The following is a 109,640-nucleotide window of genomic DNA, read 5'->3' on the forward strand; positions in this document are numbered from 1 at the left end:
GTGGACTGCTCAACAGGGACAGAAAAATTAGAGATACAGAAAAGGCAAGGTGGGCTTCCCTGGTGGCGCAGTGGTTGAGAGTCCGCCTGCCGATGCGGGGGACGCGGGTTCGTGCCCCGGTCCGGGAAGATCCCACATGCCGCGGAGCGGCTGGGCCCGTGAGCCATGGCTGCTGAGCCTGCGCGTCCGGAGCCTGTGCTCCGCAGCGGGAGAGGCCGCAACAGTGAGAGGCCCGCGTACCGCAAGAAAAAAAAAAAAAGAAAAGGCAAGGAAGGCATAGCAGGAGAACAATCGTTGATGGGTCCTGGTGGGGCGGGACCCAGTGCCTGGGTGATGAGCTGACCTCAGACGTCGGCTCACTCACAGGGGCCGGAGGACAGAGCGTTCAGGTCTGGGGCTGGGGCTGGGGCTGGGCAGGGGGTGGGGGGAGGGGACAGATTTGATGGTGTGAACATGGGCAAAGACGGCCTCTTCTGGTGGTTTCTAGTGGCTCAGCTAAAGATGAAACCAAGGCCTCGGCTGAGCGCAGAGGCCAGGGGCTGGGGAGCGGTGCGGGAATCCGGCCTGGGAAAGCCAGGGAGCGAACCGACGCAGAGATCCCCAGGGTAGGCTGGCTGTCCCTGTGGGTCCACTTGCGGTTTTTGGCCACTGGTTTAAAGCACGCTTTACTGCTTTAGAGGGCTGGGCATCCCAGGGAGCATTACTCCCCTGGGGCCCAAAACCGTGGTGACAGCCTAGAGCTCAGCTGCCCTGGAGGCCAGTGGGAACGAGAAGCAGGCAGCAGGGCCCCGGGGGGGGGGGGGGGGGGGGGGGGGGCGGGCGGGGGCGGCGGGGGAGCCGGGCCTGGCGGGGCAGGTGGACCGCAGCGTGGAACACGGTAGGGGACAGGGTGTTCGGTAAAATGACAGCAGCTCCTCTTTGTTTCCAGGTTTTTATTTGCCTTTTATAATTCTGATATTTATGTACATATATATATATACTTTTGCTTTTTGTAAAGGGCTCATCCACAGACCAAGCAAAGGCATATGGGGAGATGGTGGCTGCTGGGCGGGAGCGCAGCAGAGCTGGGAGAACCAATCTTTCCTTTTTTTTTTTTTTTTTTTTGTCTGTTTTTATTTTTCCTGGGATGGGATCATCAAAGCTAATTGCTATAAAACCTAGAAACCACCTAGAGACTCAGACATCTGCCTACACGCTAGTGGCATATGGGGAAAGGGCACGGGTGCAAACTTTCAAAGTCACGGTGTATTTACATCCCAAGGTGGGGCCGGGGGAGGCTGAGGAAGGGAACTGTTCAGACTGGGGGCGGGGGCGGGGGGTCGCTAAGGGGTCCTGGGGTGCGGTGGAGGCTGGGAGAGGCCAGGGTCAGGGGGGAGGAGGTGTGCCTGCCCCGCACCTGGGCAGTGACGGAGGCCACTTGGATGTCGTCTGGCGGGTACCAAAGGCAGCGTGTGTATGGAACTCCTGAAAGCCGGCCGCAGGGTGGGGTGGGCCGGCCCGAGTGCGACACCGGCAGGTGGGACTCTGGGCTCTCCAGATGGCCTCCCCTGCACCCACGGCCAGCCTGCCCGGCTCCCATCCCAGTTGGAGCAGAGATGGCAAAGAAAAGGGAGCAGATGGTGGGGACACTGTGTTCTGTCCCCTGTCCCAGCCAGGCTGGCCAAGAAATGGCTGGGGGTGCAGGTGTCAGCCGTGGCCCTGAGGAGACCCCACCAGGCAGCATCCCCGCTTCCTCTGCCCTGACCGCAGCCTCTCTCTGCCCAAAGGCCGGCGAGGCAGTACCTGAAGGCTCCTGATGTGTGGGTGATTGGCCCCCGAGCTGGAGTAAAGCAGTGTGTGCCCAAGAAGGGGTACAGCTGGGTTTTGGCAATCAAGTGGGGACCAGGCAGTCAGAAGGGGATTAGAGGCAGTGAGTTCCTCTTCTCTGCCCCCGACTTAAGCCTCCCTCGGGCTCAGGATCAGAAGGCCGGGCCGCCGCCTGGTGAAGAGAGGGAGGGGCCTCAGTCCCAAGGTCAGGGACCCAGCACAGGCCTCGGACGGGGGTCTCGGCCTCTGAGTCGGCTGCGGCCTGGCCCTGGGCTGGCTGGACCCCGCTACTCCAGGGTCCCCGCAGGGTTGATGGGGGAGGCGGCCCCTGAGCTGTCGTTGCCTCCCGCCGCCTCCTTCTCCTTCTTGCCACTGTACTGGCCGATGAAGGAGCCGTCCTCGTTGAACTGCACGTCCACGCTGCCCCCGTAGTCGGCCAGGCTGTCGTCACTGCCCAGGGGCTTGATGTCTCCGTTGAGGGATGGCTGGCTGCTGCCGAAGGCCTTCTCCTCGTTGTCACTGCAGGGGGAGGGCAGAAGGGAGTGGGAGGCTGCCCAGCAGTGCCCAGCAGGAGCTGGCAGGTGCTGGCCTGCAGAGGAGGCCTGGCTGGGGGCGGGGCAGAGCCCCAGGGGCCTGGGTTCCGCTCGTCTTCAGTCTTCCGTCTTCCGTCTTCCGTGTGCTCTGAATGTATCGGGGCAGAGGCCCTCAGCCTGGACACACTGCCGGGAGGGCAGGTGGCATGCACAGCACGAGTGGGGCGAGGCTTGGGCATGCCCTGGATCCTGGGGGAGGTGGGGGGCTCGCGGGGCCTGGCTCCCATCTGCAGACGAGATGGGCAGGGGTACCTGTACCGCTGTGGCCCCAGCAGAGCCCAGAGAGTGGCCGCTGGGATGGGGACAGGCAGGCCCGGGAGCTGAGTGTCAGCGCTGGCTTCTCCCTGAAATAGGGAGCTGCCGGGCCGGAGAGCCGGGGGAGCGCAGAGGCCTGGCAAGCAGGGGCCAGTGGCACTCCCGGGCACACGGCGGCCATGGGAGGCCCCCGGCCCTGCAGTCTAACAGCATCTCCCCACCCACCCTGCCTTACCTCTCCAGGGACCTGCCGGCACCCCGCAGCACGAAGGAGAGAGAGAGAGACGGGGTCAGGCCTGAAAGTGAGCAGCTGGGCGGCCCATCGGCGCCTGCCCCCGCCCAGCTCACCTGTACTCGCCGAAGGCTTCGTCCTTCATGGGCCGGGCCTCCGAGTCCGCCTGGGTGTCTTCCTTGTCCTTCACTGCAGACACAGAGAGGGCCCAGCTTCTCCTCCCGCCCAGCCTCCACCGGGCAATGGGCCTCGCCCCAGGCGGGGACGCCGGCGAGGCTGTCCCTCTGGGCCCTGAACGCTGACAGCACCCTGTTTCAGCGGCTCTCAGGAACCGACGAGCCTTCAAGGGTGAACTGCTCGCCCCCCGTGGGCCTGGCTACCACGCGCCCCGGTGTGCGCAGAAACTCCCCTTAGGCCTCCTGCCTGCCCCCAACACGCCCACCCCATCCTGCCAGGGGCCCCCGGGACCAAGGAGAACTCGCAGGAGGGATGAACGGGGGCCCTCGGCGACCATCCTCCCTGAGCCCTGAGGTCAGGAGTTACCTGAGTACTTGCCACCCTTGCTGCGCTTGATAAAGCAAAGGATGAGGAAGATGAGAAGCAGGACGATGATGGCGCTGACGAAGCCGATGAACCAGCCCTCCGTGGCAAAGCCGGCGGGAGGGAGTCTCACTCGGCCTGGCAGGGACAGTGGGAAGGAGAACGAGCCCAGGCCCGGGGTAAGATGCTGGGTCCCGGGCGCTGCAGACCCACCGCCTGAGCCCGCCTCCCCCCCCCCCCCCCCCCCCCCCCGCCGTTCCCAGCCTCGTGCGCGGGCTTCCCTCAGAGCCTCTAGTTCCATTGGTCCGCTCCCGACCCCTCCACCCCCGGGGACCGGGCAAGGGCAGGTGAGGGCCAGGCCCATGGACGCCAGAGGGCCCGGGAGGAGCGATAAGCTGGGGCGAAGCGTGCTTGGAGCTGAGGCTTGCGGGGGACCCTCTGCGGGACAGGGAGGAGGACCTTCTGCAAAAGTGGTTGCCCTGGCAACAGTTCAAACAGAGGATACATAAAGGGATCGCTCCAGGGACCCAGACTTCTCCATCCTGGGCCGAGGGGCACCCAGGTACTGGGAGGAAGAGCCGAGCCGTGGCCTGGGGCCTGAGGTGGCTGTAGCCTGGCCGGGGACGGAGGGAGGCTGACCCGTCAGTGCCCGAGGCTCCCTTACCAGTGCCGTTGGTCTTCACGGCCATCTGGTGCAGGAGAACCCTCTCCTTGAGCAAGTGGATCTCGTAGTCGGTGTCAGGCTGCAGGTCCCACTGCGTGTAGGAGCTCTGGTTGTAGCTGACGTACTGTGGCGGGAGATGAGCGCCCAGCTTCTCATCTGTAGGGGTGAGAGGGCAGCAGGGGTGAACGGGAGGGCCCGGCAGCACCCTGGCTCCACGCCCCCCTGCAGCCCCTCTGGGCCCTGAGCCCCCTTTCCCCCCTACCACAGGGTCCCCTTTTGCGCTCACCCCCCAGGGCTTTGAACCAGATCTGGAACCCGAAGTTGCACTGGCCCTCCTTGGGGACCCAGGAGACCACGCTGTAATTCTCGCCAGCCATGGCCGAGATGTTGCCAAAATCCGGGGTCCCTGGGGATTGAGAGGAGGGTGTGGGACCTCGAGGCAGCCCCCGGGCCGCCCTCGTGGGCCCGGCTGCCCAGCCCCCCGCCTCAGCCCCCTCCAGCTCACCAGATAAGGCCATGGTGCCTCCTTCCCGCACGATTGCCTCTCCAGGGCCCTCCTTCGTTGTGGCCTGGAGCTGGAAGCGGTACCGCAGGTGGGGGCTGAGGTTCGTCAGGTTGTGCATCCGCAGCTCAGGGTCCGGGAGGTCGAAGGACAGCTGCTCTTTGCCCCCATCATCCACTGCGAGGACAGGCGAGGAGTCGGCTTTGGCCGCCAGCACCGCCCACCCGCCGGCTCCCCTCCACCTCCCAGCCGGGCGGGGCCGAAGCTCCGGGCCCACGACACACGTACGAGGTTGGTAGGAGAGCACGTAGCCCGTGAGCACGCCGTTGTGGCTGAGTGGGGGCTGCCAGTGCAGCAGCAGGCTGGTGTCCGACTGGCACTCCAGGTGCAACGCCTCGGGGTGTCCGGGTACTGCGGGGCGCGGAGACCAGCGGCAGGTCGTCGCCCTGGCAACCCGGGTGGGGGGGAGGGCGGGGCAGGGGTGCAGGGCGCAACGCTCACCTCCCTCGGGGGTGCTGAAGGTCATCTCGCTGGCGGGCCCCAGTCCCCGGCCGTTAAAGGCCTGCACCTCCAGATGGTAGGAGCTGTAGGGCCGCAGGCCTCCCAGGATGGCGCTGGTGCTGTTGGCAGGCACCACCACGTGGCCTCTGTGGACGTGCCTCTTGCTGTGCTTCCTCTGACTGCCCTCCCACCAGTACGTCACCTGCAGGCGGACAGGAGACCCCGGAAGGGCAGAAGGCCTCTGCCAGTGACCCTGGGGCACGTGTTCCCCACTGCCCTCCCAGGGGAGCCTTCCTTCCAACCTGAGGACTTCCGGGAGAGCAGCTGGCAGAAGCCCGCCCCCAACCTTGTCACTCCTGGTAGCCTCACCCCTCACCCCGGGGATCTCCCCAGCCCCTACGCCTCGGACTCTTACATTGTATCCCCGGAGGTGGCCCTTGACCTGGGCTGGGTCCACAGGCCACCACCTGACCAGCACCGTGCTCGAATTGAGGATCTTGATGCCTTCCAGCTCGGGGCTTGCCTGGGGGTCTGGAAACGGCCAATGACACGGATGAGGGCCTGCGGCATCCCGCAGGGGGATGGCGGCTCTGGATGCGATATGAGGCGTGGGCAGTTTGATGAGTAGGGCGTTCGCGTGGTCTCAGGGTCTCTCCCTGCAGACTGTTTAACTACGCTGAGTAGTAACTAGAAAAGACCTCGACTGGATGGATGACCAAGCTTAACATCTGGTAACGCTCTACATTCAAGGAACGGACAGAAGCAGGATACCCAGACCCCATGCAGGATCCTGAATGGGACCCTGGACCGGGGTGAAGACACCACTGGTCCATACCAGGGGGGTATCGGCTGCCACCCAGATAGATGCAAAGTTATAGATGCCAACTTGCTGACGGTGAGTCTCTTTCTGGATTTTCATAACGGCACTTTGGTCATGTAAGGAAACATCCTTACTCTTAGGAAATGCACTACACTGTATATTAAGAGGTAGGAGCTGGGCACCTGGGCGGATCCCTGAGGGATGGGGGTGGGGGGAGTGGGCCATGCCGGCGCACGCAGGCTCCACCCCCGGGTGTGGGCGGGGCCAGCCCAATACTCACAATCCTCCCCAGAGTAGCCGATGGTGATCTGGGGCTCCGGGCCCTTGCCCTGGCTGTTGACGGCCTGGACCTTGATCTCATAGGGCACAAAGGTGGAAGTGTTGGACACCACCAGGAAGGGGTCGCTCACGATCTGTTCCTGCCAGGCCCCCTGTGTCTTCTGAGGGCGCCACTGCACGCGATACTGAACCTGGGGGGCATTCCAGTCCATCCACCGGAGCGGCTGGAGCGGGAGAGCAGAAAGGGAGCTGGTTGGCCAAGAGCCCCGTTCCCCGACCTCTGACCCACTCCCCAGCCCAGCCTCAGGTCCCTGGTCCTTAGGACAGCCAGGGGGAGCTGCAACATCTGGGTCCCGGTCTTCTGTCTGGGGGTGAGCTCAGCCCAGGGGCCGCCTCACCTTCCAAGTGATGACCATGTTGTTGGTCTCGTTTCCTTCCCCCTTCACGTCCACGGGGTTCTTCTCCGGGGCTGCAAAGTAATGTGTTAAACACATCAACGCTGTGGGGCTCCTGCTGAGGCCGTGAAGGCGCAGGACCAAGGAAGCAATGAGCCGTTCTGGCCCTGGAAGCAGAGGAGCTTGGGCACAGTCATTTCTCTAGACTCTCCTTGCAGAGCCCAGGGGGCCCGGTGCCTGAGGCCCCTCCCAGGCGCTCACCTGCTTCTGGAGTGAGCACAGTCTCCGAGGCTGGGCTGGGCTCCCCGGGGCCGTATTTGTTGATGGCAGTAACTCTAAAGGTGTAGTGGACATAAGGCGACAGCTTGAGGGTGGTGGAGGTCTGGTTCCCGGGCACCTTGCCCAGACTGTGCCACTTCTCAGGCGCCATCTCCTTGTCCTCGAATTCAATGTCATACTCTGCCAAGAAGTGGAGTAATCGGCGTGTGGCCAGTGGGGGAGCGGTGATGGGGCGGCAAAGTCTGGCCCTCCCTGAGGAAGGGAGAGGGGGCCCCAGGCAACTGGTGTTCTCGGGCTCCTGCGAGCAACCTGGAGCCCCCGAACACAGGTGCGTGCTTCAGTGAGCTGGGCGGCCATGGAGCCGCAGCTCTGGGAGGAGGGTGGGCCCGCCAGAAGGGAGGGCCAGTGGGGCGCCACGCCGGGGGCCTCTTACTCTCAATGGGGGCGTTGTGGTCGTCAGCGGGGCTCCAGGACAGGCGCACCTCGCTCTGCTTCAGCAGGTGGCGGTCAGACAGCTCCAGCTGAGGCACGGGGCCGGGGCTCCCTGAGGGCCACAGAGGGTGGATCTCGGGCCCACTCACAAGCCGGCCGCCCCACCCCCCGGCCCGAAAGCGCCCTGCACTGTAAACCTGGGCTCCCGTGCCCCCACACCTCTGGGCCGCGAGCCTCCTACCGTGCGGGACTCACCCACCACCAGGAGCCCTGCCCTGCTCTCCACCGCGTCCAGCTTGGTGCTGGCCACGCAGCTGTAGTTGCCCTGGTCGCTGTAGTCCAGGCTGTGGATGACCAGGCGCCCGTCCTCTATGAAGTACCTGGCGGGGGTGGGGGCACGCGTGTTCTTCTGCTCCCGGCGGACCCGCTACTCCCTGCCACCTGCGCTCTGCTCGCCCCGCTTCCCTCTCCTGCCAGAACCTTCCCCCTCAAAGCGGGGCACCCCACCCCCCGTGGATGAGGCCAGGAGGTCTGGACGTCCTGCCCTTCCCACTCTTCCCCCTTCCACCGAGCCCAGGTTGGGGCTGGGCCCGCACTTGTCGCTGTCCCCGAGCTCCTGGAGGTCGCGACCATCCCCACGCCAGGTGATGCTGTGCTGTAAGGAGGGGTCAAAGGAGGCCTGGCACGTGAACGTCACTCGCGAGCCTTTCTTCTCGATCGCGCTGCGGGGCCCCTGCGTGATCTGAGTGGCATCTGAGGGCAATGACGGGAGGGGAAGGTCACTCCGGGGTCCCCCAGAGACCCCGACCCCCCTCCTGGAGGGGCTGCTGACCACATCGGACCTTTGACCTGCAGGTTAGCCACAATGGTCACGTTGTTTTGGTCATTGGCAGCCTGGCAGAAGTAGTGGCCGGTGTCGTTGGCCTGGAGGTCTCGGATGCCCAGGGTCCCGTTGGTGTAGGGGAAGAAGCGCTCGTCCTGAAGCACCGTCTTTCCTTCCCTGTCCAGCCTGGTGCGAGCAGGGCAGGCCTGGCTCAGATGCCAGTGGGCTGGGCCCCCCGGCCCTCCCTGGTTCCCTGGGCCAGAAGATGGTGCCCCCCGCTGGGGTTGGGGCACTCACCACTGGACGCTGGGCACGGGGGCTCCGAAGGCCTTACACAGAAGGTAGGCGGTGCTGCCCTGGACCGCCATGTACGTCTCGTTGTCTGGGGTCAGGATCTTGGCCGGCAGCTCTGAGGGAGGAGACGTGGCAGGACTGAGGGTCGGGCGGGCGCCCACGCGCCATCAGGAGGCACGTGCAGGGGCTGGCAGGGCAGCTTCTCCCAGGAGGGCTCGCAGCCTCTGGAAGCTGCCAGTGACTTCCAGGCGTTCTCAGGCCCCCGAGAGCCCTGCCCATCTTGCTTGCCGGCACCCGGCTCTGGCCCGCGCCAAGCTGAGCCTCTCTCGGCCTTAGGACACGCCAGCCCCTCCGCCTCAGATGCGCCTCCCGTCCCAGCCACCCATGTCGTACCAATTATTTGAGGTCCCCCTGACAGTCTACCTCTTCCCAAAAGCCCCCCAGGCCTAGCCCCCTAGTCTTCCCCAAGACTCTGGGAGAGGAGCCGCTAGGCTGGCCTCGGGCACACCCTGGCCAGGGTGAGCCTCTGCTCGGTGACCTGTGCTGCGCCAGACCACTCTCTGAGGCTGCTTCTTCACCTGGAAATACCGACAAAAAGCCTGCCTCTCCTCCATGATCCCCACCGCGCTGTTGGGAGGATGGGCGGGAGAAGAGGGGAAGGCTCCCGAGAGGAGAAAGGGAGCCACGGCGGACAGAGCAGCTGTGGGCTGAGTCAGCGTGGTGGCCCTGCCTGCTGGGCTGCGGGGACGGACGGACCGGGGGCTACGAGGCAAAGAGGCGGTGGCGGCTGGGTCCAGCTGGCTGGCACTCACCGACCACATAAATGTAGGCATTGGTCAGCAGGAGCCCGTGCCGGTTTCGGGCCTCACACTGGGCCACCATCGTGTCACTGGGCTGTACGTTGCTCAGAACCAGGGCTCCGTGGTGGACCCGGTACTTCTGGTCCTTGGCCAGTTCTGTGTGTGCAGAGGCGGCCCGCGGGCCCAGGGCCAGGGCAGTGAGCCACGCCAAGGCCGCTGCTCGTCCCCGCCGTCCCCAGGGCTCCCCGAGCTCACTCCCTGTCCCGGCCCGAGGCCCTGCTCACCCTCCACAGGGATCCCATTGATTCTCCAGGTGACCTCTGGTTGGGGCCTGCCCTGCACTTGGCAGTCCAGGCGGGCAGTCTCTCCCGGCCCGTACAGATGGCTCTGGGGCTTGTGTAGCCAGTACGGGGCAGCTGCGAGGAAGGGGAGAGCCGCCCTGAGCCCGCAGCCTGCAGCCAGCTCTTGGCCCTGGCCCAGACCCTGCCCACCCCCGTGACGGTGAGTGCTGCATTCTGGGCAGCCTGAATGGGAGGAGCCGGCAGAGGCACCGTACCCTCCACGGTGACGTAGTAGGCATGCTGGTCGCTGCCCAGGGGGTTCTCAGCCAGGCAGCGGTACTCGCCGTCGTCCTCCTCCCCCACGTTCAGCAGTTGCAGGGTCTTGTTGTGGCTCTGGTAGGCGACTCGGTCAGCCGGCATGGGGCCGCTCGGGCGCAGCCATTTGATGGTGGGCGTGGGGCTGCCCGGGGCCGGGGCGCACGGAGGCCAAGGAGAGAGCACAAGGGAGAGAGGACCAGGCCACTCGGCCCTGCCCTGGCAGAGGCTCTGCCCCGCCCCGCCCCGCCCCGCCCCTCCCCTCGCAGGGGGCGCAGACTCACAAGCCCTCGGCGATGCACTCCAGGGCCAGCGGCTGCCCCTGCAGGGCCACCAGGTGGGTGCTGGTGTCAGTGGGGAAGAGCAGGCGCGGCTTCCTGTCCATCATGCTGTTGGCTGTGAGGACACAGAGCTGACTGCGGCGCGGCTGACTCTGCCCTCCGCCCACGACGCTCCCGGGCCCGGTGAGCTGGACACCCCAGCAAGCCCCCAGGGCTGCACTTCCCTCCTCGCCCTCACCACCCGGGGAGGCGTCTGGGCCAAGCTGTCTTGGAGGAATGCCGGGGTGGCCTGACTGAAGGTGAGAGAGCAGTAGGGCCTTTGGGACTCACTGGCCTTGACCCGGAGGTCAATGGGTTCCTTCTGAATGATGGTCCGGGTGCCAGGGAAGTGGGCATGGCAGATGTAGTCCGAGTGGTTGTCCGAGGTAAGCACATTGGCGAAGTAGAGGTTGCCGTTCTGCCCCATGGTCACCCGCTCGTCCTGCTTGATGTGTAAGATCTCTGCGGGGTGGGGGAGGCAAGGAGGCAGAGGTCAGGACCCCCGCCCAGGAGCCGCACCCACTGACACCCTCCCGCCCCCAGGCAGCGGCCCCTCGCGGGCACCCACTGCTGTTCATCCAGTAGATGCGGAGCGGCTCTGCACTGGGGGGCGGGTGGCAAGGCAGAACCACCGACTCCCCTTCCTCCGCCTCGACGGGTCTCACTGTCTCCTTTGGCCACTTGGGGGTGCCTAGAAGGGACAGAGAGACTGGCACTGTGGGTCTCAAGTCTCCTCCCGGCCAAGGCAGAGCAGGGGAAAGGAGGAGGGATAGCCAAGGGGGTGGGTCAGAGGGCCAGGCCGTGAGGAAGTTCACGTAAAGCAGGCAGAGACTCTGGGTCCTTTTTGGGCTCAAGGCAGAGACCGGGCACTCCATGCAGAGGAGAGGACGGGCAGGAGGCCGGATGGCTGCGAAGGGTTAACTCTCCACAATTCTCAGCTCCCACCAGGAGGACAGGATGAGGGCGGGTGGGGGAAGGCTGAGGTGCAGCGGTGGGGGGAGGGGAGCTGCGGAGGGATGCTGGAGTCACAGACCCTTCCATCATCCTGACACAGAAACCATGGCAACGGTTCCCAAGGTAACTGGAGGGGCAGAGAGGGGAGAGGAGTGCAAGCTCAGGAGGCAGAAAGCTCAGGGAGGATGGAATGCAGAGGGAAAACCCCAGGGAAAGGGCGACACAGATAAAGACAGAGCCGGAGAGCAGGAAGGAGGGAGCTGGAGGGGCCAGGTGAGAGGCGGAAAGCAGCGGGAGAGGAGACAGAGCGACGGGGGAGGTGGAAGGAGGTGACGGAGAGTGGTAGAGAGGAGATGGTAATTCGGGGATATGGACGGGGCGGAAGCCAAAGCCCAGGTAGTGGCTCAGACAGGCTCAGTCCTCCACCCACTCAGTCGGTCAACAAGCCCAAGCCCACGCGCATCCCCCAGGCGGCAGGCCCCCGAGGCCAAGAGGGCGTAGAGCACGGAAGAAGAGAGGGAAGGGGAGATGGAGCCGACCAGGAGGAACGGAGAAGGTACAAGGCAGGGAAGGAGGATGCGGCTACGGGCACACTTCACAGCCAGCTGAGGCTGGACTCTCACGCGCGCTCCCCAGGCCTGTTTGGGGACCTTCTCATGTGCCCCAGGCCCTCCCCGGTCCCTGCAGCGCCTCGCACCCTCGGCCATGAGCTGGATCTCGTGGGACATGGCGGTGCCCAGCTTGTTGCTGGCAAAGCAGCGATAGGTGCCCTGAAAACTCTGGGCGAAGTTGCTGTTGTTGCCCGTGATGGTGAAGGAGCCAGAGTGGGGGGCCTGGTTCACGGTCACACCCGGCTCCTCCTTGGGTTTGAAGAGGACGCCGTCCCGAGTCCAGCGGAACCTGCGGGCAGAAACAGGCTCAGAGGCCTGAGGCCGGGAACCCAGGACCGCAGCTGGCACAGGCCAAGGCAAGGCTGCAAGCCGCCAGGGGCCCCGGGGATGGGCTGGGGCAGGGCGAGGACCAAGGGTGACGAGGGAGATCTGGGGTGTGTGCACCCAGCAGTTGGGAGGCCCTGGGAGACACGAGGGCTGGAGATAAAGTCAGTGGTCAACCCCAGGGCTTAGAGGGTGAAGGTCACTCACTGCACTTGGGGTTTGCCGCTGGCCTCACACTTGAGGCTGATATCATCTGTGGGGAACACGACCACGCGCCGTGGAGACTGTTCCGTGATGACAGGGGGCTCCATCGCTGGGGACAGGATGGGGACAGTGGTGGTGAGGGTGGCCTCTGGCGGGCAGCGGGCCTTAACCCCTGTTCCGTGGTGAGGGAAGCAGGGTCTGGAGCCTTATAGGCCCCGCGGCAATGGGGTTGCGGGGAGAGGAGGAAGAAGCTCGGCCCAAAGCTGCTGGGGCGAATGCGGAAGGAGACAGAATAGAGAGAAGACGGCACTAAAGGTTTACAAAGAAAGAAACCAGAGGGGAGAGATGGAGCCAAAGAGGAGGGCAAAGAGTGTGAAAGAAAGAAAAGAGAGACAAGGACAGACACAGACACAGACACAGACACAGACACAGACAGAAAGCCAAAAGGGCAAACCCCTCACAGGGAGAGAGGGGACCAGAGGGAAGGGGAGGCAGGAAACCCCACGGACACAGAACAAACGTGTCCCCCAGGCACCCCAGGAGACAGGAGGGAGGCTGATGCGGCCTCCAGGCCTCCAGCATGGGACCCAAGAACCAGAAAAGACTGCAACCCGCGCAGGGGACACGGCACACAGGGAGAGCTGAGCATGTGCAGGAGAGGGGGAGGGACGCGCCGACACCCCCTCTTTTCCTCTCTCCTTGGCCTTCTGGGAAACACTCCCACCCTCCCCGCAACTTACCGTGGTGTCCTTCATCTGAGAAATCCAGGCAGCAAGGGAGAGAGGGAGAGAAAAGCTGACATGCCGCCCCAGCAGGGGGCCCTGGCAGGGGAAGATGTAAGTGCGCGGGGAAGACACCCCTGGGGGAGGGGAGGCCGGGAGAGGAGGTGTAACGTGGGGACACGTGCCGGCGGAAAGAGGGGGCACAGCTCGCATCACCAGTCCCGGGCTGGGTCAATGCCCAGGGGGAGCCAGGCCTCGACTCCAGCACGCAGGGAGAAAGAAATCCGCGACTTCAGCAAAGAGTGTGCTTTGAACAGACCCTTGCATCTTCCTGGCAGGGCCTGCAGAACTGACCCCCACCCCACGCAGGATGCCTCAGAAGGCTGGGAGGCAGACAGTCCTCAGCCAGGGCGCCCTCCCCTGCTCCAGCCCGCTTCCCTCCTAATCCAATTAGCACAGCTCAGTGTTTTCAATTACCCAGGCCCAGTCTTCAGAGCCCAGCTGCCCCCTCCCCTCCAAACCCTCCCAAAGGCCCTGCTGAATCTGAGTATCCATTGCCTGCAGGGCCGGCGCCAGCCCTCATTTTCTCCCCTTCCTTCCTCTCAGCCCGCCACCAAGCTCCCTGGAGCTGAGGCCAGAGCTACGGCCCCCAGTGCCGCTGGACTCAGCCCAGCACTGGCCAGGGTGGCTGTGAGGAGGGGAGAGAGGGGAGGGAAGGGCGGAGAGCAGGGGGCTGCCTCTGAAAGCTTTGTCTCTGCTGAAGACCTCAGTGTAAGGGCCCCCAGGAGAGAAGAGGGGGCTCCCTGGGGACACTGCGGAGAGGGCCCTGCGCTGGGAAGGGGCCAGTGCAGGCAGCCCAAGAGCCAGAGCCAGAGAGCGGGACGATAGGATGGGGAAAGCAGGGAAGGAGACAAAGGGGCCTGGAGTGGCCGGGGAGGGAGACAGCTGGAGGACAGTTTCCAACAGGGAGGCACCAGGCCGCCCGCCGGTGCCCAGGGCAGCCTCAGACTCGCCGTGCTCCTTTCTCCAAATTCTCCCTGCGCCTCCGCACACAGGTGTAGCAGGGCAGGCGGACGCTCAGGGCAAGGCCTGGCAGCGACTGAGAGGAGAAGGACGGGGGGAGGAAAGCACGTGTGTGGGAATGTGGAAGGTGGGAGTCTGGGCACGTGTGTGGATGCTCGTGCGTCTGCACACGGGTGTGTCTCGCCGGAGTACATCTGGAGGCTGTGTCCCGGCTTGCATCCAGTGTACAATTCTGTGTTGCACACCCACTTCTGTGTCTGTGTGCATGACTGTGTCTAAACTTCTCACTGTGTGCCTCTCGGAGTCTCTGTGCCTGGGTGGGTACAGGTGGCTCGTCTGCGTCTCCCCACGTGCTTGTCCGTGTACATCCTACGTGTGTGTATCTAAGGAGCCATCCCCGGCCTTTCTTCCCATCAGCCCCTCCCCACCTCCTCCAAACCCTCACTGTCCCCCAGTGCTACGTGCTTTCCAAACCCACCTCCCTCGGCCCCTGTCCCATTCCTGGCATGGACAGTCCCCACGTTCAGCCCAGGGCTCATCTCTCAGTGATGCTGGCCTCCTATAGGTCCAGGCTCAGAGACAAAGGTCGAAAGGTGAGGGGGGAAGGGAGTGGAGCTACCGAGGAGACTGCCCCTCACCCAAGCCCAACAGCCACTTACAACGGTGTGTTTTCAGGAGAAAACATCGTCACAGTAACACACATTCCACACACACACAGGTACTCACATGCACACACGACCCACTACAATCCAATGTTAACGGTCAAATACCTACAGACCCTCACAAATGTGACCAGTAAGTAACGGTTACACTGACTCACGAACTCACCCATATAGGAAATCAAGCTCACACTCGGGAATACCCACACTTAGTCCATTACACCACATGCATCTACAAATACATCCAGACAAAAATAACGTCTGGCCAACTCACAAGCACACACAAATACTCATGTTCGTTCGGTCACAACCCTCCAGCCACACTCCCCAACACCCACGCACCTACCCGTGACCCCCCCCCAAAGGTAATACTCCAACAGCCCCACCCCCAGCCCCACCGAGTAACTACACATCAAATCGCGAGGACCCAGAAGGCTAAGGGGTCTGTTCCTGTCTCAGTTCACAGAAAGGGCTACCGAGGGCCCAAGATAGGATTACCCAAGCCAGAAGCCGGAGCGAGGCTAGATCGAGCTAGCCGAGGACTGGGGATGGCCCCATTCACCTGCCCGCCCCATCCTTGGAGGAGGGGTGGGGCGGGCCGAAGGAGAGCGCGGAGGCCGGGAGGAGGAGGGTCCAGGGCCTGGCCCGCTGTCCGTGGTGCTGAAATCTCACCAGCCCTCCCTCACCTCTGGTCCCTGTCCGTGGTACTGAGATACCCCGAGTCTTCCACCCTGTCTTTTCCAGGGGTACTCAACGTCCCGGGTACCTCTTGCCCACTCCGTGCCCAGGAAAGGAGGGGTGAGGGGCCGGAACCGGGAGAAGGTGAAGAGGTAGAAGATAAAGAGAAGCCCAGCGCGGCGGTGAAGGGAGGCGCCGAGGCTCCCTCCTGTTACTCACATTCCTCGGGGATCTGGATGAGCAGGCAGGGGCTGCACAGGAGGAGAGGCCACAAGTACCGCAGCGCCACGGCCATCTTCCCGGCGGCGCCGGCGGCTCGGCGCGGCAAAAGCCGGCCGGGCTCGGCTCAAGCTCCGGCCAGAGGGAAGGGGGCTGGTGGGCGGCTTGGGGAGGGAGCCGGGGGTGGGGACACTGCGAGAGGGGAGGAGGGAAGGGAAAGGTAAGGGAGGAGAGAGAACGGACGGATGTTAGTGACTAACATCTGGGCGAGCCTGGGCTCCTGGCCCCGCCCCCAGCCCCGCCCCCGGCTGTCCGGCTCCTCCATCCCTCCCTCCCCCCCACCTTGGAGAAGGCAACCTTCAAGAGACAGCAGAGGCTGGGGCTCCAGTTTGCCTTTCATCCCCTTCCTACTCTCTGTCTGTGCCTCCTCCGCCAGCTGCCTCTCCAGCACCAACTTGTTGCCCCGATCAGCTCCCCTGGGCATGCCACAGGCTGCTCTGTGCATGTCATCCTCGTGTGTGACTCAACATCCCAGCAAGCAGATGCCTACGGGCATGAGTGGGGATGTGGGTCTGCATGTAGCCAAATATGCACATCAGTATCTTTGTGGCTGTGTGTGTCCATCTTCATCTTCTCACGAAGGGGGATGCACTCGTGAGTGGGTGTGTGCACGCAGAAGTATACGTGTGTCTCGTGTGTCTGTATCTCTGGGGGATGAATCCTCATGTCTGCTATCTCTGTTTGCACACACAAGCATGCCTGCGCACATATGTAGAGAAGAACTCATCACCGTCTCATTGCTGTGGGTTTCAGAGCCAACTGATCCCCGGGTGCTGTTCAGGCCTAAAAAGCTGGTGAGGGGCAAGGGGGACTTGGGAAGTGGGAACGCATTTCACAGAACAGGTTGAGGAAAAGGAAGCCTGCCCTCAAAAAGTGGCAGGAGGGAGGCAAGGAGGAAAGCACCTCCCTGCTGTCCCTCAGGCTCCTGGGGGGACAATAGAAGCGACTGTGGCCTCTCCCCTTCCAGATGCTCCAGGCCAGGGTCGGAGCAGGGGTCAGGAGAAGCTCTGGGACAGTGTTTCTGACATCTCGAGTGTCTGGCAAGCCCACCTTCTGGGTCTTTGTCTGAGTCTTCAGGGCTCAACTGATACATGTGTCCACCGCAAGCCCAAGTGATGCCAGCTATACGCACATCCCACCTGCATGCAAGAAGCCCCAGCGACTGAGGGCCCGGGGGAGGGGGCTTCTCTGCCAATGACTAGAAGAGAAGACACTCCCAAGAAGACAGACCGTTTTGACTGCAAACAGGAAGAGGTGTGAGAAAGAGACAGTGGTAAAAGTGCAAGAAGGGCAAGAGCTTGGAGGCTGGGGCCTGGGCCTGGATGCCTTCACCAAGTCCATCCCGGGCATCCTCGCCGTGCCCAGCCAGGACCTTATCAAAGCGCAGGCCAAGCCTCAGCCAGAATGCTGAAGGGGTGGGTGGGGAGGCCTGGGACGCCATGCTAAGACACCCAGTGTGTCAGGAGGCAACCAGAAGCCACATACTGGTTTTGTGTAAGGTGACCCGAGAAGGGTGAATTCAGCAGACGGCCTGGGGACTGGGCAGGGAAAATGGACGGCGGCGAATAGCCATTAGATTAGACCCAAAGCTGGGGGGGGAGGGGGAGAAGCACCAGCGTGGGTCAACGTGGACAGGCTGAAGGCCAAGAGAATGACTCAAGAAGTGGCAAAGGCGTGGCCAATTCCCAACTTGCAGGAGCCAAGCTGGGGCCCAGAAAGGAGGGGCAACAGCGGACCTGTTCTGCCCCCACCTTCCTCCACAAAGCCAGTGCGAGCAGGGTGGGCCCCAAGCAGCCTCGGCCTCGCCTTCAAGGCCTGTAGGAAGCAGTAGGAGACTCAGATCAGAGGGCAGGTGATCAAAGGCAGCCTTGGGAGCTCTGAGCGCTCTGGTCTTAGGAGGGGGAGGGGAGAGAAACGAGAGAGAATCTCAAAGGCGGATGAGAGGAGACCAGAGCACTCCCTTGGCTGGAATGATGATGGCTGTTTGTCCCCAAACTAGGTTCCCAGAATTGGGTTTGGCGTGTGTACCCCAGTGTATATGCAGGGGATATATGATACTGCCAAAGCCCCTGGTCCCCATTCTCTGCCCCATCCCAACACCCCACAGTCTCACACCCAACCTCTTTTAGTCCCTGGTATTTGCCACCCAGCTCACCGCCTTCCCAGGCACTCAGAGGCGGAGAGGCCCCTGACAGCTGGGAGGGGCTCTGCCTCCTCCCGTCCCACTGCTGCCTGCCGGCTCTCGGATCTCTCCCCATTCCTCAGGCAACTACAGAGCAAGCAGCTCAGGTTGCCAGCTCGGCAGGCCCCCACCCCCCATCGGCACCTCCAGGGGCAAAGGAGGCGGGGGAGTGTTCCACAAGCTGGTGTACAGATGGAGCCACGGCCATGTCTGCAAAGCGGGGGCAGGCTGGGGAGGACTGAAGGGTGACAGACAGGGTGAGAAAGAGGCAGGAGGGAGCAGGAGAGACAGAGAAGTAGGGCTGGGGGAGGGAGGGCAGGGAACGGGAGACAAAGACGGATGCTGGACCACCACAGCAACCACGATGGAGAAACCCAGAAACAGAGACCCAGGCAGCGGGGAAAGGAAGAGAAGAGGGGAAAGGAGCACAAAGGATGAGACAGCTGCAGAAAGCACTGATGAGAAATGGCCGAAAGAGGAAGAAGACTGGGGGCAGGGGGGCGGGGGGGTGTGCGCACGCGCGTGTGCACACCTACGCGCAAACCCAGTGGCGCTTCCTCGGCATCCTTGTCCCTGGGGGGTGTGCCAGGCAAGAGACAGGAAAGGAGGAGAGGAGGACCTGAGTCAGGGGAGGTGGTCTTCTTGGGCTTGGAGCTGAGGTTGGACTGGAGACAAGCAGGAGGCAGAGAAGCTGCGAGCCAGGACCACAGACACACATACAGAGCAGCACGGCCCTGGCCACTTGTGGCACTAGGGCAAGGAGACGGTTATAGACAAGATGAGCAAAGCCACTGCTGGCCAGCCCTCAGGGAGCAGCTGGGGATCCCCACAGGGGAGGAGGGAGAAGCACCCAGAGGACCCCAGTGACTCCCTCCAAGATTGCTGTTGGCATGGAGAGAGCAGCCGCCTGGCTGACGGGGTGCCGATGCGTCCACGGGCCGCCGGCACAACCGTGAGTGCCCACGTGCTGGGGGAGGAAACGACCAAGGCAGGCTGAGTACCCATCCTCTCTGGAGGCCTCGTGCACACTCCCGGGGGCAGGGAAGGAGAAAGGGCGTGGCGGGCTCTGAGGTGGCAGAGCCAGCAGGGAGGGGCTCAGTGGGACCCTAGGAGAGCGCCAGCCCTGGGTCCCACGGCCAGTCCTCTCCTCTGGCCTCCGTCCTCTGACCGGGGGCTGGGGGACACTTTTTTCTCCTGCCTGGAGTCCTCTCTGTCCCTCCCACCTGAGAGAAATGCACCTGCCCAAGGATAAGTCACAGGCAGGTAGCCCAGCCCGTCTGTTCCGAGTGGGGGCAGCGCTGGGGGCTCAGCCCTGGTATGTGAGATGGTCAGAGTGTGAGTGCCAGGTCCACGTACTTGTAGGCTTGTGGGGGCACTTGGGGGCACCTACGCCTGGGCTGTCCCCTCAGCAGGGTGTATATGAGGGTGTGGGTGTCACCTACACCCCAGGCACTGTGTTCCTTTAAGGCTCCTCCTCACGCGCCCCCCCAGGCTGTGGCTGGCGGGTTTCCATGGAGATGGAGCCAGCTCCCTCCACTGGCAGAGATGGGGGAAAGCTTGCCGCAGCCTAATGGGTTATTTAGATAATACATAAAAGAGGCTGCTGGGTGGGAGCCCCCAAATGTACCCGGGGGCCCCCGGAAGCCCTCGAGGACGGCTGCTTAGTCCTTGGTGCTCTCTGCCCCGCCCCTCCCTAAGGGAGAGCGCACCCTCAGCCCCGTTAAGGCTGCGGTCTCCAAGGCAACGGCAGCTCACCTGTAATGGACCATTCTCCTTACAGGATAAGGAAGGGGCGGGCCAGAGGTTAACCCTTTGTGGGAGAGGGGAGAACAGAGAGTCTCCATTGAGAAAGCAAGGGGGTATCTCACCATCGGCAGACGGACAGACATTCCGCCCCCCTTCCCTATTTTATTAACTGAATTCGCGGATAGCACTTACCGCACACCAGGGACTCTTCTAAACACCCCTACACGCATTACTCGTTGAATCCTTAAAATTACCCTGGGGACGGAGCAGTATCATTACCCCCATTTTACAACTGAGGAAACTGAGGCCCAGAACCGGAGCACCATGTCCAAGGTCACAGAGGTGGCACTGGTGCTCAGCAGGTACGGGGTTCTGGGTGGGGTGGAGGCACCCAAAGCCGCCTAAGACAACTCGGGCAGTTAGCTGGCCTCTCGGCGCCTCAGGCATCCCAACATGTATGCCTGCTTGCGTCCGCAGAGGGCCAGGGCCTGGGCAAGGGTGGGCTCCAGGCCGGCCTGCCCCCTGGGGAAGGGCCTATTTGCTAGGCAGATGGCAGGCAAATGCAGGGGAATCTTGGGAGGAGGCCACGCGGAAGTAGGATGTGACCCCCATCACGCCTCAGCGCAGGGCAAGAACCACCCTATCCCTCAACGCCCCCAAGGACTCTGCACAGGAGAAGGCAAACAGCTCCAGGACGGCCTGGGTTTCTTGCCCCCCTCCCTGGCTGTGCAGAATCTTGGGTCGCTCTGACTCCTTTCTCAAAACCAAAGGCTCCAGGGCCCCCTCACAAAGAGCACTTGGCTACCTGGGAGGCCCCTCTCTCCAGACAGACCTCAGGCACAGCGTGGACTCCCTTCCCGTGCAGAAGGGAAAACTGAGCTCCAGTGAAGCAGGGGCCAAATCTCCGGCCTCCCAGGCCCCTAGAATGCAAGCACTGTAGCCAAGCTGCCCATGCGCGGTTGGGGAAATTGACGCCCACGGCCTAACAACTGTGCCCTTTCACCCCCTCTAAGCCCTCCTTCCAGCTCTGCAAAGTGCGCTTAGATCAAGATCTGAGAAGTGAACCTGGCACCAGCGGGGGGCTTCAGGGGCCCGGCAAGAGGGGGCGACATATGTCGGCTCCTATGGGCCAGCAGGGCTTGCCCCAGGACCCAGAGGAGGGAAGGAAGGCAGTGTGGGGGAGGGAAGGTGCCAGGCAAACAGAGGTGGGAGGGGCCCAGCCCGAGGCCCACCCGGAGCTGCTCAGCCCTGCCGGCCCTGGGACACCTGGCCCAAGTGAGGGGGGCAGGGGGCGCCTGGAAAAGCTCAGACACTGCCAGGCCCCTCCAGCCGCCTTGGGGCTCCCCATTCCAAAGGGTTAAAGAGCAGAGGGGGCACAGGAAGCCTGGGAATGGACAATGGAGCCTCTGTTGTTCCCTGGGCTTCAGCATTCCTAAGGCATGAACGCAGGCGGTCAGGGGAAGGGCCAGAGGGCACCCCCCTCAGCGGGAAGCCCCACAGTCTTACAGGGAGACACTGCAGCCTCCGCAGCCACCACCAGCAGCCCCGCCCCTTCCCAGCACAGGACCAGTGCGAGCACAGGAGGATCTGTGTGCGCACACTCTCACCAGCACACACACACACACACACACACACACACACACGCAACCAGATGGCTAATGCCCACACGTGCGAATAGGAACACGGGACGCCATGCACACACTCCCACACCCAAAGCCACCCCGCGCAAACCCCCCAATCTGCCTGGCTCTGAACACTTCAGAGGGAAGCGTGGCTCCCGGGGACTCATCACCTCCCTTCAAGCTCCACCATCAGACTGGCAGGAAGACGGCCTGGCTCAGAAGGGCCCCTCAGCGTCGGGGCCCCTGAGCCAAGCGCGCAAAGCCCAGGACACTGCGCCTTCCTGCTCCACCCAATCCGAGGTCATCCCAGGGGCTGGCGTGAGCTGCCGGGTGGCAGGACAGCGGCCAGGCCCTCCCCCCACAGCTTCACGGCCTGGGGAAAACACGGAGGGGGGGGGGCGTAGGCAATAGCCTGAGGCCTCGGACGGGGTGGGGGGTGGGGGTGGGGGGGGCAGTGGACAAAGAAAAGCTTCTGGAAAGACTCGCAGTCCGTCCAAACCCTCCCCGGCTCCTCCCTCTCTCAGACCACAGCCTCTAGGAAGCCACAAAGATCCTGTTGATATCTGGGGAGAAGGTGGGCTGGCCTTGCTAACCGCCAACCGCCTCCCCCAGGGTCCTCTGCTGGTAGCCACCAGGTGCCCCCTGTACACCTTCCAGGTCAGACGAGGCCCCCACGGGAGGTCTGGGCCCAACCCAAAGGCCTAGAGTCCAGGGGACGTGTGCTGGGTGGCGGTCACCCCCGTGCTGAGGTGCAGAGCCCAGGTCGACCTTGGGCTTTAGGAATCAGGGCAGGGAGAGCTGCAGAGAGAGAAGATGGACAAAAGGGGAAGTGCGGAGATGGCGACAAGGGCATCCAGGGAGGGGTGGGGCAGGCAGAAGCAGGGGAAGGAGAGGAGGGCAGTGCTGTGCGAAACTCCAACAGAGCAGGGAGGAGAAAGGTGACAGTGTGGGAGTGGAGGTGTAAAGAGGCAGCTGAGAGCAAGGCGAGGGCAGGGAATGCAGGACCGGGGCATCCAGGACGGGCCAGGTCAGTGAGCAGGAGGGAGAAAGACTGGGGGTGTGTGTGGTAAAGCCCCCCCTCCAGGGACCTCAACCCAGCCTTCCCAATTATGAGAGGAGGGGCAGGGCAAAGACAGCAGCCCAGTGGTCTGCATCACAGGGTGCGACAGAGCCCCTGGGATGGCGCTCCGGGTCGCCACTCACGCCCACAGAGGGGGCCCTGGTGGAGCAGGCCACTTGGCTGGGATGCCCATCTTGGCCAACCTTTGCCCAGGGCCCCCCTTTGCTCCATTCTCCCCAGAACAGGCCCCTCCTAGGCCCAGGGCACCCCCGGGAAGCAGCCCCCCATCTCACTCCAGACCTGTTCCAACCTTTTGCCCCAAGAAGGGGTTGGGGGAAAGCTCCCCTCACACATTCGCCCTGACTCTCCGGAAGGCAGGCCCGGCAAGGCAAGGCCACTTGCCCCGCTGGCAGAAAGAGTGCCCCAGGAGACGTTCTGTCCAGCTGCAGCCATTTAGACTGGCACCAGGGACCGTTTGCCTTGAAAGGGACCTTGGAGATTAACGAGTCCACGCCCCATGTGATAACCAAGAGGGCTGAGACTCAAAGAGGGGAAAGGACTGAGGGTCCCATGTCGCTGGGCTGGGCAATGGTGGGTGTGGCACACGGGCTGCTCCCCCACCCTCCCCAGCTGGCCTCGCCCGAGTGCGCACCGCGGAAGGCATCCGCCCCAGCAGGGCAAGAGCCCGATGGGGGCACAACCTCAATCCCGGCCTCCCCGTTCCCTGCGAATAGTCACAAAGGAAAACAGAAAGCCAATCCACACCCCCTGAAGACAAAGACGGTGTTGGTCCAGTTTGTTACTGGCTTTTCCATAGGTAGCCCCAAGCCTGGTCCAGGCAGACACCTGGCAGTGCAGCTGCCCAGCGAATGACTGCCCGCCCCGTGGGCCACTGAGCTCCTGGGCTGGGAGGAGCTCCTTACTGCGCGCTAAGCGCCGGCTCCAAGCTTTGCAGGGGGCTGGGCGCTGGGCGTTGGGGGAGGAGCCTCTTGGGAGTGGGTTGTAGCAAAGCAGGGAGACTGAGGCTGGGGTGTGCTGAGCGGGATTCTCCCTCGGTGAACCGATCACCCAGGATCCTTAATTTCTTTTGTTCTTTTTTGTGTATTTCAAGCATACCACAATAAGATGTATCACTTTTGGGATCGCACACGCACACGCATAAATAAGTACGAAGAGGATGCAGCAAAGAAAGTGTCCAGGAGCCGGGGACGGGTTGGGGGGGTCCCCAGCCTCAGCACTGACAAGAACTTGCCATGTGGCCACAGATTAGCTAAGGCGCCCCCCGAAAGCTAGGGGGCCCATGGGTGCACGTGTGGGTGTTGCATGGGCGCTGAGCCAGGTGAGAGGCCAGGCCAGGCTGAGTCCCACCGCCTGCAGCAAGGAGTTGGTCAGAGGAGACAGGCCCCAGGCCGCCCCCTGTCCCAGCCACCTCACAGGGGACAAGTTCTTGGGAAGAAAGGGTGACTCTGGCTTATCCACCCTCGGGCCACGTGAGTCAGCAGAGATGGCACCGAGCTGCCCAGAAGCCCCTGCCTCTGGGTGGAGCTAACTGGAAGCAGGGCACCTACTTAGAGGGGGGTGTCAGGCCCCCCACTTCTTGAGTCGGGGCAGATGGCCCTGGGCCTGCCTTCCTGAGACAGGCAGCGAAGCGCTGGGCTCCAGATACGCTGTAGGGGCAGCAGGTTGTACTGGGGGCTCTTTGCAACCCCTGCCAACCAAGAGTCCCCCAAAATTTTCCCTAGGAAGGGGGAAAGAGGAACTGCAGACCCCTCTCCTAACCAGACAGCGACAGGGAGACTTGGCAACGGACGAAAGACCTGCAGTGGGCAAGGCAGGGCCCCAGGAGCTGAGGCCCTCCCTTCGTCGTCCCCCTACCTACTGGGCCCACCTTCTACACTCACGTGCGCAGCCGCACCCTGCTGGGTGCCCAGGCCAGCCTCACTTCAGTGCGCCCTTTCTTGGCCACAAGAGCCTGCAGAATCTGCGGCTCCAGAGGCACCCCACGCTTCCAGGGCAGGAGACTCTGGTCCTGGTGCAGGCTGGGAGCGTAAGCCCGGGGAGTCCAGGCTGGGGTTTAGAAAGGAGGAGGAGAACAAAGCCCCCCTTCCCACCTTGGGGCTGAGGGCCAGGCAGGGCCCAGCCCCGTTCCTTCCCCTGCCCCCCACTGCAGGGGCAGCCTAGTCTGACCTCCCCCCAACCGTGCCGGTAGCTGGATTTTCGGCCAAACAGGACTCTGGACTGGGGAAGGGGGGCAGCCACGCCCCGGGCCACACCCCACGGCGGCCGATGGGGGGGATGGGGGTCACGGCCCCACCGCGCTCCCCTTCTCACCCACTCACACACCCGGAGGGACGTGCCACCTTCAGCCCCCGCCAGCCCGCACAGACCCTGCCTGACTTCCCCCAGAGCATCCCTCCCCGGGTCGTCATTTCGGGCGCCGCCCAGGTACTCTTCACCTGTCGGGCTCCGGCCCCCGGCCGCCTTTCCCTGCCCCGCTGCGCTCCGCGGGGCCCGGAGCCCGGTGCCCGGCCTGGGTGGGGCTCTGGCCGCTCCGCCGGTGGCCGCGGGCTGGTCCGGGTGGGGCTCCCCGCTTTCGCCCCCGGGGCGGGGCTGGGACGGGAGGCTCGGGGAGCTGCAGGCGCGGCCCGGGCGCGAGGGCAGGCCTGCCCGCCTTACCTGCGCTGCGGCCGCCGCTCGGGTTACCCGCCCAGCCTCCGCACTCGCCGGCCTCGGACCCGCCGCCCGAGCGCGTCTGCGATGCTGATGCTGCGGCGGCCGCGGCGCCGGGGCGGGGGCGGGGCGGGGCGGGGCGGGGCGGGCGTGCGCGCAGGGGAGGGGGAGGGGAGCGCTGGGGAGGCGGGGGAGGGGAGTGAGATCACCTCCCCGGCCGCCCGCCCCGCCCCGCCGCGCCCCTCGTCCCGGCGGAGTTGGGCTGCCGAGGCCGCCGGCACTGGGAACCGCGGCGACCCCCTCCGGGAGGGAGCTCAGTGGGACCCCCGCCGCCGGGTCCCGCCTGGCCCGCGCCCGCAGCTCTGTAGTCCCTGGCCCGGCAGTGCCCCGCAGCAGGGCACCCACGCCGCAGTGGAGGCTCCGGGCGGGAATCTCGAGGCAGGGGTGCCCCCGGGGCGCGGTGCTGGGCGGTGGGGAGAGGAGTCGGCTGGGGAAACAGATCCCCTCAGCCTCCACCCAGCCCTCGAGGGCGCTGGCGAGCGCCCGGCACCCACACGCGACGCGGTCTCGGCCGCGCCCTGGCCGTGGGGTGCTTGGACGCTCCCCACCCCAGGGCAGGATTCCCGAGGCCCTGGGCTCTTCCCGGAAGCATCCCCCTCCCATCCTAGGCGCTTGGTCCGGGAGAGGCGCACGGGCGTCAATCTCAGCCCTCCAAGGAGGCGCAGAGGGGCGCGGGCTCCTGCACAGCCCAGAGCCGTGGCGGGGCGGGGTGGGGGGGGGGAGCGGGGAGTTTGCTGAGAGAGCGCCCCCCGAGCTGCCATAGCGCATCCCCAGATATTCCTCCGACTCCCTGTCGGTTTCCCCGGCGTCCTATTTCTTTGTCGTGGGGATTGGCCCCATCCCTACCTCTCCCGGCAGCCCCACTCCTCTCACTGGAAAGCGTGGGGACGCATCTCCTCCCTAGCGCCCCCCACCCCCCCGCCCCAGGCTCGCGGTCGTGACCTCCGAGGCCAGGCGGAGGGCACAGCTATTCCGGAGTGAGCCGAGCCCAGCCGCAGGGCAAGGAAGGCCTAGGGCCCAGATGGCAGATTGCGGCCCTGTTGGCCACGGTATTTTTATGGGCATGCCTGTTGCCCAGTGAAGCATGCCCGGGCCCTCAGCTCAGCCTCCCCAGACCCTCCAAGCCATGCAGGGGGCCCACGTGGGAAGGGGCCTGGAGTCCCCCTCCCATCCGACCATCTCCCCACCAGCTTCAGTTTCTCCTGGAAGGGGAGGCCTGGAGTGGCCCCACTTGCCCTCGGGGAAGGTCGGGACGCCAGGTTTCTAGGTGTCTTTAGAAGGGGCGTGGACAAGACCAGAGTCTTGAGCGAAAGTGCGGGCTGGAGTAGGGGGGGACCAGGGAGCTGGGGGCAGGGTGTTCCCCAGAGTTGCCAGTGGCCCACCCTCTGGTTCCAGCAGACCCAGGGTGGGAGTGCTGGCTGGGCCCTTGTTGCAGCCCTTTCAGGAGCAGTGAGGAGGCTGGGGCTGGGGAGGTGGGGTTTAGGCTGGTGGGCGGGGCGCTGGGCGCGGAGGAAGCTGGGCCGGCGAGCAGGCCTGGGCGCCCGAGAGTGGGTATTTTCCATGAAGCACTGAGCTGCGGTTCACTTCCTGCCTGCTCTGATCTGACCTCCGATAGGCCTGGCCTCTCTGCTCTCCAACCGCCTCCACTCACCACCCTCCCCGCCGAGTTCCCAACCTCTACCTCCAGCCCCAGCTTCCACAAATCCTTTAAGGAGCGCAGGGTTCCATGCTGATCCCTGGGGTGAGAATGACTAGGGTGAAGTAAGAAGGGGGTGGAGCCACTTCCTCTGCTGCTACTAAGTGCTTAGCGATGGGTTCAGTCTCCATTTGTGATACTACATTCGTTACTATTATTCCACTAAATCCCGTTTATTGAGCATTGCCCCGGGGCCTGCCAGTTATAAGCACATGTCATGTACTGGCACAAGTATTTCGCACACCAACCAGGGAGGTCAACCATTAGTCCACGTCACAGATGAGGACACCGAAGCCCAAAGAGCTCAAGGAATGTGCCCAGGGAGCAAGGCTGGAAAGAGCGTCTTTGTCTCATTAGTTCACTGCACCCACAGGTAACCCTGTGAGGAAGTTTCCGTTACCCACCTCTCCAAGCAAAGAGCCCGAGAGGCAGAGGAATAATCACGCAGCCGAGAGGCTCTGTGCCGAGCACTCCACAGGCATTCACCCACCTGCTACTCAGCCCATCACTCTAAGTAGGCACCAGTATTGCCCCCATTTCACAGATGAGGAAACTGAGGTTCGGACCGGTCAAGTGACTTACCCAAGGTCTCCCAGAAGGTAACCGGCAGAGCTGGGATTTGAACTTCCTTCTATGTGACTGCCGTGGGACCAGCGGGGGCAGGAGGGGTTGGCCTCGAATGAGAGGGAAGCCATCCCTGCACTGTCGCATGCTTGCCGGGAGGTTGGGAGGCACTGAACAGACAGACGGCTGGGTCTTGCCCAGCCACACCCGCTTCGAGGGCGAGTGCTCCTCACAGCCCCCGTGACTCAGCCCTCTTGGGCACAGTCAGCTAGAGAGGGAAGCCCCCCAGAGTCTTGTCAGAACGCCCCCAAGATGAAGGGCCATGTGATGAGGGGGCGGGAATCACAGAAGCCAGTGTTAGGGGAAGAAAGCACCAGTGGGCTAGCAGGGCGGGCTCCTGAGCATGACATGTCTTTATTCTTCTCCTTCCCGTCTTTCTGTGTCTTCGTGTCTCTTGAAACAGCATATAGTTGGGTTTGGGTTTAGTTTGATCCAGTCTAACAATCCTTGTCTTTTTAAAAAAAAAAAAAAAATCAGCTTTACGGAAGTATGACTTACAGACAGTAAAATCTGCCCTTTTGAGGTGTACAGTTCAATGAGTTTTGATAAATGTCGTGTAACCACCACCAAAATCAAGATTGAAAACATTTCCATCACCTCCCCAAATTCCCTCAAGTCCCTTTGCGGTCAGCCACTCCCTCCAGCCCAGCCCCTGACCCCCAGAGCCCCCTGCTCTGCTCTCTGTCTTTGCTGGAATGTATTACAAACGGAATCATCCAGTGTGGACTCTTCCCCCATGTTATTGTGTGTGTGTATGTGTCAGCAGTTTGTCCCTTTTGATTACTGAGTAGTACGGCATTGTTTGGATATAGCATAGTTTGTTTAGCTGTGCACCCGTTGAAGTACATCTGGGTTGTTTCCAGCTTTGGGGAACGATGAACAGAGCTGCTCTAAACATTAACGTACAGGCTTTTGGTTGAGCGCGCTTTCGTTTCTGTAAGGTAACCACTGAGGAGTGGAATCACTGCAGCATATGGGGAATTTGTCTACCTTTTACCTGCAGGGTTTAGTTGATTACACTGGTGGGGGTTGCTGTATGTTTGGATTTATCTTTGTCCGCTTGTTAAGTCCTTTCTACTTGCCCTGCTTTCCAAACCTCTCTCCCCCCACTCCCGCTTTCTATCAGTGAAGGTTAGGGGCAGGAAGAAGTCCAGCCGTCTTACACAAAAAGAGATCTCGTGCGGGGAGCTGGAAGCGAGCACAACCTTTGGAGGGGCAGAGGAGCATGCCCTGGGTGGGCTTCCCAGGACACCACCACAGCACTGGCTCCCCGAAGGAGCTGCTGCCTCTGCCCCCATCAGCAAGGTGCGGGAACAGGCGGCCATGGTCTACCCGTTGAGTTCAAGGAGACGCCACCATCGTCATGACCCGGGGATTGCTGCCACAAGAGACAGAGGCCAGGCACAGGGCCTCTGCTGCCAAAGCCCCACACCTCCTGGCCTTGACATCCAGCAGCAAAACAATTCCACACAGCAGAAAGACAGACACCCTTTCCTTCAGCCTTCCAAACCTCACGTGGGTGCACCTAACTGATAAAGGCCAATCTGCTTTCCGCAGCCCGGCTGCACACAGTCTGGGAACCTCCCCACCTGGACAGTAAGTACAAAAGCACATTAAAAGAAGGCGGGACTCACACACTACCGTATGTAAAATAGATAAACAACAAGGACCTACTGCAGAGCACAGGGAGCTCTGCTCAGTACTGTGTAATAACCTATATGGGGCTAGAAACTAAAAGAGTGGCTATATGTATATGTATAACTGATTCACTTTGCTGTACAGCAGAAACTAACACAACATTGGAAATCAGCTATACTCCAATAAAAATTACTTTAAAAAAAGGAACTGGGGGCTTCCCTGGTGGCGCAGTGGTTAAGAATCCGCCTGCCAATGCAGGGGACACGGGTTTGAGCCCTGGTCCAGGAAGATCCCACATGCCACGGAGCGACTAAGCCCGTGCGCCACAACTACTGAGCCTGCGCTCTAGGGCCCGTGAGCCACAACTACTGAGCCCGCGTGTCACAACTACTGAAGCCCGTGTGCCTAGAGCCCATGCTCCCCAACAAGAGAACCCACCGTAATGAGAAGCTCGCGCACCCCAACGAAGAGTAGCCCCGCTCGCCGCAACTAGAGAAAGCCTGCGCTCAGCAACAAAGACCCAACACAGCCAAAGATTAAATAAATAAATAAATTTATTAAAAAAAAAAAACTCCTTAATTTCCTCAGGGAGATAATAGGATGAATATCCATGAGAGAAGAACGGGTGCCATAAAAAAAGAACATTCAGAGAACAAACAAGAACTTCTGCAGCAGCAGAAATTCAGAAGTCAGTAGCTGGCTATTTTGCTTCTGCCTAGGATACAGAAAGTTGCAAGACAACATCCCTACAGGATCATAGGTTCTTCTTCTCTGAAGCCTATCAGGGAGCTGAAGTTGCAACAACAACAAGAAAGTCTGAAAAATGGCAAGTCCTTCCCAGGGAAAAGACCCATTGCTGCTTTTATCCTTGGCAGAAGGAGGAACTTTTAATAAAATTTTTAAACGTCGAGTATGGGATGATGTGACAGTTTGAATCCCTAGGGGCCTTAGACACACAACACAGGCACACACAAGTAGCCTAACAGAAGAGGCATGTCCTTTGTGGGGCACAAATGTTATTTATTATATTCCCTACTGTTCTATTACAATCAATGTCTGGCATTCAATTAAAAAAAAAAAGATACATGTGGAAAAGCAAGGAAATATGACCCATCATCAAAAGAAAAGTATCAATAAAACCAGACTCGTAGACGGCCCAGATGTCAGAATTATCAGAGACTTTAAAATGATAACATATGTATCGTAATTCCAGCATCCCCTAGGCACTTCATTGTCAAACTGCTGAAAAACAATTTTTCTTAAAAAAACCTTGAAAGCAGTCAGAGAAAAAAGGACACGCTACATCCAGGGGAACACTAAGAGTGACAGCAGACTCCCAATCTAAAACCAAGAGAGGCTAGAAGATAATGAAGCAACACCTTCAAATGCTGAAAGGAAAAGAAAAAATTTCAATCTGGAATTCTATATCCAGTGAAAATATCCAACAAAAATTAAGACAAAATAAAGTTGCATCCCCAGATGAGAACGAATAATTCATCTCCAGCAGACTTGCAATGAGAGAAATGCTAAAAAAATTATTTAGACGGAAGATCAATTATAGCAGACTGAAGAAAGGAATGAAAAACACCAGAGAGAGTAAATATATGACTATTTACTCTTTAAAGTAAAAATAATAACAATGGAATGTGGCGTTATCTTTTTGTATATTGTGTGTAAAAACACTTATATGACAACCAGAACACAAAGTTGGGACTGTAGCAATCGGAACACCGTTGTAACATTCTTACATTGTGTATAAAGTAGTGGAATTTTTTTCTGAAGGTAGAATGTGCTAAGCCAAAGAAACAAACGGTAATCTCTAGAGCAACAATTTTTAAAATAACACAAAAAGATTTGTAACCAAAAAGTCAATACAGAAAAAAAAAAGAAAAGAAAAAGTCAATAAAGAAGATGAAATACTGAAAAGATCCACTTTGTCCCCCCGCCAAAAACAAGGGCAGAAGAGGAGAGAAAGAAGGAAAATGGATGGAACAAATAGAAATTAAACATTGAGATGATATATTTAGACCCAAAATTATCAATAATTTTAGTAAGTATCAATGGACTAAAACTCCATTCCTGTTACTGTTGTTGTACAGCAAATTGCTCCAAAATTTAGTGTTTTTAAGTAGTTACCATCATTTTCTTATTGCTCATGGTTTAGTGTTTTTAAGTAGTTACCATCATTTTCTTATTGCTCATGGTTTAGTGTTTTTAAGTAGTTACCATCATTTTCTTATTGCTCATGGTTTAGTGTTTTTAAGTAGTTACCATCATTTTCTTATTGCTCATGGTTTAGTGTTTTTAAGTAGTTACCATCATTTTCTTATTGCTCATGGTTTAGTGTTTTTAAGTAGTTACCATCATTTTCTTATTGCTCATGGTTTAGTGTTTTTAAGTAGTTACCATCATTTTCTTATTGCTCATGGTTTCTGTGAGTCAAGTGTACAGGAAAGGCATTCTTCAAAAAGCTAAACATAGAATGGCCGTATGATCCAGTGATTCCACAGTTTTTACAAAAAAAGGATTTGGGAAGGACTCAACTGGGCAGCTCTGGCTGAAGGTCTTTTTTTTATGTGGTTGTCATTAGACAGTGGCTGGAGCTGGAGCAGCTTAGAGCTGGTTGGGCATCTCTCCATCTTCATGTCCTCTCAGAGCCTTTTCATGTGGCCTCTCCGTAAGGGCTAGTTTGGGCCTCTTCATACCATGGCAGTCTCAGGGCAGTTGGACTGGTCAGGTGGTAGCTAAAGGCTGGAAGGGTGAGTATCCTTGCTAACGAGGCAGGAGCTGCATTGCCTTTCCTGATCTAGCCTCAGAAATCAAGGGGCATCACTTTTACCATATCATGTTGATTACAAGCAAGTCACAAGCCTGCCCAGATTATAGAGGGAGGGTTAAATCCCACCTCTTGATGGGAAAATGGCAAGGCTCCAGAAGAGCATGTGGGATGGGAGATATTGTTGGGGCTACCTTTGAAAAACACAATCTGCCACACACGCCAGTTAAAAGGCAGAGACCGTCAGGCTAGATGAAATAGCTGTGTTATTTACAAGCATAAAGACACAGAAAGGCTGAAAGTAAAAGGACAGAAAAAGATACACCATGCAAACACTGAACATAAAAAAGCTGGTAGAGCTGCATTAATGCTAGATAGAGTAGAATTCAAGACAAAGAATACTACCTGAAGTAAAGAGGAATATTTCATAATGGAAAAAGGACAAATAATCAAGAAGATATAATCATTTTAAATATGTAAGCACCCAATAACGAAGCTCCCAAATCACGAAAGACAAACTGACAGTGCCAAAGGGTTGTAGAAATGGACAAAGCTACAAACATAGTTGGAGACTTTCCCATTCCTTTCTCAGTAATTGACAAAATAGATAGGAAAAAAATCACTAAGATCTGGAAGATTTGAACAACACTATCAACCAAAGTGACCTAACTCATATTTCTAGACTGCTACAACCAACAAGAGAATACACATTCTTCTCAAGTGCAGATGTAACATTCACCAGCATAGACAACATGCTGGACAATAGAACAAGCCGCAATAAATTACAAAGGACAGAAATCATACAAAGCAGGATTTCTGATCACAATGTAGTTCAATCAGAAATCGATAACGAAACGACATCTAGGAAATCTGACTGTTTGGAAATGAAAAAAATAGATGCTTCTAAGTAACACATGGATCAAAAGAGAAATCACAAGTTGAATTAGAAAATATTTTTAATTGAATAAAACTAAAGACATAAAATATCATAAATTGGGGATTCAACTAAACAAGTGACTAGAAGAAAATGTATAACATTAACTACTTATATTAGAAAAGGAGAAAGGTCCCAAATCAGTTTTGGTTTTTGCAGTTTGTTATTTCTCTTAGATTTTTTTTTTTTCTGTACAGGAATTAAAAGAATTTTTTAATAGTTGAATTTAGGGGCTTCCCTGGTGGTGGAGTGGAATCCGCCTGCCAATGCAGGGGACACAGGTATGAACCCTGGTCCGCGAAGACGCCACATGCTGTGGAGCAGCTAAGCCCGTGCGCCACAACTACCGAGCCTGCGCTCTAGAGCCAGTGAGCGACAACTACTGACCCCGCACACCACAACTACTGAAGCCCGCGCGCCTAGAGCCCGTGCTCCTCAACAAGAGAAGCCACCGCAATGAGAAGCCCGCTCACCGCAACAAAGAGTAGCCCCCGCTCGCTGCAACTAGAGAAAGCCCACGTGCAGCAACGAAGACCCAACACAGCCAAAAATAAATAAATAAAATAAATTTTAACAACAACAAAAAATAGTTGAATTTAATGAATTTAAGTGAAATAATACAGGCACAGAAAGACAAATACTGCATGATCTCACTGATAGGTAGAATCCAAAAATGTGGAACACGTAGTAACAGAGAATAGAATGGTGATTACTAAAGGCTGCGGGCCAGGGGAAATGGAAAGATGTTGGTCAAAGGGTACAAATTTCCAGTTATAAGATCAATAAGTTCTGGAGACCCAATATATAGCATGATGACTAGAGTTAATAATAATGTATATTTGAACTCAGCTAAGAGAGTAGATCTCAAGGTTCTCACCACCACCACAAACAAAAAAAAAAGGTAACTAGATGGGGTGATGAATATGTATATCAAAATATCACATCATATACCCTAAATATATACAATTTCAATTTCTGATCATAGGTCAATAAAGCTGGGGAAGAAACCTGGAATTTATTTGTTTTTTCTTTTATAGTTTCTTGTTTTATCTATCTGTGTGTTTGTTTTACTATACTGAAGATGGCTTGTCCCCAGCAAAATAGAGAAATTCTCCTGTGTTTTCTTCTAGTACCTTTGTTCTTTCACTCCTCACATTCCAACATTTTCTCCCTCTGGAATTTCTTTTGCTCTAAAGTGTGAGGTAGTGGTGATCCAATTTTATTTTTTTTCCAGATGTCTTTCCAGCTTCCCCAATACCTTTTATCGAATAATCAATCTTTTCCCAACTGATTTATAATATCATCTTTATAATAAATTTATATATATAAATCATATATAACATTTCACATATATACGTTTCTAGGTTTTTAATTTTGTTTCATTAATCTGTGTACTGTTAAAAAACAAAATTCAAGCAAGTGAATTTGAGGACATAATTGGCTTTATTAGGCGATTCATGAATTGGGCAGCACCCCATCTGGCGACTAGGTTAATGAAATGGATAAACCTCTAGCCTGTCTGATCAGAAAAAATGGAGAGAAGATACAAATTACCAATGTCAAAACTGAAAGGGGGGGGGCTTCCCTGGTGGCGCAGTGGTTGAGAGTCCACCTTCCGATGCAGGAGACACGGGTTCGTGCCCCGGTCCGGGAGGATCCCACATGCCGCGGAGCGGCTGGGCCCGTGAGCCATGGCTGCTGAGCCTGCGCGTCCGGAGCCTGTGCTCCGCAACGGGAGAGACCGGGGCAGTGAGAGGCCCGCGTACCGCGGAAAAAAAAAAAAAAAATGAAAGAGGGGCAATCAATACAGATCTTACAAACATTAAAAGGATATTAAGGGGGCTTCCCTAGTGGAGCAGTGGTTAAGAATCCGCCTGCTAATGCAAGGGACATGGGTTCCAGCCCTGGTCCGGGAAGATCCCACATGCCGCGGAGCACCTAAGCCCGTGTGCCACAGCTACTGAGCCTGTGCTCTAGAGCCTGTGACCCACAAATAGTGAGCCCACGTGCCACAACTACTGAAGCCCGCACACCTAGAGCCCGTGCTCCACAACAACAGAAGCCACCGCAATGAGAAGCCCAAGCACTGCAACGAAGAGTAGCCCCCGCTCGCCACGACTAGAGAAAGCCTGTGCACAGCAACGAAGACCCAATGCAGCCCAAAATAAATAAATAAATTAATTAATTAATTTAAAAAAATAAAAAGGTATTAAGGGAATACTGTGAAACACATATGGCAATACAGGTGAAATGGATGAATTCTGTGAAAGATACACACTATCAAAGTTCATTCAGGAAGAAATAAATAACCCAAATAAACCCTATAGTTATTAAAGGAGTTGAGTTTGTAGCTAAAAACATTCTCACAAAGAATACTCCAGGCTTACATAGCTTCACTGGTGAATTCTACCAAACGTTATGGAAGAAATAACACCAATTCTACACAAACTCTCCCAGAAAATAGAAGAGGAGGGAACACTTCCCAACTCATTTTATAAGGTAAGAATTATCCCTATACCAAAACCGAAGACATTACATGAAGAGGAAACTACAGACCAGTATAGCTCATGAATACACATGAAGTAAAAGTACTAACCAAAATTTTAGCAAATCAGGGAATTCACTGGTGGTCCACTGGTTAGGACTCTGTGCTTTTACTGCTGAGGGCCGGGTTCAATCCCTGGTCAGGGAACTAAGATCCCACAAGCTGTGTGGCATGGCCAAATTAAAAAAAAAAAAAAAAAAAGCAAAGCAAATCTAGCAACATATAAAAAGATAGCGCATCATGACCAAGGTTCCAGTTTGCTTTGACAGTTGAAAATCAGTCAATGCAATTAACCATATTAACAGAGCGACAACAAAAAAAGAGCAGCATGTGATCATCTCAATAGATGCAGAAAAACATCTGATAAAATTGAACACCCACTCATGGTAAAAGCTCTCAGTAAACCGGGAATAGAGGAAGACCGCCTCAGCTTCAAAAAGGGCGTCTATGAAAAGCCCACAGTTACTATCATATTCAATGGTGACAGACTGACTGCTTTTCCCTTATGATCAGGAACACGGCAAGGCTGTCTGCTCTCATCACTTACACTCATCATTGCACTGGAGGTCCTAGCAAGCGCGGTAAGGCAAGAAAAAGGAATAAAAGGCATATAGATTAGAAAGAAAAAAGTAAATGTCTTGATTCAGAAATGACATGATTGTCTGCGTCAGAAAAAATTCTAAAAAATCTGCAAAAACCAGTAGAACTAATAAGTTTTTAGCAAGGTTGCAGGATAAACAGTCAATATGCAAAAATCAATAGTATTTCTATATACTAGCAACAATCAGAAATTGACATTTAAAAGTACCATTTACAGGACCTCCGCGGTGGTCCAGTGGTAAAGAATCCGCCTCCCAATGCAGGGGACACGGGGTTCGATCCCTGGTCGCGGAATTAAGATCCCACATGCCTTGGGGCAACTAAGCCCACACACCACAATTACTGAGCCTGCACGCCTCAGCTAGAGAGCCCGCGTGCCGCAAAGTACAGAGCCCATGCACCCTGGAGCCCGGGCACCACAACTAGAGAAAGAAAACCGGTACACCACAACTAGAGAGAAGCCCGCGCACCACAACGAAAGATCCTGCATGAAACCTGACGCAGCCAAAAATAAAAACAAACAAATAAATAAAATATTTTAAAAGTACCATTTACAATAGCATCAAAAATATCAATACTTAAAAAAAATATATATCAATACTTAGGGATAGCTTAGTAACATATGTGCAAAACCTGTATGCCAGAAACGACAAAATATTGCTGAGAGAAATTAAAGAAACTTAAATAAATGGAAAGAAACACCACAGTCATGTGTCGAAAGACTCATTATTGTTGCGATGCCAATTCTCCCCAGATTTATCTACAGATTCAATGTAATAGCAATTAACATCCTGGCAGGCTTTTTTTTTTTTTTTTGTAGAAACAGACAAGCTGATTTTAAAATTTATGTGGAAATGCAGATTACCTAAACTAGCCAAAATGATTTTGAGAGAGGACAAAGTTGACGGATTTATGCTATCTGATTTCAAGACTTACTATAGGGAATTTCCTGGCGGTCCAGTGGCTAGGACTCCACGCTTTCACTGCAGGGGGCCTGTGTTTGATCCGTGGTCGGGGAACTAAGATCCCACAAGCCGTGAGGTGCAGCCAAAAAAAAAAAAAACTTACTATAACTCTAGAGTAAGCAAGACAGTGTAGCCTTGGTATAAGGTATAAGGACAGGCATAGAGATCAAAGGAACAAAATTGAGAGTCCAGAAACAGATCCACACACATATGATCAATTTTCAGGAAAGGTGCAAGTAATTCAAGGTGAAAAGGACAGTCTTCTCGAGCAATGATCCTGGAACACCTGGCATCCACACACAAAAGAAGGAACCCAGGCTTTTACCTCATACTATGCACAAGATTTCACTCGAAATGAATCACAGACCTAAATGTAAGAGCTAGAAATATAAACCTTCTAGAAGAAATCATAGGAGAATATCTTTGTGACAGTGCATTAGGGCACAAAAAAACACAAACCATGAGAGAAAAAAATGGATAAAATTAGACTTTGTCCAAACTTAAAACATTTGCTACAGTGTGGGAGAAAATATTTGCAAAACCATTCTGTTTGAGGACGTGTATCTAAAATATAATCAAAATGAAAAAAAGAAAAAAACTCTTACAACTCAACAATTGAGAAAACTTTTAAAAATTGCCCGAGATTGGACTAGATACTTCACCAAAGAATATAGACAACTGGCAAATAAGTATATCATCAGTCAAAAGAAAGGTTAAAATGAAAGGGGCTTTAAAAAAAAAATGACAGACTGACCACAGCGAGTGCCGGCAAAGATGCAGAGCACGTGGAACTGTGCTGCTGGGAAGGCAAACCGATCCGAGGCGTGTGGAAAACAACCTGCCGGTTTCTTACCACCTGAAACATATTTACCATAGGCTGCCCACTGGAGACGTTAAAGCACACAAGAGTTTGCACTCAAGGGTTCAGAGTCGCCTCATTCATGAGAGCCCCAAACGGGAAACAACCCACGTGTCCATCGGCTGGTAGTGGAATAAACTGTCTGTGGGCCATCCAGACAACGGAATGCTGCTTAGCAAGAAAAAGGAACAAAGTCCTGATACAAACAGCCAAAGAGATGAACTCAAAGTCATCCTGCTGAGTGAGACAAGCCAGACACGAAATACTGCACACTCTACGCTGCTATTTATATAAAATTCGAGGGAAGGCAAATCTATAGTGATAGGAAAATCACGGTTGTCAGGCTCCAGGTGGGGGAAGGAGATTGCAAAGGGCCATGAGGGAACTTTCTGCAGTGATGCAAACATTCTACGTCATGATTATGGTGGGGCTTACACAACTGTGTGTGTCAAATCTCATGAAACAAGTTGTGAATTTTACTGTACGCTGATCATCCCTCAATAAAACAGATTTTACAAAGTCATTCCTGGGGAATTCCCTGGTGGTCCTGGTGAGGACTCGGCGCTTTCACTGCCACGGGCGCGGGTTCCATCACTGGTTGGGGAACTAAGATCCCGCAAACTGAGGCGTGGCCTAAATAAATAAACAAAAACGAAAGTCAGAGGACTTCCCTGGTGGCGCAGTGGTTAAGAATCCGCCTGCCGATGCAGGGGACACGGGTTCGAGCCCTGGTCGGGGAAGATCCCACAGGCCGTGGAGCAATGAAGTCCGTGCACCACAACTACCGAGCCTGCGCTCTAGAGCCCGCGAGCCACAAGTACTGAAGCCCGCGCGCCTGGAGCCCGCGCTCCGCAACAAGAGAAGCCACCGCAGTGAGAAGCCCGCGCACCGCAACGAAGAGTAGCCCCCGCTCGCCGCAACTAGACAAAGCCTGCGTGTAGCAACAGAGACCCAACGCAGCCAAAAACTAATTAATTAATTTTTTAAAAAGTCATTCAGGACAAGGAGAGAAGTCACAGCCTGCAGAGCTCTAATGCATCGAGTACCACTCTTGTGCCTCCCCCAGCGTGCAAACAGGCCTTGTCCCATTTTTTAAATTACCGTTCACTTTAATTCAGACCTCAGGTGAGTCACCACGCTGTCTTTCTGTCGTCTTTGGTCCACTTGACTCCCAGTACACACTCGCACGCAGGCACACACGCGTGGTTAGAGTCAATGTATCTTTGCCCCGTTGGAGCTCTTTCACCTCCTAGGCCTCGCCTCCTCGCCCTGCTCTCCCCCGTCATCCCATTTCACTCGCTGTGAGCTCACTCAGTCCTCCCTCTGCCACCGTCTGCAAAGCTCACCCCACAGGTGGGATGCCCAGTTAGGGCACCTCTCTCCATCCTCGGGTGCAAGGAAAGTTGCCTGCCGCATCAGTAAGCCCCACTCTGTGCACGCTGAGGGGATTCAGGACGGAGAAAACAGGATGTTGGCTCCAGATGGCTGAGGCACAGATCAAAGGAATGATCTCAATGATCATCAGACCCTCTTCCCATACCTGGAAAAGTGCTGGATTCAGCCACTTGAAATGCCCAGTTTTCAACTGCCAGTAATCTTTTGATGTTCTCACTACCCTGGCTCCCCCCTTACCTCCTCGGAGCTGTCCCTCAGAGCTCTCTGAGAGGCTGTCCCCCGGACTGGAATCCTCGGGAAGTCCACCAAATAATACATAATCCTCAAGTTTTCGGCTGTGCATTTTTTTCTTTTTCTTTTTTTATATTTATTTTATTTATTTATTTGGCTGCATCGGGTCTTAGTTGTGGCGCACGGGATCTTTGTTGCGGCACGCAGGCTCCAGAGCACGCGAGCTCAGCAGTTGTGGCACGTGGGCTCAGTAGTTGTGGCTCGCGGGCTCCAGAGCGCAGGCTCAGTAGTTGTGGTGCACGGGCTTAGTTGCTCCACGGCATGTGGGATCTTCCCGGACCAGGGCTCGAACCCGTGTCCCCTGCGTTGGAAGGCGGATTCTTAACCACTGGACCACCGGGGGAGTCCCTCAGGTGTGCATCTTTTTCCAGTTGACACCAGGCATGGCCTTCCAGCAGCTTTGCTCGCGTCCTTCCTTCCCGTAGGGCACCTGTCTCCCCTCCCAACCTCGGGAACCTCTGCTCTCCTGGTTTTCTCCTGGCTTTTTCGTCACTCTTTCTTCGTGTCCCTGGCTGGCTCCTCTTTCTCTTTCATCCCTGAAATAGCCTTCAAGTGTCCCCTCCAAGGCCTGTGCCTTCCCCCTCCACCCCCCAGACACACACCCCTCGGGGGGTGGGGGGTAGGGCCACTGCGCCTGTCCTGGTTCCTGAGAGCCAGTGGTAGAGCAAGACAGACAGATCCAGGTCCCACAGTTCTGACCCACTGCCCTGGCGCCAGGCACCTGGGATGGTCAGTGCCCCCACCCCCTCTGCTCAGACACTGGGCTGGGGGAGCTCGGGGCCCACTCCTCGGCCACACACAGAACCTTTCTGCAAAGGCAGTCCTACAGGGAGACCATACTGGGCAGGGCAGAGGGGGCTGCGCCGGGGGAGGGGGGAGGGTGTCTGTTCACTTCTGCCCGGGGCCTGAGGCCACCTGAGGCCAACTGGCTGCTCCATGGCCAAGTCCTCCTTGGTGGCTGGGGCTGGGGTGGCCTGGGGTGTCTCCATCTGACCAGCTCTTTGCCGCTCGCAGCGCGACTCGGCCCAGCCTCTCAGCTGGCACAGCGCCGGCAGGTGCACCAGGGGCTCCTGAGTCGGGCTGTCAGCCAGGTAGCCAGACTCTCCGGGCACACCGGCTAGCCTCAGGGGCTCTTCGTTCCTCCCAGAGGTCCCAGCACTTGTTTCCCTTTACATCCAGGCCTTGGTGTGGACACAAAGCCCTCCCGTTCCTTCTTGGAGCTGAGAGAAAGTCGCAGCGAAGGGCCTTCCCCCAGACTTTTCCCTGGACTCGACAGCGGGAAATAAGGAGCACAGTGCGCAGAGGTGTCCCCAAGCCCTGCGCCAGCTCTCTGCCGGGATACAGGCCTGCGTGACCTCGTTTGGGGCTGGGCAGAGAGCCCCATAAGGAGGTGATGGCCCGTTTACCCCAGAAGGCTGGCACTGCTTCCAGAGCTGCCCGAGATGCAGTGAGCAAAAAAAGGCGCTTCCACACCTGCCGGCTTAAGTCTCTGCCCATCCTATCGCCGTGGCTCAACTTTCAATTGTTGGATTCCCATTTTACAGAGGGGGAAGCTGAGTCACAGAGAGCTGGCCACAGCCTGTCCAAGGTCCCACAGCGGGGGAGTGGCCAAGTGGGGACATGCGCTCCTCTGCAGGCGCCTTAGTTCCCCAGGGCAGACGAGGGAGGTGTCATCTCACCGGCAAGTCTGGGAGGGTCTTGGGGACCGGGCCCCGGGAGGCACATGGGGAAGGGGGGCACAAGGAAAGAAGTGCCCGGGAACTCCATTTTCTACCCTTTTCGTTGATCTGGATGGCAGCAGAAAAGTCCTTTCTATGCTCCCGGGTTAGTAATGGTTGTGTGGTTTCAGGGAGTGAGGATGTTCTGGTTCTTAGCAGGTGTGGCCGATGTGTTCAGATGTGGGGTGTTGGTATTCTACAACCGACTTCCAAATGGTTTAGCAAAAACCATTACAAATACGCACACGTACCGTGGGGGTGTGGTGTGGAGCGCGCGCGTGTGTGTTTGTGTGTGTGTACTGCGCGCCGTGTGAGTGCTGGGCGTGAAGCACATGTGGTGCAGTGTGTGTGCGTGTGCGCTGTGTGGGTGTGGGGTGTAGGGGGGCTGGGTGGGCCCCCACCGTGATGACCCCTACTGGCGCCGCCGGACTCTGGCCACGAAGAGGACGCCTGGCCTTGGCTGTACTTGAGCCCCTGGTCTGTGAGAGGCTGCTTTGGTCCCTAGCCTCGCAGGTCAACAGAGAGGAGGGACAAACAGGAAGAAAGGGCCAATCTCAGCCTGGAGCCGGGCTCTGGGCCGCATGCAGGCCACTGCCTTGGGCTGGGCTGGGCCGGCCTGGGCTGAGGGAGGCCAGGGCCGGTGGCAGGAGCTGGGGTGGGGGTGGGGAGGGCCTGGGATGGGGAAAAGGATGGGCTGGAGGGGAGAGGAGGGAGGGAGGGCACAGGAGCGCGCGCGCTGGGCGTATGTGGGGGGAGGGGAGAGAGGGAGCTGGAATATGCGTCAGTGCAGAAGCTCTGAGCCCCCTTCTCCTAGGACAGGTGTGGGAGGAGGAAAAGCGTGGAGGTGTCCCGGGCTCCCACAGTCTGGGGAGGAAGCTGGATCTCTCGGGGACACCTTCAGCCCCAGCTTGACACCGCCCCCCCCTTCCCGTCCCTCATCTCCTACGGCCTAATTGAGGAGCGGGTGGGGCCTTCGCAGGCTGGGGAGAAGCCCTCCTTCTGCCTAGTGGGGACCTCGGGAGAGCCTTGCCCAGGCCCGGAGAGGGGCAGAAGGAGCCTGGCTCGGGAAAGGGGGGGGGGGTCAAGCTTCGCCACGAGAAAGCTGTGTGACGCTGAGCCAGGCCCACCCATCTCCGGTCGCCGTTTCCCCACTTATAGACACGCTGAACTAAGTCATCGCCCAGAGCTCCGCAGCCCCACACGTTAATAAAGGGGGCCCTGCGGAAGTGGGGGCAGGCGCGGGTGGTAGCGGATAGCCGGCTACAGCTAAGCCAAGCTCTGGAGGGCTCGGCTCCACCTTGGCGGGGAGAACGGAGTCCTGGGATGGCCGTGGCCAGGAAGGGAAGCAGAGGAGGCCAGGAGCCTACTTCCCCGTGCCAGAGGCGGGAGGCTCATGGGGGAGGGGAGGAAGTCCCCTCCCGAGCAGGTCACTCCCAGAGGCCTGGTCGGGGCGGGGCAGGCGATGGAGCGCCGATCTGAGCTCCTGGGCCACCTTTGCGCCCGCTGCCGCCCAGCTGCCCGGGAGCCCGGGAGCCCGGCCAGGTAAGGGGCTACACGGGGGCATACCAGCCCTCCCACCGTGTCCCCAGCCCTCCGATGGCCACCTCTCTGGGCCTCTGTCAGGGCGGGGGGGGGGTCTATCTGTCTGCCTCGCTTCTTGTGGGCTGCCTAGGTAGGTCATAGGCTTGGTTCGTCCATCTGTCTGACTGTCCCTCTCTCCAGCTTCCCCTGCCTAGTCCTGGGAGGAGCGTAGCAGGGCTCCGAGGTCGATGTCTGTCTCAGGGGCCAGACCTCACCAACCCTGATTAGGCCAAGGATGTACCCCCAGTGCCTTATCACTGGGACACACACACACGCACGCACGCGCGTGCGCGCACACACACCCCCACCCCCACCCCGGCAGCTCTCTAAGGACCCCTATCCAGAGACTCTGGGCAGCCGGGCTGGCCCCTCTGGTGGGAGGCTGAGCTCGCCACCCCATCTCCTCCAGGCGCTCAGGACTCCTGCTCGCCGCACCACGGTCATGGCGTCCACCACGTCGGGTAAGGTCCCAGCCACTGTCCCTACCCATCCCCCCACCCTTTCCTCCACTGGGATGAGCCAGGTGGGCCGGGCGGGGTTGGATGAGGCCAAGAAGCCCCTTTCAGAGACCTCCTTCACCCACTTCTCCGGGCTGCTGGTGTGGGGATGGGAGCGCATGGCCCTATGTATTCGCTTGGGCTGGGGCTGCCCTTCCCTCCCCACCACATGCGGATCCAGGAAGTGGGAGGCTGGAGGGAAGCAGAAGGCCACCAGCTCTGCCTGACCAGCGGGAAGCTCCCTGGGCTCGGTTCCCCTGCAGAGCACACTCCCTAACTGGGGCCTCTCCCCCCACCGCTGCCCAGCTGTGCCCCGGCCCCTCTCCCAACCTACGCCGCCCGGCAACGGCAGCGAGGAGGAGCCGCTGGACGCCCGGGACCCGCTGCTAGCCCAGGCGGAGCTGGCCCTGCTCTCCACAGTCTTCGTGGCTGTGGCCCTGAGCAACGGCTTGGTGCTGGGTGCCCTAGTGCGGCGGGGCCGGCGGGGCCGCTGGGCGCCCATGCACGTCTTCATCGGCCACTTGTGCCTGGCCGACCTGGCCGTGGCTCTGTTCCAAGTGCTGCCCCAGCTGGCCTGGGACGCCACCGACCGCTTCCGTGGGCCCGATGCCCTGTGCCGGGCTGTCAAGTACCTGCAGATGGTGGGCATGTATGCCTCCTCCTACATGATCCTGGCCATGACGCTGGACCGCCACCGCGCCATCTGCCGCCCCATGCTGGCACACCGCCATGGAGGCGGAGCTCGCTGGAACCGGCCAGTGCTGGTGGCCTGGGCCTTCTCGCTTCTCCTCAGCCTGCCCCAGCTCTTCATCTTCGCCCAGCGTGACGTGGGAGACGGCAGCGGTGTCCTCGACTGCTGGGCCCGCTTTGCCGAGCCCTGGGGCCTCCGCGCCTACGTCACCTGGATCGCCCTGATGGTGTTCGTGGCACCTGCCCTGGGCATTGCCGCCTGCCAGGTGCTCATCTTTCGGGAGATTCACGCCAGCCTGGTGCCGGGGCCTGCAGAGAGGGCCGGGGGGCGCCGCGGAAGGCGCCGGACGGGCAGTCCCAGCGAGGGAGCCCGGGTGTCGGCGGCCATGGCCAAGACCGTGAGGATGACGCTGGTGATCGTGATAGTGTACGTGCTGTGCTGGGCGCCCTTCTTCCTCGTGCAGCTGTGGGCAGCGTGGGACCCGGAGGCACCTCGGGAAGGTGTGTGGCCGTGGCTCGAGCTGTGGGGGCCGCTCAGGCTTGGCTGCACACACACCTCGGCCCCTCCCCTCCCCAGCCGTGGGCTCCCGAGCGGACACAGGCTGATGTGCGCTGCTAGCCGCTGGGTGGCACGTGGGTCGCGGCCTTCCCTGGGCACCCTCATCCCCAGCCCAGACCCCTGCACCACACAGGGCCCCCCTTCGTGCTGCTCATGTTGCTGGCCAGCCTCAACAGCTGTACCAACCCCTGGATCTACGCTTCCTTCAGCCGCAGCGTCTCCTCCGAGCTGCGAAGCCTGCTCTGCTGCGCCTGGACGCGCGCCCCGCCCGGCCTGGGGCCCCACGAGGAGTCCTGTGCCACGGCCAGCTCCTTCCTGGCCAGGGACACCTCCTCCTGAGAAACGAGGGGCGCCTTCCTTCCAGAGGCTCCACGAAGCTCAGCCGCCTGCCCGGGGACAGGCTCCGCGATCGCGCGGGGGCCCGGCAGTCAGCTCCTTGGCGCCGCGTGTAGGGAGGGGCTGCGGCGGTGGGCTGCAGGGTCCGGGGCCGGCGCATGGCTTCCACCCCAACCAGTGCCTGCCCTGCCGGCTGACGGAGGTCCCGGGAGCGGGGGGTGGGGGGTGGGGGCCCAGGAGGAAGAAAGGCGTGGGGCCAGGGGCCTTCCTTTCCCCGCCTCTCTAGTCCCCCTCTGCCCTCCCTTCTGACTCTCCCCGTCATAAAAGTTCCAGCTCATTTCCCACCTGGCGAGTCTCCTTGGATCAGGGTAATGGTGGGCTCGGGGGCAGCGCGGAAAGATTCTCAGAGCCCTCCCGCACCCAGACACGTGAGCGGCTCTAGAACCCGCCACGCAGGCCTTCAAAGGCAGCCCTGTGCCAAGGAACCCCCCGCAGAAGCTGTTCCCAACCTGCCATCTTTGGGGTGCCAGGAGGCTGGCCCTGTACCCAGCCCCACCGAGACAGAGAACTGGCTCGCGTCGGGGAGTCAATGCACAGGCCTTTATGAGTGGCCGCCAACACCAGGCTGGCGCCCTCGTCTGAGCAAGGGCACCGAGCACCCGACAACCAGCGACAAGCCCTCACGGCCAGCTGCCCCCAGCCTCCCTCCTCGGCTGCCTCCCAGAGGGGCCTGAGCCAGCGCGGGGGAAGCAGGGGTGGGCTGGGGTGGCCTCATCCTCCTCTCTGCAGACAGTCACGAGCAAGCATGCTGCACAGGACCAGGGAGAAGCAAAGGGCCTGGGGAGCCCGGCCGGTCTCCCCCGTGGCCGCCTGGGGCGGGGCGGGGCCTGCAGAGGAACCGGTAGCACCTCAGTGCGGCTTGAGGGGTGAGTCCAGGTCCTGGGGATGGGAGGCCAAGAGTGAGGCTGGGGCCCCAGGGCCACGGGAGAAGCCTTTGTTCTTGCCGAGGTGGCCGCAGGCCACGGTCTTCGGGCTGCGGGGCCCAGGGCCAGGGGAGATGGTGGACGCCGGCCCGAGGCCCTGACGGACGGCGGTCTTCCCCAAGAGCTCCTTAAACACAGAGTCCATGGTCTGCGCCACGGCCTGGCGGGGAGGAGAGAAAGGCAGGGCGTCGATGTGAGCGGCCTCCACCTGGCCAGCCAGTCCCCCACCCCCAGGTCAGTGGTGCCAGCTGACCCAGGAGCGAGGCCCTCCTGCCCTCCGCTGCCCAAGCCTCTGCCCAAACTCCTCCATCCCCTGAAACAAAGTCCTCGGCCACCGCCTGTCCCCAGGCCCCTCCCCTCCGTGGGCCCCGCAGCTGTTGCCCCTCCCTTGCCCGGTTTCGCTCCTGCCACTTTTGGTGTGGCGGTCACCGTCTCCTCCGGGGACAGCAATCCTCAGTCCAGCCCTGAAATGGAAGCCCCTCTGGCTGGGCCCTAGGTCCCCCTCCTCTTCCCACTCTCTCCCTGGCTGAGATCACAGCCACCATCCCCTGGCTTCGGGGGCCACCAGCGTGCCCGGACCTCCAGGGCCAGTGGCCCCCTGCAGCCCAGGGAGGAGGGGCTGAAATGCCCCTGGAGAGACGTGCACATCCTACCCGCCCCCCCAGCCTGCACTGGGCTGGGACCCTGTGTGGAAATAGGGCCTTTGCAGATATAAGTTCAGGATCTTGAGATGGGGAGACGATCCTGGGTTATCTGGGCAGACCCCAGATGTAGTGATAAGTGCTCACACGGTTCCCGGGGCTCAGCCAGGCGGTGCCCACTGGGAGCCCACAGTGGGGTTCGCTGGGCCCAGCGGACACAGCAGGGAGCCGGGTGTCCCCGGGCTGCACCCCTGGCCCCGGCCGCATCCGGCACCCGCTCTCTCCCCCTGCAAGAACTACGACCCCGCCTGGCTCCCCAGTCAGCCACCTCCCTCAGCCTCTTTTCCATCTGCCCCTTTCATCCTCCCTGGCTCGCCAAGCGCCTGCCACGTCACCACCTTTCACCTAGCCTGGCTCTAGATGCCAGCCTTGAAGCCTGTCCCACTCACCGCGTCCCACTCAGGAACCGAACATGAAGCCCAAATGTGAGAGCCCCAGGTTCCCTTCCCTTCTACCCTGCCTCCAGGCCCGTCCCTCCCCACTGCACTCACACCCTTGCCGGCCTGCCCCTCCCTAGGCTGGGCTCCACCGGCTGGTCTGAGGTCAGGAAGGTCAGACTTGAACCTTGGGAGGGAAGAGTCCGGTTCATAAGGGGAAGCCCCCGAGAGGTGCCCCCCACTTGCCACACAGCCATTCCCAGCTCTCACCTTATCCACCTCCACATGTCGCTCCGGGGATGCTGGGACCAAGCAGCGCCGTCTGGGCCCAGAGGGGGCCCCGGGTGTGCCGAGAGGGGCCTCGGGTTGGGTGCACGGCTCTGGCCTGCTAGGGCATAGACAGTGGGCCTGGCGGGGGCCCTGGGGAGCCCCTGCGCTGCCTGGCAGTGGCTTCTCCCAGCCCGGGGTGTGGCCAAGGGAAAGGGAACAGTGAGGCCGGTCCCTCTCCACGCGGCTGAGGTCTGACCCCACCCTCCTCCAGCCTGGGGTGGGCGGGCAGGGCCCCCGGAAGGGGTCTTCCCCTTGCTCACCTCTGGACAAACTCCATGGCCGGGAGGGCCTCTGGGCTGCTCACCAGCTCCCCGGCGGCCGGCAGCCCCTGGCCCACAGCAAGCTTCTCTGCCCTGGCGCCAGAGAGACAAGACCGCCTGTTAGAACGCTCATTCTGGGCTTGGGGTCTGGGGGCCAGAGGGCTCAGCGCTGGCCAGAAGTGGTCAGAAAGGCGCACTCTGGGCCACCCCGGGCCTAACGGAAGCGGGGACTCGGGGCGGGGGAAGGGCCAGAAGCCCGGGTGAAAGGAGAGCCTCCCAGGAAGGGCCCCAACTTCACTCACTCACCCCGCCGGCAACGTGATGTACTTATGGGGGATGAGTCCCCGGGCCCCGGCGTGCTCGCCCCGCCACCAGTCGCCTGAGGCCCGCTCGTGCAGCCGCAGCACGTCCCCCCGCTGGAAGGTCAGCTCCTGGGCCGTGCGGCCCGTGTAGGCAAAGCAGGCCACGGCCTCCACAACCCCCTCTGGGTCTAGGGAGAAGAGGGGACCCCAGTGTGGGGGAGGGGTGGAGTGGGCATCCAGGGCGGGGACAGGGTGGGGCACTCCTTCCCGCCCCGCTCACCGTCCTCCGGGGCCAGGCTCCCAGCCTCTGGCTCCGGCTCGTTCTCCCCCGCCGGGCCCTCCAGCTGGGCATCCCTGCAGTGCAGAGCAGAGCAAGGCAGGTGAGCGCACGAGGGATCTCCGATCTGCCGGACCTCCCTCCCGGCAGCGCGAAGAGCCTACCCCAGGCAGCTGGCAGAAGGCGGCGCCATGCACTTCTCATAGACAGGGCCGGGCAGCAGGGACAGGGGCGGGAAGACCCGCGAGGGCTGCACAATGACCGTCTGCACCAGCTGGTTCACCCGGCCCTGCAAGGCCACCGGGTCCTGCCCGGCGGGTACGGGCAGCAGCGTCGGCCCGAAGCACACGGCCAGGTTGTAGGCATCCATCATGTTTTCATCGCTGTACTGGGCCAGGCTGGGGGCACAGGTGGGTCACAGGCAGGGAGCTCTCGGCCCGGTGTCCCCTCACCCCCGCTAGCAGCTGGCTAGGGCCACCCCTGAGCCGCCCTCGCCCCCCTTCCCCCCGCGCCGAGAGGTACTCACTGGTTGAGGAAGGCGAAGAGGTAGCGCAGGACCACGAGCACCGGTGGGGGCAGCCGGGCCAGGAGGCGGCTCACATGCTCCACCCACTCCGCCGCGGCCTCCGCTTCTGCGGCCGAGGCCAGTGCCCCGGAGAGAAGCCGTGAGCGCAGCCGTGGAGGCCAGCGCGGAGGGGCCCCCCCCAGGGCCCGCCTCAGACCCCCGCCTCACCCGCAGAAGCCAGCAGCTCCCTGAACAGCTCTGGGGGGAATATCGGAGGCTGCAGGCTCCGGAAGTAGAGTTTCAGCACACCTGCCACCGAGTCCAGGTCATGGGCGGTGCAGCCCTCCACCAGTGGGTCCTCTCCTGAGGGCGACACGGTGGCGCAGGGGGCAAGAAGGCGGATGGCACCGGCTCTTCCACCCACCCCCATCCTCACCCCCGGCCCCGCCGGTCCCCACCTCTCTCAAAAGCGTCACGGATCTCCGAGACCCGGGGCTGGGCACCCGACACCCGGAAGATGCCCTCGTGCTGCAGGCCTGCGGGAGGACGGAGAGCCGGTGGGCGCAGGATCGGGTGCCAGGCCAGAGGCAGGAGGGCCCAGGTCTTACTCACCGTTGAGGTTAATGAAGCGGATGCAGCTCTCCACCACCAGGGGCACGGACTGGCCCGAGCTCTGGGGACAGGGACAGAGAGGGTGTTCCCTCCACTGTGGACACAGCACATCCTGCCTCGTCACTCGCTCGCTTTTATTTTCTCTTAATGCGTTATGCGGTCAGCAGTAAGGCCTGCGAGATGCATGCCCAGGTGTCCGACATCCCTGGTGCCGTCTCGGGCCATGCCTTACGTTTTACCTGCTAACTGTTTATTGCTGGCATGTGGAAATGCCATCGAACTCCGTATGTCGACCTCGAATCAAGTAACATCGTGAAACCCAAAATTTGTTCACTTAAATAGTCTGTTGATTCTTTTGAACCGTGACATACAGAATCACATCCTGCAAATAACAGTGTGATTTCTTCTTTTCTGATCCTTCTTGCTTCCCTTACTTCCTCTCTCGTACCCCAGAAGTGGGGCCCGCGGACACCCTTGCTTCTGTTAACTCAACTCCTCAGCCCTAAAATCACTGCCACCCGAGGCTTTCCTTTACTAGTTAGGGACGTGCCCTCTGACCAGTGCAGGCCCGACAAAGGCCCACCCAGGAGGAGACCAGTGGCCGGGGTGGAGGTTACTGGGCTCACAGGCAGCCCCCGGGGCTGGAGGGAGAGCAGAAGCGGGGAGGGGCCCGCACTTGGTTGGCGGGTGACACAAAGCAAGTACCTGGATAAACTTCTCCATGTCTCCCCCAAAGAGCTTCTGGTTATACTGGGAGATGGGGCGGGGAAGGCGGCTCTTCTGGAGTTTTCTCTGTGTGTACTGGGTCCTGTCGTGAACAGGAGCTGGCTCTGAGGGGAGTGGGTGTGGACACTAGGCGGCCCCGACACCCTGGCCCAGCCAAACAGCATGCTGGAGCTCGCGAGCTATTCCAGAACCCACTGGGCAAAGTGGGAAACAGGCCACCGAAGGACGAGCAACAGAGCCGGGTCCCAAAGAGAGGGGAGGTGGGGACCCCACAGCTCCTCGGGACAAGCTGGTCCTTCACGAAGGACTCACCAAGACACCTCCCGCTCTTCCTTGTCACCTGGGGAGGAGAAAACGTCGGTGTGTCTCTCGGGCCGGGAGGTTCCTCAACACCCCGCAGAGGGAGAGGGCACCTGAAGGCCCAGGGCAGTCACAGGACAAAAGGCGGGATAGGGGCCGGGATCCTCGCTGGCTTATTCCCCGCGTGCCAAGCACCCTCTCTGGGTGGAGAGGACGTGGGCCGGGTGGAGGACCCAGGAGGAGAGCCAAGCTGCGGCCGCTCCCGGCCCTGGGGGTGGCGAGGCAGGGGCTCAGGGGGCCAGGAGCGGGGCCCACCTCGCTGAATGGCCTCCTGCAGCTTCTCATGCTTGGCCTGCAGCTTGGCGAGGATGCTCCGTCCACTCAGGTACTCCTGGAGTTTCTATGAAGCCCCAGGAAGAGTCCAAGGCTTTAGTCCCAGTTCCGGGCCTCCCCGGCCCCCCGCCCTCCTGGCCCCGCCTCCCCACCGTGACGTAGAAGGTCTCGGTCTCCTGCTGCTGCCCCCGCCTCCGGCTGGCCTGCCGAACCCCTGGGTCCGAGCTGGTGGACTTGAGGGACTCGGTGGAGGGGCTGGCCTGGAAGGACTCGAGCATGTCCCCATCTTCCGACGCCACCACCTCCAGCAGGGCCTGCAGGGTGGCCTTCAGCGTCTTGTTTACCTGGGGAAGAAGTGGGGGCAGGTGAGGGACAGGGAGTCCAAGTCAGAAGGCAGGGGGAGGGCAGGCCGGGTCACCCATACCTCCTCTGTCTCGATGGTTTGTCGGTCCAGGCGGCTCTGGATATTGTAGGCTCTGGGCAGAATCTCGTCCCGCAGCTCCATCTCAACCCGGATCTCAGCCACCTGCAGAGGGCAGCATCCAGGGGGCTGAGGGCCACGCCTGAGACGCAGGACGGGGCTGGGCAGCAGGCACCGAGGTCTCTGGGGCCCATTTTCGCTGCCTTGGCGGCCGATGCACAGGATCGCCAGCCTTGACGCTGCGTACAGCCAGATCTGAAGCACGGCAAGGACACCTTCCCCAGGGGAAGGCGCACACCCGCACGCATACAGACTTGTGCACGGACGTTCCCGGCAGCGCTACTCCTAACAGCCCAAAGGAAGAAGCAACCCAAGCGTCCAGCAGCTGACGAAAAGACAAGCAAAGTGTGGTCTCTCCATACAATGGAACGTTATTCAGCCATGAAAGGGGAGGAAATTCTCATACATGCTTCAACATGGGTGAACCCTGAGGACGTTATCCTCAGTGAAATAAGCCTTTTGTCACAAAAGGACAAATCGGATATGATTCTACTTGTATGAGGTGCCTGGAGTAGCCAGATTCCTAGAGACAGAGAGTAGATGCTGGGGGCCATGGGCTGGGGGAGGGAGGGAGTTAGTGTCTAATGGGGACAGATTTTCCATTGGGGAAGATGGGAACGTTCTGGAGGTGGATGATGGTTGCCCAACCATGTGAACTGTGCACTTAAAACGGACAAAATGGTGAGTCGTATGCGTATTTTACCACAATTATAAAATTTCTATCCAGGCCCTAGAAAACACTGACATTAGAAGACCCACCCCCTCAAGCCCACATAATGGGCAGAAAACTAGAAATTGACTCTCCGGAAAGGATAAATCAGAGGGGTCCTGGACTCAGGAAGGGGACGAAAGTCCCTGATGAGAGAGAACACGGCAGCCACCGCCATCTGGGGCCGGCCAGGAGCTCAGAGCCGTGCCTCAGTGTGGGCCTGTTGGACATAAGGAATGTCACAGAGCATCAACGTCAGACAAAGCCACTGTGGCCATGACGGCTGAAGATAAAAAAAAAGTCATCAGCCTGTCTGAGCACAGACCAAAGCAAGAACTTTGTCCACGGCACAAAAATGAGCAAACCTCCGTGCGTCCCAGCTAGTGTGAGGGACGGTTCCTTCCTCACTGATGACAGCTCTAGCCTCCCTTTAGCCACCCCTGCCCCGTCTTCTCAATAAGATTTATTAAGACACCCTGTCAGAGTTACCCCTGTTTCCTGACAGCATCCAAGCCGGCGCCAAGCCCCTCCCCCAAGTCCCCTAACCCTTGCCCAAGTCCTCTGAGCCCTTTCTAGCACCCTCTTACCGAGACACCCCCAGCTCCCCGTGATGTGGGTGTCCCTCCCAGCAATGATCGGAGTCCCTGCCCAGCCACCCTGGGGGGAAACCCACTGCTGACGAGCTCTGCTTACACACATCAAATACGTAATGCACCTCTCTTCAGTGCCTCCTCCGAAATATGAATTGACGGCCAAGAACTGGCAGCCATTTGAGGAAGAGCTCTAAAGTGGAAGACATAGATCAAAGCAAAGAAACAGTGAAAAGGCAGGGAACCGGGGGAAATGTCAAGAAAAGGAATGAACATTTCAGAAAGATTTGAGAAGATATTGTATCCATGAAACAAGAAGAAAGGGCTATTTTAAATAGGAATTTGGAAAACAAACCAAAACTCTTAAAAACAAAAAATATGAAAGTAAATTAAAAAAAATTTCAACAAGGGGCGGGAAGAAATAGTCGAAAAAATATCTAAGAAAGCAGAATGAAAAGGTATGGCGATGAGAAATAGGAAAGATAAAAGATAAGGAAATCAGGGCTTCCCCGGTGGTGCAGTAGTTGAGAATCCGCCTGCCGATGCAGGGGAAACGGGTTCGAGCCCTAGCCCAGGAAGATCCCACATGCCGCCCATGCACCACAACTACTGAGCCTGCGCTCTAGAGCCCGTGAGCCACAACTACTGAGCCCGTGTGCTGCAACTACTGAAGCCCGCACGCCTAGAGCCCGTGCTCCTCAGCAAGAAAAGCCACCGCAATGAGAAGCCCGCGCACCTCAACAAAGAGTAGCCCCCGCTCGCCGCACCTAGAGAAAGCCCACGCGCAGCAACGAAGACCCAACACAGCCAAAAATAAATAAATAAATTTATATTAAAAAAAAAAAGATAAGGAACGTAGACTGTCAATCCATGGTGTTCAACATCAAATTACAAGAATTTGTGAAAGGAAGAGAAAAGAAAATTAAGGGAAGGAAATTACCAAAGGAATAATACGAGCTCAAAATCTTGAGACACAAGTTTGCATACTGACGAGGCCCACTGGGTGCCCAGCACCATGAAGGAAAAGGATCCCCAAGGCACACCATCATAAAACTTTACACGAGGGAAAGAGACCATCCTAAAAGCTTCAGGGAGACAAACTGCAGGTCACGTGCAACAGTCCAGAAATCAGAATGGCATTGCACTTCTCACCTACAACCTTGAATTCTATACCCAGCTAACACTACCAATCAATTTCAAGGACAGAATACAAGACATTTGGGGCTTCCCTGGTGGCGCAGTGGCTGAGAGTCCGCCTGCCGATGCGGGGGACGCGGGTTCGTGTCCCGGTCCGGGAGGATCCCACGTGCGGCGGAGCGGCTGGGCCCGTGAGCCGTGGCCGCTGAGCCTGCGCGTCCGGAGCCTGCGCTCCGCAACGGGAGAGGCCACAGCAGTGAGGGGCCCGCGTACCGCAAAAAAAAACCCCAAAAAAAACAAACAAAAAAAGAATACAGACATTTTTTCAGACATTCGAAGTCAGGAAAGTATGGGGAAAGATGTCCACACAAACAAGGGTAATAAACCAAGAAAGAGGAAGACACAGGATCTGGGACACAGACGGTCCAACGCAGCAGAGAATGGCAGGAATGCTCGGGACGATGGGGCAGGGAGGTCGTGGACTTCACAGGCCTGCAAGCCGGGACTGGACGGCTCCAGGGCAGAGCTCTGAAGAGAAGAGATCGCCTGGTGTGAGGGGAAGACGGAGACGACGGCACTGGGAGGTGGTGATGTGGGGAGGAGCCCTAATCATCCACAAAGGAGGCCGGTAGGGCCTCTGGAAGCGCAAAAGCGCTAGCAGCACCTGCCGCGTTGCTTGCAGAAGCAGCAGCTAGAAGACAGGGAAGGGGTTGCGTCTGGGGAGTGGGAATCAGGAACGGAACGGGTGAGTCAGAGAAGGGCTGTGTGCCATTGGACGCCTTGAGTAACGTCTGACCTCCGATACGACTTTGGTCAAAATACAAATTAAATAAGTAAAAGCTCAGTGTAACCCCAGTCCCTGCACAACGTTCATGAGGGTAAACTGGTAAACAAGAGAATAGCTCGGAGGTGCATTAAAAAAATGCCTAGTGGGGACTTCCCTGGCGGCCCAGTGGTTAGGGCTCTGAGCTTCCCCTGCAGGGGGCACAGGTTCGATCCCTGGTCGGGGAACTCAGATCCCACGAGCCGTGTGGTGCGGCCCAAAAGAAAAAAAAAAAAAGATGCCTAGTTATAAGTTACTGTTTGCATGGTTTCTTTCCCCCCAAGTTTGCATTATGAAACGTCTAAGGTACACAGAACCATCGAAAGAAGAGCATACGGACAGCTATGTACCACCCACCAGCTGGCCTCAAAACCAGTGGCATCCTGGCTGTGTTTGCCCTTGCGGGGGGCGCGGGTGCGTGTGTGTGCGTCCTTTGGCTGAACCGCAGAAGTGAGCTGCGGAGGTCTGCTGGCTTCAAACGCAAGTCCGGAAACCTCAGAGCCTCATTTGTCTTGAGGCCACTGAAGGAGGGTCTGAGAAATAAGCTACCTTCACAATGAAGACGAGAAAACACAAAGCATTTGCCTGAAGGGGCGGGCAGAGACCCTCACCTCATCCCCCTCGTGGGGCTGGTAGTCGAAACGCAGCGGGGGACAGAAGGCGGCTGCGTGCACCTCCAGCACCTTGGCCTTGTCCCCTGGAGGGTCTAGGGCTTCCACCACCTCCTCCAGGCTGCCCAGGCCCTGTAGCTGGGAGGCCTGGGTGCGGCTCTCGGCGGCCGTGTAGCTCCGGAGCACCTGCCCCAGGGCCAGGTGGAATCCCGTGTCACAGCACTGGGGGACAAGCGAGGACACGGCTCGGGCAGGCTCGGCACACAGGCGCCCGGCCCCGCCTGCCCGCCAGCACTCACGTCCATGAGGTCCAGGACGTCACGCACGTAGTAGTTGTTGACAGCGGCGTTGACGCTGGCCAGGCTGAGCAGGTACTCGTTGCGCGCCTTTGTGCACTTGAGTTTGTGCTCCAAGAACTTGGCTTGGCGCTGCTCAGGACCACACAAGCCCCAGGATCACCCACGCGGCCCCAGCTCCGCCTCCCACGTAGCCCTCACCCGCGACACACGCTCTCTCCCCTCCCTTCCCCACGTGGACAGCTACACCCGCTGTCCCACCAGGTCCCTCAAACAACTTGGCCCTTAAGTCATGATGTCCTTCCTCCGCTACCCTGGCAGCCTCAGCGTCCCCATCCTCTCTTCAGGGACCGCCTCAAACATTCCTCCTCCCCTCCTGTCACTCAGTCACCCATTCGACACGTCCGCTCGCTTGTCTGCAATCTCACAGCACTGCGTGAGCCAAGGACGGGTGGGTGGAAGGGCCCCCAGGCTTCCGGCAGCAGATTTCTCTTTGCCCAGCGGGTCTTGGCGGGGGAGACCAGCTAGGAGCGTGCGGGCTGTCCCGGGCCTAGTGGCTCTTCTCCTGCCCGCTCTGTCTACCACCCCAGCTTGGGGAGCCCTCCAGAGCCAGCCCCGCCTTCCTGCTGCACACCACCTCCCTGCAGGGCCGGGACTCGGAAGGACAAAGCCCAGGAGCCAGAGCCTCCGGACACAGACGGCTGCCCCCCAGGCCCACCTTCTCCACCAGCCGCCCTCCCTTCTTGAGGGAGCCCTTGCGGAGGGGCCCTGACTCGGTGCCGGCACTTCGGCATGCCCGCTTCTCCTCCTGCCGCTCGGCCTCCCGGAGCTTGGCCTCGGCATTCACGCTCTCCATGTGGTACACCTGGTATGTCTTCTTGGCCTGCAAGGAGGCCCGAGGCCAGGCAGCCCTGCTCAAGGCCACGGCCGCAGCCAGCCCTCCCCCTCCCCATCCCAGCCCATCGGGGACTCGGACTTGAGCGCTCTGCCCAACCGCCCAGTGCCCAGAGCTTGCGGTCCTCGAAACCCAGGTCTCTCCTTGAGCCTGGCTCGGGGAGATGCGAGGTGATGGCCTCCCTCTGATTCGGACAGGCCCTGCGGCGCTCTCACCGTCTGAAGCTCTGACACCACCTCCAGGAGCTCCTCCTGCAGCTGTTGCTCCAGATCCTTACTCTGCGGGGGAGGGGAGTTGAGCACAGCCCTGCCCCAGTGCAACACCCACCTCCATCCTGCAGCGGCGGCCAGCCCTCAGCTTGGCACTCAAGGCTCCCAGCGGCTCCCCTCTGCCCGACGCCCCCCGCCCTCCTGGGCCCTCCCAGCCGTGACACCTCTGCATCGGGCACCCACGGGCTGCCCTCGCTAGATCTTGAGGCCATCCAGCAGCCCGTGCCCAGGGCAGGGGCCTTGCCTTCTTGACTATGCGCCCAACATCCTCCGCGATGTGACTCAGGCGCTGGGCCAGGGGCCCACCCAGCACGTCGCTGAGGGCCGCGCTCTCGCGGCTCTGCTGCCGCGTCTGCTGAAGCAACACGGCCCAGCAGTGTAAGGGCGACAGGAGGGACGGCTCCTTCCTGGGGGAGACGGGCACTCAGACCGACGGCGAGCGGGGCCTCGGGCCCTGCTGCAGTCGTCCCACCGGCCAGCCCCCAGCACCCACCGGAAGCTCTGGTGCTCCCGGCTGCCACCCCCCAGGCGGCCCGCGCGGCCGGAGAAGCGCTCCACCAGCTTGTCCAGGCCCCGCGAGTACTCCAGCTCCACCTCGGCGCGGCGCCGCATGAACTCGGCCAGCTCCTGGAGCAGCTCCCGCCGCAGCTCGCCCTGCAGCTCCAGGCAGCGCAGCTGCTCGCCCAGCTGCCAGCGCATCTCTGCAGGGGCGGGGCGGGGGGGACGCGGCTCAGGCTGGGGCAGCGGGCCCTCCGCCGAGTGGAGTGAGCGCCGAGCCGAGGGGCGGGAGGCCGGCCCGGCGCTGCGGGAGGTCTGCCGTCCAGCCGGCTCGGGGCGGGCCTGAGGAAGGGGACCTCTGCGGTGAGGCTGAAGGGAACCAGCCGGGAAGGAAGAACGGAAAGGCCCTTCCAGGCAGAGGGCAGAGCCCTGCAAAGGGCCAGGGGCGAGAGGGAGTGTGGAGGGTCCCGGAGGCTCGGAGCAGGTTGGGATGGTGGGAGAGCACCTGGCACTTGGGCTTCGCACGACTCCCCGGTTTCCCTGCCACTTCCTGACCTTTGGGCGCCCAGGACCCCAGGCAGGGTGGCCGCCCCCGCACACACAGAGACACACGGGGCTGCGCAGGCGCGGGGTGGCCACGGCGCTCTGCCAAACCTGCAGTGAACTTGCGGCCTCGCTGGCTGGAAACCCTGCCCTCAGCCCCAGGGAGAAAGGGGAGCGCCAGTGGGAGGGCCAGACCAGCTGGTGGAGGCTGACCAGTGACGGGACCGAGGCAACTGGCCTGTTTGCTGTTCCCAGTACCGACTCCTCACCACCCACCTCCACCTCCGGGCAGAGAGGGCCACACCCCGCTCCCCACACTGCTGGCTTCTGACACCTTATCGCTGACTTGATTTGGCAACTTTCCCCACACAGAACTAAAGCAGAGAACCGCCTGAATGAGGATCTTAAGCAACCCACTGGCGAGCCCTGGGCGTCCCGGGGACATAACGCACTGTCTCGGCTTCTGGCAAGCGGGTCACCACTTACTCATCGCTGTCCAAAAAAGGGACGTTAAATGACTCCTTCATTCAGCATAATGTTGATTATGCACCCCGTCAGTCTAGACATGGAGACACGGTGCCCACCCTCCTGGGGACAGACAGCAGGGGGACAGGCACGCGCTAGAACGTGTCGGAACAAGTGGCACTGAGAAGACAGCACAGAGTGGGAGGTGGTCAGGAACAAGCAACACCGGAACAGAGAGCTGAAGGAAGCAACAGAGGGGCCATGGAGCCAGCGTGGCTGGAGAGAGCTGCGCAGGCGAGGGGAGGGGGGAGATGGCCAAGGCCCGTGGTTGGGGAGGACTCCCCGCTGGACGCCGAGGGAGAGGGGGGCCACAGCGGCGGAGCCATGAGGGTCCGGCTTCGCACTCAGGGCCCCTCAGGCTGCCGTGGGGAGCCAGGGCAGAGGTCAGGTGACGGAGGAAACGTGCCCAGCCCAGGTAGCAGCTACCGCACCAGTCCAGGCAAAAGACAGTCAGGGGCTTGGACCAGGCAGCCAGCCTGGGAGGAGGTGGGCAGTGGCAGGACCCAGGGTGGCTGTCGGAAAGAACTGTGCGGTGAACCGCTCGGTACTGGTGCCATGTGGATTTCTGTCCCGCCAGTGGCGTCCCACGGGCTGTGGGGCGTGTGGCAGCCTCCATGGGTCCTGCCTGCTCGGCATCCCCGTTTCCTCCTCTGATTTCCCTTTCGAGAACGTCCCCTTCCTACTCTCAGCCCCTGGGTCCCTCTCCCTGACTCCAGGCGCCCCAGATGTGGCTCTTGCATCACCCATCCCTCGGCCCCTCCACCGTCCTCCACCGTAGGACTAGATCAGTGACAGGCCCAGGGGCCACCATCCCCTCCCCGCGCTTGCACCTCAGTGACTGAACGAGAGCGCTCTCTTTCCACCAAGGGGTCAAGCTGGGTAAATGGAAGCCTGGGCGAGGACTGCTTCCTGAAGGTGAAACCAATGCAGTCTCCTTACACTGTCTGAGGCCAGGCCACTTGAAATCGGGAGAGTCTTCATTAAATCAGGGTAACAGTTTGGGGATAAAAGTAAATTTCATTTCATTCCAAGAAAGATCTGAGATGTCCCGGCTTGCCTCACTGTCCTCTGGCGTCTGCCCCTTCCTCGTGGAGCGACAGTTCCCCGGGGACCTATTACAAGCGAACAGTATTCAACGGGCCGGCACACCAAACTGTTTCATTTCTTCTGTTCGGTGCAACCAAGCCTTGGCTGGGATTCGGACCTGGTGTCAGGCAGACGTTGAGTCGGCAGGGTCTGGGCACAAGTGAGCCGGTGCCGCCCGAGCTCCCCAGGCTCCCAGCTGAGTCGGCGTCCAGCTCTCAGATCTCAGCTGGGATGCGCTCATCAGGGAACCCTCCCCAACCTCCCCACAGACTAGGTCTGGCCCTCTTCCTGTCCCCTTTCTTGACATCCGCACCCTCCCTTTATGGTGGTTTTCATCATAACTGAAATCAATTGTGTGATAGGTTGTTCACTATATGCCTCCCCCACTAGACCTGTGAGCCGTATGCCAGCAGGGGTTGCTTCTCCTGTGCTCGGCACTGTGTGTTCAGGGCCTGGCAAAGAACAGATGCACGCAAAACATCTATCAAAAGGAAGGATGGAATCCACGCATGCTTGAATTGCAGAGCCAGGACTGGGCCTCAACAACACTTCCTGTGAGCGAGGCATTCGGTCTCACTTCTGCTGACAAGCAAAGCAGAAAAGATGGCCTCCCAAACCACGACTATGCTGACCTTTCAGAATTTCGGGTGTCAAGACAGTGATCCCGTTTTTCTAGCATAGTAGGAAGTTTCTTTGGGTGGGGGGGGGCGGGGGGACGGGGAACAGAAGCTAAAATCATTAGGGACCCATAGCAGGCAAGGAACAACTTAAAAGACAGCCTTGCTCGAAACCCCAATTTTTTTTCAGTGTGAATGAACGACCCACACTTGCTGACTGAAGAGTTTCCAAAGTCCTTCAGCCTCATGACATTTGGGGGATGCGGCTGCGGATCATTCTCTCTATCTGAGGAATGTTGCAGGGGAGGCTTGGAGAGCTGACTGGCCCTGCACGGTCACCTCAAGCTGGCTCTGGGCAGCAGGCCACCCTTCCCAGACGGGGAGGACTCGAGCATACTTTGGTGTAAATTGCTTGTATTGGATAATTACGTTGGAATCTCCATCTATGGACTGGAAGGACATCCGAGGTTCATTTCATTACACCTCCTGGGACCTATAGGAGTGGCCATAAGCAAGTCACTGCTCCTCTCTGAGCTTCGGTTTCCTTCATCGGTAAAATTGAGCTTATTGAGACTGATATACAGGGTCGCACATCTGAAGACACCAGAAAATGTTACAGCCTCAAACTGCTGGCACTTGGACGCTGCCTGCTTCCCTTTGCACGAGTTACCACGCCCTGAATAAGACCCAGAAAAGCAGTCGACTAAGAGTTTGCAAAGCTGATTTGCATACGATTTGCACAGAGTGTTTATCAGAACCCAAAGAGGTCTGCTCTTGCAGAGGGCGCAAGATCCCTCAGGCCAAGATACACTGTGCCGGTTTGACCCAGAGACGGTGGCCTTCAACTCTGAGCCACCTCAGCGCCCAAGGGAGGGAACAGGGACTGGGCTGCAGGGACTGGAGTGGTTTTAGGGTAAAGCCATCGCTAAATCCATCCACCGAAGCTCTCGGACCCCCTACCCAACCCCCGTCAGCAAAGTCAAGGTGCTCCATTTCACTGTGGCTAGAATGCCACTTTGGGGTGGGCACTCGGTGCCCCCTTCCCTCCTCGGAGTCCTTAGGTGAGGTGCAGGGAGAACCCAGGAGGACACAGCTACCAAAGGGAGGGAGGGAGCGAGGGAGAGTGGCAGGAAGGAGGAACAGCGGCGGTTGCGGCCAAAGGGACGTGGAGAGGCGGGCAGGGGGCGCGGGTTCCCTCCCTCAGCCCCCTCCGGAGGTCACTGGGGGGGAGCAACGGGCCCTGGGCCAGCGGCCAGGTCTTTTCGAGCTCCCCCACGACCTTCGGGGTCTCCGTAGGGAACTGGGCCGGGAGCGCCCAGCGCCCTCTCACCTTTGACTTGCGCCTCATGGTCCGCCTGCGGCCCTCGCTCCCGGCGCAGCTTCCCGTGCGTGGCCATGGCCGCCGGGCGGCCGCGCCGTCGAGCTCCGTTGCTCCCACGCGGCCGCGAGCGGGCCGGGCGTTGGGACCGGAGGCCCCCGCAGCCAGCAGCCTGCGCCGGCCCCGCCCCGCCCCGCCCCCAGCGCGGCTCCCGGGGCGGGGCGGGGCGGGGGCGGCCGGCGCGGCCCGGCACTGCTCGAGAGGGTCTGGGGTCGGGGTCGGGGTCGGGGGGGAGGAGGGGTGTGTGTGTGTGTGTGTGTGTGTGTGTGTGTGTGTGTGTGTGCGCGCGCGCGCGCGCGCGCGCCCACTGGGGCCGGGCCTTGCCGTCGCCTCGCCCCAGGCACTGGGCGCGCACCCGGGCAGCCTTGTGCCCAAGGTTCGGCTGCTAGGGCCGGTGTGGGAGCCCCAAGGTGCCCGGCAAGCTGGCATCCTCTGGCTGCCATTCCCCCCCAGCCTCCAGAAGGCTGTCTGGTCACCACTGCCAGACTGCACATCGTGGCCATTGGCCCTGAATGCCAGTGCGCAGTGACACCATAGCTGCTCCAGACCCTGGGCTCCCTTGGGTCACCTGCCTCCCCCAGATCCCCAGGACATCAGATGGGGCCCACCCTTCCCAAGCACAAGGAGCCTGGAGAGCCAGGTGGGAAGGGAGGTCAGCACCAGAGAACAGAACATGCCTTCACTCCCTCCAGGCCCCCTCATGGGGAGGGGGTGGGGGCGGAGGTCAGAGAGCAGGCTTGGGCTAAGGTTCCCCTTCTGCTCAGCCCTGTGGGGAGGAACAAGCCTTGTTGCCCCATAGGTGGTTACCACTTCCTGCTGCCGGAAGAGACTCTTCTGCCTCCTTTCCCCGGCGGCTTGCACCTGCTGTCCTAGGCCCAGGGGACTGGGGAGGGGCAGCCTTCTTCCCTCACTCTCAGAGTAAGGCCTTACTGAGCCTGGGGGCGTCTTGGGGCCTTTCTTAGACAGGAGTGCTGGAGTTTCCCTTCACCCCTCTCTACCAACTCGAAGTCACAGGCCAGGCCGACAGGTTTTTCTCCAGTATACTGAGAAGGCAGGATGCAGTTGGGTGGGAGGGAAATCCCTGGGGTATAGATGGTGGGGACTGGGGACGGGGGCGAAGGCAGTTAGGCTCTGGGCTCGTGCCCACGGGAGGCGGGCCTGTAGGCGCTAGTGCAAGGGGTCTGGGCATGTGTGTGCGTGGATGTCCAAGTCAGGCTCTGTGCAAATGTGGGCACACGTGACCCGGACCTGCAGCTCTGGGAGGGAGGGGAGTCCGCGCAGGTACTTCCTGGCTTTCAACTGTGAGCATCTCGCTCACCCATAAGGGGAAAACATACCTCCTCAGTTCCCTGCCCCCCACCCCCAGTACCAGGCCCTTCTCTAAGGTGCAGTGTGTGCACGGGGCACTGGGGCTTTTCGGCCTGGGAGCAGGCCAGACCCCAGCAGGAAGGCATGCCCCTCGTCGGCTAAACCCAACACAGCACACCTTGCCCCCTACCCTCTATCTGAGCCCTGACTGGTCGCCCAAAGTTCCTCCCCCATTCGGCAGAGCCAGGCACAGGGCTCAAGCCTGCAGGAAACCGCGGCTGAACTGGTGTCGGCGGCGTCTACTTTCAAATGCTCTCCTTCGTCGTTTTACTTTAGGACTCCAGAAATGCTCACGTGAAGCCCCATTCAGCCACTGGTGTCAAAACTCGAGTAACTAGCCCTGGCTTTTAGGACGCTTCTTTGGCATTTAAGGCCGTACTGCTTGCTCTGTCCTCAGCTCTATTGTTCCCCTTCAAAGAATCTAAATGGTGCAGAAGGGCAGGATCAGATCTGCGGGACCTTGCTAAGCCTGTTGACAAGTGGAGTGAACACTTGGTCCTGAGGGGTGACCGCAGGGCTGACGTGGTCAGGTCTGCTGGGTGAAGGATGGACCAGAGGGAGAAGAGATCAATGGGGAGGTTGTTAACAGATGTCCACGTCAGATGAGAGCATGAATTGGACAGTGAGGCCACTCCCATTTTCCTACAAATGAGCTTTCCAGGAGAAGTTTCACAACGGGGGTCCAGGTTGTGCACCTCTGTGTATAGGTTCATCCCCTGGGGAGACGTCCCCAGAGCCCACCCCCAGTCACACGGCTAGGGAACAGGAGTTCCTGCTTTTCCCACCCTCAGCCTTCCAGCCTCCGTTCGGCACCTAGCTACTGAAGCGGCCCCTCCCAGAGGCGGGTCCTGCAGAGAAGGAGAAAGTGCTGGGCCCCAAGGGTCAGTCGGGCCTGCGGCTTCCCCTCTCCGCCCTCCGCCCTCGCCTCAGCTCCCGCCTCCGCCCAGAAAACCCAACCGCCTGGGGGCGGCCGAGCGTCGACGGGCCCTCCGGGGACGCTGGACGCGGAGTGCAGAGGGCGGGCCCGAAGAGGGAGGAAGGAGTGTGCCGCAAGGCACCGTGGGAGCCTCCGCGGGCTCCCTCCCGCCAGCGCTGGGGCGCGGCCGTTGTAGCGCGCATACTCTCCCCCTTGCCCGCCCCGCCCGCCCCCGCCCGCCGCGCGGAGCCCAGCCCCGCCGCCGCCGTACCAATCAGAGCCTGGGAACGAAGCCCGGCGCGGCTTGCGAACCGAAAGGGACTGAAGCCAGGCGCGGAGGGCGGGGCGAGGCTCCGCCTCCGACAGCAAGCCAGCGATTTGAGCCAATCAGAACACAGCCTCCCTCCCCCCGCCAGCCCGCGAGTTAGCGGGCGCGCGCAGGCGCATCTTCCTATTTCCGGCCCGCTCACTAGCGTACCGGGCTGCTAGTTGGTCACGTGGCAGGCGCCAGCCAGAGAGCGGATGGAGCTCCGTAGCAAATCATTCTGCGTAGCAGAGGAGCAGTGTGCCGTCTGCGGCAGCAGGCGCACAAGGTACAGTGACAGCTAAGGAGTGCTGAGCTCCGCTGGGAGGTGGGCGGCCCAGGCGGCCCGCCCAGGGATGAGGAGCAGCAAACAATGGCGCTGCAGCCAGAGGGAATGGCAGTGATGAAAGGCACAGGAGCCAATTTTAGGGTTAGAATTGAAGCTATGAAAAACAGAGGGCTTACAGGCTGCATGAAATGACATTATGCGTTCGTCAAAACTCACGGGAGTGTACAACGCAGAGGGAAATGTAACTGTGGACTGTAGTTAACAATGTATCAATCTTGGCTCAAACACATGTTAACACTTGATAGAAAATATTAATAGGAGAGGCTTCCCGGGTGGCGCAGTGGTTGAGAGTCCGCCTGCCGATGCCGGGGACACGGGTTCGTGTCCCGGTCCGGGAAGATCCCACGTGCCGCCGAGCGGCTGGGCCCGTGAGCCGTGGCCGCTGAGCCTGCGCGTCCGGAGCCTGTGCTCCGCAACGGGAGAGGCCACAGCAGTGAGAGGCCCGCGTACCGCAAAAAAAAAAAAAAAAAAAAAAAAATTAATAGGGGAAACTGAGGGGGACGGGGGGCGGTCCACGGGAACTCTGTACTATCTGCTCACTTCTGTAAATGTAAAACCATGCTAGAAAGCAAGCCCACCGATTATTTTCAAATGAAGGCTTCGGTTAGGAAGTAGATTCAAGGGGTATCATGGTGATCGAACAGACAGGACTCGGCTTTTGGTTTGCAGGGGAGGGAGGAATCAAGGACAGTTGCCAGGGCTCGAGCAACTGGGTAGCTGGTTGGGCCATTACCGAGATCAGACATTGGTAGAGAAGCTCAGCGAGCAGTTGGACTCAGGCATCTGGAACCTGGCAAGGCAGCGGCAGAGCAGGGCTCGGAAGAGGCTCCCAGAACTCCAGGGTTCCCTTCCCCCGGGACCCAAAGATGGCTCCAAGCTATCAGACATCTCCAAAGCCCCGACAAAGCTCTTCCCTTCTACTCGGGCTTGGCAGGAAGCACCGTGCCAAAAGGATGTGAGGTCCACATCCACAGGGATGCAGAAGAGCCAGAGAGGGGCATACACACACCCCCAAAAATGTGCACGCTCGCACAGGTAAACTCCCCAAGGCCACTGGGTGAAGTTTATTGTGAAACCTCTCGGGGTGAGGATGGGATGGGCAGGCCAGGGCAGGGAGAGAAGCATGCGCGGGCTCTAGGAGGCTGAGTCAGAGGCCTCTGAGCTGTCCTTGACATCGGTGCTCTCTGTGGTCTCGCTGACCTCACTGAGGTCTTTGCTGTCTCCACCGCTGTCCTCCGCAGCCAGGCCCTTTTCCTCACGACAGGCCTCTCCCGAGCTCGGAAGCGAGTTGCCCTTGCCCTCCACCTTGTTCTCGATGGAGCCCAGCACCACGTGCCTGGCCTTCTCCTTCAGCTCCAGGTGCCGCCTCAGCTGCCACCAGGAGCCCGGGGAGAAACGGGAGTAAGGAGACAGCACCTAAGTCTCTAGACCACGAAGGCCCTCTCCTGCTGCCCGTGCCTTGTCCCTTGCTGGCGGCGGGGGGCAGGATGAGAGGCAGCAGAGCCAGGGCAGGAAACAGGACTGAGTCCGACTCCCAGCGGGAAGCCCTGGCACTGTCCCCTCTGGGCCTGTTTCCTGTCCTGTAAAGTGGAGGTGCTTACGGCTCCCTCACGAGGCTGCTGTGGAGCCCTCTGAATGGCCCGGGCCCCCGAGGAGCCTTGGGCAGAACCCTGACTTCTCTTCAGCCCGGTTTTGTCTGGCCCCTGAGCCTTGGAGGCCAGCCACAGCCGGCCCCAGGCCCCGCGTCTCTCAGCACGTCCAGGGGCCTCCTCCCTCTCCTCTCACAGCAGCCTCTGGGCAGGACGGGCTTCTTCCTCGGAGAATGGAATCTTGGGCCGATGGCCTTCGTTAAAGCCCTGCCGAGGTCCGGCTCCCCGCCTGCCAGCTATGGAAGCTGAGGTGAGGAGGGCCAGGACTCCCGGCCACGCAGCCTCCAACTGTCCCAGGCCGCCCCTGCTCACCCTGCCTGGGGACTGCGGCCCTGGCCCCGCAGGACTCTTACCTGCAGGACTCTTACCTCATCGGCCATCTGGGTGAGATCCCGCTTCATCGCGTATGCGTCTTCTCCATCTGCATAGTATTTGGGCTCCACTTCGCTGATCCTGGGGGCAGCAGGTGGAGAGAAGGAGGGCAACCCAAATCGGGGGCAATTCTCTTCAGCCTTCTGGTATCATCTGCTAGTGGGGCAGGGTGTCATTGCCCCCCCAAGGACCCTTTGGGAGACATTTCCAACATGGTCTTCCCTCTGCTTTCTCCAACAGTAAGTAGCACCCAGCTCCTTTATTCCCCCCCACCCCTGGCATCCTGCCACTGCCCCTCGTCCCTAACCTGGCCACCAAGGATCTGTGTCTGTGGTTGGCTGTGAACCGAAACCCTGAATTTGGCAGTCCCCTCCCTTCCCCTCCCCGCCCTGCTCCCTGTCACTTCCTGGGCATGCATGGCTGGCTCACATGCCTAACAATTGGAACCGGGGAGGGGTGCTGCGGCCTGGGCCTCTGTACTTGGTGGTCGTTACCAGGCAGCGTGGCCCCTAGCCCGAGCAGCTCAGGGGCCAAGCCTGCGCTGGGAAGTGTGTATGCGGACCTGGGCACCCTGCCAGCCTTAAGACCCTAGAACTGTCAACCACCAGAGGCATTTGCATCCAGGCCAAAGATCCTGCCTCAAATACCCAGCCCGGAGGCCACTTCCCTTCCCAGCAGTCCCTCCTTCGTCCCCCACCAAGCTGAAGCTGACGCTGTCTCAGTGGGCCCTCCACAGACAGCCCATCTCAGCCACCTGGATAAGCCAGACCTGGGGACCATCCCACTCCATGAGAAAAATCTAGATCTACTTACTGAAAGTTGAGGGTGTTGGAATAGAGGTGCAGAGCGGCCCGGTTACTGCAGGGGAATAAGGCACTGCTGAGCTGTACAGACGAGGCCAGGCAGGGACAAGCACGTCCAGGTCCTGCCCCCTCCTCCCGGTCCCCCTCCCCACTAAGCCCACTTCCCGATCTTCTCCAAAAGCCAAGGCAGCCCAGGATCCACATCGAGGCAGTATCCCCGCTGGTGGTGGTGGGATGAATTGGGAGATTGGGATTGACATATATACACGAATATGTATAAAATAGATAACTGATAAGAACCTGCTGTGTAAAAATAAATAAAATAAAATTCAAAAAAGACCCAACAAAACAGACAGTATCCCCCTACCCACCCCCCTTCCCTCGGCCCTGGCTTCCACCTCTTCCTGACATGCAGGGAGACGTATTTGGCATTGAAGTTCTCGATCATGGCTCGGGAGGCCTGGTCCATCAGCTTCTGAGCCAGGCCAAGGCGCCGGTGGGAACGCTTCACAGCCTGGTGGGAGAAAGGTGGGACCTCGGGGCGGCTCCAACTAACTTCCGCCCCCGCCCCCACCAGACCCTGGGTGGGCCCTACGCACCAGCGAGGTGATGTGTCCATGGGGCACGTCGTCCGGGTCCTCTTCCCTAGAGCAAGAAGAAAGGAGAGGGGCTAGGCGTGAACCCCAAAGTGTGTCCAGTCCCGGGACAGGGGAGAGCCAGGACTCTCCAGACCCCAGGCAGCAGCCAAAAGACATGCGCAGCGTCAATGGAATACTGTTCGGTGCTAAAAAGAAAGGAGCTCTCGGGCTTCCCTGGTGGTGCAGTGGTTGAGAGTCTGCCTGCCGATGCAGGGGACACGGGCTCGTGCCCCGGTCCGGGAAGATCCCACATGCCGCGGAGCGGCTGCGCCCGTGAGCCATGGCCGCTGGGCCTGCGCGTCTGGAGCCTGTGCTCCGCAACGGGAGAGGCCACGGCAGTGAGAGGCCCGCGTACCGCAAAAAAAACCCAAAACCTCTCAAGCCATGAAAAGACGTGGGGGGAGACTTCAATGCGTATGACTTAAATGAAAGGTGGTCTGAAATGGCTACACACTGTATGATTCTAATCGTATGACCTTCTGGAGAAGGCGAAAGTATGGAGACAGTAAAGAGATCAGTGGTTGGGCGGGGGGAGGGAGGGAGGGGGGAGAGGGGAGGGAGGGAGGGAGGAGAGGGGAGGGAGGGAGGGGGAGAGGGGAGGGAGGGAGGGGGAGAGGGGAGGGAGGGAGGGAGGGAGAGGGGAGGGAGGGGGAGAGGGGAGGGAGGGGGGGAGAGGGGAGGGAGGGAGGGAGGGGGGAGAGGGGAGGGAGGGAGGGGGGAGAGGGGAGGGAGGGAGGGGGGAGAGGGGAGGGAGGGAGGGGGGAGAGGGGAGGGAGGGAGGGGGGAGAGGGGAGGGAGGGAGGGGGGAGGGAGGGAGGGGGGAGAGGGGAGGGAGGGAGAGGGGAGGGAGGGAGAGGGGAGAGGGGAGGGAGGGAGAGGGGAGAGGGGAGGGAGGGGAGAGGGGAGAGGGGAGGGAGGGAGAGGGGAGAGGGGAGGGAGGGAGGGAGGGAGGGAGGGAGGGGGGGGAGGGAGGGAGGGGGGGAGGGACGGGGAGGGGGAGAGGGGAGGGGGGAGAGGGGAGGGAGAGGGGGAGAGGGGAGGGAGAGGGGGAGAGGGGAGGGGGAGAGGGGAGGGAGAGGGCGGAGAGGGGAGGGAGGGGGGAGGGAGAGGGGGGAGGGAGGGAGGGGGGAGGGGGGGAGGGAGGGAGGGGGGAGGGGGGAGGGAGGGAGGGGGGAGGGAGGGAGAGGGAGGGGGAGGGAGGGAGAGGGAGGGAGGGGGGAGAGGGAGGGAGGGGAGAGGGAGGGAGGGGGGAGAGGGAGGGAGGGGGGAGGGGGGAGAGGGAGGGAGGGGGGAGGGGGGAGAGGGAGGGAGGGGGGAGGGGGGAGAGGGAGGGAGGGCAGTGAAACTACTCTGTTGGATACTATAGTATCGGACACTTGTTTATACCTTTGTCCATGGAGTGTAGAACTACTACTCAAAGAGTAAAACAATGTAACTACGGGTTTCTGCAATAATGTAACAGCATCGGTTCACCCATTGTAACAAATTGTCACAAGCTGTTAATGTGAGAGGAAACTGAACTAAGGGAACAGTCTATTAACAAAACGAAACAAAAAAACCCAACCCAGGCAGCATCCATCAGACGCGTGCGGTGTCGGTGTCCCTCCTCCCCCCACCCCCAGGTCAGGCACCAGGCTTGTCCCTCCGTCCTTGGTGACTCACATTTTGGCCAGGACATACCCCACAATCTTCCCATTCTCATCCTCAGCGATGTAAGAGAGCTGGGTGACAGGGAGGAAAGAGAAGGCAGAAAACAAGTTCCTGTCAGAGCTGGAGGCGCCCTTATCGGACACCTGGCCCCAGCGCCTGCCTGTCGCTGTGTGCATGACAGACAGAAGCCCATCGGGCAGCGAGTTCAGTGACAGCTCCCGACCTCCAGGCCAAGTGGCTTGGTTTTCCCACATCACACCGTGCCCCCTTTCCTTAACCCAGAAGAAGTGGACGGACACAGGTGGGAATACTGCCCCTACCTTGGCCCTGTTCTTCGCCCCTCTTCAAGGCGCCTCCTATCCATCTCCCGCCACCCCGGCCGGAAACACTCAGGGCCTCATCGACCCATGCGCCCCCCGGACTCTTCACGACCTTGCGCGACCTCGCCGGCTCGTCCCAAGCCGACCCAGGGTGTAATTTCCTTGGCCTGCTGTCCCTCATCCCCAAATTCAACAGCTGCCCACCTGGGGCCAGGAAAGGCCATGGTAGAAATAGTATTTCATCTGGTAGTTCTCGGGCAGGCACAGGAGGTTGCAGTGCTGCATGTTCATCAGGTCCTCTGGCTGCGGGAGAGGACGGCAGTGGAATGCAGTCAGGCCGGGGGCTGCGGTGACTAAGTAGGCCTCGGTCGTGTTAGAACCCTGCTCTGTCTACTCAGCGACCCCCGCCCCCCCACAGGGCTGGGCGGGCGCTGGGACTATCTGTCTCCGCACAGGCCGGGCCCACAGCCGCTGTGCAAAAACTGACTGTTCCAGGAATGAACGTTGAGCTCCAGTTAGCTCCCCGACACCATCCAACGGAAACCCGACATCCGGAAAGAAGGAGTTCGCAGCCCCGGCCCTGCGCCCCTGGCTCCCCCGGCCTCCTCTTCGGGTAGATCCAGCCCCACGGGGACGTGGCCTTCACTTTTCCGCGCCGGGCGGCCGAGGGCGCCCAGGGCGGCTGGCCCGGTGATCGGCCGGGCCCCTCGGGAGCACGCGCACGCGGCCACCGGGCCCCGCTCCCACGCGGCGCGGACAGCCTCCGGCCCCGGCCCCTCACCCTCGCATTGCGGATGTTCATAACGGCGGCGGGGCTCGCGGCTCCCAGCGGGTCGTGAACGCGCAGTCAGCTGCCACCGCGCTCCGAAGCGACGCCGGGGCTGCCGGGCCGGGGCCGGGGCCGGGGCCGGGGCCGGGGCTGGGGCTGGGGCTGGGGCTGGATCTGGATCTGGGTCCAGGATCGCGGGGACGGCGGCGGAAGAGGAGGCGCGCGCCGGGCCCGGCCACCGGCCGGAAGTGCGCGCCGCCGAGCCCGCCCGCCGGGCCCGCCCTCCCGGCCGCTCGGCCATGCGCAGGGAGGGCCAAGGGCGGGGCGGGGCCTCTCCGCGGGGCGGGCCGGGCCAATGGCCGGGCGGGTCCCGGCGCGGGGCGGGCCTGTTGGCAGGGTGGGAGGATCCAGCGCGCGGGGCAGGTCACTGGCAGGGCGAGCAGGTGCCCTCCAGCCGAAGGCGGCGGTTGGTCCCCCACCCGACACCCCACAGACGCTCACACACACGGGCAGTGGAGCAGGCTTGGCTTTATTCTGCGCCTCGGCGGGCGGGGTCGGCGGGCGGAGACCGGGCGCTGAGGGCCGGGGCCGGGGCCGGGGCCGGGGCGAGGCGGCTCAGCAGGTCACTCAGCATCTCCTCGCACATGGCGAGGCACCGCGGCACGTGGAAGCAGCCTGCGGGGAGAGGCGGGACGGCGGGTTGGGAGGGCCGTGGGCAGCCGAGTGCCCCGAGCCCCTGGGCCCCGCCCTTTCCCCGCTCACCTTTGAAAGGACCCCCCTTGATGGTGAGGGCGATCTTCCCTTCTCGGTTCAGGTAGCCAAACCATTCCCCGTACTCGGGATCGCGAAACTGCAATAACAATGAGGCAGTGACAGGCAGCGCCTGCAGGAACCGCCCAGATGCCACAGGCCTGGGAAAGGGGCGTTCACCGGTCCCACTAAACCGCTACCTCGGGGTCGGGCTGACCCCCGGCTCCAGAATCAGTGCTCTTAAATGAGGTCCCGCCTCCTGGACAAATATGAAAGCAAGGGGCTTTTCCTTTTCCTTTTCCTTGTGGGGGGGGTGGAGTTTTGAGTCTGCAGCTAGTTACCCCACCTGGGGAAGGGGCCGCAGGCTCTGAGATGAAACCTTGCAAGATGGAATTTAAAACAAAAACAAAAACCCTGCTTCGGACTACTGAGCTTGCACTCTATAGAGCCCGTGCGCCACAAATACCGAAGCCCGCGCGCCTAGAGCCCGTGCTCCGCAACAGGAGTAGCTACCGACCGCAGTGAGAAGTCCGCGCGCAGCAACGAAGACCCAGCGCAGCCAAAAGTAAATAAATATAATTTAAAAAAATAACAATGTAAAAAGAAACGGAACCCTGAGGAAGTGCTGACCTGCCATGTAACTTTGTAACAAGTTATTCCTTTGGAGCTCCTGTTCCCTGCTTCAGAGGACTGTCTTGCCGTGGATGAGATTGTAGATAGCGCTACATTGTAGATATCCCGTACAGAGGTCTGACTTCTCCCTTGCTCACCACAGGTCCCAAACACATCTCCCCCTCCCTCGGAGCCACCTGAAGCCTGCCCCTGCCCAGCAGCTCTGTTGACCCTTTCCAAATTCCTCGCTTCTCTCCTGCCCAGTTCCTTCCTGACGCTCCAGGATAGACCTCAGAGCCCTGGCCTAGGCCCTTCCTCCCCAGATAGAGACCCGAGTGGAACCCCTTCTCAGAAGGACCATAGAAGAAATCAGTGACATTGAAGTCCACTACCAAAAATGTCTTTTAAAATGGGGACCTATGAGTAGGTGTATTCTTCATAGGGGGGAAAACTAGTTCTGTATCTGTTCATTCTATCTTTCCAGTGACATTACCCATGTCCTTACTTATTATTCGACTACTGGATATGACACGGGAAGATAACAAAGGATTTGACTGTTTTCCTGTCCAGCCTTTCCACGGATGTCTGAATTTTTGCTTTCTGTATTGTTATGACGATTAGTGCATAGTGAATTACCTGTTGTTTATAACTTTTGTGATTGTTCGATACAATCTCTCTTTCTTGAAAACGTATTCCTTAAATTTCACTTTATGCAGTTAAGAGCGATCGCCTCGAACACATGTTCTCTATGAACGCATTCAATATTAACAGGTATCGCCTCTGGTCTTGTGGCTCCCGGGTTTGGAAGCAGTGACGAGCGTGTGCAGTGCTTGGAGCTGCCTCTCTAACCACAGCATAACATGAGCACATTTGGAATTTCTACCGGTGACAAAGTCGGACACTGCTAATACGGTGGTTCACTGCTTTCATTCATGATGGACGTGAATGCTGGATTTCAGTTAGAGGTTAGGGCAAATAAAGGTGGGATTTTCTCAGGTTTCAAAGCCCACAGACCTCAGAATAAGACCCCGCTGTTGTAATGCCTCCCGTACTGGGGTTTACTCGTGGAGTGAGTCGTGGCGTTAGAAACACATCGGGAATCTTCCTTCATTCCCCGTCAGGCTCAGCACCTGAGGTGCCCGTCGGCAGCAGCTGGCACAGCTCATCACTCTGCTCACGGCACTCGGGCCTCTGCGGGGGGGCGGGGGGGCTGGCTTCCTTCCTACCTCGCAGATGATCCTCTCTCCTTTGCTGCAGGGCCTGCCTATTCCCTCTTCTCCTTTCCTTCTGTACTCCAAGGTTACCTTGCCTCACGCGGCCAGCCCACACCTCTGCCGCTCGACCACACTCTGACCCCCGAGCCGCTGCAGCTCCCACCGCGGGCCAGGCCCCCACTCGCTAGCCAGGATGACAGCCACAGCCCGGTCTCCCTGCCTTCGCCTAGTGCCCTCCGGCCTCCCCTCCCGAAGCCCCAGCTTTTTTCCTTCCCACTAGCCCCCCAGTCCCCTGACCTTGCTTTATTTCCCAGAGCTCTCATCACCATCTGTGTTTGCTGGTTTACTTGTTTATGGTCGGTCCCACCAGCACCAAATGTGAGCTCCAGTGGGGCAGGGGCCGCTCTCTTGACTGAACAGAGGGCACCAGGGCCGGGACTTCCAGGAACTCTCAGACCTACTGAGGGAACACGTCCGGCGAGGGGGGGAAGGAGGGGCTGTGCCGTGCCTGCGGTCTCCTCCACACTGCTGAGACCAGGAAGCAGCACTTACCTGGCGGAAAGTGTACTCGGCCACCTGGTAGAAGATGTTCAGCAAGGCGGAGTCTCCGCTCTCACTGTAGCCCATGAGGAAGGCGATCATGGCTTCGCTGTGCGGCCACCAGAGCTTCATGGCCCACTCCAGCTGAGAGCAGAGCGGAGGCAGGCATCTGAGAGCCCTGGACCCCACTCCACCACCCCTCTCAGCAGGAGAGTCACCCCCATCTTTCGGGCCCTGGCTCAGACTCCATCTGGCCCGAGCTCTTGGAGCTTAACCACGGGACGAACGTCTCTGGGGGCCTTAACCGCCCATCAGATCGCGGCTAGCTTCCTGAGCCAGATGTAGCCCAAGTGGCCCCTCCCAAAGGGCAGGGCTGGGCGCCCCTTGAGCCCTGGAATCGAAACCCCGGCTGCTCCCACTGCTGATGCCTTAGGGTCACTCAGAGAGCCTTTCCAAGATGAAGGGCCATGTGTCTCCGCGCTCCCTCACGGCCTCCCTGTGCACGTGAGCTCGAGGGCCACCGGCACAGGAGTCGAGCTTCCCACTGGGGTCACACCGGGCAGGTTCACTCCTCCGAGCCCCGGGTCCCCCTCTCTGAAATGGGTGACGACAGCACGCATCTCCCTGGGCAGAAAGCCTTCGACAGGCTAGTACCATGTAGCCCTGGGTACATTCCCACCTGGGTGGGGCATAGGCCGTCAGCATCCTGGAAGTAGAAGAGACCTCCATGGTCGGGATCCCATCCAGAGCGGAAAGGCAACAATAGGAACTTGTCGATAACGTGAGCTCGAAGTTTGGGGTCACCTCTCCGGACGGCGTGACGGAGCAGGAACCAGCCAGCTTCCAGCGCGTGGCCTGGTGAGGGCTCGGGTAAGGCAGGCCGCGTGTCCTCCCCCAGGCGGGGGGCTCAAGCGCTGTGCTGACCGCTGACTCCCTTCCTCTCTGCCCCACTGTGGGGCCTGCTTTGAGCCCCCCAGCCCTGCCGGTCTGCCCCAGAGTCACCCTCCTGCTGCTGACACGCCAGCGTGGGAGGCCCGTCCCTCCTCCCCTGCCTGGTCCTCGGTGCGCTGAGGGCGGAGGGAGGAGGGCACTCCCTGCATCTGGAGTCCAGAACCAAGGCTGAGCGCCCCCTCCTCCCGGGCCACCCCCCAGCCCACCCCGCCCCTCACCTGGGTTCTGGTGTCTCCCCAGGCAGCCAGAAAGCCCCTCGCCATCCTCTGACACATTCTCCAGCACAGCCTGCCCACCCCTCTGCCGAGGGAGGAGTAGAAGGTAGCTTGGCCTTCAGCACCCCCTGACCCCCGCCCCATCATCCAACAAGAAAGACGCGCCCTCCCACCCCCCCTCCCTCCTGATCTGCAGGCTTGGGTGGCCTCACTCGGAGGGGCTTTGGAGGAGGAGCCGATTCACTCCCAAGGGTCTGGACCTGTCCTAACCCTTGCTTTGGGCCTGGGCCCCTGACGTGGGGAGGGTAAGGCACTGAGCGGAGGCTGAGACCGGGGGCGGGGGGGGTGGGTACTGGGCTGTGCAGAGGCCTGGGACGAAGCTGAGTCCGGCCAGGCTTCCTGCTCCCTGACGTGCCTGGGGCTCTGGCACCCACCCCGGCTCCCCCCGGGGCCCTCCTTCCCTTCCCGAGGGTTCTGGGCCGCACCTCGCCCCATCTCCCCAGTCTGTAAAGGGAGCCATCGGCGCCCGGCTCCGGGGGTGGGTGCGGGCGGAGGAGGCGCCCCGGGGGGTGGGGCGTAGGGGGTCGCCCCGCCCCCCCAGCTCCCCGGGCCCTGTCTGGCGGCCGCCGTCCGCCCGCTGCCCTGCCCCCACCTGCACGTGCCGCAGAATCCTCCGAGCGCACCAGTCCCCCAGCTCCGCGTAGCCGCCCGCCAGCTCGTCGTCGGCCTCCCCGAGCTGCTCCACCAGGCTGAGCAGCATCATGGGCACCGCCATGGACTCCGCGGCCGGGGCCCCAGGGAGCTGGGGCCGGCCCAGCCCAGAGGGGTCCTCCCGCACCCAGTGCACGATCTGATCCATCATCTCCACCGCTTCGCTCTGGGGAGGGATGAGGGGAGGCCCAGGCTGAGGCTGCATCCCATCCAGTCTGGTCCCCCAGGTGCCGACCTGCTGGGTCCCCAGCCCTGGGGTGGGAGAACCATGTGCTCCCGGCCACTCATAGGACACCTTCACCAAGGCCTACTCTGGGCCTGGCCCCGGGCTGGGGGCTAGGGCTCCCACTCTGGGGGCGTAGACCATTCCCAGACTGGGAGGTCACGTTTGAAAGCAAGAGGGGGCCCAGGGAGGAGGGAGCGGCCCTCTCCCGGCCAGGGCAGGGCACGGATTGAGCCCTGTGAAACTGAGCAGGACCCTGCAGAGCCTTCTGGGGGGTAGAGCCCCTGTGTCCCCCGCCTCTTGTCTGTAGAAAAGCTTTAGCCTCCTAGGCCTTCCCCGAGTTCCAAAGAGCAAATATAATCATAGAAGTGAGAAAATGCAGAAGCAGAGGAAAACAGATAAGCAACACAAAATGATAATAGTTTAGCCGTAAGAGAAAGTCATGGACCTTTAGTTGCTCCTCAAGGGCTATAGATCATACCCTGAGTCATATCCCTGAGTTGTTTTGCAGATACTAAGACCCCCACCGGGCGGAAGAAGGTAAGGGCGCGCTGACCACCGGCGTGTAGACCCCAGACCACTGGAACCAGAAGGCTGATGATGTTGACTCCCTCCCGAAATACCACCTGGTTACCTCACCACCAACCAGTCGGAAGAACGTCCATAAGCTGATCAGGTATCCCGCCACCCCCTCCCTCACCTTGCCTTCAAAAGCCCTTCCCCGGGGCTTCCCTGGTGGCGCAGTGGTTGAGAGTCCGCCTGCCGATGCAGGGGACGCGGGTTCGCGCCCCGGTGCGGGTGGATCCCACGTGCCGCGGAGCAGCTGGGCCCGTGAGCCATGGCCGCTGAGCCTGCGCGTCCGGAGCCTGTGCTCCGCAACGGGAGAGGCCGCGACAGAGAGAGGCCCACGTACCGCAAAAAAAAAAAAAAAAAAAAAATTCCTTCCCGGAAGCCATCGGGGAGTTAGGGTGTTTTGAGCAAGACCTGCCCTTTCTCCTTGCCTGGAGGCTCGCAATAAACCCTGCACTTTCCTTCACCTGTAGACGCACAGTGACAGTGCAGTGCAAGGGGGGGGGGGGGGTGTGTGTTACCAGCAGCCCTGGGCTGTGGGGGCCCAGAGTAAGGACTGACGGTGACGATAGACCCGGCCCTGCACGCAGGACCCAGGGAGGGGCTCGCATGCTGAATGGGAATGCTCTGGCAGCCATGCCCAGGACAGGCGAGGGCACGGAGACACGCAGGGCAGCCTTCCTCCCATGCACCTGGTACCGCGCGTCCCCTGTCACCCTCCACAGCTCATTCATGGCCATGGTGTAGAAACACTCGCTGAAGATGGTCCGCTGCACCTTGACCGGGCGGCCGTCCCTCGTCAGCACAAAGGCACACTTCTTTGCAGGAGGTGCCACTCGGGCATAACGCAGCAAAAATTCGCCACCTGCTGGTCGGGAAGGTGGCCTGCTAGAATTTGGGTGAGGATGCCACCGCCTCCCCCTTCCTCCCTACCTGTGAGCATAACCGGGCCCTTTGCTGCTTCTAGACCCCTCTAAGAACTAGGCACCTAGGAGCACGCGTGCTACAGAGTGACTTGGAGTGGCCTCTGGGGAGATGGGGACCCGGAGGGGGCACCTGCTTTAGCCGCATTCAGAAGCTCAGGGCGGCGGAAGCGCTCAAGCTTGCGGTACAGGCGACAATACATCCACACCTGTGGGGGAGTGGAGGAAACGCGGCTTAAGTCGGGAGCGGCCCAGTCCTCGGGGCCGGGCTGACGGCAAGTCGCGGGTGCCCCTGTCGTACCTGCCTCCCCTGCAGCCAGACGTACTTGAGGTCGTCATACACCTGCCCGTCACGGCCAAGGCACGTGAAGAAGCCCCTGTGGGCCACACGCAGCGTTAGCCGAGCCCAGCAGGCCTGAGTCAGCTGAGTGAGGTGGGGACTCAGCAGGGGCAGGGACCCCGCCCAGGGCCCGAGCAGGGCGAGGCGCACCCGTGCTCCTGGTCGTGGGAGTGCTCCAACCAGAAAGCCACCACGACATCCAGCTCATGTTCCACCCGCTCCTTCCAGGCCTGCAGGGTCTCTCTCTCCTTCTCCATGTCCTGGGAAACTTGCACTTGAGAGGCACGGCTCCCCCTCAGACCTCCCCATCTTTCCGGGTCCCAGCCTCCTCAGTGGGCCCCTTGGTGCCCCAGCTCACCCCAGGCTCGAGTGGACCCCAGGGCTGGGTCCCCCAGGCCCCCAGGCTTCGGGACCCAGCCCTGTGCGGGTCTGCCCCCCAGACCCAGACCAGCCCCAGGACTGACCCCGCCGCCCTGGGGCGCCTCCAGGACAAGCCCTCCTCCCCCACCCCCTCCCGGGTCCCACACCACTGGCCTGCCACACTCGGAGACTCCCGCTCGTCCCCCCCCTCTCCGCCAGGAAGGCGCTCGGAGCCGAGCTGGTCGCGGTCGCGTGACTGTCACTCAGCTGACCCAGCCTAGCCCCACCCACCCCTCCTCCCCGGGGTTCCGCCCGGACCTGGGGGCAGAGCCCGCAGCGGGGGCGTGGCTTGGCCGGCTTGCGACTCCACCCCGGCCTCCGGCTGCGCCCCGACTCTTGGCCCACCCCACCTTTGGGCGGCAGAGTCCCGCGGAGCCCCTCTGCTGGGCAGCCTCCGCTCAAGATCCTCCCGGTGGGAAGTGCTGGGTGAGCTGGCAGGAGGAAGGTCCGGGACGGGGGGCGGGGCGGGGGTGTCCAGCAGGGGGCTGGACAGGGCGGGGCGCGGGCCCAGGTGCAGCAGGAGAGAGCAGCTGGGACTGGCTGAACGCCTCGGCTCCTCTGACCTGGGCCCCACAGCGGGGCAAGTCCCCTCTGATGAACCAGCCCCTCAGCACCTGACCTGTTCGCCCCAGTGACGGCAGCTCGAAGGCCAGGCAAGAGGGGGCATCCTGGGCCCTCTCCGCCGTCACACCCCCGAGTTCTCCAGGTGTATCTTCTAGCACCCGTGTCTGATTTTCACTTCACGGCTCTGTGACTGTCTGATTAGGTCTGGTGCTCTGAGGAAGGCTGGCCGAACTGTCGCCTGCTTGCCCAGCCAACGGAAGAATTATGTGGAGGGGGCGTTCCAGGGACCCTGGGCTCCCAGTGGGGCTCAGGGAAGCTGGGCCTTCAGGGTCCGTCGCCCCGTCTTCCGGAAGGAGGGACAGCAGCCCGGGAGTGTCCTACAGCCCTGGGACAGGGGCCTGGCGCCCCTGCGGCTCCCGCAGCTGTGCACTGGTCCGGACAGCACGGGGGACCGGCAGCTGGTGTGCCCTGTGGCTGCTGCGCCCCTCCACCCTCCGCCTTCCCTCGTGCCTGCGTAGGGGGGTCCCAGCCGTGGGCCCAGCTGGGCTGGTGTCAGCCGCCTGCCTGCGGATCCCCTGCCTTGCTGGCACTCTGTCTCCCTCATGCCAGGGCAAGGAGGAGCCTTGCTGTGGGGAGGGTTCTAAGGTTCTTACGGGTGGCCCCCAGCCCTGGGTCCCAATCCCGAGGTGAGAGCCGGCGGCGTTCCCGTCCCTGTGCGGGGCTGGAGCCCAGTATTTTGAGACCGGTGCTGGAGACACCAGCAGCATGGCCCTGGCCGTCCAGAGAGCCGTTCAAGTGAGCAGAGGGACGACGGGTGGGCGGCAGGAACCTGGCGCCCCTCCCCCCCACGCTGTGAGCATCCACAGAGCTGCGTACCATGTGTCTGGCAGATCTGCACAGGCCCCTTCTTTCCCGAGTCCCCCAGGTGGGCCCCCCCTCCGGCTGCCCCGCATCCCCCCACCCCCACCCCTGCACGTTGCTTCTCCTGCTCTAGCCTGAAGGACACGTGCCTGCCGCTCTCCCTGGGCCTCTGTCCCCGCCAACCCCCATGAGCTGTGAGGCGCCCGGGCTCTGAGTCAGGTCAGAGTCGGTGTGGCGGAGGCCCGACAGGACCCCACACTCATGAGACCCCGCGCTTCCAGCGGAGGGAGTACCAGGGACAGGGGCGCACTCTGGGAGGCCTCTTGGGCGAGGCGCCGTGGCGCGTCCGCGGGTTAGAGAGGGAGGAGGTGGCTTCTGGTACCAGAGCGACTTGCCAAGAGCGGGGAATGAGGCGGGGCGCCCGGATCCCTGTCAGAGTGCGGGGCCCGCAGCGAGGTGCTCCCCTCTGCCCCGCGTGGCACTGAGGCTGTGCTGAGCCTCGGCCGCCTCACCCCGCGCTCCGCGGAGCTCCCGTCTAGTCCGCGCTGAGGACGACCTCTGCCCGTCTTACCCTGGGTACGGCACCACCCTAGCGATAGCAGCCCACCCCAACAGTGCAACTGTCACAGTTGGTTCCACAGAAGCTCTGCTGCCCCCCTTGGGGGCCCTGGCCCGTGTGCAGGAAGGGCAGACAAGGAGTCACTTGGGCAACGCCCACTGAGCACCAGACGGGAGGAGCCACCCCTCGGTCGACGCCGGGCTCTCCTGCGGATCTGACATCCCGGGGGCTCTCCGGGGTCTGTGAGCGCTCAGTGGCAGGTGCTCGGCCCTGGCCAACCGTCCGAGGAGGGTGGCGGCTGGCGACCTGCCAGGCCTTGGACCCAGTCCCCTGTCCGCTGGTTGGGGAGAAGGAAGGTGACCTGGTCTCCACACAGGGAATCGGCAACATGTGTCCAGGGAGCCCCTTGGCCTGTGGCCTGCGCTCTGGCCGCCATCATGGGATCTTCCGTGGGCAACCTGGTCCTAGTGTAGCTCAGTGCCAAGGCCACAGCCCACAGAACTTTTGAGACACGGGAGCCAATGGGGAAGCAGAATCCCGCTCACGGCAGGCCCCGCGAACAAGAGGCTCCCTGAGGGTTCTGGTGAGCCCTGTGGGGCCCAACTTCCCCACCTCAGGCAGCCTCCTGTGGGAGCCCCAGACAGCAAGACGGCAGATGGTTATTTCAAAAAAAGTCTTTTAATTGTTCAAAATAGCACAAAACGACATCGCACTATGGTAATATTGAGTCACGGGGGTTACTCTACATTAGATGAACAAGCTTACTGTTTCCAGAAACAAGAGATCAACGGGTGCTCGGGAATAGGGATGGGGGGAAACAACGGGACCAGGCGGTGGGCTCCAAGGTGACTAAACATGACGTTTTCCACAGCGAAATATACTATAATACAACAAATCAGAGGCCCCAGAGGGCGTGGGCCAGGGCCGGGGGGTTTGCAGAGGCTGGGGTGCCCCCGGCCACAGCTGCGTCTCCAGGGCAGAGAAAGGGGTTTTGAAGAGACCGGCCGGTCGTTTCAAATCCTTCTGTGCGACCCGCCTGCAAGTCTCACTCGTTGCCTAAAGCTTGGGTGTGGGGCAGCAAGCTGTCACTAGCCATTCCAAGCAGAGCCCCAAGCCCACCAAGCCCGGCCCCGGGAGGACGGGCCCAGCTTGGGGACCGTACTGTAAATTCACAGAATCAGTGGCACCACACAACTTGCCCTCCCAGGCTGCCTCTGAGGCCAAGCTCCCCTCCGTCATGCACCAGCTTTGCCGAGAGAGGGCGGCTGCAGGAAGCGTCAGCTGTGGGTGTTGGATGCTCTAAGCAGTCATGCCGGGGAGCGAGCCTGGGGGTCGTGGAGAGTGCTGTGGACCCAGGACTGGCCGTCAGGCCGCGGCCCCCACCTCCACACCATCCTCCTCAGCAACCTGACTGACCTCAAGCTCAAGCCTCTAGGTGTGGAGCAACTGCCCGTGGGGAGTGAGGTTTGACGGCTCACCCTCCTTTGTCCCAGAGGCCTGGGAACAGGCAGAGGGGCAGAGGACAGGCGCCAGAAAGAGAAAACCGGGCTGGGCAGCAAACACCAGGCCCACAGGGGAGGTTCCATGCCTCTCCTACCCTGGCTGCCCCAGCTTCTCCTCCAGAAAGATCCCTGCCAAGGCTTAGCCAAGGAGAAAAAAGTTTAAAAAAAAAGGGGGGGGGGGGAAAAAGATACACATTCTGTACACAGCTAACAACAACAACAACAACAAAAAAAAAGGGACAAAACCCCACACGCTAAGGCTAAAATTACAGTAAAAATGTTAACTCCGTCAACCCCAGAGAGGCTGAGGCCAGGCTCCGCGGGCGGCTACTCTACGCCCCAATTGGGAGTCGGGAGGTTTTCACAGAACACTGCTCAGGCCACCACGGGGCTCCTTCTCCACCTCTTTCTTTTTCTTTCTTCTCTTTTTTTCAAATGGGAAAGAACAGGGGAGGGAGAAAGAGGTGGGTGTACGAAGGCCTCTGAGAAAACGTGTCAGCTTCCCATGGGAGTGCCAGGCAGGGCGGGGTGGGAGAAGCGGAAGGGCGGGCGGGTGTCGGGAAACACTAATGGAAGAAAATGCAACAGAACCAGACAGACACCCAGTTCAGGGTGCGGAGGCGGGGGAAGGGGCCCGGGGGGCACCTCTCCTCGGCTTCCACGCCCACCCCCCACTCCTGGGGCCTTGGTCCCCTGGCAGGCGCTGGGCGGGGAGAGGAAGGGGGGCTCTTCCACATCTGCCTTCTGCTTCCTCCCCACAGCAATGGTAAAATGTGCTTTCTCGAGATTATTTTTAAAACAGAGGGAGAGAGAGAGGGAGAGAGAACGGGCAGCCGGTGTGGCGGCTCGTGAGGGCAAAGTGAGCGCCGGGTGGGCGGGGCGGGCAGGCCCGGGCGGGCGGCGGTCCTGAAGCAGAGGGGGATCTGGAGAAGCAGCCAGGCGCAGGGCAGCTGCCTCTCACTGACCGTCTGCCTTCGATTTCTTTGGAGCCGATTTCCTTGGGAGACGGGAGGCAAAGGCAAAGCGAAAAGCGTCAGCTGGGTCCCCACGGCGAAGCGAGTGGGACTCATCGGGGGCTCTGGCTGGGCCCTAGCGGGGCATCGTGCCCGGTTAAGCAGCCCCCCTCGCTTAAGGAGAAGGCGGGCCCTACTGTCCCCACCGCTCCTTCCTCCCGGATCCGCCTACCCCTGGCCTCAGAAGGCTCTTGAAAGGCACTCCCCGCTTACATTTCTGGAGAGGACATGGGCCGCTTGCTGGCCGGCTTGGCGCCAGAGCTGTCCTTACTGGTTTCTGAAAGGAAAGAGGCCAGCAGTGAGCGAGCAGCTCAGCAACGGGGGCGAGACGACTCCAGTGGCGCAGCTGAGGGAACGAGAGCGGGGACGACGCCCGTGGCCCCCCACCCCCCAACCCCGCGCAAACTCTTGATGGAGCAGCCCGAGGCCTCTGCTCCCCACCCCATGCCTCCTGCCGCCGGCCTCGGCAGCCCTTCCCGCCCCCAGCAGCCCCGAGCAGTTTCCTCTGCACCCCCAGATGAGGCGAGTAACCCTCCACTCCGAGACACCTACCCAGGGCCCTAGGCCATCGCCCGCCCCAGAATACAAAGCCCCCAAGTCCAGCTCCCGCCTCCCCCCAACCTCTCCCTAGAGCTGCCCAAAGGAGCCCCACGAGCAAGACCCACCTTGCAACCACCTGACCTGCGTGGCTGGGCCGTAGCCCTTCTCGTTGCGGGCAGCGATGCGGAAGATGATGGCGGGCTTGGTGGTGTAGTCGATGTGGGCGTTGGAGAGGCTGGAGGACTGCACGAGGCAGGAGGGGCTGGGCCCACAGTACACCCGCATGAAGGCCAGCTGCGCCGGGGTGGAGCTCTTGGACTCGCCCCCGGACTGCGAGCTCTGGATGGCCAGGTACACCGAGTACTCGATGATCTTCCCAGAGGTCACAGAGGGCGGCTCCCAGGTGAGGTGAGCGCCGTCTGGACTCTGGAACCGAGGGGGCAGAGATCAGGCCGGGCCACCTTCAGCCTTGTGACACATTCCCACCCCACGCGCCCGGGTACAGAGGGCCTCGAATGCTTCGAAGCCTCCGGAACTGAGTGCTCCTACTCCACCCTTCCTCCTAACACGACAGAGCTATTTCAGAGCAGAGCTCCAGGAGCTCCGGAGAGATGGCTTCTTCTGCCCCCACCCGGAAGGCAGCCTGACACAACAGCGAGAGCACCAACGGGACTCCAAGCAGCCTTCCCAGCCCTGCTCTGCCACCTAGCACGTGGCTCGCCTTTTAGCCTCTTGGCGCCTCAGTCCCCTCATCGGGGGTTTTAAGGATTAGGCGAAGCAGCACGTGGAGCACGGCACACGGGGTGGCAGGGGCACGGGGAGGAACCTGCCCTGGTCTCCCTGGCCATCGCCGACAGAGCCAGGACCAGAAGCCTCACCGCAGAGCCAGCTGGCTCTGCCCGCACCTCGGGGCCCCCTCCCGAGTCACCCCCGCCGGCAGCCAGCACGGAAGAGAGCGCTAAGCGCACGGACTCAGCCGAGGACAGAGGCTGATCCCAGGGCAAGACTCACTTTGCTGATTTTAATGGCACAGGGGGCCCCCGGGAAGCCAGGCAGACACGTCTTAAAGGCTGAGATCTCGCTGAAGGGCCCCCGGCCACAGGCGTTGACCCCGGCAACGCGGAACTTATAGGCGGTGCCAGGCTGCAGCTCCTGCTTGCGCAGCTGGTTATAGTCGGGCACCGCGCCCGAGTCGTCCTGCGGGAAGAGGCCGGGCGAATAGGAAGGGAGACACGGAAGTGCCTGACGTGAGAGGGCTGCTGGAGCGTGGCTCTGGGGCCAGCAGAGGAGTTTTCTACCCTGGGGACGATGCAGGTCCACACAGTGGGGTGGGTGGGCCGGGGAAAGGGCAGCCACGGCAGCCCCTGCACGACAAGGCGGGGACGGGGCAAGGTGGGCCGAGGCTGGGCTTCACAGCCACTTCAAGGGTCACAGGGAGAGAGAGGAGGCAGCCCTAAGACAGGCGTGCCCCCGGGGAGCTTGATAAATCCCTACCCACCCGGGGGTCTCAGCTCGCGGGGACACTTACATCCGACGGAGCAGCGTCATCAGGTGGCAGGAAATAGTGTGTCACCATCACGTTGGTGCCTTTAATGACCCCCACATCAAACCACTGGTTCTCTTTCTTCACGGGGGCTTTGCTGGGCGGGGGTGGCAGGTCTGGCTTCTGCAAGTCAGAGAGGGGAGAAGAGATCAGGCCCTCCACCCTCGGGGCCCAGATGCTGCACCCCAACCCCCGAGTCCCCGTCACTCCAGACTCACTACGCCCAGGGACTCGATGCCATTGGCCACTTCCGTCAGGGTAGCCGCGGCCTGCAGCTTCGCGGGACTGGCGACCACGACTGGCTGGGGGGCCACAAACGTGTTGGACGGAGCCAGGCCTGGGAGTAAAGACGGCATCAACAGGAAAGGCCCCGGAGACCTGGCTTTTGCGTGGGCGCCCTTCCCGCAGGCTAGAGGACACGCCCGCCTCTGCACGGAGGGGCCCGGGACCAGCGCCGCCCCCCACCCCCACCGCCGCCCCGAGACTTTCTTCCGCGATCAACCGAGTTCCCCGGGGGAGCAGGGCCCCACTCACTCTCAGTGGCTGTGGAGGGCAGCAGTGCCACGGTGCTGGGCGCAGCCCCGGCCAGCTCGTTGAGGCAGTTGCTCTCGATGGTCGGGTCGTTGAGGCTGTCGGCAGGGGCCAGCGCCTCCGTGGGGAGGTGGTGCTGCTGCTGCTGGGCCTGCGCCTCCTGGAGCTGCTGCTGCTGCACCAGGGCGGCCAGCTCCTGCTGCGTCAGCACGATGGGGATGGTGGTAGCCTGGCCCTCCTGGCCCTCGGCCGACAGGTGGCTCAGCTCCGCCTGCGTCACAGCGGCCGCCGCCTCCGACGTGTCCATGGGCTCCCCGGTGCCTGCTCCAGGTGGAGACGACTTCTACTTAGGAGGAGCGGCAGGTGGGACAGCCCAGCCCCGGCTACCCATGGTCACCGCCCTCCCGGAGCTAGGGGCAGCCCTGGTGGGCGCCGGCCCTCAGAGCCTGTCTCTCAGACCTCGTCTCCGGGCCCACCTCTACCCTGCCCTCCCCCGCCCGAGAAAGCCCGCTTCCTTCCTGGGCGCCCAAGTCAGCCTGCCCTCCCCGTCAAGTCTGCGGCGTGCTGCCCTGGCGGGAGACAAGCCTCCTCTTCCCAGGCTGTCACCGGGGCCCGCCAGCCAGGGCCGCCAGCAGGGAGGCTCCAGAACCCCGGTTCCTCACTCCTCCCGAGGAGTCCGTCTTCCCCTCGGGGCTCCCACCTACCCTGAACCAAAGACAGTGGGGTAAGCCACCTACCGTGACCCCAGCACCTACCCATGACAGCCTGCTGCGCGGCCTGGAGCACGGCCTGGATGGCCAGGGCCTGGGCTTCCTCTGTGGCTGCGGCCTGGGCGGCCGCTTCAGCGGCAGCAGTCACCGCCAGCTCCTCGGGGGTGAGCCCCGTTACCATGAGGGTGGTGGTGCCCGCCTGGGCCTCGGCCATCAGCTCTTGGGGAAGTGACAACTGGTCTACTTCGGACTGCGTGGGCGGTGGCGGCTGGACCACCACAGTGGCTACCACGGCTGAGCTGGCAGGCTCCTGGCCTGAAGACGGGTCCCCTGTACTGCTCAGATCCACGGCGGCCTGGAGCTCGGGGGCCTGGGAGGCTGACAGGACCTCGGCGGACTCCCCCATCAGGGGTGCGGAGGCAGGCTGCAGGAGCTGCCGTGGCGGAAGCTGCTGGCGAGGCCCTGGCGAGGCCTGGAGCTCCTCTGGGGGCTGCAGGATGTCAACAGCAGAGAAGGGCATGTCAGAAGTTTCTGTGTTGGCTATGGTCACTGTTATCGTGGCCGGGATGGGGACTTCGGTGGTCAGAGCCCCTGGGGTAGTCTCGGTCACTGATGAGATCTTCTAGAAAGGGAGAGAAGCCCCTGTCAGAGGGAAGGAGCGGGAGGCCAGAACCAGGCAGACCTTCATCTTTCCCTGTGGGCCAGGATTTGCATTCCCCAGGGGCCGCCACGACCCCATCTGACGAGCAGGGGCGGTAGGTCACTGAGCAGTGGGGGGCGTGGCAAGAGGAGTAGAGACCCGCGACCTGCCGGCCAATTTTATCCCATCCTCACAGAGGTCTCCCCGCCTCGCCCAAGCGGCCCTCAGACTCCCGCTGTGCCACTCTTACAGGCGACAGCCGAATAACAAGCCATAGGAAACAGCTATAGAAAGAAAAGCGCCCACGAGACACCCACCAAGCCTGGGGGCCTCCTGCGCCCTGCCCTGTCAGGCACGAGGCTGCCCTTCTATGGTCTGGAAAAGGAACCAGGAGTGGCGTGTGCCTGGAGCGAGAGCGACACCTGGTGTCCAATCCTGGAACAGCGCAGGCCTGAAGTGCGGTGGGCAGCAGGGAGGCGGACAGAGGGGGGCCCTCCGGGGGCTCTTACCGGCACCGAAGGGCCCGGGACCGGTGTGGACTGTGTCACAGTGGTCACGGCCCGTGTCAGCGTGGAGGACACCGTTGTCGTGATAGGACTGGAACCAGGGATGTTCACGCCGTCGCCCTGGGTGCTCTCCACCTCTCCCTGGTCGCTGGCAGGCGGCGGGGGGTCTGCGGGGGGCAGGGGGAGAGTGGGATGACAGGCCCCCTCCAGCAGGGTTTCCACCCAGCTCTGCCAGCAGGGGACACCATCGCCCAGAGGACCCGCCCAGGCTAGTAAACCGAGCTCCGCGGAATCAAACCGAAGGCCTCTTGCTGGGGCCTGGGCCCCGGGGAGCACGGGTGCCAGGCTGGCCGCCTCCACCTACCTTGGTTGGAACTCATGTTGGAGGTGACGGTGGTGGCCGTGTGCGTGGTGCCTGTCTCGTGGGTCTCACAGGGTGGGTTGGAGCACACCCTCTGCGTCGGGAAAGGAGCCAGCAATGAAGCTCCAGCCTGGGGGGTAACTGCGGGCGGTGCCGCCCCCTCCAAGCCGGACTCCAGGGTTCTGTGGGAGGGCGCGGCGTCAGGGAGCAGGGCGCCCATGCTGACTGACATGGTGGTACCGGTGGAAGCCGTCTGGTGCGTCTCACAGGGGCGGCCAGCGGGGGGCTGCTGCCCACCCTCTGGCTGGCCCGCACCCCCGGTGGACGTGGCGGTGGTGGGCGTAGGGGTGGTGCCCGTCTCGTGGGTCTCGCACGGGGGGTTAGAGCAGACCTGCGTCACGGTGGCCGAGGAGCACAGCAGTGCCTCCAGGGCCTTCGCAGTCACAGCGGCACCAGGCGAGCTCTCGTACCCAAGCGCAGGCATCCCCTGCACCTCACTGGGTTCCCCGGCACCCACGGTAGAGCGGGCCGTGGTGGCGGCGTACGTCGTGTGGGCGTGATGCGCCTCCAGCTGGCGCCCCACGGATACCAGCGGGCCCAGGCCAGCTAGGGGGCTACCCTCACCACCAGGCCTGACCTGGGTGCTCAGAGGGCCCAACTGCACGAGCGTGGCGCCACGGCCACCAGCCTCCAGGGCCAAGCTTGGTCTGAAGAGTGGGCCAGCTGAGCACGGGGCCCCGGTGGCCATCACAGTCATGGTGGTGCTGGTCGCGCCGGTCTGGCGGGTTTGGCACGAGGGCTTGACAGACCCCTGGGCTCCCTCTGACGCCCCGGCAGCCATGCCGACCCGGACCACGGCGGGCACGGTGCTTGCCACACAGGTGTACCGGATGTCTCGCCGCTGCCCGGCTCCGATGCCTGACATGGCGGTGGTGGCCGTGCTGGTGGTGCCCGTCTCGTGGGTCTCGCACGGCGGGTTGGAGCAGCCGTGCTGCCCAGCCATGTTGGAGGTGGCGGTGGTGGCCGTGTTGGTGGTGCCCGTGTCGTGGGTCTCGCACGGCGGGTTGGAACAGACGCGAACCACACTGCCGTTCTGCTGGCCCACTGTGGAGCTCACGAGAGAAGCAGCTGCCTCTTGTCTGTCGCAGACAAACTGCACCTGGGTGGGCTGCGGGTGTCCCCCGAGATTAGCCACGACAGTGGTGGTGGCTGTGTTGGTGGTGCCCGTCTCGTGGGTCTCGCAGGGCGGGTTGGAGCACACCAGTGTCACAGTGCCGGGCTGCACGTCACCCTGGCCTGAGTCAGCGATGGTGACCGTGGCCGTGGGCTGTTCTGTAGTAGGCGAGGCCAGAATGGACACGGGGAGGTCGTGCACAGGCTGGGCCTCGACTCCGCTGGGCGCTGTGATCAGAGTCACCTGGGTAGGCTGGGAGACAGGCTGGGGGAGAGGCCAGATGGGGAATTAGTACAGCATCCCCTACACTGGCTGGGACCACCAGCTTGGCTCCTAAAGCAACAAAGCTGGCAAATCCGGGACCTGCTCACCCTCTGACCCCAAGAAACTGACTCTCTCAGGAACCAAGGAAGAGGTACTGCGTCACCTCAAGGGCCACAGGGACTGGGAAGGGGCTGGGCGGGGGCGAGGCCTGGGCTGGGAACCCTGCTGACCCCAGGCTGTACCAAGGCCAGCCACAGACGCTTCACCACCTCACCAGGAATTCAGCTTACAACGTACGAAGAGAAAGATGCTATATGCACCCCAAAATGAATCGTCGTACCCTCTACAATATCACGAAAGAAAAAGCCTAACGCTCAGAAACTAAAAATGGCTGAAACATATTATCTCAGCACGACACGCTATCAAACGGTGACTGAGAATCGCAATTACGTGGCTACAGGGAAACCGTCCTACGGGTGCCACACACGGGAGGGCAAAAAAGGACCCAGCTGCACACGGCAGCAGAAGGAAGCCTGGAGAGGATGGCCCCAACGTGGAGACCGGAACCCTCAGGCTGGGCCCGCGCTTCCACGTGCTCTCCCGGCTGCCCTACCTGCATGGTGATGGTGGGGGTGGTGAGCCCACCGGCCGCCGTCAGCGTGGTCTGTGCCGCCGACACGGTGATGGCGGTGGGGTTGATCACTTGGCTCGAGAGGGTGGCGATGGTGCCCAAGGTGGTGATGGGTGTGGCCAGGGAGGCACTGGTGCTGTGGCCCCCGGCCCCGGCGAGGCTGGTGGACACGGTGCCCGTCACGGTGCCTAGGGTCGTGACGCCTGAAGGCAGAGAGGGAGGCGGGGGTGGGATGTGGGAGGAAGCCCGCTGTTGGCACTGCCTTCCCGGCAGCTTTTCTCCCTGGGCAGGCGGGGCCGGGGCGCACCCCGACTCTGCCCCACTCCCCCCGCGGCCTACACACCTGTTGTGCCCTTCACGACCAACGTGGTGACAGCCGGCTTGACGGCGGAGACAGTAACGGGGGTGACCAGGCGGACGCCGCCCATGGGCACGGTGCGGAGAATGGTGCCCGGCTGGCCGGGGGCTCCCTTCAGCACCACCTGGGATGTCAGAGGAAAGCAGCCTCACATCACATGCGGGCTGGCCAGACCCTGCGCTGGCCCTCCCAGGCCCCACGGGAAGACCCACGTGGCCTGCTGTGCTCCCGGACTGGACCCTGGGGTGAGGAGAGGGCCAGGCACGCCGCACCTGGGTCACTCCTTGCTGCCCGTGGCCAGTGGCGATTTTGGGAACAGCAGTGATGATTTTGGCGGGGGCTCCAGTTCCGGAAGTCATAACCTTGGTGGTGATAATGGTGATGGGGGACTTGATGCCGGGACTGCTGGTCACACCTGGAGAAGAGGGGGGCAGCCTGGCTTCAGGCTGGGCCACGAGGGACAGCGCCGGCCTCCCACCCGGGCCTGCTGCCGGGTCCCGTTTCTCTTGGGCCCCCTTTCAAGCAGTTACTCCTGCTGCCCCTTGATTAAAACAAAGAAGTACCAACTGTAGCCGTAACCCCTGCTACCTCCCGACATATCTTAAGGAAAAGGCAGGGAGAGGGTGGAAAAGAGGGGAAAACCAGAATGGAAACACGTCGCAGCCCGCCCTCCATCTGCCTGCCTTTTCCCTCCTGACATGGTCCCTCACCAGCACGCTGGAGGAGGCCCCTACCCGTGGCGCCCGCCTGCGTGATGATGGCCGACATGGGGATGGTCTTGATGATAGTGGTCGTGCCGGGCTTGGTGGTGCTGGGGGACACGCTGCTGATGCCCAGGATGGTGGGCTTAGTCCCTGCCCCGCTGGCCTGCGTGGTAGTGATGATGGTGGTGGGCTTCCCATCTGCTGACGTCACCAGCTTCAGGATAGTCCCAGCCGGCAGGGGCCCTTTGGTCTGTAGAGGAAAACACGCAAAGAGGGGCTGAGGCGAGCCGGCATCACTGTCGAGACGGGAAATGTTTTTGTTTTTTTTTTAATTTTTAATTGACCTACGATGTTGTGTTAGTTTCAGGTGTACAGCTAAGTGATTCAGTTATACCCATATATACCTATCCATCCTTTTTTAGAAGAATGGCAACTTTAACAGTGACTCTGGTCTGGCTAGTCTCCACTGGCAGCCCAGGCAGCTCAGAGTATTCTGAAGACCGAGGGTGACAGGACCAAGCAGTAGGACCTTCTGTGCCATCAGTGCTCATGGGATCATGTCTAGCCAGGGATGCGAGTTCTAGCCCCAGGCCAGCGCCCACTCTTGCTTGTGTCACGGTCTGGAGCCCACGAGCTCACCTGGATGATCTGAGTCACCGGGCCTGTAGACGCCTGGCCTGTGACCGCAGAAGTCTGAACTGGTTTGGTCTGGACCACTGACATCACTTTGCCCAGATTGGAAATCTGAAAAGGAAGACATAGAGCACAAAGAGTGATCCAGAGACCAGTCAAGGGCACGGCCTGGGCTGGGCTCTCCTGGCACCCATCACTCACCAGAGCACTGCCTCCTGGGACAGAGATGGGGCTCTTCACCAGGGTGATGGTCTTGGTGACCCCACCCACCACTGTGGTCACCACCTGTGCCTGCTGGGCCACTGTCACGGTCCCCGACTTGTGTACTGTGATGATGGGGCGGGTGGACGTGTTGGCGGCAGAGGAGACAGACGTCCCCACCTGGGCGGCTGCAGTCTTCAGCATGCGAGTGGCTGGGTTGCTCACCTGGAGGGAGCAGAGAAGAGTGGTGGGCGGGTCAGAGAGCGCCCGAATGGCGGGGGTGCGCACACAGCAAAACTCTAGCCTGCCTTGCCCCACGCGTGCATGCGTGAGTGCGTCCCTAGCTCAGTTCGGTTTACCTTTCCTCTAGCAAAGCAAGGGAGGACACTGGGCCGGCAAGTCTAGCCTAAGGCTGCCACACCCCTATAGCTGTCAGCTTATTCCACAGCCCACAGCAAACACCCGTTACGGACCTACGGCCTCTGCGGGTTGGTCCAAAGCCCGGAAGGAGTGACCGCTGTCTGATCACAGTGCCCAGAAGCCCCCGGCCCCAAGGCTGAGAACCAGGCCCAAGGGATGCTCACCATGACTGGCGAGGAGGCCACCTTCACAGTGGCTGGGAGGGTGGTGGTGCCAGGCGTCACGGCCACAGTTTTGACGATGGTGGTGCCGGCCGGGACACTCAGCACCGTGGGTGCCGAGGAAGGAGGGATCTTCTGGGTGGCAGCAGCCGCGGCTGCCAACGCCGCCATGCCACTCATCTGCGGGTTGCTGCCGATGACCTACAGCGGGTGCAGGGAGTGTGAGCCCACAGGGAGTGCGAGCCCACAGGGAGTGCCAGGCCCGCGGCCACCACACTCCCTGCTCCACGGCCTTCACCAGAACCCGCCTGGCTCGCCCTGAAGCGGCACCTCTCAGCGTCAGGACTGCTGGGCCCTGCTCTACTGACCCCAGACGTGGACTCCTACCACTGACGAGGCACAGCAACCTGGCAGCAAGAGTTACGAGTAGTTCTGGATCTTTCCTAAAGACCACGGAGACAGATACAGCTCTCTCCTCATGGGGCTGAGTCAAACCCCAGCTGGCTAGATCCTCCCCTCAGGCTCCAGGACAAGAAAATACACACTTAAAATGCCCTTGAGGTCAGACGGGCGGTTCTGAAGTCAGTGCCGAGCGGGCGTCTCATCTGCGCTTTACGGTGCAGGACGCAGGACGAGCGGGACTCGAATCCCGCCAGCGCGCCGCCGACCGCCAGGAAAGCCCCGCCCCGCCCGAGCTTCTCACCGTCCCCTGGGCGCTCTGCGTAGGCACGACCATTCGCACGCCTGCGGGAAGCGAGGTCACAGTGACGGGGGCTTTCCCAGCCTGGCTGGCAGGTCGCATGGTGACCAATGGGGTTCCTGCTGTAGCCTGAGGACCGGTCACTTTGAGAACAGCAGGGACACCTGGCAAGAGAAGGGGCAGAGGCGAGCAGCTTCTGTGACCTGCTTGTGCTTCAAATCTGGCCCTTCCAGACACCCTCAGTGACAGCCTCCAAGGTCGGGACTGAGGTCCCCCACCACCACTTGGCCACAAGCCTGCACGAATGGCCACCAGGTGTGCCGTCTGTCTAGCGGGCCTCACTCAGGCACGTGACCCCCTGGTGGGCCGGATCTTGCCCTTGAGAGCCCGGCCCCCGGCTCACCTTGAGTCCTGGCTGCGGCAGGCACGGAGATCGAGCTACCAGGCACCGTCGGCAGGACCTGGATGGTGGTGGTGGTTGGGGTGGTGGCGGCAGCCTGGGGCAGGAGCGTGATGCCTACTTGGGTCAGTGGCTGCACAGCAGGCGCGGCTGCTGCTGGGGCAGGGCTCTTGGGAGGGTTGGCAGGCACAGACGGGACTGGATTGGGTGTAGGGGAGGTGGCAGTAGCAGCCGTGGCAGGAATGTCATATTTCTGGAGCTGCAGAAGATAACTGTCGGCTGTTGCCACAGCCCCCCAGCTCACCTCCAGGGAGTTGGTGTTGGCTCGTACCAGCTGTACCCGGGCCGGGGGCGGTGGCTTTTCTGTAAGAGAGCACCGCTGGTGAGAAGGCGGCAGCAGAGACTTCAGGGACGGGCATGGCAGCTCTCCTCCGGTCGGCCTTACCCGTTTCCAGGTACCAGAGGTCCTTGCAGCAGACCTGGTTGTTCCAGGCCTTTCGGTAGCCGTCACGCCCACTCCAAATGTACAGGCGGGTGTTGATGGCTACAGCACAGTGGCCGGCACGGGCCCGGGGAATATTGTCCTCCAGCGTATCCATCAGGATGGTCTCCCAGGCCATGGTATCTGGGGAGGGCAGGATGTGGAGGTCATTAGCGGGCAGAGGAATAGACAACCCCCAAGGGCTCTTTGGCCTTTTGCTGTCAGGGATGGGGAATTAAAACCAGGAAGTCGTCAAAGATTACTAAATTAAGACAAAAACAAAAACAAAAACAACTCCACATAGCAAAAAGACCGTAAAAAATTATAAACCACGAACTACAAACTGGGAAAACTATGTGAAACACACAGCCAAAGGTTTCCCTTCTCACACATCAAGCAACACAAGAGCCTCTAGAAAGAGATGGGTGAAGAGGAACGCGAGTTACAGAAAAGGTGACAAGAGGATCCGAGGAAAAATACATACCCTCACTCACGATTAAGGCAAACTTAACCCAGAGGGTGCCTGGCAGTTTGATGTTCGTGCTGGTGCAGCCAGGGCTCAGGGTGAGCCAGGGGAGGGAATGGGGGCTGGCCCACGGGGAGAGTCAAGTGCCTACCGGGCTCCGCAAAGAGCGAACTGTTTGCCGGCCTGGCAAACACTGCCAGGGGCATCTGTGTGTACGGCAACATCCCTCTGAAAGCAAGTCTACCTCTAGGTCTTCCTCTTTGAATACAATTGCACTTGGCGAGAACGGTGTGAGGATACTCACGAGCAGCGTTGGTGCAAGTTTTGACACCACGAGAGCAATTCAAAAGAATGAGGCCACTCGCCCTGCAGGGATGGGATGGTCTCCAGGACAGAGTAAATGCAAGGGTCAGGGGCCGCACTGCGTAGAGCAGGCCACTGTCCTATTTCCTCGGTTTTAAAGGAACCTAGAGGCAACGCTCGTGTATATAGCAAAGTCCCTGCAGGGTGGGTGAGAAACCACCAACAGGAGACAGGAGGGACGCTCTGCGTGGTTACGCTGGGTAGGAAGAGCCTATTCAAAAGACGCAAAGGAGGAGCGTCCCTCAGAGCACTTGGGCCACTGACTACTCCTGGCGGATTCTAGAGGCACGGCCTAGAAGCAGCTCGGCTCCCTGTGCTCCCCACACAGCTTTCAGGCCAAGGAGGCCGCTCTGAGCCCAAGCCCGAGGAGGCCATACCCAGGTTGAGACAAGCCAGTGTGTTGGTACACTTCCACTCCTTCTCGTGTGTGGCCACTTTGACGTCATCCATGACGAGAGGCACCCAGCCACCAAACACGTACATTCTGGGACGAGGGAGGGAAGAGTAGGAGAGGATTGTAGAGGAGGTGCCAAGCTAGAGGCCACCTCTTCCATCCAGAAACTTCTGAACACACTTGGTCCTCTAGCTCTCCCCAGGACGCACGAAGCTCTGGACGTGGCCCTCTCCTACTTGGTGGCTCAGCCCTCACAAGAACTGTGTCACCTCCAGTATGTGGAGCCTCGGTTTAGCTCACCTAAAGCTCACCTCAGTCCCCATCGTTCTTATATTCACTTTGGGACTTTGACATTGACAAAAACACTCAGCTGCTGGCGGAGAGGACGGTCTGTGCCCCTCTACCCTCTGTCTTTTCTCAGTCCCCCAGGGTCATAAGGGAAAGACGGGGCTGCCGAACGCCAGCCCAGCCAGAAAGAGGTCTCCTCAGGCCTTAGGGGTTGCTGGAAGGAAACTGCGAGCCCACGGGGGTGGGGGTGGGGGTGGGGGTGGGGTGGGCTAGGAAGGGAAAAGCCGTGGCTGGCTGCTCACTTGTTTCCTATGGTCGTAGCCGAGTGGAGACTTCGAGGAAGAGGTGCCACCCCGCTGAGGCTGGGCTTATTCCACGTCAGAGTCTCTGTGCAGAGCAATGGGAAGGGAAGGTTACCCATACCAGGTCAGACACGGGCCCTCTGACCCACAGGATGTGCCCCGGACACAGGGAAGGTGCAGGGAGGCAGGTGCTGACCCAGCGCAAGAATTCCATACCTGGCCTCCTTACAGCCCACGGGAGGCCCTCCGATCACCAGGTGCTGGCATTTCCCAAGCTGTGTTTACCGTCCTCTGAACTTTTACTGAGCACCCACTACAAGCCAGCACCGCTCCTGGGGCCGGGGTAGGAGCGGCGGGCGCACCTTCTGACTCCCGGCAAGACGCACTCTCTCCCACACCGCCTCCGCCACCTACAGAGCCGCTGCTGCTGGGGATTCTGCTCCCGAGACACTGTTTCTTTCGAGCGCCAATGCTGCCCCACGGGACCACCTAACCCTCCAGACGTGTGTGGTCGGCCACCTTCTCCCCTCAGCCTTCTTCAGGTCGAAAGCCTGAACTCCTTTCAACCGCTCCCGCTTCCCCACCTGCCGACAAGCCCGAGGAGTCCCCACGGCTCTAAGGGCATCTGTACATCCCCCGACTGTGGCAGACCAGGGGGCTCCGCTCCTGGCACAGCCTGACCACTGACAAGTCAACAGGGACAGGTGCTACCTCATCTACACAGTTCCATTCTAGAAAGGCCTTTCCATCTCCCCTCACTCTCCTGGAAGACAGCAGACCAACTCAGCCAACCGAGCCTTGCTCTTTCTTCAAGCAACACCACAAGCTCGGGGCAAAGATGACAGCCCCAAATGGGTCCTATCCTGACCCTGCAGCAAGTACAGGGCTAGGCGGGACACTCCCCTCCCTGTGAGCCCCAACTCAACACCCCACACCGGCCGCCCGCACCCACATCTTACCAATATCCAGGGTCCAGAGGTCCCCCAGCCTGCAGCCACTCATCCCTCCATAGATCACCAGCTTGGACTTCTTGTTGTCTTTCTCGGTGTAGACCACTGCAGTGTGGGACTCCCGGGGTGGGGGAAGGACGCCGTAAGTGATGGGAATGTCCCAGGCTACCACTCCAGAGCCTGGCCGCAGTTCCAGGATGTATAAGTCATTCAGGTACCTGGAGAAGGACAGTCAGTTATGGCGGGCCACCGGCTTCGATGGCTGAACAGTGGACTCCTGGGGAGACAAAGGGGGCTGAGGCTGCACGAACCCCAAGGTCTTCTACCTTCGCCCCGAGGGAGGGGCTACCAGAAGCTCCAGAGGAGGAGAGCAAGGAGAAGAGGGAGAGCCGGATGGGGTGTGCCAGTCTGCCCTGCACACGAAGCTGGGCGTGACATGAGGGCCTCCCGGGTGAAAAGGGGGCACCATCTCAGGACTACCTCCAAACTTCAGAAAGGACAACACCCATCACGAAGGCTGCAGGCAGCAGATGCTGAGAAGCAAAGCGCCAGCTCTAAACTGGGTCTGAGGAGCGGGAACCGGCCCAAGGCAAGGTGGGTTTCTACCTCCTGGCCTGGCCCTCCTCCCACGAGGCCTCCTCGGGGTTAGAAAGCTCCTTAGAGGGCATCCAGCGCCACCCTCTTGTTTCACAAAGGAAAGGCACTTGGCACGGCAGGCTTGGCTGCTATGTGAGCAAGCACCCGCCTTCACGGGATTCCACGTGAACAGGACAAAGCCTCACCTCGGAATGTTGTTCTTGGGGTCCTCGCTATCGTTGGCCAGACCTCCAAACAGGTAACATTTGTTGCCCACGAGGGAGAAGCTGTGCCCGAGCCGAGGACACGGAGGGGGCCCGTTTTTGGGCGTCTTTGCTTTGAGTCTCTTCCACTCCCACCGGCTTGCCTGCAAAATGAAGACCCACTGATTAAATCGGGGATGAGCCGGCCGCTGGCCGCACAGGGAAGGGCTGGTGCTGATGAGGGAGGGACCTGAAGGGAGTGAGAAGGTCCTGGGTGACGTGGGGCCTGCCCCCACCCCTGCCCCAACAACCAGGGCCTACCTGAAGCTCGTAGAGGTCGTTGCTGTATTTGCCGTACTCCACCATCCCGCCAAATACCAGCAGGCGAGTCCCATCGCACACGAAGCCATAGGCTGCACATCCAGGAGGGATGTCCCCTCTCACGGCCGGGATGAACCACTGGTTGGTTGCTGGAGAACAAAAGTTAGCAGAAGTCAGAACTCCTCGGGAGCCCCTAGAACCAGAACCTCCACCCCTCTTCCTCCCCACACCCACAAGCCTTCAAAATACAGTCTAAGAAAGGAGAGGCTGAGGCACTGCCTCTCTTCCCAAGGATGTGGACTTTCTCCTTTTACCATCCAAGTGCCAGCCCTCTATCCAAGCCATCTTCCAAACCCCTTGGCCTCAGAGGCCACCTCAAAACAGCCTGTGATCACCCTGCTTCTCATCACGGTCGTCTTAAAAAGCAGGAAGTCACTGACCAAGAAAATTCGTCAGCTTCTGGCGATGTGGCCACCTCCCGCCACTCTATGGGTCATCGGAAAGAAATGTCTAACACCCAAAATACCGTCCAGGGGCCGTGGCTGCACCTCTAAGTGGCCAAAAGAGCTACCAGTGTAGGCTGGGAGCAGCAGCCGGCGGTACAGGCTGGGGAGGGCCATGGGGGTACGAATCAATCTCTACCGCTGTTTCCCGGGTGACGGTCTGGAGCAGCCCTCCCCCGGGCCCACCCCCTCCCCCCCGCCCCCCTCCAGAACACGGGCAGAGGTGGCGGCAGTCAGTGCCAACTAAGCTGCCCAAAGCCCATCGCCTCTAGCCGGGCTGGGGCTCCCAACCTGCCCCTGCTCTGCCTGGCATCCTTGCCCCTCCTGGGCCACCACCCTCACGTCTGCCATGCCAGGTCTTCCCGGAAAAGTCCGGGGGCAAACGCTGCCCTCTTGTGAGGGATGCCTTCTGTCCTATGTTATTTGAAGGGCCATCCCCTAAAACATACACCACACTCTCTCCGAAAACCCCAAACCGGCAGCTGACTGCAAATCTGATTCCATGCCCCTCAATCACTTTTGGTCAAACGTAGGCAAGTGAATTGGGACTGAGGGGCCCGTGGGCAGGGCACGGATCTGGGAGCGAACAGAGCCCCTGTGGGGGCGTGACAGGAGCCGGGACAGCACTGCGCACCCGGTCCCTGACCCCGTCCAGGCTGGGTAACCCGACTCTACCTGCAGCCGGGCAGAGGCCTGCCCCACCCCGCCGCCAAAAACACACCACACTTCCCGAGGTAAAGGCGCCCGGCTCGCCGCTTCCCAAGTGTACACGTTAGTTTGCAGTGGGCTGTGGGTCCCGTCCTCGGTTCAGCAGCCAGCGGGCCTCCGGGTCCCCTGCCTGCTCTGCACGCCCAGGCCCCAGACCCCCGCGCTCCGCCTCGTCCTACCGCGCAGCGCAATGACAAACCGAGAAGAGCAGCAGCTTTCCAGGCTGGAGCCATCAGCCCTGCCCGAACTGGGGGAGATGTCCTCCCGCGGTGCCCGGAAGGAGCTTCATCCAAGTTCCCGGGATAGAAGCCGACACAGACCTCTGAGCCTCCCTCCGTGGACAAAGGAACAGAGACCAGGAGTGGAAGTAACTTACCCGAGGCCACAGGGCCAAACACACACACACAGATGAGAACCTTGCCACAGACTTAAAGTGACTGCTAGGTGCCCACCTGAGGGCCGGGAGGAGGCTACACGGGAAACGGCAGCTCTCTCGTCACATGCCACCACTGACTCAGCGGGCCGGGCTAGAGGGACCTGTGACGTCCTGACAGCTCATTCTACAGCACCCAAGAGGGGCTGATCTCATTCTAGAGCACTCCAGGCAGGGCAGGGGCCCTCTGCACCGCCATCAGGAGCAGTCTGTCAGGCGGCACAGTTTCTGGTCTGAAGCCAGAACCTGCCGCTCTTCACATCACCTACAGTCCCAGTTCTACCCTGAGATGGCAGCTGCCCCCAATCATGTCATCCCTCGCTCATCTAGCGGGGCAGGCGGCGCATGACCCGACCTCCGGGTCCCTCCTTCTCCCTAGGCTTGGGCTTGTCGCCACTGCCACTCTCGGCTGCGAGGGGGGCCGAGGAAGGGAGGCCTGTACCCAGGAGGCGCGGGAGGTGGCCGAGCCCCTCCCCCCGCAGCTGCCTTCCCGCTTGGCTGAGGCTCGAAGCGGGGGTGGGGGTGGGTTCTCAGAAGGGGTGACATGGGAGCGGGGCCTTGAAGGCTGAACAGGACTTCCCGACAAGTGAAACCAGCCGCCGGGCCGAGCAGGAAGTGACTGTGAGAGCAAGAAGGACCCGGAACGGAGGGGGAACGGGGTTTGAGATAAGCTCAATTTAGTGACCAGTTAGCTCCAGGGACAGAGGAACAGGGAGGTGTCTCCAAGGTGGTGGCCCGCACCCCTTAACTGAAGGGTGACACAGCCCGACAGTCTCGGTGACGGCCTGTATTCTGCCTGACTCCACTGCCAGCCAGCAGGGTGACCCTGGACCTGTCACTTCCCCTCTCAGACCCCAATTTCCTCATGTGCAAAAACAAGGAAGTTCCACTAGATGTTTTCCAAGGCTCTTTCCGGTGGTATCAGTTGCAGACATTCGAGAACCACTGAGGCAGACCAGCCTTGGGCCACTGGTTTGGCAACCAGCCACACCCTCCCCTCACCAGGGTGCACCCCACTGTGTCAGGGCCGGGTCCTCCGAGTAATCCGCTTTGCTGTTGAAGTAAAATTCCCCGAGGTCAAGGACAGTTGCTACCCTAAGATCTCCCAAAGGCCTGTGAAGTGTTCCACAGCCACCAAAGAGGAAGGACACACACTTTCTCACACACACCCTTCAAGTGCACACCTGCCATCCCCAGCCCCGTCACCCCCCCCCCCCCCACCGCCCGGATCTCTGAGCTGACCAAGACAGCGAGGCAAGCACGTGCCCCCTGGAGCCCTTTGTCTTAGCAACGGGGAACTCTCTCCGAAGGGCGAGTCTCTCTGAGCACTCATCTTGCAGAAGGAAAAGCACTAGAGAGTATGCTCTGACCTCATTTAAAACAAAACCAAGGGACTTCCCTGGCGGCACAGTGGTGAAGAATCCACCTGCCAATGCAGGGGACATGGGTTTGAGCCCTGGTCCGGGAAGATCCCACATGCCACGGAGCAACTAAGCCCGTGCGCCACAACTACTGAGCCTGCGCGCCACAACTACTGAGCCCGAGTGCCACAACTACTGAAGCCCGCGCGCCTAGAGCCCGTGCTCCGCAACAAGAGAAGCCACCGCAATGAGAAGCCCGCGCACCGCAACGAAGAGTAGCCCCTGCTTGCTGCAGCTAGAGAAAGCCCGCGCGCAGCAACGAAGACCCAACGCAGCCATAAATAAATAAGTAAATAAATAAATTTATAAACAAACCAAAACCAAGGTAAGCAGGAGGCTGGCTGTCAAGACAGCAGCTAAGGATGCTGCGCATCTGTGCCACGGCTGGTGGGAGAGAGGCAACACCACGCCTGTCTTTCTGAGAACAGCAGGAGCTCGAGGCTCTGTCAAATAGCAAACACTCGGTGGGGACAGGGGAGCTGGGTCAGCTAACGTCTCTCCTGAGAAGTCACCGAGGGAGTTCATGGGGCACTTTCCAAACTGCTACCCTGGAGGAATCCAGGGCTGCAGCCCTTCGGAAGGCTGGCTATCCTCTACTATACAACACACCCTTGCAGATGAGGAATGAATTAACGCCAAAGGGCTCGATTCATTTTACTAAACTAATGAATACGCAGAGGCCCCAGGAAGCAGTGGACTTTGGAGCTGATGGTAATTAGGCCCCTGCCCTACTTTCTAAAATTGTCCTTCCTTGCCAAGGAGCCTGCTCCAGGCCTTACGAGAATGAAGTCGGTCCAAGTAGTTTAGGAGCTTCTGCTCAGGGCAGCGGCCTCTCTAAAAACAGCCCTGCCCCTCAGCCTCACCTTACCGGGCTAATCGCTGCCGCTGCAGCTGTCTGATCCGGTACAGAGCACCACCACCCAGCCCGGCCTCACTGGAGGCAACAGGTGCTCAGACCCACAATGTGAAGGGTCGCCGGCAACCCATCAGCCTCTTGAAAGTCAACAGCCTACAAGATGCAGAGAAAACTAAACTCTGTGCCTTGGGCGAGGCGGCGGTGGGGAGCACCCGACCGAGAGCCCAGCTCCAACCCCCAGCACTCCAACCAACACCTTATCCCAGAGCAACCTCAAAGCTGGAAGGAGGTGCCCAGGCCCCGAGGACACCGTACCGCCAGAACCCTCGGACGGGATGGCTCTGGGGCCAATGGAGCTCGCCAGATGAGATGGCGAGGGGGAAAGGGCTGGAAGCCGGCCCCTGGCCGCGGCTGACCCGAATGCGACCGCGAGCTGCGGAGGGGAGCTTCCTCAAAGCACGCTGTCTGAGCTGGGAGGGGGTTTTCCGCAGCCCCGCCTCCACCTCTCAGGCTGGGGACTGGACCGGAAGGCACCCAGGCCCACCGCTCCCGGCGAAAACGCCCGCCGAGCCCCTCCCTCCGGGCCAGCGTCCATTCAACAGGCAGCTCGGGCCCAAGGAGGCGCCAGGTGTATCAGCCGGGCCCAGTGGCCGCCAAGGGGGAGGGGGCCGCAGGAGCGTGCGGCTAAGCCCTGGAGACTTAGCGGGGACACCAGGCAACAGGCCGAAGGCGAGCCGGCACGGCAGCAGCACCCGGAGGCAGAGGCGCACCGCAGCCTTCAGCTATGACCGCACCTTGCGTGCCCCTCCCAACCAACCAGGCCCGGGCTTTGGGGGAGGCATGAGAATGGGCAGGGGAACCTCCTCAGCCTGCTGCGGGATCACTGGAGTTAATTCATCTCTTACATCAAAGGATCCCAGATCGAGACAGCAGGAAATCTGTAGAGAAACGCTGGAGAAGTCAACGCTGCAAGAGGGAAGCAGCGATGCCGTCTGACCCGTGGGTCCCCAGGAGACGGTTACGCAGCGCAGCACACAGCCCGCCCCCTCCCCCCGGTCGGGATTACGCTGCTCAACTCTGCCCCTTTTCTCGAGACGGCGACCTAATCTGTAACCTAGAAGTTGTCATTTCTCCCGAAAGAGCACCAGACATGGGGAAGAGCGGACCCGGCGCAGGAGGAGGGAGGAAGGGGGTGGGACTCTGCGCCAAAGGGACGCATCCGCCCGCCTGGCGGGGGTAACGGTGTCTGTCTGAAGTCACCGCCGCGGGAGCCGCCCCCGCTCCCTCACCAGCCAGGGTACAGGCTTCCTCTCCGATAATGAAAAGCGCCTCTCAAACACATGGGAAGCAGGGCCGTAAGAATGGGGAAAAGAGCAAGGGAAAGCAGAGGTGCCGGGCAGAGCAAACCGTCTCGGAGGAGAGAAGCAGCACCTCGGTGCGGACGGAGAGGGGGAACAGGAGGCGGGGGAGAGGGCTGCAGGGGAGGGGAGGAGAAGGCGGGAGACGGAGGAAGGAGAGACAGGGAAGAGGGAGGAGGGAAGGAGGGAAGGAGGGAAGGAAGGGGAGAGAGAGGGAGGGAAAAGGAGGGAGAGGGAGGAGATGGAGGGAGGAGGGAAAGATCCGAGAACCCAGCGGGCTTTGCACTCACCCGTGTTGTACACGTGCAGTTCGTCCACTATCCCCTCGTTGCCGCCGCCAAACACCACGATGAGCTCCTTGATGGCCACGGCGCGGTGGCCGTGGCGGGGCCGGGGCACTGGACCCGACCAACCCACCACTCGCTTCCAGCGGGGCTGCAGGAGCACTGCCGGCGAGTTGGCGGGTGACACGGCCGAAGCCATAGTTCCGGGAAAGGGCGCGGTGGAAAAAGTCACCAAGCGAGAAGGGAGGCCCCCAATTCCACTCACACACACCCCCTTTCGTCTAAGGCGTCTCTCACAGAGAAGCGGTTCCTCACACAGCGGTGAACGGCTCCATGGAGGCCGCCATCTTAACTATTCTCCTTCTCTTCTACTCTTCCCCTTCTTCTCGCTCACCACGTCTCCTTAAGAGCCTCCTGAAGCTGTCGAGCGCCTAGACCCGAGAAGCCGGAGGCCGCCGAGTCCCGCCGCCCTGACTACTTGCCCGGGAGCTCCCACTTAGAAGCTCGAGCGGGAGGCCCTGGGAGCCGCCATCTTGAGCCGCCTCTCTCTCCTCCCTTCCTCAATCGTAGCCCTCCCCCGCCGGAAATGGCGGAGCCCCGGCCCGGTTCCCACACCCTCCCCAAGTCTCCTGCACTGGCCGGCTTCCGGGGCGGGTGGAAATGAGCCACAAGCGCCGCGGTTGTCCCAGCCCCGCCGGAGCTCAGACCACAATTGTGGGAGCCGCCATCTTGAGACCGTCCCGCTTCCCCGCCCAGCGCTTAGTGCAGAGGCCGCTCCCTAAACAGCCTCGACACTTGTAAAGAATAGAGGCGCGCCGGAGGCCAGTGAAACGAGCTTGAGTTCTCGAGGGCTGCTCGGAGGCTCGCGCCGTACGGCTCGTGAGGTCTCGAGCGTCTCCCTTTAGTCCGCCTCTGCTGCTCAGGCTGCGCCTGCCGCCCTGGGAGTCGCCATCTTGAGACTAGCTCCCCCTTCCCCCCTATTCTCTTCCTCTTGGGTCAGTTCTTCCACTGCAAACCAAACGCAAGGCAGCGTCCGATCCTCGCTTCCCTCCTTATGACTCCTTCCCACAGGAGCCGCTTCAAAGAGGCAGAGTTAGGCCCCGAAGTGGCAACTGTACGGCAGGAGGAGCGGTAACGGCAGGGCGCTCATGCCTCCTCCCTGGGAGCCGCCATCTTGTGTGAAGAAGTAACAACTAAACATGGCGGCGGCGGCGGTCGGGCGAGGGGGCGGAGTCGGGCGACGTCACTGTTTCCCCCCCACGCCCCGCCCTCGCAGGCTTCTCCTCCCGGCCGAGGCTTCTTAAAAGAACCTCGCGCTGCCTCGCGGCGAGGGACCGGTGCCGCTGCGCGCTTTGCTTGGGGTCAGGCCGCGCTCGGGTCAGGCACAGGCGTCCCCAGCCCTGTGGCCGCCGAAGCGCGCCTCCACGCCTCCGCCCTGGGAGCCGCCATCTTGCCACTTCCCCTCGCCCGGCCGTCCGCGGGCGTCAGTAGCGACTTTCAGCACAAAACAAAGATGGCGGCTGCGGCATCTGGGGAATGCCCGGATGAGAATGCCTCAGACGCCGTTGGCCCCGCCCCCTTGGGAACTGCCCCCTGGGTCGCCGAAGGGACACACGCCAGAGGAATCGCTTTAACTAGCAGTGGGGACAGGGCACAGGTTGCTGAGGGTGGCTGACGGAGACATTAGAGTCAGGCCTCGTAGCGGGGAGCGGACGTTTTCCTGCTCCGCACGCCCAGCTGCCTCCGGAAGGGTGGCCCGAAGCCCGCCTCCGGGGGAGCCGGAGGCGGGGTGGGAGCGAGAGGTAACGCGGCCTGGCGCGCCACGCCGGGGGCGGAGCCCTCCCAGGCTCCCAGGCCTGCTGTCCCGCCCCTACGCGGGGGCGCCGCCGCGGCCAGCGTCGCCCCGAGAAAAAGAGCGGGGCCGCCGCGCGCCGAGCCGCCTGCCGCCCCTCCTGCTGTCGGGCGGGCAGCCAGGCTGGCGGCGCCTGAGGCGAGCGGGCGGGCGCGGGAGCGGTCCGCATCGCCCCGCGTCACCTCGCGTCACCCCGCCCCGCCTGCTTCCCAGGGCCCCGCGCCCCGCCCCGCGCGCAGGCGCACGGCCGCCTTTCGGCTCCGCCCTTTTTCGAGATTTGAATTTCCCCCAGCAAAGCGAGAGAGGCAAAATACCCGGATGGTGATCGCTGGCCTTTTCGCGCCAATCCTGTAAGTTCTCACAACAACCTTGAGAGGTGGGTACTGTCATCACCCCTATGTTCCAAATCTTGCAGGAGGCTGTCTGGTCGCTGCGCTGTCATGCTCACTGCCAGACGCAAGGTGTAATGCGCTGCTCTCCGGGCTCTTGGAATGACAGCAGATGATTTTTCCCGTTTCTCTCATCTTTATTTGATCTTTACATTCACCAACCTCCAGCCGAAATTTGGCCTTTCCCGCAATTACAAGTGTAGACAGCAAAGCACAGAGCGTTAGCCTGGTGACTGTGTCACCAAAGGAAATGACAGATCATTTGAGAGCATATAAATTTTCTTGTAGATATCCTGAAATTAAAGAAATTACAAGTTATTACAGAATAACTGCTTTGAAATTACTGTAGTTGGGCTTCTCTGGTGGCGCAGTGGTTGGGAGTCCGCCCACCAAGGCAGGGGACATGGGTTCGAGCCCTGGTCGGGGAAGATCCCACATGCCGCAGAGCAGCTAAGCCCGTGCACCACAGCTACTGAGCCTGTGCTCTAGAGCCCGTGAGCCACAACTACTGAGCCTGCATGCCACAACTACTGAAGCCAGCGTGCCTGGAGGCCGTGCTCCGCGGCGGGAGGGGCCCCTGCGGTGGGAGGCCCGCGCGCCACAGCTGGAGAGAGCCCGCTCGCAGCAATAGGACCCAACGCAGCCAAAAATAAATAACTAAAATAAATAATTTTATTTTAAAAAGGAAATTACTGTAGTTATTCAACCTGCCCATAGATCCTGTAATTTAACCTATTAGTAAAGAAGCACGTATATTATATATCATACATTACATTTTCAAAAATACTTTAATAACTGTCTTTCGACATGTTAAGTTTCTGTTGTAATTCTGTTTTAGTTTATGCATTTGGAAGCATTTGTTTGAGAAAAGACCAAAGAGTCCTGTGACACAGCCAAAGGACAAGAGCCCTCATCTGTGTTTCTGTGCCACCAACTGCCCTAGGTGACCTTGTCCGTTCACGTCACCTCTCTGGCCCCAACTCCTTCCCCTGTAAAATAAGGAAGCCAAGCCGCTGGTTCCCAGGCGCCTTAGCCACATTCAGTGATTCTGTCCTCAGAGTTCAAGAATCACTACGGTAGTTCCAGGCTCCTTGGGCATCCAAGTGGCCCAGATTGAGCTCTCCTACTGCTGGTGTCCCGTGGTACAGCCCTCAGACTGGTGTCCCCTTAGCCGCAGAAAGGGAACAAGGTGGTCAGGGTAGTCACGGGCACAGTAAGCCGTTGTCGTGAATGATACAGGCCAAAGAAACCACCACCGTGACACGTGACAGTGGCTCCTGCTTCAATGCATACAGACTGCGGAAGCAGGAGAGTTTAAGGAACACGTCTTAACCCCTTAGCCAGGAGATTGTCACGTTTTCCAGGACTTCCCCCAGAGACCCCAGCACCAGACCAGGGGAGAGCCCTTGGACCTTCATGTGCCGGGGGAAGCTGGGAAGAACTTTGAGAGTCATGTAACACGTGTCACAGCACCTCAGGGGTACGGAGGAGCTAGGCCGTAAGGTACCCAGCCTGGCCTTCCTGGTGGACTTGGGAAGTTCGTTTGATTACACGTCACTTTCAGCTTGCGCAAGGGCTCAGTAGCCTCTGCCCAGCAGCGGGAGAGGAGTCACTTTCCACGCCCTTCCTGGGCCTCCTTGTCTATCAAGCTGACAGTGTTGGACTCCGGTCCCCAGCTCTCCTCCATGCTGGCTGGCAGACGAGAGGGTCAGGCTGGCGCTGGCCGCGTGGGGCCCAGGAGGCCTGGGTCTTCACACCAGGGAGTCGGGCCCCAGGTGGCGCCAGGGAAGGACCTGGAGAAACAAACGAGGCCGGGCCTCAGCGGGTGTCCCAGCCAGACTCAGGAGCGGAATGGGGAAGTGCCGGTGCCAGAGCGGAAGCCATAGCCGAGTTGAGGGTGTCAGCAGGCCAGGCACAGGACGGACCCGCAGGACTACATGAGCATGGCACTTTGGTGTCTGGCCAAGAGGTTGGGGCGTGATCGTGTGTGAGTGGAGAGCCGGCCACCGAAGGGTGCCAAGCAGGGGCGGCCCTTGAGGGAGATGCTGGGGGCTGCTGTGTGCAGACCACGTTAGCGGTGGCCAGCCTGGAAGTGGGAAGCCCGGGGCAGGGGCAGCCCCCCAGCCTAGAGGCTCCTTAACCGGAAGCCGCAGCGGGGAGGCGTGAGGCAGCGCTGCGTGCTGAGGTGGCGGTCAGGACAAGGCCTGCAGTTCCCTCGTGGAAACGCCGGTCCCCTTAGCAACAGGCCCCCAAGGCAGGATGGGGGCCAGAAGCCTCACCAAGACACCCAGCGGGCCCCGTCCCGGATCTTCCACGTGGGCCCCACGGCCAGTCTGAGAAGCGAAATGGCAAACAGGATGAGGAAAAAGAGCAGGGGTGCCGGTTTGGGGCCTGAACCGAAACCGAGCAGGTCTTTGCAGAGCAGCGGAGGGCGAGCGCAGAGTCAGACCCTGCCCGGCCCTTTCAGGGCCTGAACTGCAGGAGGGCAGGTGGACATTGGGCCTCAGCAATAAACTGTGGTCTACATAGCTAAGAACTCATTTAATTCACACCGTGACTCCGCAGGGAGGTACTGGTAGCATCCCCATTCTGCAGGTATGCAAACCGAGGCCCGGAAGGGTTAAGGCCCAAGATCACACGGTTAGTAGCTGGGGGCGCTGGGCTTTGAGCACGGACAGTCCCTCTCGTCCCCACGCTTGCCTGCCTGATTGCTGTCTTCTCTTTGAGTCACTTTCAGGGCATCGAACCTCTTCTCTTGTTGATATTAATGCATCTCTTGGCTACCTGGCCAGCTCACACTGCGGCAGGCCCCAGAGCAGTTGATGGTCCAGGAAAAGTCCACATTGTTTTAAAATTATCGGACCGCTTCTGTGACTGCAGGAAGTGGAAGGTCTTCTTGTGAGCCGAGGACAGAAGGTGATTTTGAACGGCGTGGCACTTCAGGGGCAGGCAGGAGGGTGGACCAATGGGGGACGGCTCCCTGTGCCACCTGGCCTCACATCTAAGAAGCAGAAGGGAGTCCTCCCCCGCCCTCCTCCTACCCACCCCCGCCATCCTTGCCTTAGATTCCAGAACTCGGACCACAGTTAATGGTTTCTCTTTTAACCGGGTATTTGGTTCAAAGGGCTTTGGGACTGGCTTGGAAACTTCCACATTTGTAATGCCACTGAGGTGGAAAAGCCCATTCTGAGTTTTAACAGCAGACCTAGGAAAGATTTAAGTCTCTAAATGCAGTGGCTCGAAGGGAACTAGGGCAAGGGGCAAAGAGCATAGGTATCAGGAGAGAGGGGCACAAAACCTCTAGGTGAAAGAGGCTTCTAGAGCCTTCTAGAGGCCACGCATAAGAAGGTGAATGGACTGTGGGTATTCCTGCACTTTTATTTCTGTGGGGGTTCTTTCGTTTTGTTTTTTTTTTCTGATGTTGGTGGACCTGAGGCTGAGAATCAGGAAGACGGAGGCTCTTCTTCGGATGGATTTCTTTCTACCCACACTCTTTAACTACACTCTTTTTGTAACCACAAAGGAAGAAGGCAGAACGATCCTCCACCGGTGCCAACCAATCAGCAGAACCCTCGCCTTCCTCCGGGCCACCACCTCCACGCGGGGCAAGGTCGCGGCATCTGCGTCGGAAATCACGGGGAATTCTTCCTGCTGGCTCAGCTGGCAAAAAAACTGTTTATCTGAATTCTGAAATAACAGCGGAGACGGCTGCTCTCTTAAGCTCTCCGACCCGGGTCACACATAGGGTTCCAGATGAAGCCCGAGTCGGGGCAGGCCCTCTTGCACGTGGCCCTGGTCAGCTGCCTCTGCGCGGCCACCGTCCACACCGGTGTTTTCGCAGGTGTCTCTGTCCCAGTGGGCTATGAGCACTACGCCGAAGCGCCGGTCGCCAGCCTCCCTGCCTTCCTGGCCATGCCCTTCAACTCGCTCGTTAACGTGGCCTACGTGCTCCTGGGGATGTACTGGCTGCAGAGCAAGGCCAGCGCCCCGGGCGGCCCCACAGAAGCGCGGAAGGCTTGCTACGTGAAGGACGTCTTTGCGGGCATGGCCCTGGTCTACGGCCCGGTTCAGTGGTTGCGCGTCACGATGCAGACGTGCCCCACCGCCGTGTTGGACCAGTGGCTCACCTTGCCCATCTTTGCGTGGCCGGTGGCCTGGTGCCTCTGGCTGGACTGGGGCTGGAAGCCCTGGCTGTTCCTGGCTGTCGAGGGCCTCTCCCTGTGCAGTTACAGCCTGGCCCTGCTGCACCCCCGTGGGTTTGAGGTGGCACTGGGCGTCCACATCGCAGCAGCCGTGGGGCAGGCCCTGCGCACTCAGGGCCGCCACGGCAGCGCTTCCTCGGGGAAGTACTTGGCTCTGGGCGTGCTCTGCTGCCTGGGTTTTGTGCTCCTCAAGCTCTGTGACCACGAGCTCTCGCAGTGGCGTCTCTTCCAGCGGCTCACGGGCCACTTCTGGTCCAAAGTCTGCGATGTGCTCCAGTTCCACTTCGCCTTCTTGTTCATGACCAACTTAAACACCTGCCGAAGATGCCCTCCTGCGGAGAAGATGCGTTAAAGTGTGGAAGGAAGGTGCTAACCCACCCTAACATCAAAATGCGCCCTCCGCCGGCATCCTGTCGTCAGTGTTCAGAGTCCTGGGTGCAACAAGACGGGATGATGACAGAAGACTGCCCCTTCCTTCAAACGTATGGGCTTCAATACTCTGAGTATGAATATTCAACATTATGAAATGTTATGCTGTCTGCAACTTACTTTCAACGGGTTAAAGCAAATATCTAAGGGCCGGGATGTGGGGTTCCATTTTACTATCCTTGTCATTTTTCTGTAGTTTGAAATTTTTCAAAATAAAACGTTGGGGGGAAATGACCCCAAGAAATCCATCAGACTCACGGTTGGACAAAGAATGGTTGTCTGCTTCGGGGTGTGGGCTACAAGCATGGGCTGGCGACAGTGGGGCAGGGTAGCCTCTGGCTGGCGTGCCAGGCCAGGCGCTGGGGTTACAAGTGAGCGTCTCCAGAGGTATCTGGCCTCAGGGAGACTGAGTCATAGTAAACACACGCGCCTAGCAGACTGGTGGGGAAATCCGAAGCCCAGAGCACTAACTCACTGTGACATCT

The 109,640-nt window shown here is 60.5% G+C and overlaps 7 protein-coding genes across 50 annotated transcripts; 2 read left to right on the plus strand and 5 right to left on the minus strand.

Annotated features, from left to right (window-relative positions):
- Positions 1-914: 914 nt before the first annotated feature.
- Positions 915-24,979, minus strand: L1CAM (L1 cell adhesion molecule). 3 transcript variants are annotated; one of them, XM_032619611.1, is made up of 28 exons: positions 24,872-24,972; positions 15,526-15,717; positions 12,228-12,333; positions 11,783-11,985; positions 10,700-10,822; positions 10,423-10,593; positions 10,096-10,207; positions 9,772-9,956; positions 9,500-9,631; positions 9,228-9,371; positions 8,419-8,530; positions 8,141-8,307; positions 7,895-8,051; positions 7,554-7,678; positions 7,300-7,410; positions 6,849-7,046; positions 6,591-6,661; positions 6,194-6,416; positions 5,509-5,624; positions 5,094-5,295; positions 4,881-5,003; positions 4,596-4,769; positions 4,377-4,496; positions 4,091-4,246; positions 3,430-3,564; positions 3,003-3,075; positions 2,890-2,901; positions 915-2,325 (listed from the first exon to the last, which is right to left on the minus strand). In XM_032619611.1, the coding sequence occupies exons 2-28, from the start codon at positions 15,599-15,601 to the stop codon at positions 2,094-2,096; spliced, it is 3,759 nt and encodes a 1,252-aa protein (XP_032475502.1). In that variant the 5' UTR covers positions 15,602-15,717; positions 24,872-24,972; the 3' UTR covers positions 915-2,093. The 3 variants fall into 3 exon arrangements, with proteins under 3 accessions (XP_032475502.1, XP_032475503.1, XP_032475501.1); XM_032619612.1 differs by lacking the exon at positions 2,890-2,901; XM_032619610.1 differs by lacking the exon at positions 2,890-2,901 and having other exon boundaries at positions 4,881-5,295; positions 24,872-24,979.
- Positions 24,980-41,654: 16,675 nt separating this feature from the next.
- Positions 41,655-44,966, plus strand: AVPR2 (arginine vasopressin receptor 2). Of its 6 annotated transcripts, XM_032619384.1 has the most exons (4): positions 41,655-42,508; positions 42,957-43,008; positions 43,351-44,235; positions 44,410-44,966. In XM_032619384.1, exons 2-4 carry the CDS (start codon positions 42,990-42,992, stop codon positions 44,913-44,915), a joined length of 1,410 nt encoding a protein of 469 aa, XP_032475275.1. In that variant the 5' UTR covers positions 41,655-42,508; positions 42,957-42,989; the 3' UTR covers positions 44,916-44,966. The 6 variants fall into 6 exon arrangements, with proteins under 6 accessions (XP_032475275.1, XP_032475274.1, XP_032475278.1 ...); XM_032619383.1 differs by lacking the exon at positions 41,655-42,508 and having other exon boundaries at positions 42,575-43,008; positions 44,503-44,966; XM_032619387.1 differs by lacking the exon at positions 41,655-42,508 and having other exon boundaries at positions 42,575-43,008; positions 43,351-44,161; positions 44,503-44,772.
- A 241-nt stretch (positions 44,967-45,207) lies between these two features.
- Positions 45,208-60,904, minus strand: ARHGAP4 (Rho GTPase activating protein 4). Of its 3 annotated transcripts, none has more exons than XM_032619380.1 (22): positions 60,746-60,904; positions 56,640-56,847; positions 56,391-56,553; positions 56,093-56,155; positions 55,701-55,865; positions 54,986-55,114; positions 54,687-54,908; positions 50,760-50,861; positions 50,488-50,679; positions 50,318-50,402; positions 50,015-50,042; positions 49,682-49,784; positions 48,977-49,037; positions 48,823-48,900; positions 48,593-48,727; positions 48,386-48,491; positions 48,024-48,257; positions 47,863-47,936; positions 47,587-47,770; positions 47,281-47,373; positions 46,961-47,075; positions 45,208-45,772 (listed from the first exon to the last, which is right to left on the minus strand). In XM_032619380.1, exons 1-22 carry the CDS (start codon positions 60,810-60,812, stop codon positions 45,539-45,541), a joined length of 2,841 nt encoding a protein of 946 aa, XP_032475271.1. In that variant the 5' UTR covers positions 60,813-60,904; the 3' UTR covers positions 45,208-45,538. The 3 variants fall into 3 exon arrangements, with proteins under 3 accessions (XP_032475271.1, XP_032475270.1, XP_032475272.1); XM_032619379.1 differs by having other exon boundaries at positions 46,961-47,078; XM_032619381.1 differs by lacking the exon at positions 60,746-60,904 and adding an exon at positions 58,543-58,808 and having other exon boundaries at positions 46,961-47,078.
- Positions 60,905-64,766: 3,862 nt separating this feature from the next.
- Positions 64,767-70,170, minus strand: NAA10 (N-alpha-acetyltransferase 10, NatA catalytic subunit). Of its 3 annotated transcripts, none has more exons than XM_032618847.1 (8): positions 69,944-70,170; positions 69,367-69,465; positions 68,855-68,913; positions 67,154-67,199; positions 66,926-67,068; positions 66,565-66,609; positions 65,748-65,832; positions 64,767-65,101 (listed from the first exon to the last, which is right to left on the minus strand). In XM_032618847.1, the coding sequence occupies exons 1-8, from the start codon at positions 69,962-69,964 to the stop codon at positions 64,865-64,867; spliced, it is 735 nt and encodes a 244-aa protein (XP_032474738.1). In that variant the 5' UTR covers positions 69,965-70,170; the 3' UTR covers positions 64,767-64,864. The 3 variants fall into 3 exon arrangements, with proteins under 3 accessions (XP_032474738.1, XP_032474739.1, XP_032474740.1); XM_032618848.1 differs by having other exon boundaries at positions 66,565-66,612; positions 66,953-67,068; positions 69,944-70,169; XM_032618849.1 differs by having other exon boundaries at positions 66,953-67,068; positions 69,944-70,133.
- A 274-nt stretch (positions 70,171-70,444) lies between these two features.
- Positions 70,445-77,817, minus strand: RENBP (renin binding protein). Of its 7 annotated transcripts, XR_004347953.1 has the most exons (13): positions 77,131-77,486; positions 76,942-77,017; positions 76,774-76,849; positions 76,410-76,582; positions 74,866-75,090; positions 74,217-74,298; positions 73,727-73,902; positions 73,060-73,191; positions 72,805-72,964; positions 72,346-72,484; positions 71,930-72,241; positions 70,694-70,781; positions 70,559-70,606 (listed from the first exon to the last, which is right to left on the minus strand). XR_004347953.1 is itself a non-coding variant. In XM_032618846.1 (11 exons), the coding sequence occupies exons 2-11, from the start codon at positions 77,235-77,237 to the stop codon at positions 70,461-70,463; spliced, it is 1,281 nt and encodes a 426-aa protein (XP_032474737.1). In that variant the 5' UTR covers positions 77,238-77,240; positions 77,751-77,817; the 3' UTR covers positions 70,445-70,460. The 7 variants fall into 7 exon arrangements, 2 of the variants coding, with proteins under 2 accessions (XP_032474737.1, XP_032474736.1); XR_004347954.1 differs by lacking the exon at positions 72,346-72,484; XR_004347952.1 differs by having other exon boundaries at positions 71,930-72,484.
- Positions 77,818-80,043: 2,226 nt separating this feature from the next.
- On the minus strand, positions 80,044-103,714 carry HCFC1 (host cell factor C1). 11 transcript variants are annotated; one of them, XM_032618835.1, is made up of 26 exons: positions 102,290-103,714; positions 96,721-96,869; positions 96,403-96,563; positions 95,630-95,838; positions 94,671-94,755; positions 94,064-94,170; positions 92,822-93,001; positions 92,380-92,739; positions 91,980-92,140; positions 91,280-91,477; positions 90,696-90,920; positions 90,501-90,605; positions 89,892-90,111; positions 89,430-89,572; positions 89,143-89,281; positions 88,782-89,002; positions 86,734-88,168; positions 86,373-86,536; positions 85,269-85,842; positions 84,517-84,837; positions 84,201-84,319; positions 83,968-84,105; positions 83,451-83,636; positions 82,565-82,865; positions 82,113-82,176; positions 80,044-81,883 (listed from the first exon to the last, which is right to left on the minus strand). In XM_032618835.1, the coding sequence occupies exons 1-26, from the start codon at positions 102,480-102,482 to the stop codon at positions 81,844-81,846; spliced, it is 6,198 nt and encodes a 2,065-aa protein (XP_032474726.1). In that variant the 5' UTR covers positions 102,483-103,714; the 3' UTR covers positions 80,044-81,843. The 11 variants fall into 11 exon arrangements, with proteins under 11 accessions (XP_032474726.1, XP_032474724.1, XP_032474727.1 ...); XM_032618833.1 differs by having other exon boundaries at positions 84,517-84,834; positions 85,269-85,845; XM_032618836.1 differs by having other exon boundaries at positions 82,581-82,865; positions 85,269-85,845.
- Positions 103,715-103,904: 190 nt separating this feature from the next.
- On the plus strand, positions 103,905-109,408 carry TMEM187 (transmembrane protein 187). Of its 17 annotated transcripts, none has more exons than XM_032620845.1 (3): positions 105,195-107,164; positions 107,262-107,440; positions 108,048-109,408. In XM_032620845.1, the coding sequence occupies exon 3, from the start codon at positions 108,278-108,280 to the stop codon at positions 109,076-109,078; it is 801 nt and encodes a 266-aa protein (XP_032476736.1). In that variant the 5' UTR covers positions 105,195-107,164; positions 107,262-107,440; positions 108,048-108,277; the 3' UTR covers positions 109,079-109,408. The 17 variants fall into 17 exon arrangements, with proteins under 17 accessions (XP_032476743.1, XP_032476747.1, XP_032476750.1 ...); XM_032620846.1 differs by having other exon boundaries at positions 105,195-107,119; XM_032620850.1 differs by having other exon boundaries at positions 105,195-107,119; positions 107,317-107,440.
- The last annotated feature ends 232 nt before the right edge of the window (positions 109,409-109,640 follow it).

The sequence above is a fragment of the Phocoena sinus genome, chromosome X, assembly GCF_008692025.1.
Source record: "Phocoena sinus isolate mPhoSin1 chromosome X, mPhoSin1.pri, whole genome shotgun sequence".
Classification (NCBI taxonomy): domain Eukaryota; kingdom Metazoa; phylum Chordata; class Mammalia; order Artiodactyla; family Phocoenidae; genus Phocoena; species Phocoena sinus.

Bases quoted from the DNA above. Each gene is read 5' to 3' on its own strand.
- L1CAM (XM_032619610.1), bottom strand. From the start codon at position 15,601: ATGGCCGTGGCGCTGCGGTACTTGTGGCCTCTCCTCCTGTGCAGCCCC. The intron at 9,372-9,499 runs GTGAGCAGGGCC...CTGCACACACAG, and splicing joins CAATGGGATCCCTGTGGAGG to AACTGGCCAAGGACCAGAAG. The intron at 5,625-6,193 runs GTGAGTATTGGG...GGCCGTTTCCAG, and splicing joins CGGCTACTCTGGGGAGGATT to ACCCCCAGGCAAGCCCCGAG.
- AVPR2 (XM_032619382.1), top strand. From the start codon at position 42,783: ATGTACCCCCAGTGCCTTATCACTGGGACACACACACACGCACGCACG. The intron at 43,009-43,350 runs GTAAGGTCCCAG...ACCGCTGCCCAG, and splicing joins CATGGCGTCCACCACGTCGG to CTGTGCCCCGGCCCCTCTCC. The intron at 44,236-44,409 runs GTGTGTGGCCGT...TCCCCAGCCCAG, and splicing joins CCCGGAGGCACCTCGGGAAG to ACCCCTGCACCACACAGGGC.
- ARHGAP4 (XM_032619379.1), bottom strand. From the start codon at position 60,812: ATGGCCACGCACGGGAAGCTGCGCCGGGAGCGAGGGCCGCAGGCGGAC. The intron at 56,554-56,639 runs GTGGGTGCTGGG...CGTCTCCCCCAG, and splicing joins CGGGAGCACCAGAGCTTCCG to GAAGGAGCCGTCCCTCCTGT. The intron at 47,937-48,023 runs GTAGGCTCTTCG...TCTGCACTGCAG, and splicing joins CCTTCTGCCAGCTGCCTGGG to GGATGCCCAGCTGGAGGGCC.
- NAA10 (XM_032618847.1), bottom strand. From the start codon at position 69,964: ATGAACATCCGCAATGCGAGG. The intron at 67,069-67,153 runs GTGCGTAGGGCC...TTCTCCCACCAG, and splicing joins ATGGACACATCACCTCGCTG to GCTGTGAAGCGTTCCCACCG. The intron at 66,610-66,925 runs GTGGGTAGGGGG...ATTCCCCTGCAG, and splicing joins CCAGGGCCGAGGGAAGGGGG to TAACCGGGCCGCTCTGCACC.
- RENBP (XM_032618846.1), bottom strand. From the start codon at position 77,237: ATGGAGAAGGAGAGAGAGACCCTGCAGGCCTGGAAGGAGCGGGTGGAA. The intron at 76,583-76,773 runs GTGCCCCCTCCG...CCCGACCAGCAG, and splicing joins TCTGAATGCGGCTAAAGCAG to GTGGCGAATTTTTGCTGCGT. The intron at 75,091-76,409 runs GTGCATGGGAGG...ATCCCTCCCCAG, and splicing joins CAGGGGACGCGCGGTACCAG to AGCGAAGCGGTGGAGATGAT.
- HCFC1 (XM_032618832.1), bottom strand. From the start codon at position 102,482: ATGGCTTCGGCCGTGTCACCCGCCAACTCGCCGGCAGTGCTCCTGCAG. The intron at 94,756-95,629 runs GTAAGATGTGGG...TGCTCTGCACAG, and splicing joins CCTCTGGACCCTGGATATTG to AGACTCTGACGTGGAATAAG. The intron at 89,573-89,891 runs GTAGGGGCCTCC...CCTCTTCTCCAG, and splicing joins CACGCAGGCGGGCGCCACGG to GTGTGACCAGCAGTCCCGGC.
- TMEM187 (XM_032620852.1), top strand. From the start codon at position 108,278: ATGAAGCCCGAGTCGGGGCAGGCCCTCTTGCACGTGGCCCTGGTCAGC.